The sequence below is a fragment of the Hoplias malabaricus genome, chromosome 1 (genome assembly GCF_029633855.1).
Source record: "Hoplias malabaricus isolate fHopMal1 chromosome 1, fHopMal1.hap1, whole genome shotgun sequence".
Lineage (NCBI taxonomy): Eukaryota > Metazoa > Chordata > Actinopteri > Characiformes > Erythrinidae > Hoplias > Hoplias malabaricus.
Window position 1 is genome coordinate 37,025,616 of NC_089800.1, and position 105,846 is coordinate 37,131,461.

Below are 105,846 nucleotides of genomic sequence, written 5' to 3' on the forward strand. Positions count from 1 at the left end.
CGAATACAGCCACTACCTTGTGTCGGATACTAGATTTGCATATTAACTAGTATGGGAGTATGCCATTTGTAGAGTATCCACAATGAAGTATTAAACAAAATGGGATGCTCTGCAGCAGCTGCATTTGACCCTATGGAGTCTGCTAAAGAAATAAAATAGAATTGAGTCAGTAAAAGTGTAACTGTGTTCTTTTAAATGTTGGAGCTTTATTCAACACCTGTTTTTGTTTGGTTTGAATCCGGAACCCATCCAACACCAGCACCTGACCTAACTAATGCTCTTGTGTCTGAACTCCTATTACACTATTATACTACTTAAATTGTATTTTGACCTGTTATGTTTGTACCCAATTGTTCAACCTGGTATTTTGGGGTGCTAGTCTGCTTTGCATTGGAGACACTTTTGGTGCTTTTCCACTGCACTCTACCACTGAAAAGTACACTACTAAATTGTACGCTTTCAGAGCTGGACCTGTGTTAAAGTGAAAGTGCAAAGATGAAGTAAAAGTAGTTAAATTAACACAACAAGCTTGGAGGAATAAGTGTACTGATTAAATATGGCAAAAATGAAACGTATAAAAAACATCTCTGCTCCTAAATCTGGGCTCTTGTGGTGAACTTTTTTTATTTTATTTTATTTTATTTTATTTTATGGTGAGCTTATTTTTATTTGAAAGAACAGGCACTGAAACTGGTAAATCTGAAAAGGGTTGTTTAGACAGAATGGGAACAATGCTGTATTGTTTGGTCCTTGTGATATGTTGACCAAAGCATGTCACAGATATTTCATTATGACGCCAGGACATTGTGTAAACATGAAGAGAAAGGATTATGAAAATTATAAAGATATTATATGTTGACTGTTATTTCTAAAAATCAACGATAGATTTAAAGGGTCTGGGTGTGTTGTTGTGGTTGAGTTCATGCTGGATTTAACTGAGCACATTATGAAAGCCATGTTTTCCCCTGAGTAGGGAACAAAGTTGTGCAATTTTTTCATGTACTATTTTAAACTCTCTGGGTATTAGGACAAATCTACACTCGCAGTTAGAAGACCCTGAAAAACAGGCTGAGTGGAGGAAAAGGCTGCTTGCCACTCCCTCTTTCCTAAGTGGGGTTAGAGGAGAGGTGGAATCGAGGGGTGGGAGTGGGAGGTTAAGATGGTGGGGCTTTTGGATTTGCGACACATGTAGGAAGTAGAGGTGCTGTGTGAGAATCATAAAGACAGCCATTCAGTTTGATTTGAGACCAACCACAACCCAGCTTGCCCAAATAAATTCATACACACACACACTGCCCCCACCCAAAACGCCCGCCTACAGCTTCCTGTTCCCTCCATCTGTAAGTCCACTTCCTCCCAGCCTGTGCCACCATTGCAAATATCTGCCCACACTCTGACACACTAAAACAAAGCTATTGCTTGAAGAATACACTTTTGACTCAAGAAAAATAAAAAAGCCATGCCAAAAACCATGGCAGTGAAAATTAGGGAATTTAGCCAGTTTAAGTGTTTCAGGTGTTGGGTGATTCAACCCATCCAAAACATTTGGGAGTTTGTGAACCAGAGATCTATCATCATTACCTGACCTCAATAAGATTCTTGCGGCTGAACGCCACCTAATTTTCATAGAAATTTTCTGTAGAAGCAGTTCCATCTTGCCCACTGAAAATCAGAAACAAAGTTTTTTCATTTTGTTATGACAGTGTTATTGTCAAAATTTTCTAAATATATGGCCAATAGAATAAGAGTCTTATGGAAAAATGTAAAACATTTTAATCATTTTATTCCTTCTGGACCATGTAACTATTTTGCCTCTTTTTAATTGGTCCATTAATAATGACATATTCCCACTATGTAAAAGGCATACGGTGTGTTCAAATAGTGTCAATAAGAGACAGACATAATGATTAGATTTTGGCAATAATATGTGTTTAGTACAAATTACTACTCTATTTTTATTGCACTGCTCTTTATTAACCTCACAAAAGAAACTGTCATTCTGGGGCTTAACTGTTCTCAATCTGGAAGCAGCATATTTGGGGACTGAATTTTCCTCTATTCTTCACTGACAAATGAGCTGGATATTAATGCTGTATGTGCCTTTATGATTCAAGTAGGAAAAGGAGTAAAGAATGCTGCAGGTGAAGAAAAAAAAGGAAGTTGAGTATTTGGACATTTAAAAAAAACACACTGCATACCAATCATTTTAGGCACTTAAATGGGAGGAGATGTACTAAAGAAGCTTGTAAAGTACATGGGCAGACGTCATTAGAACGCATTGCGCAGTCGAGCAAAGCTAACAGACCAAACTCCGGGGAAACACTATGCTTCATTCCACAGAACTGCCTAATCAGCACTATTTTCTAGGAACAACAAACACGTATTTGAACAAGCATATACATTCCTTTTCTCTCATTCGGAAGCTTCAGAAAAGCAGTTTTAATGAGTTTGTTAATGTTTGTTGAGCTGTTTTCAACTCATTTTTCATAGGCCTCAGGGCTTGACCCCCAAAACTTGTATAGTGCTTGAGTAAAATGCTTAATATTTATTTTAATAAAAGCCAAACCATCACAAACAAATACACCATTCTAGTGTTCTTAGAATGTCAGACCAATCCTGACCAATCAAATGAACAAGAGAGAACTGTAAGAAAAATGTATGACTATGGTTCACTGACTAGAATTTTGTGTTTGTCCAGTTTTTAAATTCAGCTTTAAAACATAATTCAGCAACTACTATTCATTTTTGGCAAGTTTGTAAACAGTTTATTTCAAGGAAGTTGGACAAACCAGTTAATTTAAAGCATAAAATAAATCAAGGCCACCAGAACTGTAACCACAACCTTTGAGAGAAAGGAGAAAATCAAGCTCCAGATCTGGAAAAAAAGCAGATGCTGCTATCCATTCTTGGGCTATGAGAAGACAACTCTACACTATGGGTCTAAATGGATTTGAAGCTGTAGGTAAATAAAAAAAAATAAAAAAATAATAAAATAAAATACAAAAGAGGAAGAAATCGTGTTAATCAAAACAAAGCAGCTGTGGGTGCTATCAAAAAAGGGCCCAGCCACCTCAGGGCAGCATGGTTTCAAAACAGGTAGTGTTGCTACCACACACCTCCTGAGTCCTGCCTAGGGTCACTGTCTATGAGCAGTACTTTTGGTGTGCTTTTCCTGTTTGTACATGGATTTTCTTCAGGTGCTGAAATAGTTATTATATATATAACTTTTGAGACTTTAGTGGAATTTTCTACTTAAAACTAAGTTTATTGTTTAATGGAAATTATAAAAAGTTTGGTATCTTACATTTGTACATTACTATAAAAAGACTGACAAAGCTGGCACTGTCTTGCGTGTCTCGGCTGCACTCACCCTCTCTTCACCACCCCACACGAAGTCTGAAACTTCCAAGAACAAAGTCAGAATATCTAGAAAAATAAGGTCTAAATATTTCAAGAAACAAAATAAATATAAAATATTTTAATAAACAATTTCCCAAGCAAATCAATCAATATACAACCAATATACGATCTGCTGTTGTCAGACTATTTTGTGTGTGTGTTTTGTCTGTCAGATGGATGCAGAGAGTACTTTTTCATTTAGACTGGTGTGACTTTTTTGCATACTTTTAAAGGGTGCTGCTGCTATAAATGATACACAATCAAGGGGTGTATTATTAGGCACTTCATTGCCAGTTATCAGTGATCTCTCTTATGAATTCCAGTCTACCCCAAATAATGGGAAAACATTTCAACATTTCAATGTGTGTACATGGAAGCTGAATAAGCATGAGCAGGTTTTGCACTAATGACCTCCTTATGAACACAATGACAACATAGTTACTATCTTACAACTAGAATAACAGGTCATTAAACTGCTGTATCCATCTTCAATTACATTAAACACAGTTCAAAAAGCATTTGAAATGCTATTTATGTAAGAAAGGACTACTCTTGTAAGTTTCATGTGTCTATGTAAAGGTGTAGGTGTTAAAAAGGCTACACTTCCTCTTTTGTGGGCTTCTGGCATGTACGTACAAAAGGGAGGAAATGAAGCAAGACAGAAAGGAAGTGAAACTGGTCAGTCACATGTTCACAGCTTCTATTCTGGCCAGGCAAGTGCTACAAAAAAGACCTTAAATCTCATATGTAAAGAATGACGCCCAAATGTATTAACACCCATGGGCCTGTCATCCTTCAAGTTATCTATGTTAGCTCTGAATACTGAACAATTTTAACTAGAATCCAGTGCCACAGGGGAATATAAAAGCTGCACTTCATGTACTCATATGGCATTATAAAAGTTGTATGTGAATGTTTGTGCACCCTTGTTTTTTTGCTTTTGTTTTTTTTTTACTAGAAAGTACTAAACAGGGCCTTCAAATCTTTCATAAAAAACAATATTAAAAATCAAAATCATCAGTGTGGCATGTGTAGAAGTTAAGCAAGTATTGAAAACGCTCAGATTAGTTTTGATCAGGTTTCAAATCCTAATTAACAAATTAGGCCAGAGGCATGTCACAGAATGTAATAACGGACTGTCAGATAGGCCCAGTTTTACCTGAAAATAAAAGCAATCTATGCCCTCAAGGAAGATTCTAAGCAGATAGCCGAGCATTTTAGCTTATAATCTGAAATAGAAATTATATTTGAAAATACCCATACCAAGGATGTACAGGACGTTTTAGTTGAGAGTGAGTGGTGGTGTACCATGAAGGTATGACTGGAGAAAAAGGGATTTCATGAAAGAACACTTTGCCAACTGTGAAGCTTGGGAGTGGATCTATATTTTGGGGTTGTGTTGCATGGGTGGAGGGAAGAATGAAGAGTGGCTTCCACTACATCCTGGAAGCAAAAGAAAAACCATCTGTTGAAAGGTTGGAACTGAAAAGTGAATGCTACAGAATAATGTTTAAAAAAAACCCTGCTTGAAAATACACTATGGACTACAGCGATAAACTTTTGTAATGACCCTCATAATCCCCTTATCTAAATATAAAACAAATATGTGGATAGACCTTAAACAGGCTGTGGATGCAAGAGAATCTGATACGACAAGCAGTGTCTCAGAATAAGATGTTGCCTCCTCTAAAGCCGAGTGAGAAAAAAAATTCCCAAAACAAGAAGTGAAAGACATGTAACTTACTAAAAATGTGTATGCAAGCTGTGATTTCAGCTAAAGGGTGTGTTACTCTAACAGTTCATAAGTGACTCTAAGGTGTCCAAACTTTTGCACCAGCCATTTTTATGATTAAGTTGTGCATTAGGACATGTCTTGTGACTGTTTCAAGAAACAGTCCAAGCTGAAACATTATTTATTACTCCAGTCTGATTGGAAAGGGCTAAACTAAAGATATAGGCTAACTGTGCACTCCCTACAGCAGCCTGTGTAGTGCTTAAAACACTTGCTTCAGCACCTAAACAGCATATGTCTAACATATGTGTTTTCGTAGTACAACAGGAAGTAGGAAGCCATCTGAGATGTAAATTCTGAGAGACATTTTAGAAGCTCAAATATGCTTCTTTCAACATATTGCTCCACAGCCTAATGAGCAGGGGCTTTGATTGAGGTTTTGTGTGCAGATACTTCTGAGGATCCCATTTTATTTCATATATTTCTATGGATGTTTTACAAGTTGAGCAATTGGTTCAGCAATTAATGTAAATTAAAGCAACTGAATTCACTTGAAACTTGAAACAGTGTCAACATCTTTCTGTCATACTATTTCAAGTAAGCCTCTAACTCTGAATTATATATAAAACACCGACTTTTCTTGATAGTTAGCAGTTTTCAAGTGAGAAGGATTGACTAACATATGGTTTTCATAGGAGCACGTTAAGCCACAGCATTCCACCTTAAACTTAAGAAACGTTACACAACATTCCACGGGATGTTAGTCTTGATTGTACTGCCCTCTAGTGCCCACAAATAGAAACACATAACTTATGGCTATATTAAAACGGCAATGAATACATAGTATAATTGACTGTTTTGTGCGCTAAAATCATTACTTTGTGAGCTATGGTAAGTAAGGTGCCATGTAATGTGAGATTAATATGCCATTTAAATAATTAATACTACTAAAACACTTTGTAAAAAGAAGATCAGAATTTTTGAAACATAATAATCCACAGAATTTACGGTTGTATTAACACGACTGTATGAGCACTTTGTTGAATTTTTAAAATACGTACAGTTTAATTATTTAAATAGTCTAAGTATTGAATTATTAGTTTTGGGTCATAAGAACCACTCCAAATATATATTTTTAGTATTGTTTTATGTGCAGCTGTTCTAGAAAAATTACATTCATTCTTTCATTTTCAGGTGAAACTATGTAAGCCCCCATCTGTCAGAAATAAACATATGTACATTTTAAACCACGAAAATTGTTTATTTGCTGAAATGAAAAAAATGGAAATTAACTAACACACTTTTAAATATATTTTTAGTGAATATTGTGAGGCATATTGCTGTTGGATGACAAACATTGCTCCAACTCATCCTAAAGATTACTCCTGAAGGCCAAATGGGAGGCTGCTTTATACCTTTCTATCCCATGTCTTGGCATTAAGCATGGTGACCATTGGCTCAAGTGCAGCTGCAGTAATGCATCTGTGGTGATAATACAAGTTGTGTGTCTTTTAAACTAGCTCTACAAATGAGGTGTCTACAAAGATCTTGATGTAAGGTGCACAACAAAATGTTTTAGTAAACCTTGAAAGTACTATTGTTTTTCTTTTTAGCTCTCATTTATTGTACAGTACCAAAATCAGGCTCTTTATATTGGCTTCCAACCCCCTGCTCCCACTCTCAGGGATTCCATTGTATGTGAGAGGCAGAAGAGCATGTTTGACCTTCAGTGCTGGTGAATGTGGCCATCTGCTCAGGATTCCACATGATCCGGCTCCATGAGAGAATGCACTGCCTTTGTACGCTCACTAGGCGATGTGGGGGAATCTTCCTTTGACACAACAGACAACTCCTCTGGTCCACATTTAATCACAAGCCAAGCACATAAAGATTCCCATGTAAACAAATGGTTTTTATTTTTCTGGAATGTAAATTTTGAGCATCCCTGGTCAAATGTCATGGTTTGTAGATTTATCATATCCTAAAGGTTACTATTTAAAACATGACATTTTTATGTTCTTTTTATTTATTTATTAATAACATTATTATTTATTTCATTATGAAATCTTTCACACAATATGAAAGAGAGCTGTTGTATTCAAATGATGTGATAAACTAAAAACTGACCAAAATAGAGATTTTTTTTTTTTTTTTCCATTGGACAGCAACTACATGCTGAATAACTGCATCAAAACATGGTGTGTTAAAGTGTCTCATCTCACTTAGAACATCAATAAAATATCACTGTCCTGCGACTGCATATGATACACAAGTGCAAACATTAAAACTTATCTCTACTCGAGCAAGATATATATGTGGCTCATTTTAAATTCCTGTACGTTAAATATCTTTTTCAAATTTGTTTCTATTATATTATGATAGTGTTAACATTTAAACCCAATGCCGTGAATTATCATGAATTATAAAATGCAGTCAGGCAAGGGTTAAAAAGCATTACTGTTGTGTGGCCTGAGAAACTCAGTATTTACTCTTATTTGTTTCATGCTTGTGATCTTTTCAATATAATTTAAATCACCCACTTTTTTATGGGTAGCTGTGGCCTAATGGTTGAGCAAGCACTTGAGCAAGGCACCAAAACCACTGCTCCCTAGGCACTTAAAATGGCTGCCTGCTTCTCTGGGTGCGTGCTCACAGCCCCTAGTGCACTAGTGTGTGTGTGTGTGTTTTCACTGCCACAGATTAAATGCGAAAGACACATTCCGATGTACACTGCACATGATCACAGAAAAATACGTGGAAATATTGCTATATCCTTATGTCAATGAATGTTTTCACATGTGAACAGTCAACAAATTCTTACTGAACAATACAATACTTTAAAGCTTGCATGAAACATGAATATTTCTTCTATTAAATTCTTTAGAGCTGTTTGTGTGTGTATATATATATATATATATATATATATTAGAACTTTAACTGAGAAATCCACTTCCTGTATAGGTTCACTTAGATTTTTGTAGGTTTGTTTAAAATTTAAAAAAAAAAAAAATCACAATATATATTACATTAACATTTTCAACACTTTAGAATGGAACAGATTTGTTATTGCAGCTATAAACTAACATTTATACTCAATTCTCACACTGAAAAACACCTGTATTCAAATTAAAATAATGAAAAACAGAAAAAGAGAGTTCTTAGAAGCAATAATATGGAAGAACAGTTAAACAGCTAACGTTCAGCAGAACATGAGGCTGTGTGAAACATGAGACAGATGTGGTTTAAACACAGCTCACTGAATAGGTTTAAGTAAAAAATTTTAAAGCAGTATTTATAAAACATCAGTGTAAATGTCCAAGGGGCATATTCTTGAAAGCAGATTTCTCAGTTGTATTTCTTATCACATTTAAGGGTGAACCTGAAATGTTTCATCACGTTTTGGGCTGTAGGAAACTCTCAAAATACATTTACCCTGTTGTGCCTGTCATGTAGAGAATATGTAAATGACATTGCATTTAGACCATGCATCAGCAAGGGTACAATGCAGTGAAGAGGAGTGGGAGGGAGAGTAAACGATAATGAAACAAAAGCTCCAGCATTTCCATACCAGATTAGTTTGGCCAAAGCTTGCAACCCCCTTGCATTAAGAATAACAAAGGGCATCCACAGCAACCTCACAGAAGGGTGTCACTTGGCCTTTGAGTCATGCCAACACTGGGACATGTCCATGAATCATCTTTGAGGCTACAATACACCAAAACAGACAAGGCTAGACCTACAATCCAATTGATGAATTCTCTCAAAACCTCTTAAGAGTTACACATTTGAAAGTGACTTCAATGATAACAACATTCTAATATTGAGGGAAAAGCATATTATAGTTAGAATGGAGAACAGGACAAAAACTGAAGACCGTTTATAAAAAAAAATAAATAAAAAAAAAGTTTATTTTCAGTACAAAAACTTTAGGGGAGAAAAATCAATATATTAAACTTACAAAACATTATGAAACTTGTTTTCTATAAATACAATAAAATACATTTAAAAAAAAAATGAAGTTGCTAAAGATTCACCACCAGCACCATGTCACGTAACACGAAAGCCAAAAAAGGGCATCAGATACAAAAAGGGTACCCATCAGATCTATCATCTAGGCTAGGAAATGGTCAGAGAGTAGGAGGAGGAGGGGTTAAAAGTGTGGGTTAAACTCTCTCACAAAACCTGTCTAATGTTACAATACCACAAGATTTAAGTGGCCAAAATATATATATAGATTACCACATTTAGCTGGAAAGATCCAGAAGCCAGCTAACATTCTCACTAACCTTTAATCTGAAAACAAACCCAACAATCATTAAATGAGAAACAACAGCTATTAGGTCCTATTAACTCTCTGCTGCTCAACAGGACTTGATGAACAACTTATGTAAACACTTAATCCTTTCTTATTTTTTTAATGAAGCAGTCTGTAGAAGAAACTTGTAAGAAAACTGCTTTTTTATCTTAATACATAAGACAACACTTAGTCTAAGGAACACTCAGATGAACAGGCTAAGAATTGGTCATAAATTCTCTTTGGCTTTTTTTTTTTTTTTTTTTTAAATATATAATCTTTCTGGAAGTTGACAAAAATTTAAATACTATAAATACTGACTGGCTCCCAAACCTACTTATGTTACCCACCAAAATGCCCAGTCTGCAGCTAGCCTAATTAATTACATTCTTCTCGTTTGCAATTCACTTGTGTCACATTGTGAACGCTGTATTTAAAAATATCACAAAATTAAAAATTGTTTGTTTCATGGTTGAACAAGATTTCCAAACTTTGCAGCTGATTGTACGGAAGCCTTTGCTTGGAGCTTAGCTACAAACATCAAGTATTTGCCCATTAGTACACCAGAGTATACAGTTCTGTTTCAAGTCTTCATGATGCTCCTCAATCTACAGGAAGAAGCTTCCACTGCTGGTGCTGCCTTCACTGCAGAAACCATCATCAGGCACTGAAAGTTGGCTGAATATAGGGAGCCTCTTGCACATGCCTTCAAATGCAGAAGATGAATCCGAGCCGCTCTGGCTGCTGGCAGAACTGCTGCAACCTCCTTCGTGGTCAGAAAGTGAGGTGAGAGACAGGCTTCTGGAGCCCAGGGATTCCCCACTGGTCAGGCACTCCTCTTGCTGGCTGGGTACAATTTGGGATGGGGACAAATTAGGCGTCACTTCTTCAAGAGAGCACCCAGAGTCAGGAGATGGCAAAAAGTGTGGCACGGACTCCCAAGCTTGGTCTATGTTTGACCCAGGGTTCATTTCAGGAAATGGCAGGCTCAGAAGGTCTGAAATGGTGGTTGACGTTGAGGGCGAACCTGAGGAGGTCGAAGGAACACAGAAAAATGACAACTGGGTCAAGGAAGGCTCCAAGGGCTGGAAAACTGTCGGAAAGCCAGGAAAACTGAAACTCTGTTTGAGGAGGGGTGGGCGCCGAGTGGCTGGGACAGAGGCCTGGGTCTGGGGTCTGTGTGGAGCATGTGCATGGTCATCCTCATTGTTGTGCACAAAGTGGCAGCGGATGCCATAGGGACAGAAGCCAATTGAGTGGAAGGTGCGACAGGGCTCAGTTTTGTATTTAGGGTGCCTGTTTATTCCCCGCAGCTCTTCAGGCCCATGTGCAAACTGGCATTTGCTACCATACTTGCAAACTCCCCTTTCTGTGAAGGTACGACACAGTTCAGTCTTATAACGGGATGAAGAGTTTGCAAGGGGGGATGTGGAGGTGGGCAGGGACAGCGTGTTTGACAGAGCTGCAGCCGTATCGAGACTTGGTTCCACAGATGCCCAGCCCAAGCCTCCAGTGCCACCCTCCACCATGCTAACAGCTCGCTCATTCCAGAAACCCATCTTGTTCCACCTTGACAGCAGGGATGTTTCTTTATGCTGTGTCCAATTATGAGAAGTCAACGATTTCTCCTCAGTCTCAGATGAGGAAAACAGGCAGGGGGCTCCAGGCTGTTTATATTCAGCTGCTGGTGTAGGAAGTACCATGGTCCTTCTTTGCTCTCTGATGTCTAAGCCCAAAAGTTGCTGTGCACAGAAAATAAAATACTGAAATTAAGGCACTGCATAAATCATGTAGCAGAGTGTTTATGTATGTAAGGACTTTCTACACTTTGTATTATGTAAATAAGTCAGAATATGAGTAATGTGATACAAACCAGGCATCCAAAGGAATGACATTAAGCCATTACATAAAGTTATTACAAACATGACGCTGGATGCAGCTTTAAAACGGTTATGGCATATACATGCAGGACATTGTAAGGTAAAGTTTATTAGGTACAATGCATCATTTCAGTTCCAAACGGGGAAGCTGGATAAACTTACTATCTTAAGCAAAAACTTTTATACTTGATACTAACAAATCAAAAACGCTAACTACAAGTCCATTAGTCTTTAATCTCGTTTGTTAAACTGGCCTACGGCCAACGGTTCCCACGGCCCCCAACAATAGACTCTCATCCGTTTTTTAAAAAAAGGAATTCAATTAAAGCCCACAAAACAGCATACGATGTTGAGGAAATAATGTAACGTTGAAGACCATCCGGGGGGCGCATAAACACTTCTCATTCTGCAGTTTTTGGCGTCCAGCCTCGTCGTGTCCAACTTGTTTACTTTCAAACTGTAATGTAGCTTCGTTCAAATATTTATGCGCTCAAGTAATAACGAAAAGCCGACAATAAACTCCAACGTAACATTTCTCGGACGTTTAATTAAGACTTGCTGTATTTTCTGCGAACTGCTTTGGTCAATTTGGAACTTTTTAAGCTTCTCAAATTACTTAAATCTCATTATGAACTCGTGGCTCGTTGCAAGTAGCCAGAGTTGGCTAACGGCACTGCGGGCTGAAGTTAATGGCAATGTTCAGTTAACGTTAGAAAACTAAGGTTTGAGACCCTTGCAGAAAATATTTTAAGCCGAGATGTGGAGATTAACTGCATATGGTGCTTTAAAGATAAACAGGGTGATCGTTTACATTTAGCTTTAAACACAGTCTGTGACCAACGCATGCGCCCTAACTTACAACTAACTTCTCGTTAACTACGAGCGGCCCGTGGTTTACCTTGCATAAAGTGTCGTCCACATCGACGAACTGGTTGAGGGGGAACGAAGGCATGTTGAACCGTGCTAAAGGACGAGGACTTCCTTCAACTCCGAGCTCGCAGCGTTAGTCCCAGAACTTCCCCGCTCCAGTTGAAAGTTTTTCTGGCTAAGCCACGTGGGGTTTTTGAAGCGGTTCTGCGGTCACACCCCCACTGTGTCTACTCCCACTGAACGTGACGCCCCACACACGCCCGAGCACGCGGCACTATTTTCTTTATCGCTTATTTTGACTCCACCATGGCGTGTACTCTTCACTTTCCAGTAATTATGAAAAATGTGTCAATTTTTATTAATATCTTACGTTTTTACTTAGGTGTATGGACTATATTCATATTTCAATCAGTAAAGATGTTAAAAAGAGAAACATCTAGACATATTTCCATAAAACCTTATAATGAGAAATTACAGTGTCAGTCGGCTATGACGTTTTGTAATGTTTTGTTATGGTCATTTCTGGGGTGTGCGGTGTAATCATTAGCATTACCACAAAATCATCATCTCTATTATACTGGCACATATTCTTTAAAATAATTGGACAACTATAGACTAGTTTTCAAACCAATATTTGCTGTTGTATGACCCATTTCTTGTAGGCTACTCCAGGAGAGTTAAAATATGAAGTTTGCCATGCACAAAATGTTTGCATTTTATTCAGTTAGCTGGCTGTTAAGGGAAATACTATATTTCTCAGAACTGTGAAACCCAGCGTATACATTTTGTAAATGCTATATGTGCATCAGACTACAATACTCATAGCATGCATGCTTTAACCATAATAATCCCGTATTTGTTTTTAGATTTTACCTTGGTTTACTCTACAAAATAGATCCCAGGGAGAAAGAGAGTTGCAGTGCTGTCTGACTGAATTCAGATAAATTCTATAAGAGTGTCTTAGCACCCTGGTGTTGTCTAAACCAGAGCCAGCAAACCCCAAATGGCCTTTGATACAACCCAAAAAGATGTTCAAAGTTGGACCAACAGGTTAGGGAGCTGACATTAAAGATCTTTTATGTGTCTTGGTGGCAGCAGACAAGGATGCTGTAGTCCCACAGTGATAGATGATTCTGGCTCCATGTGTCAGCACCAGGTATTGGGACAAGCTGTAGGAGACAACGTGATGTAAAACAGTGCTCATGTTTGGTCCACAAACAAGCCGATAGAAACTAGCTACATTTAACCAAGTACATGTATTTTAGACAGATTATGTTGGATTTGTATTGAGTATTACCATAATGCTAGTACTTTAATTATTTTTTATTTATGAAGATACAATCAAATTGAATTATATGTTAGTCACTAACATTGAGATAATAAATATGTGTTCTGTTTAATTTCATTATAAAAACATGACAAATGCATGTGTACTGATCTGTGATTGGCCATACCCCTGACTACTAACATTTGTCATTTTAATTTAAGGTAGGAGTATATCAAGAAAGGAAGAACAGAGCCTACAAACCTTAGTTCTTATGCTGATAGATGCTGGAAGTACTAAGAAAAAAGTCTAGTACAGGTCTAGAGTTTATTCAATATGTAAACTGTCATTTTAAATTCTGGTGATTTTTATTTATTTTTTTGATAATGCGTTTATTTTACCCAAGTAGCTATAAGATTATCGAGTATTGATTAAGGTTTCTCTACATACCTCTGTCCCATGAAACACAAATGTAATAATTTAAAGGAAACTGGTGGTCTGGTGCATAAAGAAAGATGTGTTGTGACTTCCCAGTCTAAATTTCCTGGTCTTCCCTCCACAGGTTTTAAAGTATTTTGTGAAGACACACACAAACTAGACACATATTGGAGACTGTATTTTTATCCTCTTTGCGTTGAAATGTTTGACGCTAATAATGTTTCTTCTGTTGTTCCATACAACAGACAAAAGAAAGAGGGTTAAACTAGTCATCAGCTTTTACTAAGGACTTTTAGGAACATAAGAGTTATTTTATTAGAAGCCGGCTTTACTAAATCTCAACCACCTCCAAACGTTCCCTAACCTAATCTCAGCCAAGGATGCAATTAAAATAAAAAGATATTGTGTAGTTACACTACTTATTGTGTTGAAAAAACTACTTTATCACAACAAAACAGACCTACAAAAAACATCTTAATGGTTCTTAAAGAAGTCAAATATAGTAACATGTTAAACCATTATTGTGTTCCCCTAAGAAACTTACGTTATTGTACCAGTTACATACAAAATAGTATTACATTTTATAAAATATTAATTTTTTTAAGTTTTAGTCTGTATTTCAAAAATTATGTCAACAAGAAGAGATAAATAATTCAGTCTGTATTGTATTGTACTTCATTTCAGTGCTGGTCTACCCTACCAGCACATGTTAAGTAATTAAAAATATGAAATGAAATTAAAGATATTAAAAATATTCCCCTAAAGGTTCATACTTTATTTGGCACCTTACATAAATTGTAAATTGTTATCCAGTCACTGCCCACTGTTTAGAATCAACAAAGGAAATAAATGCAGGCATTTGGTAGTTTTGTAGTTTTGCGTTGAGTGGAGGAACATTAATGGGCTATAGTGTTAGATGTGAGATTGTTTTTTATCAGTGATGCAAGGGTTGGGTGTGTGCTTAGGGGAGGTACAGGGTGACGTGTGTGTAATACCTCCTCCACTGTCTGAGTAAAAGGGTTTTAGAGCATAATGAGTAAAAAGTTCTTGAGATAACAATGCTCCCATTCCGCCTTAAGGGGGAGAGGGAGAGGGCAGAGGTTTTGGTTTGAGTGGGGGAAGGGCTAATTGTTTAGGGAAAGAGGGAAGGTGGCTGAAGCCCCTCTCTTCTATAATCCTTAATCACAACAGTGTCATGGGGCAAAGAGGAATGCCACCCTAAAATACACCCCCCACACACCACCACCATCACCCCCACCCCTCGGAATCACTCATCCCAAATGACTGCACAGATAAAACCCAGAACTCCTGTCTCTCTGTGAGTGTGGGTGTGAAAGAATGACTACCAGGCCAAAAATGACAATCATTAATAGGATTCCAAAAATCACAGATCATTATTTTTTAGAAGAAAATACCATGAAACATCCAAGCAATCATCAGAATGTGAAGCTAAGATTTATTTCTGTTACAATAAGGTTTATATAAAAATACAATTATAAATAATGTTTAAAAAGGGAATACATACTATATTTATCTATTCATCCTTTATCCTTTATGACATTCCAGGGCACATGGTCTGTAAATATTCATAGAATGTTATTTTCACACTAATAATTACAGTTGTTTAAGCAATGGTCCCCAAAAAAACAGATTATTTTCATACTCCAAACATGCAGAAAGACTAAAACATGCTTTCCTCGGTTTTCAAATGGAGTTAGAGTTTATTTCAGAATGAGTTAACAAATTCATTTGAATTAATTTGTGTAAACAGCATTGAGACATGTAATTGCAAGTAATTATACACACCTACAAACAATGTCTGTGTTCTATTTTTAAAATGATTTTTAATTTATTTTTTCTCAAGTATTACTATCAGAAATGAAAAACACTGAAAGCATTATCACATGCACACAATTTTGTACAAGTACGTTATCAAATTCTGTTTTCACAAAGGTCAGGAATAAGGTCATGCACACTACAAATGTGTGTGCATCTGAATCTATACGTACAAATATGCAGCACTGTATATAAAAAAAAACATTTCATATGGTATGTTAACATACAGAGAATGTTGTCAATTAACGGTGGTTTCATTCTGTCAGACCAAAATATACAATTCTAAATGGGGTTCCAAAAACAACAAGGAAAGCTATGCTTGTTAGAAGCATTATCATAAATGGAAACCACAGCTGTACATGCCTTAAACATGGCCTTAGTTTTAGGAAAACATAACCAAATACAAGGAATTAAGCCTAGACCTAAAACATAACAAAGTTTAACTAAAAATGAAAATGAGAAACCTTCAGTAATCTACATCCCATAACAGAACATAAAAAATAAAGAAAATAATATTTCACACTTGCTTCATGAGACTATTCTGATGCTAAACGCGTGAGAAATAACAAATGCTTCTCAAATGGCTTTATACACTTCACAAATGGACAAAATTCTTGAGCATATGATTCATGTCTCTGGTATCTTCTGATGACCTGTATTGTTATATGAGTTAGCTATTACATTTTTAACCCAGTCAAATGTCCCAGCAAAATTCTGCCAATAAAAATGAAGATGGATAATACATTTCAACTGGCTTATTTTAGCTTCTAATAAGTTTCAAGCACAGTGAGCTAAACCCATCAGGAGAAATTCTAATAATGCCATTCTTTTAAATTTTTCATGTAAACCTGACATGGTTTTGTCTAAAGTGACTTATTATTTACTCTTGTTACAAGTGTAGGTTCAAAGACTTGTCACAGGACAGTTTTATAAAATTGCACGGTGCTTGAGCAGTGACTCTTTAAAGTTTGGCTTGTTTTACTGAAAATGACTAATTACAAAAATATTTGATCACACAGAACTTTAGAAACATTGTCAAATAACTAATACTATAAATGGTGAAATGCACCGAAATCATTTTCTACGGTCTGTTTTTGTATTTTATGTACGTATGTACATATGACTCCTCATATAGAAACAAGTGCATGTGTGTAAATTTGGTGGGGGAATGGAGTTAGCATCTATATGTGCTTCATGCTATTAAGCTCTGTCCTTTAGAGTTTATTTATTTATAGCTGTACCTATGTTAGTAGCAGAACATTAAGAAATCAAACATAATAATAAACACATTAATTATTAACTTAAAGTAAAATGACACAGTAAAAATATATACATTTTTTCTTCTATTGAAAAGCTCAGGAAAACTGCAAATTCTTCTAAATTGTGCTTAAGATGTAACTAGATGTTACCCCCCGCTCAGTATAGATGTGTTCCCATTTGTTTTTCTGTTTTCCTCGGAAAAAATCAAAACAAGTCGTAATTGCTTTTCAAGACATTCTTAATGCCACAAAGCAGATGTCTTTCATTATTCTGGCTGTGTGTCATTCTTAATGGATGGTCTGAGAGCTAACAAGCAAGTCAGTGGTGATATAGTAGAGTGTGTTTAGCCTTTTGGAATGGAGTAAGGGCATCAGTCTCTCAGGTCCTGACACAGAGAGGAGCAGGTGACGTGATGGCACTTATTCAAAACAATCTGCTCTTATGATGACCTGAAAGGTAAACCTTCCATATTGCTCTGCCTTGGCCTGAAGGTTAAGTGTTTGTGTGTGTGTGTGTGTGTGTGTGTGTGTGTGTATGTTTGTGTTTAAGGACTCAAAGCATGTGTTTAGAAAAGAGGGGCCAGCAATCCTAGTCCTGAGGGCAACAGGTGTCCAGTTACCTTAAAGCAAACAAAGCGCCCGAAGACTAAGGCAAGTTTTCACAGAACAACCCTGTGAACATAGTAAACACTAAGACAATGGTGAGCCAAAATGTAATGAATCAGTTACTAAATTTGCAACATGTGTCATGTTGTTAATACTGTACTGACCTTAAGCCAAGGACAAATATATTTCAACAAAAATCTTGTTTTCTGAATGAATGATAGATTTGGGAGATTTCAAAATTGCAAAACAATAAATAGTTATTACAAGGACAATTAAATAAAAACAATATCCGATCAGTATTTTAGGGTTAATTTGTGACATTTAAACATGTTAACTCTGGTGTTTTTTCTGTTTCAAAGCATCTCATTGTGTCTGAGGCTTTTACACAAACTTGTGATTAAAGCACTGCGAAGCATATAAAATACTAAGAAACTTTTTTTTAACATTTAAAATCTTGAAAGCACTGATATGCATCAGAATAGAGCTACACAGTACATTCATTACAGTAACAGCCACTATATCCGGACATTGGTAGGGCTAGACTCCAGATGTTAAAACATTGCTGAACTGTAGGATTTGATTAAATTTAGCCTAGAGCATTAGTATAGTCTCAATTCTACTGGAATTCCTGTTTTATGGAGCAATACGTATGCAACAGAATGCAGCATAAGCTGTAGGTGTACGTTAAGGAAGAGGAATTAAAAAATTAGAAGTTTTTTTTTTATTAATTTATTTTACAAAGTGGCAACAAACATTTCTGTGGTCATGATATTTTACAAAGTATTTTGTTTCTTAAATTAACAGGGGCACCTGTATGGTGCAGTCTAAGCATTGGAGCATGCTGATGTCTCAGCCAGTTGCACAACTGGCATCACTTTTTCTGCACATGCAAGATCCCCAGAATTGGGCAGTTACTGTTCTCCAAGTACACTGAGCAGTCTTTTAGCAGCAATTTGCTAATGCAAAGAAAGCATGTGCCAGTGCTCCTCACACAATGGTAGTATTCTGTGATTGGGATCTCTAACAGAAAAAGATCAAAGCATTAAAAAATCAAAGCATAAAATCTCATGAAATGACTAAAGATATAATATATACAAGAGGGGCGGCATGGTGGTGCAGCAGGTGCTGTCGCAGTCACACAGCTCCTGGAGGTTGTGGGTTTGAGTCCTGCTCCGGGTGACTGTCTATGAGGAGTGTGGTGTGTTCTCCCTGTGTCTGCGTGGGTTTCATCCAGGTGACTGTCTGTGAGGAGTGTGGTGTGTTCTCCCTGTGTCTGCGTGGGTTTCCTCCGGGTGACTGTCTGTGAGGGGTGTGGTGTGCTCTCTCTGTGTCTGCATGGGTTTCCTCTGGATGATTGTGAGGTGTGTGCTGTGTTCTCCCTGTGTCTGTGTGGGTTTCCTCCGGGTGACTGTCTGTGAGGAGTGTGGTGTGTTCTCCCTGTGTTTGCATGGGTTTACTCCGGGTGACTGTCTGTGAGGAGTGTGGTGTGTTCTCCCTGTGTCTTCGTGGGTTTCCTCTGGTTTCCTCCCATGGTCCAAAACATGCGTTGGTAGGTGGATTGGTGACTAAAAAATGTCCATAGGTTTGAGTGAATGTGTGTGTACCCCTGTGAAGGACTGGCGCCCCCTCCAGGGTGTGTTCCTGCCTTGTACCCAGTGATTTTGGGTAGGCTCCGGACCCATCGCGACCATGAACTGGATACAGTGGTTACAGAAAATGAATTCATTAAAATATATATGATATATTAATTAATTAAGCTCTCTTTACATTTTAATAATATACATTTTTAAAGCCTTGATCCCACAGGTTACAGTTTTCTCTGGGCTCTGTATTGTGCACAGCACTCAAGCTCACTCACTACCAAGGGCCCAATCTTACCCTGCATCAGGCAGATTTGCTTTCAAAGTCTGCTCCTGCTGCCCCACTTTATGGTTGGCCCTTTAATGGCTATTCAGAAGCATGGAAATGTGTGCTTATATGGGATAGGTCGGGTGGGTAAAGGTAAGGGGGTAGGTGATGGGTGGAGGGTAGTCTAAAGTGGGAAGTAGAAAATAACACCAACCTCCATGCACAGTGTCCCATTGAGGGTGCGCTTGGGTATTGCACGGTTACAATGTTAATGGCTGCACTTAGTGCCTGGAGCTGTTTAGCCATAGCAGAACATCTGCTTGCTGTATAGGAATGTATATTTAGCCATTTGGCGCAAGACAGGAATACACCCTAGAGGGAGCACCAGTCCTTCACAGGGCAATACACACACATTCACTCACACACACACACCTATGGACACTTTTGAGTTGCCAATTCACCTACCAACGTGTGTTTTTGGACTGTGGGAGGAAACCGGAGCACCTGGAGGAAACCCACACGGACACGGGGAGAACACACCAACTCCTCACAGACAGTCACCTGGAGCGGGAATCGAACCCACAACCTCCAGGTCCCTGGAGCTGTGTGACCGCCCGTCCATTGTTTTCAGTTTTTAGAGTTTTATTAAACCTCTTTTGCCACATATATGTAAATGCTTATCTTTCATATAAAAATTTAATTTTAATTCCTTTTTAATTTAGTACCATATTACTGACTCTGTTTAACCTGTAAAGTCAGAAAATTGCTGCAACACACAACTACACATTCAGCTCACCCTCAAATTGTAGAGCTCTCTTCTTTCCTTTTTCACAAGGCATGTCCAATCATAATAAACTTCGGAAACTCCTCTAATGAGATATGGGTCAGCCCCTGGAGATCTGGCTCACAGCACCTGCCTGAGCTCTGGCATTGTGTGACTGTTTTTTTTTCACCCATCAAACAAAGCTCGTGAAGGGATCTCTCTCTCTCTCTCTCTCTCTCTGAAAGACTCAAAAATCAGCTTGGAGCTTGGCTTAAAAGAAGAGAGGGACACACTGTATAATCCTAAACTGAAAATCAGCAATAATGGAAATGCTTGTTTAATACTTGTTGTTGGACAGTGAGGATTTGCTTTTTTTTTTTTTTTTTTGCCTATAGAACAATGGAGAAATGTTTTCTTTCTTCTATAAGTCTGAATTAAATAATATCAACATAAAGAACAGTGTAGCAATTTCCTTTCTTAATGTTTAGAATTTTGTAGATTTAAGATGATGCACAAGATTCTTTTCAAAAACAGTTACAAATGGTAAGGTCAAACCTTACAAATTACACTACAGCCACAAACAAATAAGTTTTTCCCCTTCAATTATGCTGTTTCACATTAAAAGACTGAAAGCTTCTGAACATAAACAAACCAAAGAAAACAGCATTTCCCCACAACCATAGATGTTCCCTTTCATGAAAAAAAGCCTACTTAGCACATTTTAATATAATTAATTTTAGCAGAAATGTGGTTTGAGATCAAGAGACAGGGAGAGAATGACAAAATCTCTATTAAATTTTGGTATGTTAAGCCTATGGAGGAATTGCTATAGACTGCAAAAAGACATTCTCATGTGTGTAAATATGTGAAGACTATGCCTGCACACTGTATTGTTTATTACTTCTATTCTGAAGTAGAATAAAATTTACAAATGAGTCTAATATTGAATTGACTTTATTCTGTTATGAGTGTCCTTGCTAATTACAGCTGTTCTCCAGATGCTGAGATATATCATTAATAAATAAAGGCATTAATAAATAAACATATATCATTTTGGAAAAAAAAATGCAATCAAGAACTTAATCAAAATTAAGGGTTTAGTAACAGGATATGTTAGATATATATTGCAGTCACAAATATATGACTCACAGTAGCGGAGATAAGAGCCAGTGTTTACAATGTAAATATAGTACGAGTATTTTTTTAACAGTAAAATGTTACAGTGAACTCACATGCTTACAGATCTTCTGATATTTTTGATGTAAATCACACGATTAAATTGTAACTCAAATACTCACATACATGCTCATCCACATTAAGGATTTACTTCGCAAAAAGCCTTATTTAGTGCCTCACATCAATGGCAATACTTGCCCTTGTTACATTTATGATAATAGTGCTAGAAAACCGAAATTAAAAAGCAGAGCACCCAGAGGAAACCCACAAAGACACGGGGAGAACACAGTCTGTCACACGAAGCGAGACTTGAACCCACAACCTCCAGGTCCCTGGAGCCGTGTGATTGTGACACTACCTGCTGCTAATTGCTTCACTCATGTCGCTTTTCCACCACATGGGTCCGGCTCTAATCGACTCAACTCAACACGGCCAGTGGAAAAGCAAAAGAGCCGTGCCGAGTTGAGTAGAGTCGTGTAGGTTCTATGCAGTGGAAAAGTGCCATTAGATGAAACTAATTAAGGAGCCATTGCGTAGATGACACTGATCATTTATCAACCATGATGAAAAGGTTTTAGTGTATTGTGAATGTTATTGTTGATAATGTTGGGGAAGTAGAATTGAATGTTAGGCTTGTTGTTACACCATTTCTGCTCAGCTTTGCACATTAACAAGAGAGTATACAGAAACATAATAAAAGAGAAACCAGTTACACGTAAACAAGAAAGGCAATGGAACAAGACCTCAAACAAACAAATAAAATGTAATCATGGTAAAATTCACATAGGACTAAAAGCAAACTCTAAAGAAATGTTGCAAAAAGATTAAGCGAAACCTGGCACTTCCTATTCTGTTTCCTCAAGAATAACCTATGATGTGACTTAAAGGAGCACTTATAGATAAGACCCTATGCAAAAATATTTGAGCTTTGAGCAAAACAACAAGTAAAAGGCCTTATTTACGATATGCATTGTCATGGAAAACGTAATTTTAGTAAAGCTAAGTAACAAGTTATGCATTGTGACATCCAGAGTGTAACCCTATTATAGTGGGGTTATAGGAATTAAAGATTGTAATCTATAGCTATTCATATTTTATCCAAAATGACCAATGAACCTACACATGTCTTCTGAGTTTTCTTATATTATGGTGATAATGGTAAAATAGTGGTAAGTGTGGTAAGGTTTATTTCCTGACTATCTACAGAATTTCCATAATCCCCAAAAAACGAGTCACCTTTTATTATTACTGGTGCTGAAATAAAAGCAGATAATAATTAAATTTGCTGAAATACCACCATCTTTATTGAAAGTAAATAAGATTACATATAGACCTGACAGAATAGAAAACAGAATTGAATCTAGAATTCAAAATATACAATATCTTCCTCTGATCAATTAATTGCAACTATCCTTATATAAATAATGCATTCTCCAGGCACTGCTTCATTATGAAATTTCTCTGTTTCACTTTCTTTACCTTTAAAAGCATTTCTGCCCCTATTTCTCCACCACTGCCATTACTCCCATACTTAAGCAATCTGGCCTTCGAATGACTTCAGAATCGGTGGCAGACCCAAGAATTTCAGGCCTGTTGTATATTCCTCTTTAGGAAGCCTTGAAAAATAGTCTGGATATTGGTCTGATGACCAATTGTGGACTCATGAGGGGCAGAGGCCAGGCAGGAGGGGTTTGGTTGGAGATTAAGGCTAACGCTCCTCCAGTTGCCTCTCATCTAGAGGTAAGGCAGATGAGCTATGGGTCACAGCATATGGAAATGATTAGGTGCTACTGCTGACATAGTTCTCTCTATTTCTCCTTTTACCTCCAACTACAAAAAGTATTTTCAAACCTAGGCACAGTTTTTTCCTTTTAAATTTTATGATGTTGCTAGACAAAGCAACAACCCATTCTGGAAAATTTCACAGGCATATATGTGCCCATAAGCCTACCAGTTCATCTTTGTCCTGGAATGTCTCAAAACGTTCTGGACCAGTCCTGATCGGTGTCTGATCTAGTCTAATACTTTTTCCAGTTTGTGGAATTTCAAAAAAAGACATCACTGTAATAATCTTTTATTGGCCATTAATAGCCATTTGAGGCTATTGCCAACCCCTCTATAAATGATATCACTCACAATGTCCCACTTGTATAAGTTTTCACTCAAATGTTTTTTAGAAAAAGTTTAGAAACACAGAGGAAGGAATCTTTATTTTTAATATTGTAGACACAAAACTAGATGTATTTGTTTCCATATTAAATAAGGTTAAGTCCTTTTATTATTATTATTATTATTATTATTATTATTATTATTATGCTACTTCCTGACAGAGTTGGATGCAAGAAAAAAGCTTTTTAGTGTTCTCAGCTGTAATTGGTTCCTGGATGGATCAGCTTTTCTCTGCTAGCTGAAGCCCAGCTGGGAACCATTTCAAACACAGCTCCGATTCAGCCAAACTCCAAAGGATCAGACACACATGGGTCATACCCAGCAGGTACTGCACCTAGGTCAGGGGTTATGACCTTCCTTTTTTGACCTCTATGCCAGACCCCACTGCCGCTGCAGTCCTAATAACTATCCAGTTGATTTGGTTACTGTCATTTACAAGTTGAAATACCCATGGACAAAAGAGATTTATTGTTGATTTTCTTTGTGAAAATAAATGCACATCTTGTAAAGCAAATGAAATAGAATATGACATTTTTCAGCCATTTGTTTATTTATTGTTTATTTATTATTAGTTTGTTTGTAATGAAAAGCAACAAAAAAAGTGTTAGATTATGTCTATTACTATTACTTTTTTCATCAGACCAGAGAAGCCTGAACATGTGCATAGTACTTTACACTTAAAACATAAAATACTTTTAGATATTACTGAAAAATATTTATTGATGGAACACTTTTAGGTGTTATTTTTAAAGGATTATTTATAACAATCCCTATATCAGAAGTGATCCAACATAGAGAAAGATTTTAAAGTATGCAAAAGACCATTCAAATGGCCATGGCTCTGTACATAACTATCGCTTTACTAAAGAACCATTGTAGAAGTCCCTTTTTTAACTGTGTAGAAGCACAAAAGCTGTGGAGAGCGAAGGGCAGGGAAAAAAAGGAGGCTGTCACACAGCACACAGTCCATCACCACGGAAACACACGAATACCCTGTTGCCATGGAGAAGCCAAATGGGGCAAGAGACGAGAGACAGGAGAAAAGGCGGAGGGAGAAGGAAAGGTGGGGGGAATGTTCTGTTAGGAGATGGACAAAGCATGCATTCTTTATACTTTTTTTTTTTTTTTTGAGGAATCCCATTGGGCCCCGGTGGCGGTGACATAGGGTGAATCAGCTGTAAAGAAATCTGCGAGTTTGAGTGGGTGCCAATGCAGGGATTACCACTGACACAGCATTTTATTAGGTAAACAGGGATAGATAACCAAGAGTAAGTAGTAATAGTGTAGTACAATAGTCATTTCCTTTTTATTTGGAAACCCAGTGAATCCCCATCCTCCAAAACGAAATGTCAAAATGTTTGTTAATATAGTCACCATAGATGGTGTAGTTACATTCTAATATTAGTTTATTGTTAACTTTGGCGTGTCTTTATAGGGGACATATTAAACCTCTTTTTAAACAAGTTAGAACCGGTCTCTGAGCTACACAAAACATGTTCATGAAGTTCTTTGCAGAAAAACACTCTCACATAACAAGATCTCACTAGATCTATTCTGGCCCATTTCAGTCCCTTTCGGAACAAGCCGTTTAAGAGCACTGTCACTTTTATACAAATTAGCTGTTGCTGGCCACGCCCCATCCATCCCCATTTTTATGCAGGTGAGGGGTGGTGCTAGGGTGGTTGTATGCAAATTTCCTTATTGTGACGCCATCCAAGCAGCTTGTAGAGGCATATGAATCTTGATACTAAAATCTTTCAACTGACTCACAGAAAATAGATGGGTGTTTAGTTTTTTTTTTGTGCTTGGAATGTTTATAGGAGCAGTAGAGACCCAAGTGAAAATACAAAAGTATGCAAAAAATTGCGTATTGCATAATATGTCCCCTTTAAATCTTGACACACTCCTATTAGGATTGATTCCCTTTGTGTTACGCCAAATTTTGTGTACTTCTCTACCCAACATTTCTTTGGGAATTAAGGGTATTAATAGGTAGTTGCTCCACAGTGTCCCTTTTCATTTCCTGTTGATTGTTTATTTATTCTTCCCAGCATGTGAGAGCAATACTGTGAGAGAGAACACCAATCCAGGCCTCTTGGAAAATCCTATATAAATGACTTTGAATATGGGTATGAGCCTAAACAATACATTTCAGTCGGGATCAGAAAGGAAAACAACAGTAGCTCTATGGCAAAGCTCATAATTTACAGAAATTCTTGTAAAACTGAGTGTGTTTTAAACCTTTAAATCTGAGTGGCTTCAGATATCTTTGTATAGTTGAGAATGGACCAAAATATCGATCAAATAACCCATGGCTAAAGTAAAAAAGAATTTGGTATATGTGCTTCACACTGTAGGTCCAGATCTAACAGTCATTGTTCATCACAGTATATTAATAATACACTAGCAATTTACCCAATACATATTTAAATATACTAGAATAAAACAATATACATTTGTGAATTCTAACATAGAGTGAAAATGAAAGTGAAAAAGTGAAAATTATTTAATGTTTTTCCCAAGTAGGATTTCTTCTGTGTGCCCACACAGACAAAAAAAAGGAGCCTTCTCACTCTCTCTGCCTTTTAAACCAAGAGTGGCAAATTAGATGTTGTTTCCCACTTTGAGATGCAACATTCGACACCCGCCTTTTAACCCAGGCTTCTAGACTAGGTCCTTCCTGCCCAACATTTTTTTGGATTTATGGAGAAGGGAAAAGTCGCTCCACCTTTCTCCCAGTCAACATGTCAAATTGTCATTCAGATAGCTTAGAGAAGGAGAGGCTGTAAATCTGAGGATTATGCCATTAAGCTTCCTCCACACATAAATATCCCAGACTCAACAAATGAAATCTAGAATGCCATAAGAAGACAATGAACTCTTATCTAGGGTTGTACCAGCAAAGTATCAACAGACATTTTTATGTTCTTAAAAATAAAGCTGCCAAAAAGGTTACACTGTAGCAGTGTCATAAGAGACACTTTGGATTACATACAATTTTTTCAATGGATACCTACTTAAGGAATTTGAAGATCTTTTTATTGTTTAAAGACCATCCAAATACAGTGCTCTGAAAAAATCTCTTTTTCTGTATTATTATACTCATATTTGTAACAGTACACAATGAAAACATTTATAATACTGGTGAATCTTTCTCACAGACAACCCGCCAAAATATCCAAGTAAGGAATCACACAGGAAGTCTTTGAAGATTCAGTAGACCATTCAAGGAACTGCAGGTCTCACAAGCCTCAGTTAAGGCTAATAAGGCTAATAAGAAGAGGACTATGCAACAGTGGTATACAGTAATACCTTGACTTACGAGTATAACTCGCTCTGTGACCGAGCTCATAACTCATTCATTCACTCATTATCTCTAACCCTTATTCAGTTCAGGGTCGCGGTGGGTCCGGAGCCTACCCAAAGTCACTGGGTGCAAGGCAGGAATTCACCCTAGAGGGGGCACCAGTTCTTCACAGGGCAACACACACACACACACATTCACACCTACTGACACTTTTGAGGAAACAGGAGCACCCGGTGGAAACCTATGCAGACATGGGGAGAACACAATAAAACTCGTCACAGACCCGGAGCGGGATTCAAACGAACAACCTCCAGGTCCCTGGAACTGTGTGACTGCGACACTGCCTGCTGAATTGAAACCCTATTATTCCGTTCCAGCCAGTACCAAAAAACACAGCCCTTTTAAATAAGAAAACTTCACTTCAATAATAACAAATAATGTATTCATTCATTCATTCATTCATTCATTATCTGTAACCACTTATCCTGTTCAGGGTCACGGTGGATCCAGAGCCTACCTGGATTTCTGAAATTCTTTGAATCTTTTAATGAAATCTACACAATGAAATCCCCAACTTCTTTAATATTTTAATTTGAGAAACGCTATGCTTGAATTATTTCTGTTTGCTAATGCAGTCTTTCACTGAATCTTTATTTCTGAAACACTGCTTCTCTTTTTCAAAGCAATCAGGTCCCTGATCTGTTGCAAATTAACCTTTTATTGTTTTTTGATAGCATTACAAAACTTTACAATTTTGTTCCCTTTTCCCAACTTTTCTGGAATGTGTTGCTTGGCATCAAATTCAAAATCATGTTTTTATTTTGCTGAGTGTACCAACCTTTCTAGAAATCAACATTATATATATATTTGCTCTTAAACAAGTAAATTCACCTATGTCTTGTGTAAGTTACGCTTTGTTTAAACATCTACAGGCATTCACTATAGTAAATATACCAGAGGAAATCAGGAAGGGGGAAAGATCTCAGATCTGTAATGTAATGGTCTACTACTCTAACACACAGGTGAATGTAGTAGGGAGATATAGAAGGTCAAGTCTGAACTCTATTGTCCCAAAAAAGTTGTTTACCCATGTACTTGACTTGCTAATATTTTATCGTATATAAATTCCCCTTTCAGCATTTTGGTTAAATTTTATATATGACAAGGCATTTCTGGTAAATCTGATTATCAATACGTATCAAACTAAACAGCAAAGCATATGCATTTGATGAGTAATTTTTAAAAATCTATTTAGAAGCATTGCATTTTTCATATTTTCAGGAGTTGATAAAATACTTTAAAAATAGCTTATGATGCAGTTACAATCTGCGACTTCTGGCATAAAACTGATTTTAATAATAAAAAAACAAACAAACAAGAAATTAAAGAAGTCAACCGTTTTGTTTGCCAAAATTGCAGTTTCTTTCAACTTTCAACTGGAACAAAAACAGGACGACAACAGATTCCAATAAGTTTCAATCAAACTTTTTACACATTAATTGAAATGAAGTCAGCTAAGTAAGAAACATTAAAACGTTAAAATAACCTAATATACTGCCTCTGTAAGAAAAAAAATCTTATAATTAATGCCAGCAAATTAAAGCTTTTCTTACCTACACTGTATGTTAAAAAAATGTGTAGACACCCCATATATTTAGCAAATTCGATTATTTAAAGCAGTGACAGCACACTCAACTAGGCACACTCTTTCTATACCATCTATACAAAAGCATGAAATGAAATGGGATGCTCTGTAGTAGCTGCACTGGAGCTTTAAGTCATCCTGCCCATTGCCAAGGAAGGGTGTGAGGGGTATAAATCCTCCAAGCACTGTGCTGTGTAGCAGTGGAACTTTGTTCAATATCTTTAGGATGGGTTGGAATAGATTTTGTCTTCCAGAACTAATCACAAAATATCTGTACATGACCTTCCTACTATTTATGTGGCTGATTGCCATTACAAACTCATGGAAATCTTGCAACATCTAGTCTGAACCCAACATACAGGACTGTGCCTTGCACCATACTCATCTACAGAATAAATCAAAAATGGCTTGGCAAAACAGAGCTATAGCTGTAAGCATTTATTTACCTGGTTTATTTACATACCTTTTTAACAGCAATAAATTAACATGATTGCAGTTTAACAGTCACTGGTGACAGAGAGAATAAACAAAGAAGATTAAGTAGATTTCCATTCTTCAACTTCCACTGCAGACAATGATGTTTTCACTGATTCGTAACCACAGCAAAGATATGTGTAAATGATGTGTTTAATGCAGCACCATTGCTGTTTTTTTTTTCTTTTAATTTACATACTTGGGGATTATTTCGACAGCCTCACTTGACAACACGATATGAGCAACATCAAGTTCAAGACATCCATTCTGTACCACACAATTTATCTGCTGAAGTACCAGAAAATGAAAAATGTTTTGCCCTCCCAGTGCAATGTTCAGACATTTTGCAATAATAGAAATTCAATATCAAAATTTTATTTTAAATAAATAAGGCTTTAATAAATATAGGAAAACAATTTTCTAATGGATTACAATTGACCTTCTTTACAGCTAATTGTTTACAGAAATAAATGCATATGACACTGAATAATTTTAATGAAAAGATCCATACTTTCAACTATAGTGGATATTTTCATTTAAATTCTTTGACCACTGAAAAATTTGGCAGCTGCATTTTCGTTTATTTTAAATCTTATGTTGAAACTTTTCTGGAATAGAGGTAGAGTACATTTTACATGTTTAGCTGTAAGTAGCATACAAGGAATACGAGAAAAAAATATGGTGTGGGGAGTAGTACTTGTGGACATTGATAAAGGCATCTCCTGCATCAGTTTAATTTTATTCCTGCTTATACTGTGTTATACTATCATGGGTTCAAGTCCCATCTGGGTGGAGTTTCCCTGTTCTCCCTGTGTCTGTAATGGGTTTCCTGCAGGGTCTCCAGTTTCCTGCTACAGTCCAAAAACATGGAGGTTAGGTGACTTGGTTACTCTAAAAACTGCATTTATGTCAGTGAAAACATTTATATGTAAACAAATGAATGCCAGATATGGATTGGCATTCTATCCTGGGAGTGCACCATCCAGTGCTAGTTGAAAGAGCTATTGGCGAAGGTTGAATGGTACTCTCTGTGCAGCGTTAACTGCAAAGCATCCCTGGGTGCCTATATAAGGTGCTATATAAATATAAATAAATTATTATATCCTTTTGTTAGCCAATGTAGGACAGTCCATATATAACAATCAATCAATCAATCAATAAATAATCTCACATGCCCTCCTCCATCCACTCAAGAACGCCTCGTGCAAATCTGCAAATTTATACTTCAAAAGATTCTCAACCCGTACCCACAACAGAACTAGCACAAACATTGGTGTATATTTCTGTTGTGGCTTGATGGCAATTTACTAAGCAAAGGGCCTCAAAACAGAAATATAAAAGTTTAGGTCCTCTCCATTAGCCACTGTACTGTTCTTAAATAACACTGGAAAAGATTTTTGCTCATGATTTTGTGCTGAGACCACAGCACCCAGAGGGACCCACATAGACATGGGGAAAGCACAGCAAACTACTCACAGACAGCACCCTGAATATTTTTTAACCCAGGACCACAGGATTCTGAAATTCTGCAGTAGTGGCACTACCTGCAGTGCCACTGTGCTGCCACTTGCTAGGTAGCACTGCTAAAATTTCTCTTTGGATTTGATCAAATTTGTCACTGTCCAAAGAAAACATGCATCTCCAAAATAGTATCTTTGCAGGAGAAGCAAGTGATTATGGAGCATTTGTATTGGTCCGTACATCATTACATTTTTACACAATGTGAAGGACAGCTGCTGTGATCAAATGATGTAACTGAAAATGAGCAAAAATGGAGATACATGTTTGTTTTTTTTGACAGCAACGAAATGCTGCTTAAAAGTTGTTTTTCACAGAGCTGATATTTGGCTGATTTTTTCCTTGAAATGTATATTTTAATTGTTTTAAATATAGTTTTAATTGGGTTCTTTATCTGGCTTCTTTGCCAGAGCAACTTTTATCCTTTCATTTTACTTGAGGAAAAACTTTACTACTCTACCCACACTTCTGTAAGTCTGCAAATGTGTGCGGAACTTTTATGTAACATTATCCACAAAGTTTAACAACTACAAACATCACTTATCAAAAATATACGTTAAAATCTCCTGCTGTGTTTTGTAAACATTCAGGATTCATATAAGCTTCATGTATTACTTTGACCTGAATAATAATCCACAAAGAAACCCAACATGTGTTTCAGTCCATTTTATGTCTTCTGAATCTCAACTTGAAATTTGCCTGAAATCAGAAATAAAGGTTTTATTTTTAATAAAAAAAAACCTGCATATTTCTAAGAAAACAGAAGATATATGAAGGCTCTTAATAATAATAGTGAATACCCACATGATGGCATTAAGGAAACTTCGGCAGTAACCACACTCTCCAAGCCCAGGTTAGACAAAGCTCCTCTAATCAACCCGCAAGAATAGGCCAAGTACTGTAAAAAGAGAACAAATTCATTGTTAATTAATGGTGAACTTAATATGAAAGTTCAATATTTTATACTTCAGTATCGCTTGTAATTTCCTATGGTAAAGGTTTTGATTTCTAGTCAAACTGTAGCATACACAGTGCCTATAAAATGTACTGAAGTGTTTATGACCACCACCCACCCTAAGGGAAAAAGAGTTGCTTTATATTTCCACATTGTCGTTTGACTTATTCCAGCTTTAGTGCTTGAAAGGCACTATATTGTTATTCCTCTTCTTATATTTTATTATCATTCTTCTCCAGTTTTCTGTTATTAATACACAGCCTGAACTGCTTAACATACAGACTCTGTTCAAACTGCATTTCAAAGCTCTCTGTGCTGAGAGGTGTGCTAAATCCTGTAGTGCACAGATTGGCTAAAGAGACATGTCTATCACCACGAAATGCTGAGCTCCTTCAAATCCAGCACAAACTGCCACCTGCACCACATGTTAAATCTCTTAAAGGGGACATATTATGCAAAACTAACTTTTTGCGTGTTTTTGTATTTCCATTTGGGTCTCTAGAGCTCCTATATACACTCCAATCGTTTAAAAAAACATCCAACCATTTTCTGAGAGTCAGCTGAAAAAGTTTGGTGTCAGTAAACTTATGCTATGTCTCTTCTAAGAGACATTTGGATGGCTCCATTATATTACGGGATAAACAATATGATAAACAATTACAAACACTCGCTCCATCCACTCTTCGTTCACTCTCCAAAACAAACCTGGTGCTGCACTAATTACTACCCCTCTAGAAACCATTCATGTGGAACCAGCAGTATACCTTTTATAAAATTATAAATCAACTACAACTAATATAATTAAAAGATAAAATTATAAATACTGAAGAAAAGGCTTGTCATATGACAACATATAATAAAAATGTTGCTTTGCTTTAATCAAATGTGACTTTGCTTTAATTACAAAAAGATAATTACAAAAAGAGATTATCGGTTATTAATATCAGTATTAGCTACTCCAAAGTGCTAATTATCGGTTATCGTATCAGCCCAAAAATGTTTAAATCGGGGCATCCTTGATTGATTCTAATGTTATTAAAAATATTGCAACCTACCATTTGAATATCATTTTTTTATTATGTTAATATGTCCATGTTATTAAGAAATTCAGTCTACTGCACTTTGAAAAAGCAGAGTTCCAAAGACAATCTCAAAATATACAACATTGCAGAGTCACTTGCTAACATTGCAACTACAGAATTTCCGAGTTTGATCTGTCTGTGAGCCTCAGGCAGCATTTTTAAGCAGTATGTGATGGGTGGTGGATTATTCACAGTGCAACACTGCCATCTGGTGGTGGTGTGTTGTGCTGGACCATGTGGACCAAACAAAGCAGTGCTGCTGGAGCATTATCCACATATTTTTGTACATGAACTACAATCTGAATTATGACCCAATATGGACATATTTGGTATCAGCAGAATCACAAGAACCTGAACTTTAATAATTTTTAAAAACGTTTTGGAATTTCAATACTGCATGGCATCCAGGTACTGATTAAAAGAGGTATGTAAACTTGCCTTCAAAACATCACACATAAACAGCTGTAAGTCAAAAATGCTTTTGCCAAAAAGACACCAGCTTCTTACATTTGTGCTTCAGAAAAGATCATTACATTTTGTTGGTACTGCACCCTTAGATGGCGCCATAACAAATTAAAAACATATTTTTAAGACATTTTTTTATTGTAGCGCCCCCTATATGTGCCCTGCACATGTATACCAATTTTGGCTTGGCTTGGATTTGGGTCAAGTTTGAATGACTTATAGCTCAAAGAGTGAATCGACCTCTACCAACGCACGTTTGTTGATGTATTGCAGCAACAGTGTGTCCAAATCTCATTTTTTTATGAATTATTAACCTACAAGCAATGCAGTTTGCAATGAGACCATGTGTGTGTTGATAGGATCTAAACCCACGGACTACTACGAACAATTCCATAATCACATACCTGACAATTGAGGAGAAACTATACTTTTTTTTAAATGTTGCATTTGCAATATTGTTAGACACTAGGGAGAGTGTATTATGAAACTATTATCATGTTGATAAACATTTCACTGAGCTATTCCATATGTGTCCATGAACATACCATTCAAATGTCATGATGATTGGGCATGGTTAAGCCTGTCAAAAAAATTATGGAAAAAACCTTAACTTTGATTGGCCATTGGCATTATTAAATGTGCCCGTATTGAGTCGTCCTTAATTTCCCATTTGTAGGCTTGCTCCCATATGTAGGCTTGGCCTTGTATTTTAAGTAATTTAAGTTTAAGTAAAACTTGCCATTCACGTTACAGGTTCATTTGCATATGTCGGCCATCTTGTTTCCAAATGTTAAGATTTGTTTTATATTTATTGACCGGCTCGCTCCTGCGAACGTTTTGACATCAAGGTCATGGGGTTCAGATGAAGATCCAGGGACTAATTCACGGAAATAAGTTTTGCAAATTATACAAATTAGCAAAAAATCTAAGTGGGCGGAGCTTAGTGGTTGGATGTACCTTTTTGATTCATCAGGACCCAAGGATAATGTAGAAAAAATAACTGCATCGCTATGCCACACCGTGTGGAAAATCCTTCAATAAAAGCTTTTTCTTTCGCTGTAGCGCCCCCTTGAGGCCAATCAGGCTGATATTTTGCACCTGAGTAGCGGGAGCATTTACTATCTGTTGACCAAGTATCAAGTCTGTAGGCCTTACGGTTTGGGCTGTGCAATCCGTTTTAAGGCAGAATTTTTCCGCTGAAGAATAATGAATGAATTCAAACAACCAGGGTTTCTTTACATTTATGCATTTGCATGTTTCTTACATCATAAACCTAGGGAACTAATCCCATAAACTTGCAAGGCAGGAGCAGGGGAGGGTTAGGAGACAGAAATAGGATTAAGTGCATTATTCATTATTCTGCATGTACCAAATGTAGGCAAAGATATAGAGTTATGTCCATGAACAATGTGTATAATCACCATAGAAATTATTCCCATGAATTTCAAATAACCACCATATAAGGAAGCACTAGGACTGAGGAATCACATAAAAAAAATTAAAAATCTCAACAGAAAAGTAAAAGGAAACAAATATTTAGAGCAGAAATTGATACTTTATTGAAGTACATTCAAATCTGCTCCTTTTAGCTTCAGCCTATGTATATTTTTTGCTCACTTATGGGAACTTATATTGAGGCATTACACGGATTATGCCATCTAAAGTCTGAGTTACACAGTACTGTGCAAGAGTACCTGAGAAAATGAGCATTAAGAAGCCTGAGCAGTAAAATACTATTTGCTCAAATACCCTAAAAACATATAACATTACTACAGGAAGTAATTACAGGGGTTAGACAATGAAACTGAGAGACCTGTCATTTTAGTGTGGGAGGTTTCATGGCTAAATTGGACCAGCCTGGTGGCCAATCTTCATTAATTGCACATTGCTCCTGTAAGACCATATGCATCCAATGGTTCAAACATTGTATCCTGAAGGTGGTGCCGTGTATCAGGATGACGATCCACCAGTACACACAGCAAGACTGGTGAAAGATTTGTTTGATGAACATGAAAGTGAAGTTGAACATCTCCCATAGCCTGCACAGTCATCAGATCTAAATATTATTGAGCCACTTTGGGGTGTTTTAGAGGAGCGACTCTGGAAAAGCTTTCCTCCACCAGCATCACGTAGTGACCTGGCCACTCTCCTTCAAGAAGAATGGCTTAAAATCCCTCTGACCACTGTGCAGGACTTGTATATGTCATTCCCAAGACAAATTGACGCTGTATTGGCTGCAAAAGGAAGCCCTACACCATACTAATAAATTATTGTGGTCTAAAACCAGGTGTTTCAGTTTCATTGTCAAACCCCTGTATGTTTTGTTTGTGAATGTATTGGTTTAACATCTTTCCTTGTGGCAATTAAGTTTTATTTGAGGTTATCATCCAATCCCTAGTTTAATAAATATGTCATCATGCTAAATAAAGCGTATTATTGATTTAACAAAACTATACAATCAAGGAGAAAAAAAACTTTGCTCTTCACACTCGCTCACAACACACAATTTTATAAAAAGAATATTTGTATTTATAGCTATACATAATTTTATACAAGCATCATTCTTATTTAGACTACGGCAATTTTAGGGGCCAAAGACATTTGCACACCAATGCATGGTCACTGCAGCTTGTCCGACACAATTGTGCTAAAGGTGGGGGAAGCTGTACTGAAGCTAAAGCCATTTATTCTTGATAAGAGCTCCGTTTAGAACAATTTGACTCTCTCTGTTGTCTCTCATAGAGGGATAAATGGCTGTGGATTTGTTCCTGTTCCTTATGAAGTAAGTTATAAAACATTGGAGGTGCACGACCGCGTCCAAAAACATGGCGCAGATCGGATGCACAAGACAATGATCGTATCATTTGGGTGCGCACACCCTCATTACAGTGTGTGAAGTATAGCATAGCTTAACATTCCTGGGATGATGTTTGAAAGATTGAGGGCTTCAGAACTTTGATGAATCAGGAAATTTATGAAAAAAGTGATTTATGAACCATTTACACACAAATTCGTTCTGCTCCCATTTCATGAATGAGACCCACTATTTAAATGAAATGAAAAAAAAAAAAAGATCTTTGGTCATGACTGTCGACTCCTACGATATTATGAAGCATACTAAACTGCAGGGATGGGTAACCTTTGGACTATAGACAATATATCCAGCCGTCATTGCCTCACAATTTTCAAGAAAAGCAACAATGAGCAAATAAAGATTCTCATAAATAATCTGTACATGCATAGCTAGCTTATTTCCAGCAAGCTAAACTGGAGCCTGACAGTGTGAAAGAAGCAAGGGTGAGTGAACAGACTGAGTGTGTATCAGCATACCTCTGTTGAGGCCTGTGGTCTATGAACAGATCTGTTAATAGTAATATGGCACCCAAAGGAAAAAGGGTTACCTACACTTGCTCTACGGCATTATTAGAGGCTTACGTTAGGAGCTTCTTCCAGGTGCTGCTTTCCACTGGACACTGGAGTTAACAGCGTAAATTTGTTATCTTGTAAAACGTACGTTCCCTGTAGACACAGAAAAGTCACCTTTACAAGAAATGTTTCAAAGCCAGCCTTGATTTTGGTATTTCTATTTAATTGAGTCAAAACGTCAAACCTGGTGGTTGGTTCTTAGGTTGTCAACTTGCTTTTTGAAGATACAGGTCCAGAAATCTTTGCAGAGAAACTTCATTATGTCCAAGTCATCTTTGAATGTGGGATAATCTTTTGTAAATCTGTGTGTCCACCAAATAATAAAAGATGAAGAATTTAAATTTAGGTTACATATTTGCTTCTGAAAAACAGCTACTAATGCCCACAATTATGATAATATCAAAAGGGACTGTATTATGGGGTACAGCACATCTTAGAAGATCAAATGTATACAGAAACACACTTTAATTGCATAATACATAGGGATTACTATACATCAGGCAATACATAAGATTCTGAGTGTCATTTCTTTCAAGGGTTTGTTAAACAACTGTATCTGAGCTAGTTACTTCACAGTGCCCCCTTCTGGATACAATTTGCATTTATTTGCTTCAATACATGGCAACAATAAGCTGACAACAAAAATTATGCACACAAGTACATTATTACCTTTCTATAAGGCCTTGTCCCACTCTGAAGCCCATTCCTTCTAATATGGACACACAAGTTACTCTCTCCTTTTAAAAGAAAAAAGTATGTCAAGTATTCAAAGAAAAGCTCAACCGATACAGCTACTCTCATACTGTTAACATCCAATCAGCTTGTACTCCTCTAAGATTAACACTGGATATTGGAATATGGCAGTGAGGCTTAATATGATTCAGTCACAAAGTCAAATTGATGTTGCATAATTATTTTAGGAACACATGCTTCTCCAACCCATCCCAATGATATTGGATTGCCACTTGTCTTGCTCATTATGCCATGACTTCACAGCTCTTAAAAGGTTCCTAAATTTAATGCAGAGCTACATTACCTTATCAATGTCTTCCCGGCTTGCCTGCTCTTTGTAAACATGAGAAACTATCTCCATGTGCAGAAACTCAAACAGAACATCATCCGCCATGTTTACAGAGTGCACCCACTCCAAATCAGCAATTTAATTAACTTTTCTTGATATAGGTCTGTTACTCCTCTAGCTTGTAGCTCTTGATATCTCACCATAGACAGTATTCTGTGATCTGGGGAAAGAAAATGGATATGTACAACATGTATGTTTTATACATTTCATTTTTTGTAACCATTGTATCATGTTCAGGGTCAAAGTCAAGAGCCTACCCATAATCACTGGAAGCAAGGCAGGAACAAATTGTGGACATGGTGCTAATCCATCCCAGGGCATCACTCTCCTACACATTCACTCACATACTCACAGATCAACCATAACATTATAACAACCTCCTTGTTTCTGTGCACTTCAGTTTGTAATTGCAGAACAATATATGATCATAATGTTATGGTTGATCAGTGTATGACAGTTTTGAATAGCCAATAGCAGGAGGCAACCAGAGCACCTGGAGGAACCCTGGAGCTGTGTGACAGCAACACAGCACGGTGGCCCAAACGGTATATATAATACATATTTCCAGAAACGTGTGTATATATGTTCATACATTGTTGTTCTTTTTTTTCCCCCAAAATCAAGGGTGTCAATAATTAATTTGTTCCCTTTACTGTAGTAACAGCAACATCTAGGAAGACTGTACACTAGATGTGAAGCTGTTTAGGTTTCATGACAATTACTCATTAGTAAAAATAGTCAGGTATGATGTTAGCTTATTTCTGACACCACTCCTACACATCACACACATCACCGATACACAGCAATAGGTGCCCATTGAAATAAATAAACATAACACTATTAAGGGTTGTCCACAAACCATTGGCCATCCTGCTAGAAACTACTGAAGCTTAGAACTTCAGGTGCTATTTTATGAATATGATTTGACTAAACCAGTGCACTGATTTTGCATAAACAAGTACCATTGGAGCCTTTCTAGAAACTGCTTAACTGCATACATTCGACTTAAAATGAAAAAAAAAAAAAACATAATTCAGAATGGGTTTTGAATACATTTGTGTTTTTCTGAATTAGTTAAATATTTGTGTTCATTGTATATACATAGCAGCCAAAAGGGCTTGTAATTTTAGAAGCACACTCCTGTATGGTCAGTGGAGTTGATCAAATGGATCATGAGGTCATTTTAATGTTAGGAACTAGTGTATATTCTAGACATTTTGAATATACATATTTCGTTTTCATAAAAGGAAAACTGAGAGTGCACAATATACTGTTTTACACTGACTTATTAAACTTTTGTTTAGAGCAGTAGTATGGATGATAATACACTTATTATGAAACTATTCCCTGTAATGTGTAAATATCATATTATTAAGAAAAAATGCCGAAAACTAAATCCAGCGGCCAGTGTCTTAAATGTACACGTCTGTTATTTTAAATGAAATGGAAAAAAAATTAAATTATTTCGCTTCATATAATATAAATGTTTTCTCGCGAATGTGTATGTTGTATTACGATTCTGTTTTAGTTATTAATGCTGTAAGTAATTTTAGTAAGTTATTACTGCTATGACGATAGGAACATTTGTATTTTTTTATGTAACGTTAAATATAAAATGTTCTTATGGGCAACATGTGTTTAACATGACATGTCCATTCATCAAATTACTTGAATAAAAAAAATGCCCTGAACAAAACGTGTGACCAAAACACTTTAGAAGAAATAGATACAGGTAATATACTTACAGTGTTAGCTACATTAATCGAGAAAGCACCATGTAACGTTTAGCTCTCTGGTGTCAGACACGTCTATACTTTTCAAGCGGCAAAACATTAACGTTAGCTCCACCTTCTGGTCTGGAGTTAGTTCTCCTTCCTTCCACTCTCTCCCTTTCTCTCTCTCTCTCTCTCTCTGATAATATATATATATATATATATATATATATATATATATATATATATATATATATATATATATTATGGCAAGCCAAACAGGAAGTATTTAATGAACTTTGATATATATAGAATGATCATGGCCAAGGACTTCCGAACCATTCTGGAGGACCATGTGCATTCAATGGTTCAAGCATTGTATCCTGAAGGCCATTCCGTGTATCAGGATGACAATGCACGAATACACACAGCAAGACTGGTGAAAGATTGGTTTGATGAACATGAAAGTGAAGTTGAACATCTCTCATAGCCTGCACAGTCATCAGATATAAATATTATTGAGCCACTTTGGGGTATTTTGGAGGAGCGAGTCAGGAAACGTTTTCCTTCACCAGCATCACGTAGTGACCTGGCCACTATCCTGTAAGAAGTATGGCTTAAAATCCCTCTGACCACTTTACAGGACTTTCTCAAGACAAATTGATGCTGTATTGGCCGCAAAAGGAGGCCCTACACCACACTAATACATTATTGTTGTCTAAAACCAGGTGTTTCAGTTTCATTGTCCAACTCCTGTATATATCAGCTTTCATTCTATATATATCAGCGTTCATTCTATATATATCAGCATTCAGCTTTCTTTCTATATATATATCAAGTTCATATCAAAGTTCATTATATATATATCAGCTTTCTTTCTATATATATATCAAGTTCATATCAAAGTTCATTCTATATATATCAGCTTTCATTCTATATATATCAGCTGACTTCTATTGCAGAAAGTGCAATAGAAGTCAGAAAGAGTGATAGAAGTCAGTCTCCAAACACAAGCAGCTACAAAAAAACACACAAAAATAGAAGCTCGATTTGTCGCTAGTCGTTTTTAACAAAGAAAATGCCACTAAGAAAGAAAGTCTATGGTTCAAATCAGAACAGAATGAAAATGTAATGCTCCCACGGATCTTTACACCAAAGGATCGCTCATTCGCTCATTTCGCTGCCCATCAAAAAGGGATTCAGCCTCAGACAAATCATCCAATCATCGTGCAGAAGCTGAGCGTCCGGGCCAGCCGAGGCCAGCCCACTGCCCCATAGACCCCCAGAGATGCTGAGAATCCGATGGGCGGGACAAAGCCCAGCATTTATCCAATGACTCGTCTCGTTTCGCTGCACTTCGCTGCTTCGCTATTGAACTGTTTAAATCACTGTGAAGCTGCGGGAATGATTAAGAGGAAAGCCACGTCTTTACCAGTGATAAGAAGCTGATTCTGAACAAAAGTTGAGCGCGTTGTAGTGCATATTTATTCAATGACATGTACACACAACAGTATATATTTGATCACTTATTTTTTTACATTTTAGGGGAAGCTGAGCTTCCCTTGCAGTCTTGTGTGTGTATATGTCTGTGTGTGTGTGTGTGTGTGTGTGTGTTTTAGGAAAATACTCATATTTATTCAGATGCACATGGAATTCTCCACATTATGGATGCCCACATATTTCTGGAGATTAAAAGGAGATTACAGAAATAAATTAATAAATAATACAATAACAACAAAGATAAAATATATGTCTTTTGTAGTCATTTGGAGCCACTAATGAGGAATACTACGACAGAGTTTTAGGGCCACAGCGGTAAAAAAAAAAAAAAAAAAAAAACAAGATTCCGAGATTAAAGTCAGAATTCTGAGAAAAAATCTCAGAATAATTCGCTGCGTATAAAAGAGCAGACACAGTGTAAAAGAGTAGAACTCCGGCGCCCACGAGGCTCCATCGTGTTACGGCTCGGACTCGTACAAAAAACTAAAGCCTTTCTGCATCTCAGTCAGGGGCTGCGTCATGTCTGTGAATGCGTTTAATAAATAATTCATGCATAAGGCTTTAGTTTTTTGTACGAGTCCGAGCCGTAACGCGATGGAGCCTCGTGGGCGCCGGAGTTCTACTCGTTCTGTATCCATCATTTTCGTGATCATTAATTGTATCTTGAAACATGCCATGGGTTCGTGCACTGATTCAGGGTTTAAACACTAATCACACTGTGGCCCTGATGTGGAAGAGAAGAGTGTTTATTCCTGAAATCTATACCACAGCATGACTTAAGCAACACATTGCGTTCCACAGTTACAATGTGTCTGCTCCATTATACGCAGCGAATTATTCTGAGATTTTTTCTCAGAATTATTCCGACTTTTTTTGTCAGAATTATTCCGAGATTTTTTCTCAGAATTATTCCGACTTTTTTTCTCAGAATTATTCCGAGTTTTTTCTCGGAATTCTGACTTTAATCTCAGAATCTTTTTTTTTTCAACGCTGTGGCCCTAAAACTCCGTCGTAGAATACAGCATCACCGTCTTCTTAGCTTTGAGATTTTTAGAAGGGAATATAAAGGACATGTACTGATCAAGTTGATTTTTGAAAGCAGGGAAAAATGTTTGTTACCATTGGATTTGCAGTTATGGATATGGTATTTAGCAAGTAAGACATTTATTTTAAAACATCCCCTTTTTATATATTTTAATATGAACACTAACGCCGTGCTGTTTATTCACCAACGTGTGCACTACAAAGAGAACCACTGTTTATGTCAGGGCATTGTATAATGGTAAGGAATCGACTCATTGAATTGACTCTATCAGTTCCTGTGGTTTGGAATAGAATTTGGAGTCGACTCCAGAATTCCCTGAATCGAACAGCCGTATGAACTGTATGTGACTGTATGCGTATTTCTGATGCCATCCGGTCCAGTAGATGGCAGCATGTGTCTCTCTTCCTATAGGGATCTGTCTAAATCATACACAAAAAGGCTAACCGCTATGTAAACAAGTGCAAGATGCTCATAGCTGGATAAATGAAGCAGTTCCACGACCTTGCCTCCCATCGACATAAATATAATTATGTCATGTGCACTCCACGCGATTAACGAATCGTTTCACAGTAGAGATAATTCTAGCATTAAGTCCAGCACTGAAGGCATCTCTGATATTATTGAATGAGTAGACCGAGTATTCAGGTAGACAGCAGATTTGAGAGATTCCAGAGCACACTGGACTATTTTTGAGAAGTCAGTAACTATAAATATGACATATATTTAGATTTTAGGTCGCTTAAAGTCCAAACAGAACAGCACTTGGACAGCAAAATTTATTGTTAGAGGTAAGATGCTTTGACAATGCATTCAAAATACAGGTTTATTTTTGAATACTGTTATTGATCAAAATTAGTCTAATTTTAACATTAGTTTGTTGTTTCAATGTATGTGGACCTTACCAAATTTTATACTTCATTCCTTTGTCTATTTGTAAATTAATTTGTCGTTTGTAAATTCACCAATTAAAAAAAAAAAAAAAGAAAAGAGGGAATGCACATTCTGAATCCCATTCAGTGAATTCATTGTTGGTGCGAAGCATGGGAACCATTGAAAAACAAGGGCAACCATTCCAGTTTAGAGTGCAGAATAACTATTTTTAAAATCATGTTTTTCATAGTTTGTTGTGTTACATAGAAAATGAAATACAACTACCTAGTGCATCTTCAAAAAAAAAAACATTCCTTAAACGTAGTAATTAACTACTTTAATTTTTTTTTACAGATTTAATTATCAGTTTTCTCAGTTTGATAAATTGTTTTCCAGTTTAAATGAGGGGCACTTAAACAGTGCCTCAATCCATTTGACAAATTGGTGGGCCCCACTTTTTGTTTAAATGGAATTATTTAATACATTGAGCATATAATTTCATTATACTGAAATTATATATATACGTGTGTGTGTGTGTGTATGTGTATATATATATATATATATATATATATATATATATATATATATATATATATATATATATATATAAAACTAGTGATGCCAAGAAGATATTTCAGATAACATGTATTGTCTTTCCTGCTGTTACAACTGTAGTCTATTCTAATGAACACATAATCATCAGCAGAGAACAATGTCACAAATTTGAAAGTGGACTGATGAAGTAATTTAATTTAATTTTTTATTATTGTGTCTCTTGTTTCTTAGACTCTTGTCTCTTAGATGTGCTGTGGGAAGCTCCATCAAAACGTAGACCATGAATGTGAGTGAAAAGAGGCCCAACAAGTGGTGGACAGAGACAGACACCATTTCCATGCTCACCCTCATAGAGCAGCTAGACCTGGTCCGGGAGCTGGACAAGAAACGGCAGCGGAACGAGTTGCATTTTCGCCGCCTGCACCAAAGCTTGGCCAAGAAAGGCATCCATTTCACTGTAAACCAGATCCGCAACCGCTGGAAAAGCCTGAAGCACAAGTACAGAAAAATCAAGCTGGCTACTTACCGCAGTTCAGCTGCACGTCTCTGTGCCATGGAATCCTTTCGCTACTTCTGCAGGCTGGACCGCATGCTGGCCTGCAGACCCAGGTCAGGAGGTCCAGAGGAAGGCCACCGTGGCGAGCATAGCCTAGTTGGCCAGTTGGGTGAGGAGGATCACACAAACAGTACTACTGCTTTTTTTTTTTTTTTGCCACTTGTTGCTTCTGTGCATGGAGTAACGCTTCTTGCATTTTATTTGCCAGTATATGCTAACCCCTCTGCAAAAGGGGTGGGCAATTTGGCAAACTGATGTCCAAAGTTTGTACACACAGCTTATACTTACAGTCTTCAGCTACTTTAAGGTGCACTCATTGCTGATATAGGCTTTTAGTTGTACTTGCACGGCTTATGTAAAGCCCATAAAAAGCATGGAATGAAATAGGACACTTTGGAGCAGCAGTGCATGAGCTAAATTTTAACCATGTCCAATGCCAAGTGCTTTAAGATGCTGTGATGCAGTGCATCTGCATATTCTGGTCTTTCATATATTTTGAAATGAATTGGAGTGTGTGGGAAAATGATTCAGTAATCATTATGTTTTTCAGCTAGTTTGATACTTTTATTATTTTTAAGAGACAGTATTAACTTTATGATCTGCGCAATAGGGCAACAGGAAAAGGTGTGTCTGAAGGGGGTGTGTGATTAACTGCTTGAACTCAGCAGTAAACAACAGGTTCTTCTAGCAGAGAGGTCACTAAGTCATTGGAAAGCCTTAGCAACACCCTAGCAATGACTGACTCATCTGGGAGCCAATCAGGGTGAAACATATACCTAGGGGGAAGGACTACCATTATTATAATACAGGGAGTCAGAGGTCACTTAGGCGGAGAACAGACCAGCTAAGGGAGAAGAAGCATGCTGTACTGTTCTTCCCAGAATTCTGTATAATAAACTGTTTTGATTGTTCACTCAAACTCTGTGTTAACCTCTTCTGTTCCAATTATTTGCATCAACAAACACGCAGGGCAGTTTTGTCCACAAGTGCCATTTGTGATCCAAATTATTATCAAATTACCTTGCACTACTTTTCTATGATAATACCGTATTTAAAATGTGCACAGTATCTCAAAATGAGGGAGGTATTTATGACATGTGTGTGGGGTGTCAAATTTCTGTCCTGTGTCTTTAAAAGTTGGCTAAAAATGTTCATGTGCATTTAAGAGAGCTTTAGGGAGGGGGTGCTGAGGGAGCTCAAGGACTGCTGATGTCACGGTCTGAAAACAGGTGGAGAAAGACACAAGCCCAGTAGCCAGCAGTTAAAAGTTTAGTGCTGAGTTTGAGTTAAAAGAGAAAGAAAGCTGTAAACAGACAAAATTCTCAGAAAATCCTTCACTCGACTTTATGCTCACAGGTATATAGCTTTATGTCCTAAATATTTGAGCCTCAGTTCACTGAAAAATCTGCTGTGGTGTGGTAAACCACAAGTGCCTGTTAGCGCTAGCTGTGCTTCTAAACAGTGTACACTGTCTTATTTCACTTATTTTTTAACCTTTCTGTTCCTTCAGCCCCAGTTGCCGGAATTTGCTCTCTCAGATTCGGGTGTTTATCATCAACACGTGTGTTGGTGTGCACTGTGCACTTGACTTTGTGCTCACGGTTATAAAGCTCAGCGCAGTCTGGCAGAGCACACACTCCCTACAGTAATGTCTTATACCACGATAATATTTTGAGATGGTATGAATAATGTGGATACCGCCTATCCCTGCTAACAACAAATGCTGTGCAGTTGGAAAACAGTAAATTACATTGTGAAATATAATCTACCTGTTTGATTTGTCATGGAAAATGAGATTGCAAATTTTCTTTTTGTGTAAAGCAGCAAATAATTTTTTAAATGTCATTATATTCATAGGGGTGGCACGGTAGAGTAGCAGTTAGTGTCACAGTCACACAGCTCCAGGGACCTGGAGGTTGTGGGTTTGATTCCTGCTCTGCGTGACTGTCTGTGAGGAGTGTGGTGTGTTCTCCCTGTGTCTGCGTGAGTTTCCTCCGGTCGACTGTAATGAGTGTGGTATGTTCTCCCTGCGTCTGCGTGGGTTTCCTCCTGGTGACTGTCTGTGAGGAGTGTGGTGTGTTCTCTATGTCTCCCTGTGGGTTTCCCCCGGGTGCTCCAGTTTCCTCCCACGCTCCAAAAACACACGTTGGTAGGTGGATTGGTGACTCAAATGTGTCCGTAGGTGTGAGTGTGTGAGTGAATGTGTGTGCGAGTGTGTGTGTTGCCCTGTGAAGGACTGAAGCAGGTAGTGTCACACAGCTCCAGGGGCCTGGAGGTTATGGGTTTGATTCCCGCTCCGGTGACTGTCTGTGAGGAGTGTGGTGTGTTCTCCCTGTGTCTGCGTGGGCTTCCTCCGGGTGACTGTCTGTGAGGAGTGTGGTGTGTTCTCCCTGTGTCTGCGTGGGTTTCCTCTGGGTCACTGTCTGTGAGGAGTGCGGTGTGTTCTCCCTGTGTCTGCGTGGGTTTCCTCCGGGTGACTTTCTGTAAGGAGTGTGGTATGGTCTCCCTGCATCTGCGTGGGATTCCTCCGGGTGACTGTCTCTAAGGAGTGTGGTGTGTTCTCCCTGTGTCTGCGTGGGTTTCCTCCGGGTCACTGTCTGTGAGGAGTGTGGTGTGTTCTCCCTGTGTCTGCGTGGGTTTCCTCCGGGTCACTGTCTGTGAGGAGTGTGGTGTGTTCTCCCTGTTTCTGCGTGGGTTTCCTCCTGGTGACTTTCTGTGAGGAGTGTGGTGTGTTCTCTATGTGTCTCCCTGTGGGTTTCCCCCGGGTGCTCCAGTTTCCTCCCACGCTCCAAAAACACACGTTGGTAGGTGGATTGGTGACTCAAAGTGTCCGTAGGTGTGAGTGAATGTGTGAGTGTGTGTGTTGCCCTGTGAAGGACTGAGGCCCCCTCCAGGGTGTATTCCCACCTTGCGCCCAATGATTCCAGCTAGGCTCTGGACCCACGGTGACCCTGAACTGGATAAGGTTACATATAATGAATGAATGAATTAATTATATTCATAGAGCTACCTGGAGGTTGTGGGGTCGATTCCCATTCCGGGTCACTGTCTGTGAAGAGTTGGTGTGTTCTCCCTGTGTCTGCGTGGGTTTCCTCTGGGTGACTGTCTGTGAGGAGTGTGGTATGTTCTCCCTGCGTCTGCGTGGGTTTCCTCCGGGTGACTGTCTGTGAGGAGTGTGGTGTGTTCTCCCTGTGTCTGCGTGGGTTTCCTTTGGGTGACGGTCTGTGAGGAGTTGGTGTGTTCTCCCTGTGTCTGAGTGGGTTTCCTCCAGGTGACTGTCTGTAAGGAGTGTGGTATGTTCTCCCTGTGTCTGCGTGGGAATCCTTCGGGTGACTGTCTGTGAGGAGTGTGAGGAGTTGGTGTGTTCTCCCTGTGTCTGCGTGGGTTTCCTCTGGGTGACTGTCTGTAAGGAGTGTGGTATGTTCTCCCTGCGTCTGCGTGGGTCTCCTTCGGGTGACTGTCTGTGAGGAGTGTGGTGTGTACTCCCTGTGTCTGCGTGGGTTTCCTCCCGATGACTGTCTGTGAGGAGTGTGGTGTGTTCTCCCTGTGTCTGCGTGGGTTTCCTTCGGGTGACTGTCCGTGAGGAGTGTGGTGTGTACTCCCTGTGTCTGCGTGGGTTTCCTCCCGATGACTGTCTGTGAGGAGTGTGGTGTGTTCTCCCAGTGTCTGTGTGGGTATCCTCCTGGTGACTGTCTGTGAGGAGTGTGGTGTGTTCTCTACGTGTCTCTCTGTGGGTTTCCCCCAGGTGCTCAAGTTTCCTCCCACGCTCCAAAAACGCACGTTGGTAGGTGGATTGGTGACTCAAAAGTGTCCGTAGGTGTGAGTGAATGTGTGAGTGTGTTTGTTGCCCTGTGAAGGACTGAAGCCCCCTCCAGGGTGTATTCCCACCTTGCGCCCAATGATTGCAGCTAGACTCGTGTGCGCATGCGCGAAAAGTGCGTGCAGCCTTTACGGTAGCTCCCGTTTGTGTATTCGTTTTTTCTTTTTAATTATAGTTTTATCTTAATAATATCTATTCATTTTTACAAGGTAACTTAGCGAAGTTTTGCCCTCTCGAATCATGCTAGTAGAGAGAGTTTTGGTCAGTTTTTTCGCTCTGAAAGTTATCCGTATTTATTATTATAGATGTGTACATATTGTAAAAATTCCTTTTGTGTTAAATTTTTATTAGAGTGTCTATTCTTTTACAACTGGCTGCTACTGTAATAATTGCAATTTCCCCCTGGGATCAATAAAGTATTTCTGATTCTGATTCTGATTCTGGACCCACCGTGACCCTGAACTGGATATGGTTACATATAATGAATTAATGAATTAATTATATTCATAGAGCTACCTGGAAGTTGTGGGTTCGATTCCCGTTCCGGGTGACTGTCTGTGAGGAGTTGGTGTGTTCTCCCTGTGTCTGCGTGGGTTTCCTCTGGGTGACTGTCTGTAAGGAGTGTGGTATGTTCTCCCTGCGTCTGCGTGCGTTTCCTCCGGGTGACTGTCTGTAAGGAGTGTGGTATGTTCTCCCTGCATCTGCGTGGGTTTCCTTCGGGTGACTGTCTGTGAGGAGTGTGGTGTGTTCTCCCAGTGTCTGCGTGGGTTTCCTCCTGGTGACTGTCTTTAAGGAGTGTGGTGTGTTCTCCTTGTGTCTGCGTGGGTTTCCTCTGGGTGACTGCCTGTAAGGAGTGTGGTATGTTCTCCCTGCGTCTGCGTTGGTTTCCTCCGGGTGACTGTCTGTAAGGAGTGTGGTGTGTTCTCCCTGTGCCTGCGTGGGTTTCCTCCTGGTGACTGTCTGCGAGGAGTGTGGTGTTTTCTCCCCGTGTCTGCGTGGGTTTCCTCTGGGTCACTGCCTGTAAGGAGTGTGGTATGTTCTCCCTGCATCTGCGTGGGTTTCCTTCGGGTGACTGTGAGGAGTGTGGTGTGTTCTCCCTGCGTCTGCGTGGGTTTCCTCCGGGTGACTGTCTGTAAGGAGTGTGGTGTGTTTTCCCCATGTCTGCATGGGTTTCCTCCGGGTGACTGCCTGTAAGGAGTGTGGTATGTTCTCCCTGCGTCTGCGTGTGTTTCCTCCGGGTGACTGTCTGTAAGGAGTGTGGTGTGTTCTCCCTGTGTCTGCGTGGATTTCCTCCGGGTGACTGTCTGTAAGGAGTGTGGTGTGTTCTCCCCCTGTCTGCGTGGGTTTCCTCTGGGTCACTGTAAGGAGTGTGGTATATTCTCTCTGCGTCTGCGTGAGTTTCCTCCGGGTGACTGTCTGTAAGGAGTGTGGTGTGTTCTCCTTGTGCCTGCATGGGTTTTTACTCCAGGTGACTGTCTGTGAGGAGTATGGTGTGTTCTCCCTGTGTCTGCGTGGGTTTCCTCTGGGTCACTGTCTGTGAGGAGTGTGGTGTGTTCTCTACGTGTCTCTCTGTGGGTTTCCCCCAGGTGCTCAAGTTTCCTCCCACGCTCCAAAAACGCACGTTGGTAGGTGGATTGATGACTCAAAAGTGTCCGTAGGTGTGAGTGTGTCAGTGAATGTGTGAGTGTGTTTGTTGCCCTGTGAAGGACTGAAGCCCCCTCCAGGGTGTATTCCCACGTTGCGCCCAATGATTGCAGCTAGGCTCTGGAACCACCGTGACCCTGAACTGGAATTGTTACATATAATGAATTAATGAATTAATTATATTCATAGAGCTACCTGGAAGTTGTGGGTTCGATTCTTGTTCCGGGTGACTGTCTGTGAGGAGTTGGTGTGTTCTCCCTGTGTCTGCGTGGGTTTCCTCTGGGTGACTGTCTGTAAGGAGTGTGGTATGTTCTGCCTGCGTCTGCGTGCGTTTCCTCCGGGTGACTGTCTGTAAGGAGTGTGGTATGTTCTCCCTGCATCTGCGTGGGTTTCCTTTGGGTGACTGTCTGTGAGGAGTGTGGTGTGTTCTCCCAGTGTCTGCGTGGGTTTCCTCCTGGTGACTGTCTTTAAGGAGTGTGGTGTGTTCTCCTTGTGTCTGCGTGGGTTTCCTCCGGGTGACTGTCTGTAAGGAGTGTGGTATGTTCTCCCTGCGTCTGCGTTGGTTTCCTCCAGGTGACTGTCTGTAAGGAGTGTGGTGTGTTCTCCCTGTGCCTGCGTGGGTTTCTTCCTGGTGACTGTCTGCGAGGAGTGTGGTGTTTTCTCCCCGTGTCTGCGTGGGTTTCCTCTGGGTCACTGCCTGTAAGGAGTGTGGTATGTTCTCCCTGCATCTGCGTGGGTTTCCTTCGGGTGACTGTGAGGAGTGTGGTGTGTTCTCCCTGCGTCTGCGTGGGTTTCCTCCGGGTGACTGTCTGTAAGGAGTGTGGTGTGTTTTCCCCATGTCTGCATGGGTTTCCTCCGGGTGACTGCCTGTAAGGAGTGTGGTATGTTCTCCCTGCGTCTGCGTGTGTTTCCTCCGGGTGACTGTCTGTAAGGAGTGTGGTGTGTTCTTTCTGTGTCTGCGTGGATTTCCTCCGGGTGACTGTCTTTAAGGAGTGTGGTATATTCTCTCTCCGTCTGCGTGGGTTTCCTCCGGGTGACTGTCTGTAAGGAGTGTGGTGTTTTCTCCCTGTGTCTGCGTGGGTTTCCTCCGGGTGACTGTCTTTAAGGAGTGTGGTGTGTTCTCCCTGTGTCTGCGTGGGTTTCCTCCGGGTGACTGTCTGTAAGGAGTGTGGTATGTTCTCCCTGCATCTGCGTGGGTTTCCTTCGGGTGACTGTGAGGAGTGTGGTGTGTTCTCCCTCTGCCTGCGTGGGTTTCCTCCTGGTGACTGTCTGCGAGGAGTGTGGTGTTTTCTCCCCGTGTCTGCGTGGGTTTCCTCTGGGTCACTGTCTGTAAGGAGTGTGGTGTGTTCTCCCTGCGTCTTCGTGTGTTTCCTCCGGGTGACTGTCTGTAAGGAGTGTTGTGTGTTCTCTCCCTGTCTGCGTGGGTTTCTTCTGGGTCACTGTCTGTAAGGAGTGTGGTGTTTTCTCCCTGTGTCTGCGTGGGTTTCCTCCGGGTGACTGTCTTTAAGGAGTGAGGTGTGTTCTCCCTGTGTCTGCGTGTGTTTCCTCCGGGTGACTTTCTGTAAGGAGTGTGGTGTGTTCTCCCTGTGCCTGCGTGGGTTTCCTCCTGGTGACTGTCTGTGAGGAGTGTGATGTGTTCTCCCCCTGTCTGCGTGGGTTTCCTCTGGGTCACTGTCTGTAAGGAGTGTGGTATGTTCTCCCTGCATCTGCGTGTGTTTCCTCCGGGTGACTGTCTGTAAGGAGTGTGGTGTGTTCTCCCTGTGCCTGCGTGGGTTTCCTCCTGGTGACTGTCTGTGAGGAGTGTGATGTGTTCTCCCCGTGTCTGCGTGGGTTTCCTGTGGGTCACTGTCTGTAAGGAGTGTGGTATGTTCTCCCTGCATCTGCGTGGGTTTCCTTCGGGTGACTGTGAGGAGTGTGGTGTGTTCTCCCTCTGCCTGCGTGGGTTTCCTCCTGGTGACTGTCTGCGAGGTGTGTGGTGTTTTCTCCCCGTGTCTGCGTGGGTTTCCTCTGGGTCACTGTCTGTAAGGAGTGTGGTATGTTCTCCCTGCATCTGCGTGGGTTTCCTTCGGGTGACTGTGAGGAGTGTGGTGTGTTCTCCCTCTGCCTGTGTGGGTTTCCTCCTGGTGACTGTCTGCGAGGAGTGTGGTGTTTTCTCCCCGTGTCTGCGTGGGTTTCCTCTGGGTCACTGTCTGTAAGGAGTGTGGTATGTTCTCCCTGCATATGTGTTAGTTTCCTCCGGGTGACTGTCTGTAAGGAGTGTTGTGTGTTCTCCCCGTGTCTGCGTGGATTTCTTCTGGGTGACTGCCTGTAAGGAGTGTGGTATGTTCTCCCTGCGTCTGTGTTAGTTTCCTCCGGGTGACTGTCTGCGAGGAGTGTGGTGTGTTCTGCCCGTGTCTGCGTGGGTTTCCCCTGGGTCACTGTCTGTAAGGAGTGTGGTGTGTTCTCCCTGTGCCTGAGTGGGTTTCCTCCTGGTGACTGTCTGTGAGGAGTGTGAGGTGTTCTCCCCCTGTCTGCGTGGGTTTCCTCTGGGTCACTGTCTGTAAGGAGTGTGGTATGTTCTCCCTGCATCTGCGTGGGTTTCCTTCGGGTGACTGTAAGGAGTGGGGTGTGTTCTCCCTCTGCCTGCGTGGGTTTCCTCCTGGTGACTGTCTGCGAGGAGTGTGGTGTTTTCTCCCCGTGTCTGCGTGGGTTTCCTCTGGGTCACTGTCTGTAAGGAGTGTGGTATGTTCTCCCTGCATATGTGTTAGTTTCCTCCGGGTGACTGTCTGTAAGGAGTGTTGTGTGTTCTCCCCGTGTCTGCGTGGATTTCTTCTGGGTGACTGCCTGTAAGGAGTGTGGTATGTTCTCCCTGCGTCTGTGTTAGTTTCCTCCGGGTGACTGTCTGTAAGGAGTGTTGTGTGTTCTCCCTGTGTCTGCGTGGATTTCCTCCGGGTGACTGTCTGTAAGGAGTGTGGTATATTCTCTCTGCGTCTGCATGAGTTTCCTCCGGGTGACTGTCTGTAAGGAGTGTGGTGTGTTCTCCCTGTGCCTGTGTGGGTTTCCTCCTGGTGACTGTCTGTAAGGAGTGTGGTGTGTTCTCCCTGTGCCTGTGTGGGTTTCCTCCTGGTGACTGTCCGTGAGGAGTGTGATGTGTTCTCCCCCTGTCTGCGTGGGTTTCCTCTGGGTCACTGTCTGCAAGGAGTGTGGTATGTTCTCCCTGCATCTGCGTGGGTTTCCTTCGGGTGACTGTGAGGAGTGTGGTGTGTTCTCCCTCTGCCTGCGTGGGTTTCCTCCGGGTGACTGTCTGCGAGGAGTGTGGTGTTTTCTCCCCGTGTCTGCGTGGGTTTCCTCTGGGTCACTGTCTGTAAGGAGTGTGGTGTGTTCTCCCCCTGTCTGCGTGGGTTTCCTCTGGGTCACTGTCTGTAAGGAGTGTGGTGTGTTCTCCCTGTGTCTGCGTGGATTTCCTCCGGGTGACTGTCTGTAAGGAGTGTGGTATATTCTCTCTGCGTCTGCATGAGTTTCCTCCGGGTGACTGTCTGTAAGGAGTGTGGTGTGTTCTCCCTGTGCCTGTGTGGGTTTCCTCCTGGTGACTGTCTGTAAGGAGTGTGGTGTGTTCTCCCTGTGCCTGTGTGGGTTTCCTCCTGGTGACTGTCCGTGAGGAGTGTGATGTGTTCTCCCCCTGTCTGCGTGGGTTTCCTCTGGGTCACTGTCTGCAAGGAGTGTGGTATGTTCTCCCTGCATCTGCGTGGGTTTCCTTCGGGTGACTGTGAGGAGTGTGGTGTGTTCTCCCTCTGCCTGCGTGGGTTTCCTCCGGGTGACTGTCTGCGAGGAGTGTGGTGTTTTCTCCCCGTGTCTGCGTGGGTTTCCTCTGGGTCACTGTCTGTAAGGAGTGTGGTGTGTTCTCCCCCTGTCTGCGTGGGTTTCCTCTGGGTCACTGTCTGTAAGGAGTGTGGTGTTTTCTCCCTGTGTCTGCGTTGGTTTCCTCCGGGTGACTGTCTTTAAGGAGTGTGGTGTGTTCTCCCTGTGTCTGCGTGGGTTTCCTCCGGGTGACTGCCTGTAAGGAGTGTGGTATGTTCTCCCTTCGTCTGCGTGTGTTTCCTCCGGGTGACTGTCTGTAAGGAGTGTGGTGTGTTCTCCCTGTGCCTGCGTGGGTTTCCTCCTGGTGACTGTCTGTGAGGAGTGTGATGTGTTCTCCCCCTGTCTGCGTGGGTTTCCTCTGGGTCACTGTCTGTAAGGAGTGTGGTATGTTCTCCCTGCATCTGCGTGTGTTTCCTCCGGGTGACTGTCTCTAAGGAGTGTGGTGTGTTCTCCCTGTGCCTGCATGGGTTTCCTCCTGGTGACTGTCTTTGAGGAGTGTGATGTGTTCTCCCCATGTCTGCGTGGGTTTCCTCTGGGTCACTGTCTGTAAGGAGTGTGGTATGTTCTCCCTGCATCTGCGTGGGTTTCCTTCGGGTGACTGTGAGGAGTGTGGTGTGTTCTCCCTGCGTCTGCGTGGGTTTCCTCCGGGTGACTGTCTGTAAGGAGTGTGGTGTGTTCTCCCTGCGTCTGCGTGTGTTTCCTCCGGGTGACTGTCTGTAAGGAGTGTGGTATATTTTCTCTGCGTCTGCTTGGGTTTCCTCCGGGTGACTGTCTGTAAGGAGTGTGGTGTGTTCTCCCTGTGTCTGCGTGGGTTTCCTCCGGGTGACTGTCTGTAAGGAGTGTGGTATATTCTCTCTACGTCTGCGTGAGTTTCCTCCGGGTGACTGTCTGTAAGGAGTGTGGTGTGTTCTCCCTGTGCCTGCGTGGGTTTCCTCCTGGTGACTGTCTATGAGGAGTGTGGTGTGTTTTCCCCCCCGTGTCTGCGTGGGTTTCCTCTGGGTCACTGTCTGTAAGGAGTGTGGTATATTCTCTCTGCATCTGCGTGAGTTTCCTCCGGGTGACTGTCTGTAAGGAGTGTGGTGTGTTCTCCCTGTGCCTGCGTGGGTTTCCTCCTGGTGACTGTCTGCGAGGAGTGTGGTGTGTTCTGCCCGTGTCTGCGTGGGTTTCCCCTGGGTCACTGTCTGTAAGGAGTGTGGTGTGTTCTCCCTGTGCCTGCGTGGGTTTCCTCCTGGTGACTGTCTGTAAGGAGTGTGAGGTGTTCTCCCCCTGTCTGCGTGGGTTTCCTCTGGGTGACTGTCTGTAAGGAGTGTGGTATGTTCTCCCTGCATCTGCGTGGGTTTCCTTCGGGTGACTGTGAGGAGTGTGGTGTGTTCTCCCTCTGCCTGCGTGGGTTTCCTCCTGGTGACTGTCTGTGAGGAGTGTGATGTGTTCTCCCCCTCTCTGCGTGGGTTTCCTCTGGGTCACTGTCTGTAAGGAGTTTGGTATGTTCTCCCTGCATCTGCGTGGGTTTCCTTCGGGTGACTGTGAGGAGTGTGGTGTGTTCTCCCTCTGCCTGCGTGGGTTTCCTCCTGGTGACTGTCTGCGAGAAGTGTGGTGTTTTCTCCCCGTGTCTGCGTGGGTTTCCTCTGGGTCACTGTCTGTAAGGAGTGTGGTATGTTCTCCCTGCATCTGCGTGGGTTTCCTTCGGGTGACTGTGAGGAGTGTGGTGTGTTCTCCCTGCGTCTGCGTGGGTTTCCTCCGGGTGACTGTCTGTAAGGAGTGTGGTGTGTTCTCCCTGCGTCTTCGTGTGTTTCCTCCGGGTGACTGTCTGTAAGGAGTGTGGTGTGTTCTCCCCCTGTCTGTGTGGGTTTCCTCTGGGTCACTGTCTGTAAGGAGTGTGGTGTTTTCTCCCTGTGTCTGCGTGGGTTTCCTCCGGGTGACTGTCTTTAAGGAGTGTGGTGTGTTCTCCCTTTGTCTGCGTGGGTTTCCTCCGGGTGACTGCCTGTAAGGAGTGTGGTATGTTCTCCCTGCGTCTGCGTGTGTTTCCTCCGGGTGACTGTCTGTAAGGAGTGTGGTGTGTTCTCCCTGTGTCTGCGTGGGTTTCCTCCGGGTGACTGCCTGTAAAGAGTGTGGTATGTTCTCCCTGCGTCTGCGTGTGTTTCCTCCGGGTGACTGTCTGTAAGGAGTGTGGTGTGTTCTCCCTGTGTCTGCGTGGGTTTCCTCCGGGTGACTGCCTGTAAAGAGTGTGGTATGTTCTCCCTTCGTCTGCGTGTGTTTCCTCCGGGTGACTGTCTGTAAGGAGTGTGGTGTGTTCTCCCTGTGCCTGCGTGGGTTTCCTCCTGGTGACTGTCTGCGAGGTGTGTGGTGTTTTCTCCCCGTGTCTGCGTGGGTTTCCTCTGGGTCACTGTCTGTAAGGAGTGTGGTATGTTCCTCCTGCATCTGCGTGGGTTTCCTTCGGGTGACTGTGAGGAGTGTGGTGTGTTCTCCCTGCGTCTGCGTGGGTTTCCTCCGGGTGACTGTCTGTAAGGAGTGTGGTGTGTTCTCCCTGCGTCTGCGTGTGTTTCCTCCGGGTGACTGTCTGTAAGGAGTGTGGTGTGTTCTCCCTGTGTCTGCGTGGGTTTCCTCTGGGTCACTGTCTGTAAGGAGTGTGGTGTATTCTCCCTGTGTCTGCGTGGGTTTCCTCCGGGTGACTGCCTGTAAGGAGTGTGGTATGTTCTTCCTGCGTCTGCGTGTGTTTCCTCTGGGTGACTGTCTGTAAGGAGTGTGGTGTGTTCTCCCTGTGTCTGCGTGGGTTTCCTCCGGGTGACTGTCTGTAAGGAGTGTGGTATATTCTCTCTACGTCTGCGTGAGTTTCCTCCGGGTGACTGTCTGTAAGGAGTGTGGTGTGTTCTATCTGTGCCTGCGTGGGTTTCCTCCTGGTGACTGTCTATGAGGAGTGTGGTGTGTTTTCCCCCCCGTGTCTGCGTGGGTTTCCTCTGGGTCACTGTCTGTAAGGAGTGTGGTATATTCTCTCTGCATCTGCGTGAGTTTCCTCCGGGTGACTGTCTGTAAGGAGTGTGGTGTATTCTCCCTGTGCCTGCGTGGGTTTCCTCCTGGTGACTGTCTGCGAGGAGTGTGGTGTTTTCTCCCCGTGTCTGCGTGGGTTTCTTCTGGGTGACTGCCTGTAAGGAGTGTGGTATGTTCTCCCTGCGTCTGTGTTAGTTTCCTCCGGGTGACTGTCTGTAAGGAGTGTTGTGTGTTCTCCCTGTGTCTGCGTGGATTTCCTCCGGGTGACTGTCTGTAAGGAGTGTGGTATATTCTCTCTGCGTCTGCGTGAGTTTCCTCCGGGTGACTGTCTGTAAGGAGTGTGGTGTTTTCTCCCTGTGCCTGTGTGGGTTTCCTCCTGGTGACTGTCTGTAAGGAGTGTGGTGTGTTCTCCCTGTGCCTGTGTGGGTTTCCTCCTGGTGACTGTCTGTGAGGAGTGTGATGTGTTCTCCCCCTGTCTGCGTGGGTTTCCTCTGGGTCACTGTCTGCAAGGAGTGTGGTATGTTCTCCCTGCATCTGCGTGGGTTTCCTTCGGGTGACTGTGAGGAGTGTGGTGTGTTCTCCCTCTGCCTGCGTGGGTTTCCTCCGGGTGACTGTCTGCGAGGAGTGTGGTGTTTTCTCCCCGTGTCTGCGTGGGTTTCCTCTGGGTCACTGTCTGTAAGGAGTGTGGTATGTTCTCCCTGCATCTGCGTGGGTTTCCTTCGGGTGACTGTGAGGAGTGTGGTGTGTTCTCCCTGCGTCTGCGTGGGTTTCCTCCGGGTGACTGTCTGTAAGGAGTGTGGTGTGTTCTCACTGCGTCTGCGTGTGTTTCCTCCGGGTGACTGTCTGCGAGGAGTGTGGTGTTTTCTCCCCGTGTCTGCGTTTGTTTCCTCCGGGTGACTGTCTGTAAGGAGTGTGGTGTGTTCTCCCCCTGTCTGCGTGGGTTTCCTCTGGGTCACTGTCTGTAAGGAGTGTGGTGTTTTCTCCCTGTGTCTGCGTTGGTTTCCTCCGGGTGACTGTCTTTAAGGAGTGTGGTGTGTTCTCCCTGTGTCTGCGTGGGTTTCCTCCGGGTGACTGCCTGTAAGGAGTGTGGTGTGTTCTCCCTTCGTCTGCGTGTGTTTCCTCCGGATGACTGTCTGTAAGGAGTGTGGTGTGTTCTCCCTGTGCCTGCGTGGGTTTCCTCCTGGTGACTGTCTGTGAGGAGTGTGATGTGATCTCCCCATGTCTGCGTGGGTTTCCTGTGGGTCACTGTCTGTAAGGAGTGTGGTATGTTCTCCCTGCATCTGCGTGGGTTTCCTTCGGGTGACTGTGAGGAGTGTGGTGTGTTCTCCCTCTGCCTGCGTGGGTTTCCTCCTGGTGACTGTCTGCGAGGTGTGTGGTGTTTTCTCCCCGTGTCTGCGTGGGTTTCCTCTGGGTCACTGTCTGTAAGGAGTGTGGTATGTTCTCCCTGCATCTGCGTGTGTTTCCTCCGGGTGACTGTCTGTAAGGAGTGTGGTGTGTTCTCCCTGTGCCTGCGTGGGTTTCCTCCTGGTGACTGTCTGTGAGGAGTGTGATGTGATCTCCCCATGTCTGCGTGGGTTTCCTGTGGGTCACTGTCTGTAAGGAGTGTGGTATGTTCTCCCTGCATCTGCGTGGGTTTCCTTCGGGTGACTGTGAGGAGTGTGGTGTGTTCTCCCTCTGCCTGCGTGGGTTTCCTCCTGGTGACTGTCTGCGAGGTGTGTGGTGTTTTCTCCCCGTGTCTGCGTGGGTTTCCTCTGGGTCACTGTCTGTAAGGAGTGTGGTATGTTCTCCCTGCATCTGCGTGGGTTTCCTTCGGGTGACTGTGAGGAGTGTGGTGTGTTCTCCCTGCGTCTGCGTGGGTTTCCTCCGGGTGACTGTCTGTAAGGAGTGTGGTGTGTTCTCCCTGCGTCTGCGTGTGTTTCCTCCGGGTGACTGTCTGTAAGGAGTGTGGTATATTTTCTCTGCGTCTGCTTGGGTTTCCTCCGGGTGACTGTCTGTAAGGAGTGTGGTGTGTTCTCCCTGTGTCTGCGTGGGTTTCCTCCGGGTGACTGTCTGTAAGGAGTGTGGTATATTCTCTCTACGTCTGCGTGAGTTTCCTCCGGGTGACTGTCTGTAAGGAGTGTGGTGTGTTCTCCCTGTGCCTGCGTGGGTTTCCTCCTGGTGACTGTCTATGAGGAGTGTGGTGTGTTTTCCCCCCCGTGTCTGCGTGGGTTTCCTCTGGGTCACTGTCTGTAAGGAGTGTGGTATATTCTCTCTGCATCTGCGTGAGTTTCCTCCGGGTGACTGTCTGTAAGGAGTGTGGTGTGTTCTCCCTGTGCCTGCGTGGGTTTCCTCCTGGTGACTGTCTGCGAGGAGTGTGGTGTGTTCTGCCCGTGTCTGCGTGGGTTTCCCCTGGGTCACTGTCTGTAAGGAGTGTGGTGTGTTCTCCCTGTGCCTGCGTGGGTTTCCTCCTGGTGACTGTCTGTGAGGAGTGTGAGGTGTTCTCCCCCTGTCTGCGTGGGTTTCCTCTGGGTTACTGTCTGTAAGGAGTGTGGTATGTTCTCCCTGCATCTGCGTGGGTTTCCTTCGGGTGACTGTGAGGAGTGTGGTGTGTTCTCCCTCTGCCTGCGTGGGTTTCCTCCTGGTGACTGTCTGCGAGGAGTGTGGTGTTTTCTCCCCGTGTCTGCGTGGGTTTCCTCTGGGTCACTGTCTGTAAGGAGTGTGGTATGTTCTCCCTGCATCTGCGTGGGTTTCCTTCGGGTGACTGTGAGGAGTGTGGTGTGTTCTCCCTGCTTCTGCGTGGGTTTCCTCCGGGTGACTGTCTGTAAGGAGTGTGGTGTGTTCTCCCTGCGTCTGCGTGTGTTTCCTCCGGGTGACTGTCTGTAAGGAGTGTGGTGTGTTTTCTCCCCCTGTCTGTGTGGGTTTCCTCTGGGTCACTGTCTGTAAGGAGTGTGGTGTTTTCTCCCTGTGTCTGCGTGGGTTTCCTCCGGGTGACTGTCTTTAAGGAGTGTGGTGTGTTCTCCCTGTGTCTGTGTGGGTTTCCTCCGCGTGACTGTCTGTAAGGAGTGTGGTGTGTTCTCCCTGCGTCTGCGTGTGTTTCCTCCGGGTGACTGTCTGTAAGGAGTGTGGTGTGTTCTCCCTGTGTCTGCGTGGGTTTCCTCCGGGTGACTGCCTGTAAAGAGTGTGGTATGTTCTCCCTTCGTCTGCGTGTGTTTCCTCCGGGTGACTGTCTGTAAGGAGTGTGGTGTGTTCTCCCTGTGCCTGCGTGGGTTTCCTCCTGGTGACTGTCTGCGAGGTGTGTGGTGTTTTCTCCCCGTGTCTGCGTGGGTTTCCTCTGGGTCACTGTCTGTAAGGAGTGTGGTATGTTCCTCCTGCATCTGCGTGGGTTTCCTTCGGGTGACTGTGAGGAGTGTGGTGTGTTCTCCCTGCGTCTGCGTGGGTTTCCTCCGGGTGACTGTCTGTAAGGAGTGTGGTGTGTTCTCCCTGCGTCTGCGTGTGTTTCCTCCGGGTGACTGTCTGTAAGGAGTGTGGTGTGTTCTCCCTGTGTCTGCGTGGGTTTCCTCTGGGTCACTGTCTGTAAGGAGTGTGGTGTATTCTCCCTGTGTCTGCGTGGGTTTCCTCCGGGTGACTGCCTGTAAGGAGTGTGGTATGTTCTTCCTGCGTCTGCGTGTGTTTCCTCTGGGTGACTGTCTGTAAGGAGTGTGGTGTGTTCTCCCTGTGTCTGCGTGGGTTTCCTCCGGGTGACTGTCTGTAAGGAGTGTGGTATATTCTCTCTACGTCTGCGTGAGTTTCCTCCGGGTGACTGTCTGTAAGGAGTGTGGTGTGTTCTATCTGTGCCTGCGTGGGTTTCCTCCTGGTGACTGTCTATGAGGAGTGTGGTGTGTTTTCCCCCCCGTGTCTGCGTGGGTTTCCTCTGGGTCACTGTCTGTAAGGAGTGTGGTATATTCTCTCTGCATCTGCGTGAGTTTCCTCCGGGTGACTGTCTGTAAGGAGTGTGGTGTATTCTCCCTGTGCCTGCGTGGGTTTCCTCCTGGTGACTGTCTGCGAGGAGTGTGGTGTTTTCTCCCCGTGTCTGCGTGGGTTTCTTCTGGGTGACTGCCTGTAAGGAGTGTGGTATGTTCTCCCTGCGTCTGTGTTAGTTTCCTCCGGGTGACTGTCTGTAAGGAGTGTTGTGTGTTCTCCCTGTGTCTGCGTGGATTTCCTCCGGGTGACTGTCTGTAAGGAGTGTGGTGTTTTCTCCCCGTGTCTGCGTGGGTTTCCTCTGGGTCACTGTCTGTAAGGAGTGTGGTGTTTTCTCCCTGTGTCTGCGTTGGTTTCCTCCGGGTGACTGTCTTTAAGGAGTGTGGTGTGTTCTCCCTGTGTCTGCGTGGGTTTCCTCCGGGTGACTGCCTGTAAGGAGTGTGGTGTGTTCTCCCTTCGTCTGCGTGTGTTTCCTCCGGATGACTGTCTGTAAGGAGTGTGGTGTGTTCTCCCTGTGCCTGCGTGGGTTTCCTCCTGGTGACTGTCTGTGAGGAGTGTGATGTGATCTCCCCATGTCTGCGTGGGTTTCCTGTGGGTCACTGTCTGTAAGGAGTGTGGTATGTTCTCCCTGCATCTGCGTGGGTTTCCTTCGGGTGACTGTGAGGAGTGTGGTGTGTTCTCCCTCTGCCTGCGTGGGTTTCCTCCTGGTGACTGTCTGCGAGGTGTGTGGTGTTTTCTCCCCGTGTCTGCGTGGGTTTCCTCTGGGTCACTGTCTGTAAGGAGTGTGGTATGTTCTCCCTGCATCTGCGTGTGTTTCCTCCGGGTGACTGTCTGTAAGGAGTGTGGTGTGTTCTCCCTGTGCCTGCGTGGGTTTCCTCCTGGTGACTGTCTGTGAGGAGTGTGATGTGATCTCCCCATGTCTGCGTGGGTTTCCTGTGGGTCACTGTCTGTAAGGAGTGTGGTATGTTCTCCCTGCATCTGCGTGGGTTTCCTTCGGGTGACTGTGAGGAGTGTGGTGTGTTCTCCCTCTGCCTGCGTGGGTTTCCTCCTGGTGACTGTCTGCGAGGTGTGTGGTGTTTTCTCCCCGTGTCTGCGTGGGTTTCCTCTGGGTCACTGTCTGTAAGGAGTGTGGTATGTTCTCCCTGCATCTGCGTGGGTTTCCTTCGGGTGACTGTGAGGAGTGTGGTGTGTTCTCCCTGCGTCTGCGTGGGTTTCCTCCGGGTGACTGTCTGTAAGGAGTGTGGTGTGTTCTCCCTGCGTCTGCGTGTGTTTCCTCCGGGTGACTGTCTGTAAGGAGTGTGGTATATTTTCTCTGCGTCTGCTTGGGTTTCCTCCGGGTGACTGTCTGTAAGGAGTGTGGTGTGTTCTCCCTGTGTCTGCGTGGGTTTCCTCCGGGTGACTGTCTGTAAGGAGTGTGGTATATTCTCTCTACGTCTGCGTGAGTTTCCTCCGGGTGACTGTCTGTAAGGAGTGTGGTGTGTTCTCCCTGTGCCTGCGTGGGTTTCCTCCTGGTGACTGTCTATGAGGAGTGTGGTGTGTTTTCCCCCCCGTGTCTGCGTGGGTTTCCTCTGGGTCACTGTCTGTAAGGAGTGTGGTATATTCTCTCTGCATCTGCGTGAGTTTCCTCCGGGTGACTGTCTGTAAGGAGTGTGGTGTGTTCTCCCTGTGCCTGCGTGGGTTTCCTCCTGGTGACTGTCTGCGAGGAGTGTGGTGTGTTCTGCCCGTGTCTGCGTGGGTTTCCCCTGGGTCACTGTCTGTAAGGAGTGTGGTGTGTTCTCCCTGTGCCTGCGTGGGTTTCCTCCTGGTGACTGTCTGTGAGGAGTGTGAGGTGTTCTCCCCCTGTCTGCGTGGGTTTCCTCTGGGTTACTGTCTGTAAGGAGTGTGGTATGTTCTCCCTGCATCTGCGTGGGTTTCCTTCGGGTGACTGTGAGGAGTGTGGTGTGTTCTCCCTCTGCCTGCGTGGGTTTCCTCCTGGTGACTGTCTGCGAGGAGTGTGGTGTTTTCTCCCCGTGTCTGCGTGGGTTTCCTCTGGGTCACTGTCTGTAAGGAGTGTGGTATGTTCTCCCTGCATCTGCGTGGGTTTCCTTCGGGTGACTGTGAGGAGTGTGGTGTGTTCTCCCTGCTTCTGCGTGGGTTTCCTCCGGGTGACTGTCTGTAAGGAGTGTGGTGTGTTCTCCCTGCGTCTGCGTGTGTTTCCTCCGGGTGACTGTCTGTAAGGAGTGTGGTGTGTTTTCTCCCCCTGTCTGTGTGGGTTTCCTCTGGGTCACTGTCTGTAAGGAGTGTGGTGTTTTCTCCCTGTGTCTGCGTGGGTTTCCTCCGGGTGACTGTCTTTAAGGAGTGTGGTGTGTTCTCCCTGTGTCTGTGTGGGTTTCCTCCGCGTGACTGTCTGTAAGGAGTGTGGTGTGTTCTCCCTGCGTCTGCGTGTGTTTCCTCCGGGTGACTGTCTGTAAGGAGTGTGGTGTGTTCTCCCTGTGTCTGCGTGGGTTTCCTCCGGGTGACTGCCTGTAAAGAGTGTGGTATGTTCTCCCTTCGTCTGCGTGTGTTTCCTCCGGGTGACTGTCTGTAAGGAGTGTGGTGTGTTCTCCCTGTGCCTGCGTGGGTTTCCTCCTGGTGACTGTCTGCGAGGTGTGTGGTGTTTTCTCCCCGTGTCTGCGTGGGTTTCCTCTGGGTCACTGTCTGTAAGGAGTGTGGTATGTTCCTCCTGCATCTGCGTGGGTTTCCTTCGGGTGACTGTGAGGAGTGTGGTGTGTTCTCCCTGCGTCTGCGTGGGTTTCCTCCGGGTGACTGTCTGTAAGGAGTGTGGTGTGTTCTCCCTGCGTCTGCGTGTGTTTCCTCCGGGTGACTGTCTGTAAGGAGTGTGGTGTGTTCTCCCTGTGTCTGCGTGGGTTTCCTCTGGGTCACTGTCTGTAAGGAGTGTGGTGTATTCTCCCTGTGTCTGCGTGGGTTTCCTCCGGGTGACTGCCTGTAAGGAGTGTGGTATGTTCTTCCTGCGTCTGCGTGTGTTTCCTCTGGGTGACTGTCTGTAAGGAGTGTGGTGTGTTCTCCCTGTGTCTGCGTGGGTTTCCTCCGGGTGACTGTCTGTAAGGAGTGTGGTATATTCTCTCTACGTCTGCGTGAGTTTCCTCCGGGTGACTGTCTGTAAGGAGTGTGGTGTGTTCTATCTGTGCCTGCGTGGGTTTCCTCCTGGTGACTGTCTATGAGGAGTGTGGTGTGTTTTCCCCCCCGTGTCTGCGTGGGTTTCCTCTGGGTCACTGTCTGTAAGGAGTGTGGTATATTCTCTCTGCATCTGCGTGAGTTTCCTCCGGGTGACTGTCTGTAAGGAGTGTGGTGTATTCTCCCTGTGCCTGCGTGGGTTTCCTCCTGGTGACTGTCTGCGAGGAGTGTGGTGTTTTCTCCCCGTGTCTGCGTGGGTTTCTTCTGGGTGACTGCCTGTAAGGAGTGTGGTATGTTCTCCCTGCGTCTGTGTTAGTTTCCTCCGGGTGACTGTCTGTAAGGAGTGTTGTGTGTTCTCCCTGTGTCTGCGTGGATTTCCTCCGGGTGACTGTCTGTAAGGAGTGTGGTATATTCTCTCTGCGTCTGCGTGAGTTTCCTCCGGGTGACTGTCTGTAAGGAGTGTGGTGTTTTCTCCCTGTGCCTGTGTGGGTTTCCTCCTGGTGACTGTCTGTAAGGAGTGTGGTGTGTTCTCCCTGTGCCTGTGTGGGTTTCCTCCTGGTGACTGTCTGTGAGGAGTGTGATGTGTTCTCCCCCTGTCTGCGTGGGTTTCCTCTGGGTCACTGTCTGCAAGGAGTGTGGTATGTTCTCCCTGCATCTGCGTGGGTTTCCTTCGGGTGACTGTGAGGAGTGTGGTGTGTTCTCCCTCTGCCTGCGTGGGTTTCCTCCGGGTGACTGTCTGCGAGGAGTGTGGTGTTTTCTCCCCGTGTCTGCGTGGGTTTCCTCTGGGTCACTGTCTGTAAGGAGTGTGGTATGTTCTCCCTGCATCTGCGTGGGTTTCCTTCGGGTGACTGTGAGGAGTGTGGTGTGTTCTCCCTGCGTCTGCGTGGGTTTCCTCCGGGTGACTGTCTGTAAGGAGTGTGGTGTGTTCTCACTGCGTCTGCGTGTGTTTCCTCCGGGTGACTGTCTGCGAGGAGTGTGGTGTTTTCTCCCCGTGTCTGCGTTTGTTTCCTCCGGGTGACTGTCTGTAAGGAGTGTGGTGTGTTCTCCCCCTGTCTGCGTGGGTTTCCTCTGGGTCACTGTCTGTAAGGAGTGTGGTGTTTTCTCCCTGTGTCTGCGTTGGTTTCCTCCGGGTGACTGTCTTTAAGGAGTGTGGTGTGTTCTCCCTGTGTCTGCGTGGGTTTCCTCCGGGTGACTGCCTGTAAGGAGTGTGGTGTGTTCTCCCTTCGTCTGCGTGTGTTTCCTCCGGATGACTGTCTGTAAGGAGTGTGGTGTGTTCTCCCTGTGCCTGCGTGGGTTTCCTCCTGGTGACTGTCTGTGAGGAGTGTGATGTGATCTCCCCATGTCTGCGTGGGTTTCCTGTGGGTCACTGTCTGTAAGGAGTGTGGTATGTTCTCCCTGCATCTGCGTGGGTTTCCTTCGGGTGACTGTGAGGAGTGTGGTGTGTTCTCCTTCTGCCTGCGTGGGTTTCCTCCTGGTGACTGTCTGCGAGGTGTGTGGTGTTTTCTCCCCGTGTCTGCGTGGGTTTCCTCTGGGTCACTGTCTGTAAGGAGTGTGGTATGTTCTCCCTGCATCTGCGTGTGTTTCCTCCGGGTGACTGTCTGTAAGGAGTGTGGTGTGTTCTCCCTGTGCCTGCGTGGGTTTCCTCCTGGTGACTGTCTGTGAGGAGTGTGATGTGATCTCCCCATGTCTGCGTGGGTTTCCTGTGGGTCACTGTCTGTAAGGAGTGTGGTATGTTCTCCCTGCATCTGCGTGGGTTTCCTTCGGGTGACTGTGAGGAGTGTGGTGTGTTCTCCCTCTGCCTGCGTGGGTTTCCTCCTGGTGACTGTCTGCGAGGTGTGTGGTGTTTTCTCCCCGTGTCTGCGTGGGTTTCCTCTGGGTCACTGTCTGTAAGGAGTGTGGTATGTTCTCCCTGCATCTGCGTGGGTTTCCTTCGGGTGACTGTGAGGAGTGTGGTGTGTTCTCCCTGCGTCTGCGTGGGTTTCCTCCGGGTGACTGTCTGTAAGGAGTGTGGTGTGTTCTCCCTGCGTCTGCGTGTGTTTCCTCCGGGTGACTGTCTGTAAGGAGTGTGGTATATTTTCTCTGCGTCTGCTTGGGTTTCCTCCGGGTGACTGTCTGTAAGGAGTGTGGTGTGTTCTCCCTGTGTCTGCGTGGGTTTCCTCCGGGTGACTGTCTGTAAGGAGTGTGGTATATTCTCTCTACGTCTGCGTGAGTTTCCTCCGGGTGACTGTCTGTAAGGAGTGTGGTGTGTTCTCCCTGTGCCTGCGTGGGTTTCCTCCTGGTGACTGTCTATGAGGAGTGTGGTGTGTTTTCCCCCCCGTGTCTGCGTGGGTTTCCTCTGGGTCACTGTCTGTAAGGAGTGTGGTATATTCTCTCTGCATCTGCGTGAGTTTCCTCCGGGTGACTGTCTGTAAGGAGTGTGGTGTGTTCTCCCTGTGCCTGCGTGGGTTTCCTCCTGGTGACTGTCTGCGAGGAGTGTGGTGTGTTCTGCCCGTGTCTGCGTGGGTTTCCCCTGGGTCACTGTCTGTAAGGAGTGTGGTGTGTTCTCCCTGTGCCTGCGTGGGTTTCCTCCTGGTGACTGTCTGTGAGGAGTGTGAGGTGTTCTCCCCCTGTCTGCGTGGGTTTCCTCTGGGTTACTGTCTGTAAGGAGTGTGGTATGTTCTCCCTGCATCTGCGTGGGTTTCCTTCGGGTGACTGTGAGGAGTGTGGTGTGTTCTCCCTCTGCCTGCGTGGGTTTCCTCCTGGTGACTGTCTGCGAGGAGTGTGGTGTTTTCTCCCCGTGTCTGCGTGGGTTTCCTCTGGGTCACTGTCTGTAAGGAGTGTGGTATGTTCTCCCTGCATCTGCGTGGGTTTCCTTCGGGTGACTGTGAGGAGTGTGGTGTGTTCTCCCTGCTTCTGCGTGGGTTTCCTCCGGGTGACTGTCTGTAAGGAGTGTGGTGTGTTCTCCCTGCGTCTGCGTGTGTTTCCTCCGGGTGACTGTCTGTAAGGAGTGTGGTGTGTTTTCTCCCCCTGTCTGTGTGGGTTTCCTCTGGGTCACTGTCTGTAAGGAGTGTGGTGTTTTCTCCCTGTGTCTGCGTGGGTTTCCTCCGGGTGACTGTCTTTAAGGAGTGTGGTGTGTTCTCCCTGTGTCTGTGTGGGTTTCCTCCGCGTGACTGTCTGTAAGGAGTGTGGTGTGTTCTCCCTGCGTCTGCGTGTGTTTCCTCCGGGTGACTGTCTGTAAGGAGTGTGGTGTTTTCTCCCCCTGTCTGTGTGGGTTTCCTCTGGGTCACTGTCTGTAAGAAGTGTGGTGTTTTCTCCCTGTGTCTGCGTGGGTTTCCTCCGGGTGACTGTCTTTAAGGAGTGTGGTGTGTTCTCCCTGTGTCTGCGTGGGTTTCCTCCGGGTGACTGCCTGTAAGGAGTGTGGTATGTTCTCCCTGCGTCTGCGTGTGTTTCCTCCGGGTGACTATCTGTAAGGAGTGTGGTGTGTTCTCTCTGTGTCTGCGTGGGTTTCCTCCGGGTGACTGTCTGTAAGGAGTGTGGTATATTCTCTCTATGTCTGCGTGAGTTTCCTCAGGGTGACTGTCTGTAAGGAGTGTGGTGTGTTCTCCCTGTGCCTGCGTGGGTTTCCTCCTGGTAACTGTCTGCGAGGAGTTTGGTGTGTTCTGCCCGTGTCTGCGTGGGTTTCCCCTGGGTCACTGTCTGTAAGGAGTGTGGTGTGTTCTCCCTGTGCCTGCGTGGGTTTCCTCCTGGTGTCTGTCTGCGAGGAGTGTGGTGTTTTCTCCCTGTGTCAGCGTGGGTTTCCTCTGGGTCACTGTCTGTAAGGAGTGTGGTACGTTCTCCCTGCGTCTGCGTGGGTTTCCTCCGGGTGACTGTCTATAAGGAGTGTGGTGTGTTCTCCCTGTGTCTGCGTGGGTTTCCTCCGGGTGACTGTCTGTAAGGAGTGTGGTGTGTTCTCCCTGCGTCTGCGTGGGTTTCCTCCGGGTGACTGTCTGTAAGGAGTGTGGTATATTTTCTCTGCGTCTGCTTGGGTTTCCTCCGGGTGACTGTCTGTAAGGAGTGTGGTGTGTTCTCCCTGTGTCTGCGTGGGTTTCCTCCGGGTGACTGTCTGTAAGGAGTGTGGTATATTCTCTCTACGTCTGCGTGAGTTTCCTCCGGGTGACTGTCTGTAAGGAGTGTGGTGTGTTCTCCCTGTGCCTGCGTGGGTTTCCTCCTGGTGACTGTCTATGAGGAGTGTGGTGTGTTTTCCCCCCCGTGTCTGCGTGGGTTTCCTCTGGGTCACTGTCTGTAAGGAGTGTGGTATATTCTCTCTGCATCTGCGTGAGTTTCCTCCGGGTGACTGTCTGTAAGGAGTGTGGTGTGTTCTCCCTGTGCCTGCGTGGGTTTCCTCCTGGTGACTGTCTGCGAGGAGTGTGGTGTGTTCTGCCCGTGTCTGCGTGGGTTTCCCCTGGGTCACTGTCTGTAAGGAGTGTGGTGTGTTCTCCCTGTGCCTGCGTGGGTTTCCTCCTGGTGACTGTCTGTGAGGAGTGTGAGGTGTTCTCCCCCTGTCTGCGTGGGTTTCCTCTGGGTCACTGTCTGTAAGGAGTGTGGTATGTTCTCCCTGCATCTGCGTGGGTTTCCTTCGGGTGACTGTGAGGAGTGTGGTGTGTTCTCCCTCTGCCTGCGTGGGTTTCCTCCTGGTGACTGTCTGCGAGGAGTGTGGTGTTTTCTCCCCGTGTCTGCGTGGGTTTCCTCTGGGTCACTGTCTGTAAGGAGTGTGGTATGTTCTCCCTGCATCTGCGTGGGTTTCCTTCGGGTGACTGTGAGGAGTGTGGTGTGTTCTCCCTGCGTCTGCGTGGGTTTCCTCCGGGTGACTGTCTGTAAGGAGTGTGGTGTGTTCTCCCTGCGTCTGCGTGTGTTTCCTCCGGGTGACTGTCTGTAAGGAGTGTGGTGTTTTCTCCCCCTGTCTGTGTGGGTTTCCTCTGGGTCACTGTCTGTAAGGAGTGTGGTGTTTTCTCCCTGTGTCTGCGTGGGTTTCCTCCGGGTGTCTGTCTTTAAGGAGTGTGGTGTGTTCTCCCTGTGTCTGTGTGGGTTTCCTCCGGGTGACTGTCTGTAAGGAGTGTGGTGTGTTCTCCCTGCGTCTGCGTGTGTTTCCTCCGGGTGACTGTCTGTAAGGAGTGTGGTGTTTTCTCCCCCTGTCTGTGTGGGTTTCCTCTGGGTCACTGTCTGTAAGGAGTGTGGTGTTTTCTCCCTGTGTCTGCGTGGGTTTCCTCCGGGTGACTGTCTTTAAGGAGTGTGGTGTGTTCTCCCTGTGTCTGCGTGGGTTTCCTCCGGGTGACTGCCTGTAAGGAGTGTGGTATGTTCTCCCTGCGTCTGCGTGTGTTTCCTCCGGGTGACTGTCTGTAAGGAGTGTGGTGTGTTCTCCCTGCGTCTGCGTGTGTTTCCTCCGGGTGACTGTCTGTAAGGAGTGTGGTGTGTTCTCCCTGTGTCTGCGTGGATTTCCTCCGGGTGACTGTCTGTAAGGAGTGTGGTGTGTTCTCCCCCTGTCTGCGTGGGTTTCCTCTGGGTCACTGTAAGGAGTGTGGTATATTCTCTCTGCGTCTGCGTGAGTTTCCTCCGGGTGACTGTCTGTAAGGAGTGTGGTGTGTTCTCCTTGTGCCTGCATGGGTTTTTACTCCAGGTGACTGTCTGTGAGGAGTATGGTGTGTTCTCCCTGTGTCTGCGTGGGTTTCCTCTGGGTCACTGTCTGTGAGGAGTGTGGTGTGTTCTCTACGTGTCTCTCTGTGGGTTTCCCCCAGGTGCTCAAGTTTCCTCCCACGCTCCAAAAACGCACGTTGGTAGGTGGATTGATGACTCAAAAGTGTCCGTAGGTGTGAGTGTGTCAGTGAATGTGTGAGTGTGTTTGTTGCCCTGTGAAGGACTGAAGCCCCCTCCAGGGTGTATTCCCACGTTGCGCCCAATGATTGCAGCTAGGCTCTGGAACCACCGTGACCCTGAACTGGAATTGTTACATATAATGAATTAATGAATTAATTATATTCATAGAGCTACCTGGAAGTTGTGGGTTCGATTCTTGTTCCGGGTGACTGTCTGTGAGGAGTTGGTGTGTTCTCCCTGTGTCTGCGTGGGTTTCCTCCGGGTGACTGTCTGTAAGGAGTGTGGTATGTTCTCCCTGCGTCTGCGTGCGTTTCCTCCGGGTGACTGTCTGTAAGGAGTGTGGTATGTTCTCCCTGCATCTGCGTGGGTTTCCTTTGGGTGACTGTCTGTGAGGAGTGTGGTGTGTTCTCCCAGTGTCTGCGTGGGTTTCCTCCTGGTGACTGTCTTTAAGGAGTGTGGTGTGTTCTCCTTGTGTCTGCGTGGGTTTCCTCCGGGTGACTGTCTGTAAGGAGTGTGGTATGTTCTCCCTGCGTCTGCGTTGGTTTCCTCCAGGTGACTGTCTGTAAGGAGTGTGGTGTGTTCTCCCTGTGCCTGCGTGGGTTTCTTCCTGGTGACTGTCTGCGAGGAGTGTGGTGTTTTCTCCCCGTGTCTGCGTGGGTTTCCTCTGGGTCACTGCCTGTAAGGAGTGTGGTATGTTCTCCCTGTATCTGCGTGGGTTTCCTTCGGGTGACTGTGAGGAGTGTGGTGTGTTCTCCCTGCGTCTGCGTGGGTTTCCTCCGGGTGACTGTCTGTAAGGAGTGTGGTGTGTTTTCCCCATGTCTGCATGGGTTTCCTCCGGGTGACTGCCTGTAAGGAGTGTGGTGTTTTCTCCCCGTGTCTGCGTGGGTTTCCTCTGGGTCACTGTCTGTAAGGAGTGTGGTATGTTCTCCCTGCATCTGCGTGGGTTTCCTTCGGGTGACTGTGAGGAGTGTGGTGTGTTCTCCCTGCGTCTGCGTGGGTTTCCTCCGGGTGACTGTCTGTAAGGAGTGTGGTGTGTTCTCACTGCGTCTGCGTGTGTTTCCTCCGGGTGACTGTCTGCGAGGAGTGTGGTGTTTTCTCCCCGTGTCTGCGTTTGTTTCCTCCGGGTGACTGTCTGTAAGGAGTGTGGTGTGTTCTCCCCCTGTCTGCGTGGGTTTCCTCTGGGTCACTGTCTGTAAGGAGTGTGGTGTTTTCTCCCTGTGTCTGCGTTGGTTTCCTCCGGGTGACTGTCTTTAAGGAGTGTGGTGTGTTCTCCCTGTGTCTGCGTGGGTTTCCTCCGGGTGACTGCCTGTAAGGAGTGTGGTGTGTTCTCCCTTCGTCTGCGTGTGTTTCCTCCGGATGACTGTCTGTAAGGAGTGTGGTGTGTTCTCCCTGTGCCTGCGTGGGTTTCCTCCTGGTGACTGTCTGTGAGGAGTGTGATGTGATCTCCCCATGTCTGCGTGGGTTTCCTGTGGGTCACTGTCTGTAAGGAGTGTGGTATGTTCTCCCTGCATCTGCGTGGGTTTCCTTCGGGTGACTGTGAGGAGTGTGGTGTGTTCTCCTTCTGCCTGCGTGGGTTTCCTCCTGGTGACTGTCTGCGAGGTGTGTGGTGTTTTCTCCCCGTGTCTGCGTGGGTTTCCTCTGGGTCACTGTCTGTAAGGAGTGTGGTATGTTCTCCCTGCATCTGCGTGTGTTTCCTCCGGGTGACTGTCTGTAAGGAGTGTGGTGTGTTCTCCCTGTGCCTGCGTGGGTTTCCTCCTGGTGACTGTCTGTGAGGAGTGTGATGTGATCTCCCCATGTCTGCGTGGGTTTCCTGTGGGTCACTGTCTGTAAGGAGTGTGGTATGTTCTCCCTGCATCTGCGTGGGTTTCCTTCGGGTGACTGTGAGGAGTGTGGTGTGTTCTCCCTCTGCCTGCGTGGGTTTCCTCCTGGTGACTGTCTGCGAGGTGTGTGGTGTTTTCTCCCCGTGTCTGCGTGGGTTTCCTCTGGGTCACTGTCTGTAAGGAGTGTGGTATGTTCTCCCTGCATCTGCGTGGGTTTCCTTCGGGTGACTGTGAGGAGTGTGGTGTGTTCTCCCTGCGTCTGCGTGGGTTTCCTCCGGGTGACTGTCTGTAAGGAGTGTGGTGTGTTCTCCCTGCGTCTGCGTGTGTTTCCTCCGGGTGACTGTCTGTAAGGAGTGTGGTATATTTTCTCTGCGTCTGCTTGGGTTTCCTCCGGGTGACTGTCTGTAAGGAGTGTGGTGTGTTCTCCCTGTGTCTGCGTGGGTTTCCTCCGGGTGACTGTCTGTAAGGAGTGTGGTATATTCTCTCTACGTCTGCGTGAGTTTCCTCCGGGTGACTGTCTGTAAGGAGTGTGGTGTGTTCTCCCTGTGCCTGCGTGGGTTTCCTCCTGGTGACTGTCTATGAGGAGTGTGGTGTGTTTTCCCCCCCGTGTCTGCGTGGGTTTCCTCTGGGTCACTGTCTGTAAGGAGTGTGGTATATTCTCTCTGCATCTGCGTGAGTTTCCTCCGGGTGACTGTCTGTAAGGAGTGTGGTGTGTTCTCCCTGTGCCTGCGTGGGTTTCCTCCTGGTGACTGTCTGCGAGGAGTGTGGTGTGTTCTGCCCGTGTCTGCGTGGGTTTCCCCTGGGTCACTGTCTGTAAGGAGTGTGGTGTGTTCTCCCTGTGCCTGCGTGGGTTTCCTCCTGGTGACTGTCTGTGAGGAGTGTGAGGTGTTCTCCCCCTGTCTGCGTGGGTTTCCTCTGGGTTACTGTCTGTAAGGAGTGTGGTATGTTCTCCCTGCATCTGCGTGGGTTTCCTTCGGGTGACTGTGAGGAGTGTGGTGTGTTCTCCCTCTGCCTGCGTGGGTTTCCTCCTGGTGACTGTCTGCGAGGAGTGTGGTGTTTTCTCCCCGTGTCTGCGTGGGTTTCCTCTGGGTCACTGTCTGTAAGGAGTGTGGTATGTTCTCCCTGCATCTGCGTGGGTTTCCTTCGGGTGACTGTGAGGAGTGTGGTGTGTTCTCCCTGCTTCTGCGTGGGTTTCCTCCGGGTGACTGTCTGTAAGGAGTGTGGTGTGTTCTCCCTGCGTCTGCGTGTGTTTCCTCCGGGTGACTGTCTGTAAGGAGTGTGGTGTGTTTTCTCCCCCTGTCTGTGTGGGTTTCCTCTGGGTCACTGTCTGTAAGGAGTGTGGTGTTTTCTCCCTGTGTCTGCGTGGGTTTCCTCCGGGTGACTGTCTTTAAGGAGTGTGGTGTGTTCTCCCTGTGTCTGTGTGGGTTTCCTCCGCGTGACTGTCTGTAAGGAGTGTGGTGTGTTCTCCCTGCGTCTGCGTGTGTTTCCTCCGGGTGACTGTCTGTAAGGAGTGTGGTGTTTTCTCCCCCTGTCTGTGTGGGTTTCCTCTGGGTCACTGTCTGTAAGAAGTGTGGTGTTTTCTCCCTGTGTCTGCGTGGGTTTCCTCCGGGTGACTGTCTTTAAGGAGTGTGGTGTGTTCTCCCTGTGTCTGCGTGGGTTTCCTCCGGGTGACTGCCTGTAAGGAGTGTGGTATGTTCTCCCTGCGTCTGCGTGTGTTTCCTCCGGGTGACTATCTGTAAGGAGTGTGGTGTGTTCTCTCTGTGTCTGCGTGGGTTTCCTCCGGGTGACTGTCTGTAAGGAGTGTGGTATATTCTCTCTATGTCTGCGTGAGTTTCCTCAGGGTGACTGTCTGTAAGGAGTGTGGTGTGTTCTCCCTGTGCCTGCGTGGGTTTCCTCCTGGTAACTGTCTGCGAGGAGTTTGGTGTGTTCTGCCCGTGTCTGCGTGGGTTTCCCCTGGGTCACTGTCTGTAAGGAGTGTGGTGTGTTCTCCCTGTGCCTGCGTGGGTTTCCTCCTGGTGTCTGTCTGCGAGGAGTGTGGTGTTTTCTCCCTGTGTCAGCGTGGGTTTCCTCTGGGTCACTGTCTGTAAGGAGTGTGGTACGTTCTCCCTGCGTCTGCGTGGGTTTCCTCCGGGTGACTGTCTATAAGGAGTGTGGTGTGTTCTCCCTGTGTCTGCGTGGGTTTCCTCCGGGTGACTGTCTGTAAGGAGTGTGGTGTGTTCTCCCTGCGTCTGCGTGGGTTTCCTCCGGGTGACTGTCTGTAAGGAGTGTGGTATATTTTCTCTGCGTCTGCTTGGGTTTCCTCCGGGTGACTGTCTGTAAGGAGTGTGGTGTGTTCTCCCTGTGTCTGCGTGGGTTTCCTCCGGGTGACTGTCTGTAAGGAGTGTGGTATATTCTCTCTACGTCTGCGTGAGTTTCCTCCGGGTGACTGTCTGTAAGGAGTGTGGTGTGTTCTCCCTGTGCCTGCGTGGGTTTCCTCCTGGTGACTGTCTATGAGGAGTGTGGTGTGTTTTCCCCCCCGTGTCTGCGTGGGTTTCCTCTGGGTCACTGTCTGTAAGGAGTGTGGTATATTCTCTCTGCATCTGCGTGAGTTTCCTCCGGGTGACTGTCTGTAAGGAGTGTGGTGTGTTCTCCCTGTGCCTGCGTGGGTTTCCTCCTGGTGACTGTCTGCGAGGAGTGTGGTGTGTTCTGCCCGTGTCTGCGTGGGTTTCCCCTGGGTCACTGTCTGTAAGGAGTGTGGTGTGTTCTCCCTGTGCCTGCGTGGGTTTCCTCCTGGTGACTGTCTGTGAGGAGTGTGAGGTGTTCTCCCCCTGTCTGCGTGGGTTTCCTCTGGGTCACTGTCTGTAAGGAGTGTGGTATGTTCTCCCTGCATCTGCGTGGGTTTCCTTCGGGTGACTGTGAGGAGTGTGGTGTGTTCTCCCTCTGCCTGCGTGGGTTTCCTCCTGGTGACTGTCTGCGAGGAGTGTGGTGTTTTCTCCCCGTGTCTGCGTGGGTTTCCTCTGGGTCACTGTCTGTAAGGAGTGTGGTATGTTCTCCCTGCATCTGCGTGGGTTTCCTTCGGGTGACTGTGAGGAGTGTGGTGTGTTCTCCCTGCGTCTGCGTGGGTTTCCTCCGGGTGACTGTCTGTAAGGAGTGTGGTGTGTTCTCCCTGCGTCTGCGTGTGTTTCCTCCGGGTGACTGTCTGTAAGGAGTGTGGTGTTTTCTCCCCCTGTCTGTGTGGGTTTCCTCTGGGTCACTGTCTGTAAGGAGTGTGGTGTTTTCTCCCTGTGTCTGCGTGGGTTTCCTCCGGGTGTCTGTCTTTAAGGAGTGTGGTGTGTTCTCCCTGTGTCTGTGTGGGTTTCCTCCGGGTGACTGTCTGTAAGGAGTGTGGTGTGTTCTCCCTGCGTCTGCGTGTGTTTCCTCCGGGTGACTGTCTGTAAGGAGTGTGGTGTTTTCTCCCCCTGTCTGTGTGGGTTTCCTCTGGGTCACTGTCTGTAAGGAGTGTGGTGTTTTCTCCCTGTGTCTGCGTGGGTTTCCTCCGGGTGACTGTCTTTAAGGAGTGTGGTGTGTTCTCCCTGTGTCTGCGTGGGTTTCCTCCGGGTGACTGCCTGTAAGGAGTGTGGTATGTTCTCCCTGCGTCTGCGTGTGTTTCCTCCGGGTGACTGTCTGTAAGGAGTGTGGTGTGTTCTCCCTGCGTCTGCGTGTGTTTCCTCCGGGTGACTGTCTGTAAGGAGTGTGGTGTGTTCTCCCTGTGTCTGCGTGGATTTCCTCCGGGTGACTGTCTGTAAGGAGTGTGGTGTGTTCTCCCCCTGTCTGCGTGGGTTTCCTCTGGGTCACTGTAAGGAGTGTGGTATATTCTCTCTGCGTCTGCGTGAGTTTCCTCCGGGTGACTGTCTGTAAGGAGTGTGGTGTGTTCTCCTTGTGCCTGCATGGGTTTTTACTCCAGGTGACTGTCTGTGAGGAGTATGGTGTGTTCTCCCTGTGTCTGCGTGGGTTTCCTCTGGGTCACTGTCTGTGAGGAGTGTGGTGTGTTCTCTACGTGTCTCTCTGTGGGTTTCCCCCAGGTGCTCAAGTTTCCTCCCACGCTCCAAAAACGCACGTTGGTAGGTGGATTGATGACTCAAAAGTGTCCGTAGGTGTGAGTGTGTCAGTGAATGTGTGAGTGTGTTTGTTGCCCTGTGAAGGACTGAAGCCCCCTCCAGGGTGTATTCCCACGTTGCGCCCAATGATTGCAGCTAGGCTCTGGAACCACCGTGACCCTGAACTGGAATTGTTACATATAATGAATTAATGAATTAATTATATTCATAGAGCTACCTGGAAGTTGTGGGTTCGATTCTTGTTCCGGGTGACTGTCTGTGAGGAGTTGGTGTGTTCTCCCTGTGTCTGCGTGGGTTTCCTCCGGGTGACTGTCTGTAAGGAGTGTGGTATGTTCTCCCTGCGTCTGCGTGCGTTTCCTCCGGGTGACTGTCTGTAAGGAGTGTGGTATGTTCTCCCTGCATCTGCGTGGGTTTCCTTTGGGTGACTGTCTGTGAGGAGTGTGGTGTGTTCTCCCAGTGTCTGCGTGGGTTTCCTCCTGGTGACTGTCTTTAAGGAGTGTGGTGTGTTCTCCTTGTGTCTGCGTGGGTTTCCTCCGGGTGACTGTCTGTAAGGAGTGTGGTATGTTCTCCCTGCGTCTGCGTTGGTTTCCTCCAGGTGACTGTCTGTAAGGAGTGTGGTGTGTTCTCCCTGTGCCTGCGTGGGTTTCTTCCTGGTGACTGTCTGCGAGGAGTGTGGTGTTTTCTCCCCGTGTCTGCGTGGGTTTCCTCTGGGTCACTGCCTGTAAGGAGTGTGGTATGTTCTCCCTGTATCTGCGTGGGTTTCCTTCGGGTGACTGTGAGGAGTGTGGTGTGTTCTCCCTGCGTCTGCGTGGGTTTCCTCCGGGTGACTGTCTGTAAGGAGTGTGGTGTGTTTTCCCCATGTCTGCATGGGTTTCCTCCGGGTGACTGCCTGTAAGGAGTGTGGTATGTTCTCCCTGCGTCTGCGTGTGTTTCCTCCGGGTGACTGTCTGTAAGGAGTGTGGTGTGTTCTTTCTGTGTCTGCGTGGATTTCCTCCGGGTGACTGTCTTTAAGGAGTGTGGTATATTCTCTCTCCGTCTGCGTGGGTTTCCTCCGGGTGACTGTCTGTAAGGAGTGTGGTGTTTTCTCCCTGTGTCTGCGTGGGTTTCCTCCGGGTGACTGTCTTTAAGGAGTGTGGTGTGTTCTCCCTGTGTCTGCGTGGGTTTCCTCCGGGTGACTGTCTGTAAGGAGTGTGGTATGTTCTCCCTGCATCTGCGTGGGTTTCCTTCGGGTGACTGTGAGGAGTGTGGTGTGTTCTCCCTCTGCCTGCGTGGGTTTCCTCCTGGTGACTGTCTGCGAGGAGTGTGGTGTTTTCTCCCCGTGTCTGCGTGGGTTTCCTCTGGGTCACTGTCTGTAAGGAGTGTGGTGTGTTCTCCCTGCGTCTTCGTGTGTTTCCTCCGGGTGACTGTCTGTAAGGAGTGTTGTGTGTTCTCTCCCTGTCTGCGTGGGTTTCCTCTGGGTCACTGTCTGTAAGGAGTGTGGTGTTTTCTCCCTGTGTCTGCGTGGGTTTCCTCCGGGTGACTGTCTTTAAGGAGTGTGGTGTGTTCTCCCTGTGTCTGCGTGTGTTTCCTCCGGGTGACTTTCTGTAAGGAGTGTGGTGTGTTCTCCCTGTGCCTGCGTGGGTTTCCTCCTGGTGTCTGTCTGCGAGGAGTGTGGTGTTTTCTCCCTGTGTCAGCGTGGGTTTCCTCTGGGTCACTGTCTGTAAGGAGTGTGGTACGTTCTCCCTGCGTCTGCGTGGGTTTCCTCCGGGTGACTGTCTATAAGGAGTGTGGTGTGTTCTCCCTGTGTCTGCGTGGGTTTCCTCCGGGTGACTGTCTGTAAGGAGTGTGGTGTGTTCTCCCTGCGTCTGCGTGGGTTTCCTCCGGGTGACTGTCTGTAAGGAGTGTGGTATATTTTCTCTGCGTCTGCTTGGGTTTCCTCCGGGTGACTGTCTGTAAGGAGTGTGGTGTGTTCTCCCTGTGTCTGCGTGGGTTTCCTCCGGGTGACTGTCTGTAAGGAGTGTGGTATATTCTCTCTACGTCTGCGTGAGTTTCCTCCGGGTGACTGTCTGTAAGGAGTGTGGTGTGTTCTCCCTGTGCCTGCGTGGGTTTCCTCCTGGTGACTGTCTATGAGGAGTGTGGTGTGTTTTCCCCCCCGTGTCTGCGTGGGTTTCCTCTGGGTCACTGTCTGTAAGGAGTGTGGTATATTCTCTCTGCATCTGCGTGAGTTTCCTCCGGGTGACTGTCTGTAAGGAGTGTGGTGTGTTCTCCCTGTGCCTGCGTGGGTTTCCTCCTGGTGACTGTCTGCGAGGAGTGTGGTGTGTTCTGCCCGTGTCTGCGTGGGTTTCCCCTGGGTCACTGTCTGTAAGGAGTGTGGTGTGTTCTCCCTGTGCCTGCGTGGGTTTCCTCCTGGTGACTGTCTGTGAGGAGTGTGAGGTGTTCTCCCCCTGTCTGCGTGGGTTTCCTCTGGGTCACTGTCTGTAAGGAGTGTGGTATGTTCTCCCTGCATCTGCGTGGGTTTCCTTCGGGTGACTGTGAGGAGTGTGGTGTGTTCTCCCTCTGCCTGCGTGGGTTTCCTCCTGGTGACTGTCTGCGAGGAGTGTGGTGTTTTCTCCCCGTGTCTGCGTGGGTTTCCTCTGGGTCACTGTCTGTAAGGAGTGTGGTATGTTCTCCCTGCATCTGCGTGGGTTTCCTTCGGGTGACTGTGAGGAGTGTGGTGTGTTCTCCCTGCGTCTGCGTGGGTTTCCTCCGGGTGACTGTCTGTAAGGAGTGTGGTGTGTTCTCCCTGCGTCTGCGTGTGTTTCCTCCGGGTGACTGTCTGTAAGGAGTGTGGTGTTTTCTCCCCCTGTCTGTGTGGGTTTCCTCTGGGTCACTGTCTGTAAGGAGTGTGGTGTTTTCTCCCTGTGTCTGCGTGGGTTTCCTCCGGGTGTCTGTCTTTAAGGAGTGTGGTGTGTTCTCCCTGTGTCTGTGTGGGTTTCCTCCGGGTGACTGTCTGTAAGGAGTGTGGTGTGTTCTCCCTGCGTCTGCGTGTGTTTCCTCCGGGTGACTGTCTGTAAGGAGTGTGGTGTTTTCTCCCCCTGTCTGTGTGGGTTTCCTCTGGGTCACTGTCTGTAAGGAGTGTGGTGTTTTCTCCCTGTGTCTGCGTGGGTTTCCTCCGGGTGACTGTCTTTAAGGAGTGTGGTGTGTTCTCCCTGTGTCTGCGTGGGTTTCCTCCGGGTGACTGCCTGTAAGGAGTGTGGTATGTTCTCCCTGCGTCTGCGTGTGTTTCCTCCGGGTGACTGTCTGTAAGGAGTGTGGTGTGTTCTCCCTGCGTCTGCGTGTGTTTCCTCCGGGTGACTGTCTGTAAGGAGTGTGGTGTGTTCTCCCTGTGTCTGCGTGGATTTCCTCCGGGTGACTGTCTGTAAGGAGTGTGGTGTGTTCTCCCCCTGTCTGCGTGGGTTTCCTCTGGGTCACTGTAAGGAGTGTGGTATATTCTCTCTGCGTCTGCGTGAGTTTCCTCCGGGTGACTGTCTGTAAGGAGTGTGGTGTGTTCTCCTTGTGCCTGCATGGGTTTTTACTCCAGGTGACTGTCTGTGAGGAGTATGGTGTGTTCTCCCTGTGTCTGCGTGGGTTTCCTCTGGGTCACTGTCTGTGAGGAGTGTGGTGTGTTCTCTACGTGTCTCTCTGTGGGTTTCCCCCAGGTGCTCAAGTTTCCTCCCACGCTCCAAAAACGCACGTTGGTAGGTGGATTGATGACTCAAAAGTGTCCGTAGGTGTGAGTGTGTCAGTGAATGTGTGAGTGTGTTTGTTGCCCTGTGAAGGACTGAAGCCCCCTCCAGGGTGTATTCCCACGTTGCGCCCAATGATTGCAGCTAGGCTCTGGAACCACCGTGACCCTGAACTGGAATTGTTACATATAATGAATTAATGAATTAATTATATTCATAGAGCTACCTGGAAGTTGTGGGTTCGATTCTTGTTCCGGGTGACTGTCTGTGAGGAGTTGGTGTGTTCTCCCTGTGTCTGCGTGGGTTTCCTCCGGGTGACTGTCTGTAAGGAGTGTGGTATGTTCTCCCTGCGTCTGCGTGCGTTTCCTCCGGGTGACTGTCTGTAAGGAGTGTGGTATGTTCTCCCTGCATCTGCGTGGGTTTCCTTTGGGTGACTGTCTGTGAGGAGTGTGGTGTGTTCTCCCAGTGTCTGCGTGGGTTTCCTCCTGGTGACTGTCTTTAAGGAGTGTGGTGTGTTCTCCTTGTGTCTGCGTGGGTTTCCTCCGGGTGACTGTCTGTAAGGAGTGTGGTATGTTCTCCCTGCGTCTGCGTTGGTTTCCTCCAGGTGACTGTCTGTAAGGAGTGTGGTGTGTTCTCCCTGTGCCTGCGTGGGTTTCTTCCTGGTGACTGTCTGCGAGGAGTGTGGTGTTTTCTCCCCGTGTCTGCGTGGGTTTCCTCTGGGTCACTGCCTGTAAGGAGTGTGGTATGTTCTCCCTGTATCTGCGTGGGTTTCCTTCGGGTGACTGTGAGGAGTGTGGTGTGTTCTCCCTGCGTCTGCGTGGGTTTCCTCCGGGTGACTGTCTGTAAGGAGTGTGGTGTGTTTTCCCCATGTCTGCATGGGTTTCCTCCGGGTGACTGCCTGTAAGGAGTGTGGTATGTTCTCCCTGCGTCTGCGTGTGTTTCCTCCGGGTGACTGTCTGTAAGGAGTGTGGTGTGTTCTTTCTGTGTCTGCGTGGATTTCCTCCGGGTGACTGTCTTTAAGGAGTGTGGTATATTCTCTCTCCGTCTGCGTGGGTTTCCTCCGGGTGACTGTCTGTAAGGAGTGTGGTGTTTTCTCCCTGTGTCTGCGTGGGTTTCCTCCGGGTGACTGTCTTTAAGGAGTGTGGTGTGTTCTCCCTGTGTCTGCGTGGGTTTCCTCCGGGTGACTGTCTGTAAGGAGTGTGGTATGTTCTCCCTGCATCTGCGTGGGTTTCCTTCGGGTGACTGTGAGGAGTGTGGTGTGTTCTCCCTCTGCCTGCGTGGGTTTCCTCCTGGTGACTGTCTGCGAGGAGTGTGGTGTTTTCTCCCCGTGTCTGCGTGGGTTTCCTCTGGGTCACTGTCTGTAAGGAGTGTGGTGTGTTCTCCCTGCGTCTTCGTGTGTTTCCTCCGGGTGACTGTCTGTAAGGAGTGTTGTGTGTTCTCTCCCTGTCTGCGTGGGTTTCCTCTGGGTCACTGTCTGTAAGGAGTGTGGTGTTTTCTCCCTGTGTCTGCGTGGGTTTCCTCCGGGTGACTGTCTTTAAGGAGTGTGGTGTGTTCTCCCTGTGTCTGCGTGTGTTTCCTCCGGGTGACTTTCTGTAAGGAGTGTGGTGTGTTCTCCCTGTGCCTGCGTGGGTTTCCTCCTGGTGACTGTCTGCGAGGATTGTGGTGTTTTCTCCCCGTGTCTGCGTGGGTTTCCTCTGGGTCACTGTCTGTAAGGAGTGTGGTATGTTCTCCCTGCATCTGCGTGGGTTTCCTTCGGGTGACTGTGAGGAGTGGGGTGTGTTCTCCCTGTGTCTGCGTGGGTTTCCTAAGGGTGACTGTCTGTGAGGAGTGTGGTGTGTTCTCCCAGTGTCTGCGTGCGTTTCCTCCTGGTGACTGTCTTTAAGGAGTGTGGTGTGTTCTCCTTGTGTCTGCGTGGGTTTCCTCTGGGTGACTGTCTGTAAGGAGTGTGGTGTGTTCTCCCTGTGTCTGCATGGGTTTCCTCCGGGTGACTGTCTGTAAGGAGTGTGGTGTGTTCTCCCTGCGTCTGCGTGTTTTTCCTCCGGGTGACTGTCTGCGAGGAGTGTGGTGTTTTCTCCCCATGTCTGCGTGTGTTTCCTCCGGGTGACTGTCTGTAAGGAGTGTGGTGTTTTCTCCCTGTGGGTTTCCCCTAGGTGCTCCAGTTTTCTCACATGCTCCAAAAACACACGTTGGTAGGTGAATTGGTGACTCAAAAGTGTCTGTAGGTGTGAGTGTGTGAGTAAATGTGTGAGTGTGTGAGTTGCCCTGTGAAGGACTGAAGACCCCTCCAGGGTGTATTCCCACCTTGCGCCCAATGATTGCAGCTAGGCTCTGGACCCACCGTGACCCTGAACTGGATAAGGTTACATATAATGAATCAATGAATTAATTATATTCATAGAGCTACCTGGAGGTTGTGGGTTCGATTCCCGTTCCGGGTGATTGTCTGTGAGGGGTTGGTGTGTTCTCCCTGTGTCTGCGTGGGTTTCCTCCAGATGACTGTCTGTGAGGAGTGTGGTGTGTTCTCCCTGTGTCTGCGTGTGTTTCCTCTAGGTGACTGTCTGTGAGGAGTGTGGTGTGTTCTCCCTGTGTCTGCGTGGGTTTCCTCCAGGTGACTGTCTGTGAGGAGTGTGGTATATTCTCTCTGCGTCTGCGTGAGTTTCCTCCGGGTGACTGTCTGTAAGGAGTGTGGTGTGTTCTCCCTGTGCCTGCGTGGGTTTCCTCCTGGTGACTGTCTGTGAGGAGTGTGATGTGTTCTCCCCCTGTCTGCGTGGGTTTCCTCTGGGTCACTGTCTGTAAGGAGTGTGGTATATTCTCTCTGCGTGTGCGTGAGTTTCCTCCTGGTGACTGTCTGTAAGGAGTGTGGTGTGTTCTCCCTGTGCTTGCGTGGGTTTCCTCCTGGTGACTGTCTGCGAGGAGTGTGGTGATTTCTCCCTGTGGGTTTCCCCTAGGTGCTCCAGTTTTCTCACATGCTCCAAAAACACACATTGGTAGTTGAATTGGTGACTCAAAAGTGTCTGTAGGTGTGAGTAAATGTGTGAGTGTGTGAGTTGCCCTGTGAAGGACTGACGCCCCCTCCAGGGTGTATTCCCACCTTGCGCCCAATGATTGCAGCTAGGCTCTGGACCCACCGTGACCCTGAACTGGATAAGGTTACATATAATGAATCAATGAATTAATTATATTCATAGAGCTACCTGGAGGTTGTGGGTTCAATTCCCGTTCCGGGTGATTGTCTGTGAGGGGTTGGTGTGTTCTCCCTGTGTCTGCGTGGGTTTCCTCCAGATGACTGTCTGTGAGGAGTGTGGTGTGTTCTCCCTGTGTCTGCGTGTGTTTCCTCTAGGTGACTGTCTGTGAGGAGTGTGGTGTGTTCTCCCTGTGTCTGCATGGGTTTCCTCTGGGTGACTGTCTTTAAGGAGTGTGGTGTGTTCTCCCTGTGTCTGCGTGGGTTTCCTCCAGGTGACTGTCTATAAGGAGTGTGGTATGTTCTCCCTGCGTCTGCGTGGGTTTCCTCTGGGTGACTGTCTGTAAGGAGTGTGGTGTGTTCTCCCTGTGTCTGCGTGGGTTTCCTCCAGGTGACTGTCTGTAAGGAGTGTGGTATGTTTTCCCTGCGTCTGCGTGGGTTTCCTCCGGGTGACTGTCTGTAAGGAGTGTGGTGTGTTCTCCCTGTGCCTGCGTGGGTTTCCTCCTGGTGACTGTCTGCGAGGATTGTGGTGTTTTCTCCCCGTGTCTGCGTGGGTTTCCTCTGGGTCACTGTCTGTAAGGAGTGTGGTATGTTCTCCCTGCATCTGCGTGGGTTTCCTTCGGGTGACTGTGAGGAGTGGGGTGTGTTCTCCCTGTGTCTGCGTGGGTTTCCTAAGGGTGACTGTCTGTGAGGAGTGTGGTGTGTTCTCCCAGTGTCTGCGTGCGTTTCCTCCTGGTGACTGTCTTTAAGGAGTGTGGTGTGTTCTCCTTGTGTCTGCGTGGGTTTCCTCTGGGTGACTGTCTGTAAGGAGTGTGGTGTGTTCTCCCTGTGTCTGCATGGGTTTCCTCCGGGTGACTGTCTGTAAGGAGTGTGGTGTGTTCTCCCTGCGTCTGCGTGTGTTTCCTCCGGGTGACTGTCTGCGAGGAGTGTGGTGTTTTCTCCCCATGTCTGCGTGTGTTTCCTCCGGGTGACTGTCTGTAAGGAGTGTGGTGTTTTCTCCCTGTGGGTTTCCCCTAGGTGCTCCAGTTTTCTCACATGCTCCAAAAACACACGTTGGTAGGTGAATTGGTGACTCAAAAGTGTCTGTAGGTGTGAGTGTGTGAGTAAATGTGTGAGTGTGTGAGTTGCCCTGTGAAGGACTGAAGACCCCTCCAGGGTGTATTCCCACCTTGCGCCCAATGATTGCAGCTAGGCTCTGGACCCACCGTGACCCTGAACTGGATAAGGTTACATATAATGAATCAATGAATTAATTATATTCATAGAGCTACCTGGAGGTTGTGGGTTCGATTCCCGTTCCGGGTGATTGTCTGTGAGGGGTTGGTGTGTTCTCCCTGTGTCTGCGTGGGTTTCCTCCAGATGACTGTCTGTGAGGAGTGTGGTGTGTTCTCCCTGTGTCTGCGTGTGTTTCCTCTAGGTGACTGTCTGTGAGGAGTGTGGTGTGTTCTCCCTGTGTCTGCGTGGGTTTCCTCCAGGTGACTGTCTGTGAGGAGTGTGGTATACTCTCTCTGCGTCTGCGTGAGTTTCCTCCGGGTGACTGTCTGTAAGGAGTGTGGTGTGTTCTCCCTGTGCCTGCGTGGGTTTCCTCCTGGTGACTGTCTGTGAGGAGTGTGATGTGTTCTCCCCCTGTCTGCGTGGGTTTCCTCTGGGTCACTGTCTGTAAGGAGTGTGGTATATTCTCTCTGCGTGTGCGTGAGTTTCCTCCTGGTGACTGTCTGTAAGGAGTGTGGTGTGTTCTCCCTGTGCTTGCGTGGGTTTCCTCCTGGTGACTGTCTGCGAGGAGTGTGGTGATTTCTCCCTGTGGGTTTCCCCTAGGTGCTCCAGTTTTCTCACATGCTCCAAAAACACATGTTGGTAGTTGAATTGGTGACTCAAAAGTGTCTGTAGGTGTGAGTAAATGTGTGAGTGTGTGAGTTGCCCTGTGAAGGACTGACGCCCCCTCCAGGGTGTATTCCCACCTTGCGCCCAATGATTGCAGCTAGGCTCTGGACCCACCGTGACCCTGAACTGGATAAGGTTACATATAATGAATCAATGAATTAATTATATTCATAGAGCTACCTGGAGGTTGTGGGTTCAATTCCCGTTCCGGGTGATTGTCTGTGAGGGGTTGGTGTGTTCTCCCTGTGTCTGCGTGGGTTTCCTCCAGATGACTGTCTGTGAGGAGTGTGGTGTGTTCTCCCTGTGTCTGCGTGTGTTTCCTCTAGGTGACTGTCTGTGAGGAGTGTGGTGTGTTCTCCCTGTGTCTGCATGGGTTTCCTCTGGGTGACTGTCTTTAAGGAGTGTGGTGTGTTCTCCCTGTGTCTGCGTGGGTTTCCTCCAGGTGACTGTCTATAAGGAGTGTGGTATGTTCTCCCTGCGTCTGCGTGGGTTTCCTCTGGGTGACTGTCTGTAAGGAGTGTGGTGTGTTCTCCCTGTGTCTGCGTGGGTTTCCTCCAGGTGACTGTCTGTAAGGAGTGTGGTATGTTTTCCCTGCGTCTGCGTGGGTTTCCTCCGGGTGACTGTCTGTAAGGAGTGTAGTGTGTTCTCCCCGTGTCTGCGTGGGTTTCCTCCTGGTGACTGTCTGTGAGGAGTGTGGTGTGTTCTCTACGTGTCTGTCTGTGGGTTTCCCCCAGGTGTTCCAGTTTCCTCCCATGCTCCAAAAACTCATGTTCGTAGGTGAATTGGTGACTCAAAAGTGTCTGTAGGTGTGAGTGTGTTTGTAGCTCTGTGAAGGACTGAAGCCCTCTCCAGGGTGTATTCCCACCTTGCACCCTGAACTGGATAAGGTTACATGTAATGAATTAATGAATATATTAATTTCATAGAGCTATCTGGAGGTTGTGGGTTCGATTCCCGTTCCGGGTGACTGTCTGTGAGGGGTTGGTGTGTTCTCCCTGTGTCTGCGTGGGTTTCCTCCAGATGACTGTCTGTGAGGAGTGTGGTGTGTTCTCCCTGTGTCTGCGTGTGTTTCCTCTAGGTGACTGTCTGTGAGGAGTGTGGTGTGTTCTCCCTGTGTCTGCGTGGGTTTCCTCCAGGTGACTGTCTGTGAGGAGTGTGGTATATTCTCTCTGCGTCTGTGTGAGTTTCCTCCGGGTGACGGTCTGTAAGGAGTGTGGTGTGTTCTCCCTGTGCTTGCGTGGGTTTCCTCCTGGTGACTGTCTGCGAGGAGTGTGATGTGTTCTCCCCCTGTCTGCGTGGGTTTCCTCTGGGTCACTGTCTGTAAGGAGTGTGGTATATTCTCTCTGCGTGTGCGTGAGTTTCCTCCTGGTGACTGTCTGCGAGGAGTGTGGTGTTTTCTCCCTGTGGGTTTCCCCTAGGTGCTCCAGTTTTCTCACATGCTACATTGGTAGTTGAATTGGTGACTCAAAAGTGTCTGTAGGTGTGAGTGTGTGAGTAAATGTGTGAGTGTGTGAGTTGCCCTGTGAAGGACTGACGCCCCCTCCAGGGTGTATTCCCACCTTGCGCCCAATGATTGCAGCTAGGCTCTGGACCCACCGTGACCCTGAACTGGATAAGGTTACATATAATGAATCAATGAATTAATTATATTCATAGAGCTACCTGGAGGTTGTGGGTTCAATTCCCGTTCCGGGTGATTGTCTGTGAGGGGTTGGTGTGTTCTCCCTGTGTCTGCGTGGGTTTCCTCCAGATGACTGTCTGTGAGGAGTGTGGTGTGTTCTCCCTGTGTCTGCGTGTGTTTCCTCCAGGTGACTGTCTGTGAGGAGTGTGGTATATTCTCTCTGCGTCTGCGTGAGTTTCCTCCGGGTGACTGTCTGTGAGGAGTGTGATGTGTTCTCCCCCTGTCTGCGTGGGTTTCCTCCAGATGACTGTCTGTGAGGAGTGTGGTGTGTTCTCCCTGTGTCTGTGTGTGTTTCCTCTAGGTGACTGTCTGTGAGGAGTGTGGTGTGTTCTCCCTGTGTCTGCATGGGTTTCCTCTGGGTGACTGTCTTTAAGGAGTGTGGTGTGTTCTCCCTGTGTCTGCGTGGGTTTCCTCCAGGTGACTGTCTATAAGGAGTGTGGTATGTTCTCCCTGCGTCTGCGTGGGTTTCCTCTGGGTGACTGTCTGTAAGGAGTGTGGTGTGTTCTCCCTGTGTCTGCGTGGGTTTCCTCCAGGTGACTGTCTGTAAGGAGTGTGGTATGTTTTCCCTGCGTCTGCGTGGGTTTCCTCCGGGTGACTGTCTGTAAGGAGTGTAGTGTGTTCTCCCCGTGTCTGCGTGGGTTTCCTCCTGGTGACTGTCTGTGAGGAGTGTGGTGTGTTCTCTACGTGTCTGTCTGCGGGTTTCCCCCAGGTGTTCCAGTTTCCTCCCATGCTCCAAAAACTCATGTTCGTAGGTGAATTGGTGACTCAAAAGTGTCTGTAGGTGTGAGTGTGTTTGTTGCTCTGTGAAGGACTGAAGCCCTCTCCAGGGTGTATTCCCACCTTGCACCCTGAACTGGATAAGGTTACATGTAATGAATTAATGAATATATTAATTTCATAGAGCTATCTGGAGGTTGTGGGTTCGATTCCCGTTCCGGGTGACTGTCTGTGAGGAGTTGGTGTGTTCTTCCTGTGTCTGCATGGGTTTCCTACAAGTGACTGTCTGTGAGGAGTGTGGTGTGTTCTCCCTATGTCTTCGTGGGTTCCTTCCGGGTGCTCCGGTTTCCTCCCACAGTCCAAAAACACACGTTGGTAGGTGGATTGGCGACTCAAAAGTGTCCGTAGGTGTGAATGTGTGTGTTGCCCTGTGAAGGACTGGCGCCCACTTCAGGGTGTATTCCCACCCTGCGTCCAATGATTCCAGGTAGGCTCTAGACCCACCGCGATCCTGAACTGTATAAGAGATATATGTATAAGAACTGTATACAGATAATGAATGAATGAAAATTCATAGTGCTGGGTGATATGGCCAAAAAATTTATCATGATAAGTTTTTAATATAAATAATAATAATATAAATAATGATAAATATCAATATTTATTACAATCTTAATATTTATGACAAAGGACATTCTTCTAAAACTGTAGACGGAATACACCAAATGTCCATTACTGAACAATAATTATATATACGTTTTATAAACATTTTTAGGGCATGACCACCTCAAGCGTTTAAAAAAGCAGAAAGAGTAAAAAGATTAAGAACAGTTTAAAATAATAATAAATAAATAAACACTCCCAAGTGCTCATTGTCTGTAAGCGCTTATCCAGTACTCGGGTCACATTGGGTCTGGAGTCTACCCAGGATAACTGAGTGCAAGGTTGGAACAGCTCTGCACTTGGGAGTGTTTATTTAAGAGATGCAGCCTGATCTACGGCGTCGGAACCAGTTCAAAATGAATAATTTTGAAAATAATTTAGTGTGAGGAGAAACCATGTCAGGCAATAAACAGTGCTCTCGCAAATGGGAAAACTTTTCCCGGAAGAAGAATACACTTTGAGATAAGAAATACCCACCTTGTGCAATTAAACATATTACAGTCTTGTTTACGGACGGCACGGTGGTGCAGCAGGTAGTGTCGCAGTCACACAGCTCCAGGGACCTGGAGGTTGTGGGTTCGATTCCTGCTCCGGGTGACTGTCTGTGAGTTGGTGTGTTCTCCCCGTGTCCGCATGGGTTTCCTCTGGGTGACTGTCTGCGAGGAGTGTAGTGTGTTCTGCCCGTGTCTGCGTGGGTTCCTCCCACAGTCCAAAAACACACGTTGGTAGGTGGATTTGCGACTCAAAAGTGTCCATAAGAGTGAGTGTGTGAGTTGCCCTGTGAAGGGCCTTGCACCCGATTATTCCAGGTAGGCTCTGGACCCACCGTGACCTTGAATTGGATTAGCATTACAGATAATGAATGAATAGTCTTGTTTACGTGCTCACCTTCATGCAGTCTCCTATGTTCGTTTACCATAATAGCATTGTATAGGTGTCTGATATTGTGCTTCTGGCTGTGCTAATTGGAAATAGAAGTGAAGATTTATTAAGGTCTATTACCAAAAGCTTATTATCATTATCAAGCAAAAATTAATCGCATAATAAATATAGATCATTTTATTGCCCAGAACTATATCAAATCAAACACAAAATCAAATCAAAGCACTTAAACACATTGATGATGTTTCAAGAAAATGACAATATTAGTTAGTATTATGCAAAATTCAGAGATGAGTCAAAATCAGCCATACAATTTATCCTAAACAGAATATATATAAATTGAAAATTACAGATTTTTATTTTCATCAACCATAGATATTTTGTGCTTTTCATGATTGAAGTAATCTCAAACATTTTCAATGATATTGAGCCCTTGGCTCTTAGGTGGTCAGTCAATTGTTTGGGTAGCACCAGCATTATCTTTGTTTATTGTGCAAATTTTATTCTTTTTTATGTATCATCTTGTCAGTAATGGCTTCTTGACTTGCACCGATTCTTTCAGATCCATGGTGTTTACAGACGAAAGATGTTTGTTTTTTGGAGCTCTGCCAGATAATTTAACAGTTGTGTAGTGGAGTATGGATCGGATAACGAGATGAAGAAATCAAAATGAAGAAAGGAAAAGTTTTGAATTAAAACTTTTCCATTCTGACCAGGACCTTCTGTCTGCGACAGAATCCACATTCCACAAAACCGCGGGGGGGCAAAGACCCTGCAGCCCCCACACACACGCACGCACATAAGATCTAAACATCAAAAGACGGACCAGGACACCTGGCCCCCGGCCCCATTCCTCTCTTCGGAAATTTAGAGATAACAAACCTTTACGATGCTTCTAAGAAACAGGAACCTCAAACAAAGGGGGGTTATAATCCCGTTTTATGACGAAGTGGCACCTCAATGTCTCTCGTTATCTCCCACAGGAATCAGCAGATGGTTAGAAGGGGTGACCTTGGTTTGAACCCCCGTTGACTCATCCGCACCGAACCAACGGCATGGACCAACAGCGACCCCAGGTGGACGTTTGCGAAATCACGTCTCGCCTAAGGCCGTCTAAATACATGATGGACTTAATAAAAATTTAATAAGTATGTCTATGCAATATGTATAAATGTCACTCTCTGTGTCCTCAGATGAACGTCCACCTTCTAATGAAATGATGTGTATTACTGTTTTTATCATGAAAGGAAGTTTCTGTCTCTGATTAGAAAAACAAATTAATACTAGAATTGATACCTTCTAAAAACGATATTGTGAATGGGACGTAAACACAACGTACCCAAGATGAAATCTTATGTAAATGTTTGATATTAATAATCCAGGACGCTCATTGTTGTATATTACTAACATGTATAAGAAATTTCAATACGCGAAATTTCTATTCCTTCTGTGTGAATCTCTGATTCAAACTCCCCCTTTCCTGTCTCATGAAGTCGATCACGTGAGCCTCGGACTCGCCACCCAATCAAAGAAAAGACACCTCCCAATAGGGCGTGACCGCGCTGGCTTTGAAAAGAAGTTCAGCTCGGCACCCAGATTAGTTGAGAGAACAACACAGTTCGCGAGTGGAGAGAACAGTTCAGAGAGCAGTTCGCCCGTGCAGTGCAGTGCAGCTCAGCGGTTCAGCTCAGAAGATCGGAAGCTCAACTCAGCTCAACTCGCTCTTTTTCTCTCTGACTCTTAACTTCGTTTCCGCTCTGAACGCCTGCACGTGGTCTCTTTGTTTAATTTCTTCAAGCTCCAAACCTCTCCAAGCGAGTTGCTTTCTCCTCTTCACGCCGACGAACGAAACAAAGAAGAACCTTAAAAGACTTCACCAAAGCTCTCAAGAGACGTCTTGAATTAGCTAGAGTATGAAGCCTTACTCGAATACGTCGAGTGATTTGAATATCTCTTTTCTTTTAATCGTGTTTATGTTTTATCGCCCAATCTAAGTTTAATCTCACGACTGATCAAAGCAGGTGAACTTATTCGTGGCCAGAGTAAGAAACACCGCCGAGATAGAAGAAAGTCATAGAATAAGCAAGTCTATTGAATCGATTTTCAGTTCTGGATCTGCAGTAACTAGCGAAACTTTTCGTCCAAAACGTCCATATGGTTGGACCCTCCTGCTCAGGACAGTAAGCCAAAGAGAGGATCTCAAATATATATTCACATAGGTATCACGGTGTATGATTAAAAAAAACAATATAGACTACAGTTGTTAGAAGTCACGTTCTTCTCTTTTAGCCGTTTTTCTTAGCCATTCTTCAGCCATTTCTGTTTATTTTTCTTATATCTGATCTCTGACTTTTGTATTGTTTTTGAATTGTCCTTGAAAGAGAAATAAGTTTTATTAAACCTCTGTAGCAAATGTAAATGTTCCAAAATTATGTCTGTTATTGCTTTCTCTGTAAAAGTAATTGCTTGGCTCTATTTGCATGCCATTTTAGGTTGCACTGAACAGCTGGGTTCTACAGCATCATGGCCTGGTGGTGCTTCACTGGAGACAGAACCTGAAATCTTTGCCCCTAAACTGGACTCCAGTGCTGTTGAAGGAGTGAATACAGATGAGCTAAACAGCACTAAGCATTCAAGTTGGGCTGCAGATAGTCATGAAATCATGACATTGGGATTGTCTGGAGAATACCTCTACACTATCAAGACTGAGCCACATTCAGACCTCACCTCTGCTCCTAGTATCAAGGAAAGCAGAGAAGCCACAGACAGCAAGAAAACAAGTTTCTCAGGCAAGTGTCACATTAACACTGCTATTGTGTATGATCTCTACAGGTTATAAGACAATGTAATGTAGTAGTATTTTTTTCCTCTAACATTTGGGTTGGTAATTCATTTTGGGCCTTTACCAGCTTACATTCTCTTTCTTCATTCATAAGACAAGGATCAAACAGTACATAAGTTTAGTAAAGTAAATTGACTGTAATCTCTTATACTGTTTGAAATATATTGTTGGTGTTAAACATTTATCCCCCAAAATAGCAACTTTACAGGAAAAGGGAAAAACCTTCTTAATTTTAAATGGAAGTCAATGTAAAAATATTTAATTTCAAGTAATTTTGGAGAATTATATTGGTACATTCGTCTTTTTCAGAATCAGAAATACTATAAACACTAATAATAATCTAAAACAAAAAGAGACATTTAAATTCTTAAAAATAAAGTAAAGTGGCAGTGGCTGTGATTAAAAAAAAATATGGAAACCACAATGTGAAGGGAAGATGCTGTGTTCAAATGATGTAATAAACGATAATAAATAAATGATGTCTGATTTTACTATATATTTGTGACCTTTACTTATTGTTTATTTTATATATATATATATATATATATATATATATATATATATATATATATATATATAATTAAATAATATATATTTTTGCTACGAGCCATCCATTCCCTGTATAAACAGAGCAGGAATCTGGTTCGTATGGCTGGAAGTAAGTCCGACTGGTTTCCAGTCGGAGTTGGACTCCATCAGGGCTGCCCGTTGTCACCGGTTCTGTTCATAATTTTTATGGACAGAATTTCTCAGCGTAGCCAAGTGGCGGAGGGTGTCCGGTTTGGTGGTCTCAGGATTCCATGTCTGCTTTTTGCGGATGATGTGGTCTTGTTGGCTTCATCGAGCCGGGACCTCCAGTTTGCAGCCGAGTGTGAAGCGGTAGGGATGAGGATCAGCACCTCCAAGTCCGAGTCCATGGTACTCAGTCGGAAAAGGGTGGAGTTCTCTCTCCAGGTTGGAAGTGAGATCCTGCCTCAAGTGGAGGAGTTTAAATACCTCGGGGTCTTGTTCACGAATGAGGGAATAATGGAGTGTGAGATTGACAGGCGGATCGGTGCAGCGTCCGCAGTAATGCGGGCTCTGTACCGGTCCGTTGTGGTGAAGAGAGAGCTGAGCAGAAAAGCAAAGCTCTCGACTTTACCGTTCAATCTACATCCCAACCCTCACCTATGGTCACGAGCTTTGGGTAGTGACCGAAAGAATGAGATCGCAGGTACAAGCGGCTGAAATGAGTTTTCTCCGCAGGGTGTCTGGACTCTCCCTTAGAGACAGGGTTAGGATCTCGGACATCCGGTAGGGACTTCTTTGCTCCGACTGCTACCCCCGTGATCCGGATAAGCGGTGGATAATGGATGGATGGATGGATATATATATATATATATATATATATATACATATATATATATATATATATATATATATATATGAGATTAACTTTATTTGTCTTTCCTCCTTTGCACTTTTTTTTGCCATGTCTGTTGTTAAAATTTGAAAATGGAATGGTGAATTGGGAAAAAAAGATGCCATTCTAGAGAAGTCAGAATTGTTCTTAGCAGTAGGCCAGGAACCACAGTTACTACAACAAATGGTTGCATATTCATCATAATTGAGAGATAACTGAATTCTACTGAAATTCGGAAACATCAGTGGAATTCCCTTTCAAAGACAAGGTCAGCATCCGCAAGTCTTAGGTCCATCCCACTAATATTTGCATTTTTTCCATTCATCTGCAGGCACTTCTGATGATTTCTGCAGGCTGATCTTAGAACAGCTCACTATTCTGAATCACCAGCTAGAGGAGCAGCTAGCAGAGCAGAGGGCCTTCCACTGCAGTATGTTAGGAATGATGGACCGGCAAATTGAGGTGCTGGAGCAGCTCTCTAGCTTCACCCAGAGCCATTGCTGCCAGCCCATGCCTGAGCCCAGTGAAAATGAGTCCTCAATCACCCAGAAGTTCCATAAAACTCTTCTGCAAATCCTGAAAGGATTAAAACACAAAAAACGCAGATGAATGCAATCAAAACTCTCCCAGGCTTCCAACTTCAGAACTGCTTTCCTCTTCTCCAAAAAATTGTACTTTGCAGAATGAAGTTTGTTAATACAAGCAAGTATTTCTCACAAGTGTGTGGCTTCAGAGGTATCTAAAATCTTGAACATTATGAAGAATTTCTTATGTTTTTAGTGCTTTTACATTTGGAAAATTATTAAGTTGTTAACTTAATTATTAAGTTGCCTTTGTGTTTTTATGTAGTAACATGAACGATGTTAACAAGCTGTTATTAGCACTTTTGCTGAGGCCAACTATTATACACTATGATGACTGATTAATTGAGAACACATTTTCTTGGCAATCTCTTTGCGATTGAGCACTTTACTGAACAAAATATACAACCCCAATTCCAATGAAGTTGGGATGTTTTGTAAAATCAAAATTCGATGATTTGCAAAACCTTTTCAGCCTTTTCAGTTCAAACAGATAAACTTTTTTTTTTTTTTTTTTGCAAATATTCACTCACTTTGAATTTGAGGCCTGCAACACGTTCCAAAAGAGTTGGGACAGGGGCAACAAAAGACTAGGACAATTGAGGAACGCTTACAAAACACCTGTTTGGAACATTCCACAAGTGAACAGTTTAATTGGAAACAGGTGAGTGTCATGATTGTGTGTAAAGGGAGCATCCCCGAAGGGCTCAGTCGTTCACAAGCAAGGATGGGGCGAGTAAATCATCCAACAGTTTAAGAACGTTTCTTAACGTACAATTGCAAGAAATTTAGGGATCATCTTTAGTCCATAATATCAGCAAAAGATTCAGAGTATCTGGAGAAATCTCTGCAAGTAAGCAGCAAGGCCGAAAACCCACACTGAATGCTCGTGACCTTCGATCCCTCAGATGGCACTGCATTAAAAACCAACATCATACTGTAACGGATATTACCACCTGGGCTCAGGAACACTTCAGAAAACCATTGTCAGTGAACACAATTCATCGCTCCATCTAAAAGTGCAAGTTAAATGTCTACCATGCAAAGCAAAAGCCATATATCAACACCACCCAGAAACACCACCGGCTTCTCTGGGCCCAAGCTCATCTGAGATGGATTGACGCAAAGTGGAAAAGTGTCCTGTCGTCTGACGAGTCCACATTTCACATTGTTTTTGGAAAGCATGGATGTTGTGTCCTTCGGGCCAAAGAGGAAGTGAAATGAAATGTGCAATTACTTATCATTTCATCTAGGTACAACAAAATGTGTCTTTCACGTTTAACCCATCTGTGGTAGTGAACACACACACACACACACACACTTACTTTAGTGCACTAGGGGCTGTGAACACACACCCAGAGTGGCGGGCAACCATCCCTGGCGCCTGTGGAGCATTTTGGGGTTTCAGTGCCTTGCTCAAGGGCACTTCAGCCCTGGATGTTCCTGCCAGTCCTGGCTATCAAACCGGCAACCATCCAGTACTAAGCCTGGTCCTCTAACCATTAGGCTGAGTCCGGGTTGTTATCAGCGCAAAAGTTCAAAAGTCAGCATCTCTGATGGTATGGGGATGTGTTATTGCCCATTGCATGGGTAACTTGCACATCTGTGAAGGCAGCATTAATGCTGAAAGGTACAAGCAGGTTTTGGAGCAACATATGCTGCCATCCAAGCAACGTCTTTTTCAGGGACGTCCCTGTTTATTTCAGCAAGACAACACCAAGCCACATTCTGCACATGCTACAACAGCATGGCTTCGTAGTAAAAGAGTATGGCTACTAGACTGGCCTGCCTGCAGTCCAGACCTGTCTCCCATTGAAAATGTGTGCCGCATTATGAAGCGCAAAATACGGAGACCCCGGACTGTTGAGCATCTGAAGTTTTACATCAAGCAAGAATGCGAAAGAATTCCACCTACAAAGTTTCAACAACTAGTGTCCTCAGTTCCCAAACACTTATTGAGTGTTGTTAAAAGGAAAGGTGATGTAACACAGTGGTAAACAGGCCCCTGCCCCAACTCTTTTGCAATGTGTTGCAGGCCTCAAGTTCAAAATGAGCGAATATTTGCAAAAAAAAAAAAAAAACATACAGTTTATCCGTTTGACCATTAAATATCTTGTCTTTGTAGAGTATTCAACTGAATATAGGTTGAAGAGGATTTGCAAATTCTGTTTTCATATTTTCTATCCTGTTTTTTATATATATTTTACACAATGTCCCAACTTCATTGGAATTGGGGTTGTAGACATATTGGATTTTCTATAGATTCTAAAATATTGAAATTTGAAGCAAAGCATCTTGAATAAATAAATTAGTAGATCTCCATCATGATTATGTTAAAGTATGGTACACTACAATACTATTGTCTAGGTACTCACAATCATTCCTAGAATAAAATACTTATGCTTGAATATACTTTTATAAGTACTTGATGATGTTAAATATGTGTTATATTTAGTATTATAGCTATACGCACTGACTCACTATTATACACACTAATGTTTTGTGCTTTTTTTTTTTATAAATAAGATTGACTGAAAGCATGCACTACATGAGATATACATAAGATAACCCTGTCTTTATATTTTAGTTCAGGGATTGTGAAAATACAATCTAGACAATATACTGGCCACTGTGTTAGGACTTTTTTGTGTTAGAATTTTCTATTACAACGCTGTCAGAACAATTCTTCATAATATGAATTCAACAGTGTGCTGGAATCATTCATTATGATACATACTGACAGTGAATTATGTCATGTAATTGCAAAACTCCAAATCCAGCAAAGCAATCTTAGTGCTTAGGAAGGATAATTAAGTGAAGTCACAGTCATGATCGCGGAACAAGTCTGAGATTTCAGCTTTGAGATAAAGTGCATTTTCATAATTTCATAGTTTCCACTGCAAACTGAACTGAAACTATAGTATTCAAACAATGTTCTATTTGTATTACAAAGTCTAATGTGTGTAGCTCAAACAATCCCCATATATTACATAACCAGGCAGAAAAACATGCAGATTAGCTTCTTAGATTAATTGTTGTACTCTAAATTCTGAGCCTATCATCTGCAGAAATCAAAAACGATCACATGACATTTTTTTCCCAATCTATAACTGTTTACTTTTTGTGAGCTTATGCCCACTTTGCTGTCACATTTTTATTGTTGGCTAACAGGAGTGAAACCCCTCTGCTGGTTTAACCATGTACTTCCATTTTTTTAAGTGTTTTGAAATTTTAAATTTAGTTTTCATAAATGCATTTTTTGTTGTAAAATTCGATACAGAAAAAAGATGGTAAGAACGACCATATTATAATAAAAGTCACATATATCATATTTCTTCCTCATGATGACAATGCACTGCTGCCATTAGTTGACTGGCTGATTGTATAATTGCGTGACTGAACTGGTATACATGTGTTCCTAATAAAGTGGCTGGTAAACAGGTATGCATTATTTATTGATCTTCCTGTTGTTAAATATCCAAATCAGTAAAAGTAAGATAAAGAAATATATTTGCTTGGCAATGATGTATGTTGATTAAAATAGAAACGTGCTGCTGCTTTTTGTCTATTTTTCTATGGTTTTGTTAGGCTTTATTAGATTAGATTAACACTCAAAACAGCAATAAATGAGTCTTTGTCCTAAAGAAGATTGGATTCACAAAAAGGAATATTTTCTCTTTTTAGCTTGTGAAAGTCAGACATCAAACTTCCATATTTTATCACTCTGCAATATATATAATCTTTACTATTTATATAGACATATTCATTGGTTTTCTTTTAATTCAAAATTAGCTTTAAGCCTGTTAGATGTTTAGAATATTATTTAATCATTTGGCAAACATAAAGAAATACCCAGATATTCCACAAAGATGATCTACTATTTTGGGCTTGTTAACTGATTTTGGTGTATTGTAATTTTCTTGTTTTTCTGCTTGTTTTCTTTGAAGCTAAAGAGCTTTGTTTACCATAGGGTTTCACAAGCAATTTTTAAAATAGATTTTTTTTTTCTTTTTAACTTTTAACACAAAATTGTGATAATAACTGTAACTATTAACTATTATTCTGTATCCTATGTATGTGAAGCAGTCACTCCATTCAAATAAGCACAAAGTAGGAAATATGTTTTATTAGGTAAAATACTGTTTATAATTAGAGACAATGAAATATTGCACTGTAGCCTGAAGGCGATGTATTATACCTTTTTTTAACAAGTTAGAATAGGTCTATGGGCTATACAACATGTTCATGAAGTTCTTTACACAAAATCACTCGCATAAAGAGATATCACCAGCTCTATTCTTGCCAATTTCAGTCTCTTTCAGAATGAGCCTTTTAAGGGCTCTGTCAATTTTATGCAAATAAACTGTTGCTGGTCACGCTCCACCCGTCCCATGTTTAGCTGAGCGTTTACCACAGTGTATGATTGAACCTGAGTCGGACCCAGAGCATGAACAAGAGTAGCCACCTGTACACATAGCCTGTCCAGACTTTCCTGGGGCCCTAAGCAAAATTTTGAACTCTGAGCCAAAATGTGACCATATTTTGACAGATGCACCTGACCCTCTACTAGTGCTCTCCCTCATTTTTTGGCTTAAGAATAAACAACCAACGATATACAGAACAAAATGTGGTGTAAACAAACTATTTATTCAAAATAGTTCAAAATTTATATATATATATAAATAATTTTAACATAATTAACTTCGAGATCAGCCCTCCAGCATCTATTTGTCTGATTCTGTAACAACTGCAGTCTTAAGGTGTAATAGAAGAAAAGAAACAAAGGTAGCAGTTCATTCTCCAGCTTGCAGATTTTGTGCCCTGAACTGATGCTGTAGTTTTGTGCCTGTAACTGCTTCACTGTTTAAGGTGTTTAACAAAAACTTCAAATATGCAGGTGTTAGTGTGATTGTGTGAATATAGCGGCAGCATTTAAGGTGGAACAGAAATTTCAAAGAACTTAGCACTTGGAATTAACTATGAGATTTTTTAAAGGGGTATGAAATAGTAAACAAATTAGACTGTACTGGTTTATTTGGAAAAGTTTAACATTCAAACACTAGACAGTATAAAATCATCAGTATATGTTCACATTTCACTTTTCAGCTTCAAAATTTGGTTCATGACACTATGTCACTGCAAGGCTTTTAAGGTTGTGGTGAGCAGCTTGCTACCTTTAATCATATTATCGCAGTGATATACATAGACTATTATTTATTAATTCCTGACACTAAAGTCTTTGAACTGACTTGGTTGGATGTTTTTTTCCACGTTTGGAGTGTTTATAGAAGCAGTAGAAACCCATGTGAAAATTAAAATAACCATGAAAAAAAGTGAGTTTTGAATAATATGTCCCCTTTAATGTTACAAATGTGTACCCCTGTTTATGTTGAAATTGTATTGTATTATTTAATTATAAATTAAGGTTATTATAATCATATTGTGGAGTCTTATTAAGCAGTAAGTTAGGTGTTTGATGATAGTGTCACTGAATTTGAAAATACCACTTTCCTAAAAAACCCTAAATGTTATCCACTAAAATGGCCATCGGGCAAACTAACTGGGTAGGAGTTATTTGAAGCATACTGGACAATGCATAAAGAAATTAAGGGACATTATGACCACAAACAACATGTTGTAAGGGACCGCCTGCACTGTGGTCATCTCACCTCCAGAGGGAAAACACGCTCCAGGATGTCCAGTAATCAGCCCAAGTGAGAACAGCTGGTGCTGACACTTCATAAGACCTCCACGCTGCTCTCTCAGTGTGGAGTCTTGAGTTTATACTGAACCAGACAATGCCAGTAATTTTGTGGGTTCCTCTAAAAGGAGTCTTTCTGGTTGCTTTTGAATTCCCTACCCTTTGAGTTAAATCAACTCACAAGCCCTTTTTCTCTCGTTTCTCCAGCAGTCTGGAGAGAACTTTCCTGTTGGGACTTGCACACTGCCTTGCTTTCTCCTTTGTCGTTTAAAGAAAAACACACTTTTTTGGAAGTTCTACGTTCTTCTTTTTCTCTCGCCTTTATTGGGCTCTCTTCTTCCCCTCTTTAGGTTTAAAACGTACTGTCACAATCATTACTACCTCCTACATAGTACACTGGTACACTCACTGCTTTTGCACCCAAACGATCCCAGTTCAATTCCCACCATGTGCAAAGCATTCTTATCTGCACTTGAATCTTTCCTCTTGGTAAACTTTACAGGTCTATCACAGAGTCTCCCCAGTAGATAGCCATCCTGTTACACATGTTTAAAGTTAATACTAGGTGAGTGTGTGTGAGCAAATGTGAGAGTATGTGGTGCCCTGGGACAGACTGCCCCCCCCCCCCCCCCCCCCCCCATCGAGAGTCTGTTCTCACATTGCCAGTGATCCCGAGTAAGCTCTGGACCCACCACAACCCTGCACTGGATAAGCAGTTAGATTTTAGTCAATGAAGATGAAGCTGTGTACTTATGGACTATGTTGGTCCTTCAGCTTGGGTTGCTGTGTGGAGAGGAAATGCAGTGCATTGGTTAGCTAACAAAAGAGATTCTCTCCAAGTAATTTAAGTTGTCCAGTGGTGTACATTTAGTAGTTTGTAAGCAATTGGTGGATTTCTTTACATGTCTCCGAGGCAGGATGTGCTATCTTTCACCCTCCTAGCTTGGCAGAATTGTGATTGTGGGAGACCTAGCAAATGGGTAGAGTTAGCAATTATTCATTCATTCATTGTCTGTAACGCCTTATCCAATTCAGGGTCATGGTGGGTCCGGAACCTACCCAGAATCATTGGGTGCAAGGAAGGAACATACCCTGGAGGGGGCAGCAGTCCTTCACAGGGCAACATTCACTCACACCTATAGATACTTTTTGAGTTGCCAAGTCCACCTACCAACGTGTGTTTTAGGACTGTGGGAGGAAAACGGAGCACCCGGAGGAAACCGGCTAATATTTAACTTCATAAAATGTTCTTAAGAATTTCATAATTTTTAATCAAACAAGCATCACTATTCTCTCATTGATAAATGATGGACATAGTTTTGACAGCATACTGCCTAAACTATACAGTGTCAACACAAACCCATTTGTGAACACAAATTCATTCATTCATTCATTCATTCATTTTTAATTTATTTATATCTACATTAACTTAAGACATTAAACCACAGTTAACATGGAACTGAACAAAAATCTCAATTACAAAAAAGGGACTTTATTTCTTGTAGGGGACTATACACTGTATAATACACAGTGTGTGTGTATATATATATATATATATATCAGCGGCGATTGCTCTAAGACTGCAAGGGAAGCTCAGCTTCCTTTAAAATGTAAAAAAATAAGTGATCAAATATATACTGTTGTGTGTACATGTCATTGAATAAATATGCACTACAACACGCTCAACTTTTGTTCAGAATCAGCTTCTTATCACTGGTAAAGATGCGGCTTTCCTCTCAATCATTCACGCAGATTCACAGTGCTTTAAACAGTGTGGACACTGAGCGTCCACAGAGTTCAATAGCGAAGCAGCGAAATGCAGCCAAACGAGACGAGTCATTGGATAAATGCTGGGCTTTGTCCCGGCCATCGGACACTCAGCGTCTCTGGGGGTCTATGGGGCATTGGGCTGGCCTCGGCTGGCCCAGACGCTCAGCTTCTGCATGATGATTGGATGATCTGTCTGAGGCTGAATCCCTTTTTTATTGACAGCGAAATGAGCGAATCAGCGAACCTTTGGTGTAAAGATCCGTGGGAGCACAGGCGGACACACTTCACATCGGCCAAGGCCGTTTAAGCAGCCTATCTCTGCTGTCCATTGAGAGGACACTAGTCAAGTGCCTGGAAAAGACGCCTTGTTGGTATGACAGTTTCAAAGATCATTTTCTTAAAAAGGAACGGAGGGTAGAATTTACGTATAAATAAACCAACACATTTTATGATGTAGACCGAAATTAAGCTTCCCCTCCTTGAAAGGCCAGCATCCGTCACTGATATATATATATATATATATATATATATATATATATATATATAAGCTAATAACGGCCTTACCCCTAGCGGCTATTTATAAGAATACATTGTGTACACTGACTGGATAAGAAAATAAGTTGGAACTTTTATATCTTTCATCCTGAACTAAATGTGTGAATACTTTTTAAAACCACCATTCACCAACAAGAATAATATGTCAGCGTAGCATTCTATTTTAATATTATACTTATTTTTTGTGGGGTGAGTAGTGTTCTAGGCCAAGGCTAAGCTATGTTTTGGCCCTGGAAAAATGTGTTAAGTAGTTTTTATGTAGGTGGTTAGGGACAATGTAAAGAACCGAAAGAAAATCACACCTATATAAATTTGTCTGTTTCCTATGTTAGATTCATTACTCTGATGGAGTATATATTTTTATAGCGTTAATAAATTTATTCATGAATGACACATTTAGGAAGTATTTATTATTGGTAAGATACGCGGTTTTAAAGAGTTGCTCAGTTGGTATACACATTCAAGAGACCGAAAAGACCAAAAAGGTGCGTGTTATTGTTACACCTCCCTTAAACATGACTAAGGCTTTAGCCATTCCTGCCATCAGAGACTCCATTTCCCAGAACTCCCTGGGAGATCATATGACCCAGAAGTTCTAGTCTTCAGCCTATCAGCGCTCTTGTTCACTAGAATACTAATCGTTGCCTCCTGTAAGCCCCCGCTGACCAAGCAGGTCTAACGTGGTGAGTATTCCCACAGGGGGGATATCTTTTCTCCTTCCTGTCACTGTGTACTTCCAAGTATTGTTGTTTCAGCTCTGATTGATTCTGGTACTGAGGGAAATTTCATTCTCACAAAAATGGTCAAGCAACTACAAATTCCTGTGGAACCACTCAGCACACCCCTGCATATCGCAGCCCTCGATGGAGAACCTGTGGGACACATCACCCAAGTTACAATTCCTATCAAAATAAATGTTATTTTATTGTTATTCTTGTTAAATGCTGGTTACACTGTTTGTATTAAATTATTCTGAGTTTCTAGTAATTTTAGGTTTACCATGGTTAGAGAGGCACAACCCCCAAACCTCATGGGGGTTTAAACATTACTTCTTGGTCACCACATTGCCAAATTCACTGTATAACTAAACCCACTCTAGCTGTTCGATCCACTTCTGTAGATATCCCCTTGTCAACAGAGGTTATTCAAATCCCCAGTGAGTACTCAGATCTTTTGAAAGTTTTTAGTAAGGACAATGCCATTAAGTTGCCACCCCACCTAATGACTGCACTACTGAACTCATAGAGAGTGTTCTTCTACCCAAAACCAGAGTTTACCCCTTAGCCCAGGAGGAGGAGAGAGCCTTGTCAGACTATATAGATGAAGCGTTAGCTCAAGGGTACATTTGTGCTTGTAAATCCCAGCAGTGTCCTGTTTCTTTTTTGTTAAGAAAAAAAAATGGAGGGTTTGGACACTGTATAGATTATAGATCATTAGAAAATTCCCTTATCCACTTCCTTTAATCTCTCATAGGTTTAGAACAACTACATGGGGCAACCTACTTCACAAAGCTGGATTTGCATAGCGCATATAATTTAATCAGAGTCAAGGAGGGGGATGAATGGAAGATTGCTTTTACTACTAGAGGGCACTATGAATACAGGGTAATGCCCTTCAGGCTCTTGAAACCCCCTCTGTTTTCCAGTCATTTATGAATGAAATTTTGTGAGATATTGGTCTATTTGTAATAACATACATTGATGACATTCTGATTTATTGACCTGATTTGACTACTCATGTACAATATGTTCGACTAGTCCTAAAAAAAAAACTTTTAGATCACTAGCTGTATGCTAAGGCGGAGCAGTGTGAGTTTCATCTTCAAAAAGTATCTTTATTAGGGAATGTCTTCAGCACCTCTGGCATTGTTATGGATTTGAAGGTAGAAGCAGTAGTAAATTGGCCCGTTCCATGTTCTGTTAAAAAATTACAAAGGTTTTTGGGATTTGCTAATTTCTTTCAGCATTTCATATGAAATTTTAGTTCTATTGCTGCTCCACAAACTGCACTTCCTAACAGGAGCACCTTTGCTTTGGAATTTGCAAATGGAGAAAGCTTTCAAAACATGCATTTTCCACAGCTCCCATACTAAAGCACCCAGACCCTTCACAACCATTCATAGTGGAAGTAAATGCTTCAGAGCCTTGTATAGGAGCAGTGCTATCACAATGAAGTAGCAGCCCCTCCAAATTATATCCTTTAGCTTTCTACTCACACAAACTTACCCCAGCAGAACGACATTGTGGTATTGGTGATAGAGAGCTCTTAAAGGTGAAACTAGCACTCAAAGAGTGGAGAAATTGATTAGAAAGAGCTAATCACACTTTTCTAGTTTTCTTGAATACCTTTGTAATGCTAAACGAATGAACACTCGTGTAGCAAGCTGGTCCCTATTTTTCTCCCAGTTTGATTTTAGTATTTGGTACCATTCTGGATCACATAACATGAAAGCGGATGCGCTGTCAAGGCTGCATCAAACTACCTCCACTGAAATAGGTGAGGGTACAGAGGAGTTGTACATAACCATCCTGCCACCTTCATTTAAAATGGCTGTGATAAGGTGGGAGATAGATGAAGAGATTGAGAATGCCCTTAGTAATTCCAAAATTTCTGATCCTCCTGAAACGGTCTATGTCCCCACACCGTTTCGCAATTTCATCATTACCTGGGCTCATTCTTCCATCACTTTAGGTCACCCAGGTGAATTACACACTCAGCAGCTACTGACTAGCCGTTATTGTTGGGAGACTTTACACCAGGATGTTCAGGCAAAATTTTCCACATGTGCCCAGTGTAAAACTCCCAAGACGCTCCCTGTAGGTAAGCTCATGCCACTATTGATACCTGAGCGACCATGGTCACTCATAGCTGTAGACTTTGTGACCGATTTACCTCAATCTAATGGTTATACTACCATACTTGCCATCATAGATAGATTTTCGCACAGTGTTAAATTTGTACCGTTTGTCCTTACCCACAGCTTTTGAAACAGCAGAGGCATTTTATTGTTGTGTTTTTCTGAATTTTGGCATTCCTGAAGACATGCTGTCAGATAGAGGCACACAGTTCATGTCAAGACAGCATATTTTGAACATTTGGGGTAAATATTAGTCTGACTTCTGGATATCACACTTAGTCAATGCGGTAGAGTCAACCAGTAGCTAGGAAAATTGCTAAGGCTATTGTCATAATAAACAGTTTGACTGGTCACACTTCCTAATTTGGGCTGAGGGGTCTGGTTCTGAAGATTCTCTCTTCATCCAACACCTAGATGGCTCTGAACCATGGAATATGATCCCAAGACAACAAAAGAAGCTGTAAATGTAGCAAAGCTCACAGCCCTTCAAATAGAGTGTCAGATACAAACACAGTCACTAAATATTAAATATTAGAGATGGAAAGAAAGTAAAAAAATGCAGAGCATTTTATCACTGTGAATGTACATCATGTTATGTGGGAGGATGATTGTTGGAGGTGTGCAACCAATTTAAGCAGTTTATCCAGCCATTCTATTAGAGGGTTGTCGCCCCACAGTCCAAGTTGCTGTAAGCCATGTAGGAGCATGTGGGATGAGGGAGTACTATTAATGAATAAATATGTAATATCTGTAAATAGCTATAAAATCAATACACAGGGGTTTCCCAACAGTGCAGATAATATACTTGTAAAAATATACCAGACATAAAAGATGGATGTATGAATTGATTTATTAAATATGAAAAAATATAATATGCAACTTGTATTTCAAACACCAAATTATAGTTTAAACAGGGCCTCCTCCATCCTTTCCTCTACAGACAGCTAAGTCCTAAGAATCGAAAACTGGTTTAATGTGTATGGGGTACAGAATCAAATCCATTCTGACCAAGGACTAAATTTTGAAGGGGAGATGATGGAGAGCCTGTGCAAGATTTATGGAGTAAAGAAGAGTCCAACAACAGCCTACCATCCTGAGGAGATTGGTCAATGTGAAAGGTTCAGTAGAAACATGCATGGTTTACTGTGTACCCTTCCATCAGAGAAGAGGAGGAGGTGGCCTGAGCACCTGCCACAGGTTTTGTTTGCCTACAATACGACAGTACAAAGTTTTCTCCTTAAGAATTGTTGTTTGGGCAAAAACCTCATCTTCTCGTTGATACATGGTTGGCATGTGCAGATGGTGATCTTGTGGAAGGAGAAGTTGAAGACTGGGCTAGGGAACATCAGTGCTGTTTTTCTCAGTGCAGGATGACATTTGGAGGCAGCAGTAGAGGCACAAATCCAGTATTCTCAACCACAAGCAGTACATGTCCTCCTACAAGGTACAGTGGTGTACTGGAAAAATCATGCTTACGGCCACAATAAAAACATTGATGGGACAGTACCAAGTACAGGGTAGTTTGGTGGGTTGATGATGGTGAAAGGTTATACACTATTCATCCAGTTGATGGACAAGCTACAGAAAACAACCTTCATTGAACAGAGTTATGATTAGTCTCAGCACTTGCCTGCCCCCTTGGAGATAGTGGAAGAAATCACTTTACCTCTAGCAGAGGTTGAATTTGGGTAACGGTTAGAGATCGACAAAGAGAGTGAGTGCCCTGATGCTTAGTTGGAGAGATATATGCCTAGTTCCAAGCCCAGCACCTGACCAGAACACCCACAGAAAGAATTGGTGGCTTCAGATCTGACTCGAGCTGAAGTGGGGCAGACATCACAAAGAACCACAGCACAACACTCTAATCCCCACAATTTACCACAGTAACTGGTGTTATCAAGAGGACTTGCAGCTCAGGGGTGTAAGACCCACTTAGTAAGCCACAACACTACAAATTGAGTAAATCCAGAGAAAAAGGCATTGGTTAACACCGCCCCTATTAGGGAGCACTGCCCCTTTAAGAGCGCAGTAGTATGAAGATGGTTAGTTTGGATGCAGTAGAAGACGTTGGTAGAGAACTGTGAGCCTTAGAAGCTGATGGTTTTATGTATAGAGTTTTGTATTAAACTGGTTATGATGTCAGGCACCATTGTAAGTATTAAACTGTCATATATTTGTGTAGGCTCTGGATTATTGGTGGGCCTCTCCAGATAGGAAAAATCCCAAGCAGTTAGTATATGTTTCCAGGTAGGCCTTGCTCTGAATTTTAAATAATTTCTTTCTGAGTTATTACAAACCGGATTCCAAAAAAGTTGAGAAACTAAACAAATTGTGAATAAAAATTGAATGCAATGATGTGGAGGTGCCAGCATCTATTAAGAATAGAATACAAATCATAGATCAAAAGTTTAAACTAAGAGAATGTATAATTTTAAGGGAAAAATATTTTGCTTCAAAATTTCATGGCGTCAACAAATCCCCAAAAAGTTGGGACAATGCCATTTTTTACCACTTTGTGGCATCCCCCTTTCTTCTTACAACACTCAACAGACGTCTGGGACAGAGGAGACCAGGTTCTCAAGTTTAGAAATAGAAATGCTCTCCCATTCATGTCTAATACAAGTC

General features: G+C 44.1%; 3 protein-coding genes across 4 annotated transcripts; 1 reads left to right on the forward strand and 2 right to left on the reverse strand.

The window, feature by feature from the left end:
* Positions 1 to 8,275: 8,275 nt before the first annotated feature.
* On the reverse strand, positions 8,276 to 12,376 carry zgc:114130 (uncharacterized protein LOC570332 homolog). Its single transcript, XM_066662435.1, has 2 exons — positions 12,204 to 12,376; positions 8,276 to 11,167 (listed from the first exon to the last, which is right to left on the reverse strand). Exons 1-2 carry the CDS (start codon positions 12,255 to 12,257, stop codon positions 10,034 to 10,036), a joined length of 1,188 nt encoding a protein of 395 aa, XP_066518532.1. The 5' UTR covers positions 12,258 to 12,376; the 3' UTR covers positions 8,276 to 10,033.
* Positions 12,377 to 28,548: 16,172 nt separating this feature from the next.
* On the reverse strand, positions 28,549 to 39,369 carry trappc6bl (trafficking protein particle complex subunit 6B, like). Of its 2 annotated transcripts, none has more exons than XM_066678034.1 (7): positions 39,233 to 39,369; positions 37,443 to 37,647; positions 37,076 to 37,143; positions 36,591 to 36,708; positions 36,416 to 36,499; positions 31,283 to 31,376; positions 28,549 to 31,177 (listed from the first exon to the last, which is right to left on the reverse strand). In XM_066678034.1, the coding sequence occupies exons 2-7, from the start codon at positions 37,530 to 37,532 to the stop codon at positions 31,146 to 31,148; spliced, it is 486 nt and encodes a 161-aa protein (XP_066534131.1). In that variant the 5' UTR covers positions 37,533 to 37,647; positions 39,233 to 39,369; the 3' UTR covers positions 28,549 to 31,145. The 2 variants fall into 2 exon arrangements, with proteins under 2 accessions (XP_066534131.1, XP_066534132.1); XM_066678035.1 differs by lacking the exon at positions 39,233 to 39,369 and adding an exon at positions 37,745 to 37,877.
* Positions 39,370 to 42,254: 2,885 nt separating this feature from the next.
* Positions 42,255 to 92,366, forward strand: si:ch211-116o3.5 (uncharacterized protein LOC325902 homolog). The gene is made up of 4 exons (XM_066686547.1): positions 42,255 to 42,532; positions 43,401 to 43,855; positions 90,033 to 90,302; positions 92,089 to 92,366. Exons 2-4 carry the CDS (start codon positions 43,450 to 43,452, stop codon positions 92,364 to 92,366), a joined length of 954 nt encoding a protein of 317 aa, XP_066542644.1. The 5' UTR covers positions 42,255 to 42,532; positions 43,401 to 43,449.
* Positions 92,367 to 105,846: the final 13,480 nt, after the last annotated feature.

Coding starts and splice junctions, on each gene's coding strand:
- zgc:114130 (XM_066662435.1), bottom strand. CDS start 12,257: ATGCCTTCGTTCCCCCTCAACCAGTTCGTCGATGTGGACGACACTTTA. Junction 11,168..12,203: donor TGGACGACACTTTATGCAAG/GTAAACCACGGG, acceptor TTCTGTGCACAG/CAACTTTTGGGCTTAGACAT.
- trappc6bl (XM_066678034.1), bottom strand. CDS start 37,532: ATGGCGGATGATGTTCTGTTTGAGTTTCTGCACATGGAGATAGTTTCT. Junction 37,144..37,442: donor GCCGGGAAGACATTGATAAG/GTAATGTAGCTC, acceptor TTCTTTTAAAAG/GAGAGAGTAACTTGTGTGTC. Junction 36,709..37,075: donor GGACAAGGCCTTATAGAAAG/GTAATAATGTAC, acceptor GTGGACACACAG/ATTTACAAAAGATTATCCCA.
- si:ch211-116o3.5 (XM_066686547.1), top strand. CDS start 43,450: ATGAATGTGAGTGAAAAGAGGCCCAACAAGTGGTGGACAGAGACAGAC. Junction 43,856..90,032: donor TGAGGAGGATCACACAAACA/GTACTACTGCTT, acceptor TGGGTTCTACAG/CATCATGGCCTGGTGGTGCT. Junction 90,303..92,088: donor CAAGAAAACAAGTTTCTCAG/GCAAGTGTCACA, acceptor ATTCATCTGCAG/GCACTTCTGATGATTTCTGC.